The 144,179-nt window shown below is 42.5% G+C and overlaps 1 protein-coding gene across 1 annotated transcript; it reads left to right on the top strand.

The window, feature by feature from the left end:
• Positions 1–35,048: 35,048 nt before the first annotated feature.
• On the top strand, positions 35,049–96,040 carry SLC28A3 (solute carrier family 28 member 3). The gene is made up of 16 exons (XM_056848990.1): positions 35,049–35,068; positions 35,215–35,306; positions 41,655–41,844; positions 45,670–45,814; positions 50,212–50,325; positions 56,084–56,161; positions 63,640–63,720; positions 65,639–65,719; positions 66,661–66,786; positions 68,128–68,258; positions 69,403–69,571; positions 73,636–73,833; positions 80,041–80,122; positions 81,211–81,309; positions 84,264–84,372; positions 95,917–96,040. Exons 1-16 carry the CDS (start codon positions 35,049–35,051, stop codon positions 96,038–96,040), a joined length of 1,839 nt encoding a protein of 612 aa, XP_056704968.1.
• Positions 96,041–144,179: the final 48,139 nt, after the last annotated feature.

The following is a 144,179-nucleotide window of genomic DNA, read 5'->3' as shown; positions in this document are numbered from 1 at the left end:
CAGGAGTCTTTCATCCAAAGGAAGGAGTCTTCCTGCAAATGAAGATTTTTTTTCACTATCCAGAACAGAACCACTGCATTTAACTCTATTTAAAAGGTGTTACTTTATTTTATAAAGAAAGAAAGTAATGCACAAATGCTGATAAAAAATAAGCACGTAGGGCACTTGAGAAAAAAATAATAATAATCAAGCAGTTCTTCTGCTTAAAGCATAAGGCGCCTGGCCAAAAGGTTCTCAAACCAACTTTCACCCCATGTGGCTTCAAGTGCATATTTACATCAAAGAAACGATGAGAAAGAAAAGGGTTGCTGTCACTTCTCTGATTGAAACCTCATTTTCTTGAAGTGGCTTTTCTGGTTTTATAAAAGGCCATACATGTGCTTGGAGGAGTAAAGGCAGTGGAAGCGTACCCTGACCCCACAGCAGAATTCCCTCCTCTCCACAGTGCTCCTCTTTACAGACACATGTATTCAAAGCCTGGCAGCAACAGGAGCTGTAAACGCATCTTATTTTGCATGAAAAAAATAGAATCCATCGGGCCTTCAGGGACAGGACCCCCAGACACCTTGCTGAGTTAGGATGTGTACACAGGGTTATTGTTGGTACACCAGCAAGAGAAACATTTTTCCAGAGCCCTCTTGTACAAAGAACATTTTGACATGGTCCTTTTAAACTGGAAAAAGGTCACATCCTACCTATTGTTTCCTTGCTTCACATAACCCTCTCAAACAGCCATTATTTCCCTTTCCTCACGGGATTTCAAATACATGTTACTGCAAAGACATATTTCAAATCCCATGAGGGAAAATCTACTTGGGCAGGTAATCTGGAATTTGTGGAACAAGAAGCAGGGAAAGTGTTGTGCCTCTCCCTACTATCACTTCTCTACCTTTCTCGCACACACTCACACATGCAGTTACCACCACAGCCTGAAGGAACTTTTTAAGAACACTCTGTGAGTGTGACACACAGTTTGACTCTAAGAAGCATCAAGAGGAAAAGCTGGAATTCATTAAGAGTTACTTGTGGAGGTAGAAGATTGGAAAGAATTTGAACAAGCAAAGTAACAAGGTGGGAATGGGGACTGAACAAACTTCTGTGGAGTTATACAAACACACACTGTGGCATTCTTAGAGTAATGAGTTCAAGCATCATGATATTCAGGAAATTTATATATATATGTATATATGTAGTTATTGTAGTCTACACGGATATAATAGCAGAGATGAATCATCGAGATAGTTTTGCTGCCTCAACATGATGGTTGTGATGATAACAAGATGTAGCAACAGAATGTTTTACACAACAACTCACAATATCATATGAGTTGTTTGTGAGGACATCCTTCATGCTTAGTTTACATGTATCTGCTAAAGGAAGTGACCGCTAATGTTGCTGCCAGGGTGTGGGCTGCTATAATTGCTATCACAGTAAATATACAAGAACTGGAATTTCAGTTTTTCGGCACCATCAGAGCTCTTTTCTAGCTTTATTTCGGGCCCTCCCTCTCTCTGCATGTTGACCTAACTTTTCTGCACGGAGCCAGCTCACACACAACTTGCATATGCATCTTTCAGTGTAACAGGAGGCATGGTTTTTCAGATCACATATACAGGATCTACATATGTAAGCTCTCTATATATGAAGAGCTAAATCAAAGTATGGAGATTTGGAGTGTGAACAGTAGGCACAAATCCACCCGATCTGTCCTCCCTTCCCCATGTTTCGATAATCTTTTGTTTACTTGACCAAACAAGGCTTTAGCTTTTTTTTTAGTAACGAGTCAGTAGCCTGGTTTCAGCAGCTCCTAAAGCATGAGATTTACGGTTATGGACCAGTTCAGATATATGTTTGTAGGGAGCAGGGGGAAGGGAGATGCAGTTTACTCCCCAACCCAATCTATCATGCCAGACCTTCCTCCAGTTCCAGTGAGGGCATCTACACGGTGCCATATCATCCCCCCTCTGCCCGCATGGTTAAACACAAGATTTAGGCTGCTATCCTAAGAACAGTGACATGAGAGTAAGCCCCATTGAATTAAGTGCTTACGGCTGTTCTCAACATCTAGTGCTTCAGTTGTGCAGAACTGCTCCACTGTCCCGCTCAGGTTCCCGTGTGATGTATTTTTGGTTACACATAAACTGCTTTTAAAATATGGATCTTGTCCCTTCACGCCATTTGTTAATTTTTACAGTTTTATTGTAGATCCTTTTTTTAGGGTTAAACAACAATCTCCTCCATCCCACCACAAATTAATTTCTGCTATTGTCTTATTCCTATTTGGTGGTGGTGGTGGCCATCAAGTGGCAACCAACTTATTGTGCACCTGTAGGGTTTTCAAGGCAACCTTTGTATAGTGACCTTAGACTTCCTTGGTGGTCTCCCATGTAAATACCAACCAGGGCTGACCTTGCTTATCTTCTGAGGTGTGACGAGATCAAGTTAGCCAGGCCAGCAATTATGGCACCCCAGGTAGCTGGAGCAGTCTGGCCATGAACAAGGGCAGCTTGTTCCTACTTAGATTATTTATTTCTGTTTCATGGATCTCTGGATATTCATTTGATATTTTATAGTACACCACAAAAAGCAATATTTGGCTGAAGATCATGTGAGTGGATGGCTGGGGAACAGGACAACATAGACCAAAAAAAACCTGAGGAACAGCAGTATTCCCAATCTCATCACATCTTGTAAACTTAGTCATCTAAAAAAAAAATTACAAAATAAAGGGGGTGGGAAATAATCCAACTGCATATGCAATACCCTTTAAACTGTATCTATTTGATATATCGAAAGTGTGACCTCCAAGTTAATGTTTCCTATTTGCAGAATTTGCTTATTCATTAATATGGATATGGGGGCTTTGAAAATTTGCCAATTAGGCAGAGCCCAACAAAATTTCTGCTCCTGTTGAAAAAAGATCATGAAAACCTGAAATTCTTGATGGAGAATCAGCATTTCAGATGTCTGTAATTAATCCTAGTACCTCTTCCACACCCTTTGTAAATTAAGCAGAGGGTTAACAGAGAAAACAATGGCTCAAGGAAGTGTGTGTCGTTTTAGGGTAAAGTCAGCAATACAAATAAAGAAGAGCTCTTGACAGATCCCTTAAGTGGGGGGGCTTGCCCTCCTTTCTTTTTCATAACTACAAGTCACAAATTTGCATAACTAGTATACTGAATTCTAGTTCAAACATCTGTCTCGTGCCCCCTTCCATGGGTTGTTTTGAATTTTTTAGTTTTAAGTGCCATGTGTATATCAACCGTGTTCTTATTCACTTTATCAAAAGCACTCTGGCAAACATTGTCAAATAACTAGACTCTTCATCCAGCTGAATATGCTGGAATCCGTTTTTTGCATTGCAGACAGAAAAGCATTGTGCCTTTCACAGATCTGGCAATAAGGCTTCAATAGTGAGTAGATGAAAATGACTTCTTTTCTGTGCTTCATTTCAGGTCTGTGGATCTACACATATTCTTGGTTTGCTTGATGATTTTCTGTCCCCCATTTTACTGCTTATCCAACCCAAACTTTTCTCTAGTAGTTGTAGAATTCCACTAGGGAGAGACTGGGAAGAAAAAGCAGCTGGGGAAAGTACCCTGCCCCCCACCACCAGCACACTCTGGTGCTGCCCCTCCCAAAGGTAGAAGGAAGACTTTATCCAGTGAACCCCACATGACTGGTCCAGGTTATTTGCTATACTGTACAGGGTGACCCTTTCCCACACAGTGCAGGGCCACACCAGGTGAGGCCAGGCCAGGCCGGCCATATGGTTCACTGTACTGGGCAAGGTGAGGCTGGGCTGCGAACAGCAAGGCTGGACCAGATGGGACCAGTTGCCTACTGATGCATGCCTTGCAAGGTGAAAGCCACCAGCTTACGCCAGCGACACATCACAGAAAAAAAGGAAGGGGAGAAACCTCTGAATGCTGAAGAAAAAATGGTGCACAGCACCAGAGGTTGCGAGACATTTATATAACAGAATTCTTCTACTCTGAATTTTAATATTTCAACATTTGAATGGGTAGTGTTAAGAACATAAGAAAAGCCATGCTGGATGAAAGCCTGGGCTCTCATTGAGGACAGCCACACACTCCTAAGGCCGGGGACCAACAACAACCGTTGTTATCAGCGGAACACCAGGAGAGGCAGTCCTGAAGATATGAGGGTCCCAGACCATGTAAGGCTTTAAAGGTCAAAATCAGCACCTTGAACATGATCTGATACTCCAGCTGGAGCCAGTGCAGTTGTCAGAGCACTGGCTGTATATGGCCTCACAGCAAGGCCCCAGTAAGGAGCCTAGCCGCTGCATTCTGAGCCAGCCGGAGCCTTCGGGTCAGTCTCAAGGGCAGCCCTACGTAGAGCAAGTCATATTTACTTCCGTCTATGAAATATCTTCCTCAGATTTTTCTCGGTCCCTTTAAGGATGGACATCCCCACATGCATATAGGCTTGGCTGATGCAGTAGTTTTTTACTTCAGCCTTATTGCCTTCCAGACTGCATATGCTTATTTGAATGTATGGCTTCATTGTTCTACACTGAGTTTTCTAACTGGGTTTGAGAGATTTTCCATTTTATTCACTTATGCATAGGTATGTGTCATTGCCTACTAATTGATGTGTACTTTATTTCATTTATTACAGATTTGTATTACATCCAGGATAATTTCTTCAATTTGGATGATAGCTGCAGTAAGTTCTACGTAACCTGGTTGGAAATTAGTAATATGTTTACATTATGTGGTGGCTATACTTGTTTGTTGTAGAATCACAAAGTCACAGGTTGAAGAAGAGATATCGAAATGGGACATCAGCCAGCATACCATCACTGTTGTGTTTTTGAGTACACCAATGCTTCTGTTTTTGTTGATTATAATTGTACTGTAATACATGGTTTACAATTATTCTGTTAGTACTTACAATAACAGTTTATATTATGTGCCTTTGGATTTGATATTTTTTTTGGGCTAGCCATTTGGAAATTTTTAATGTTAGCATTATCCGCTTGTCTTTGAATCTTTGTAACAACTATATTGTATGTTTTTGAATTAACTATAGCTGTTACCCCACCAATCACTTACTGTAGAGTATCCACGTTGTTGATCCATTAGGTTTGGCAGCAAATCCAATTTTTTTTCTCCGCATGTTTCCTCTTTCCAACACTTTGCCCCGTCCGCATATTAAAAAGAAACAAGCTATGTGTTCTCAGGGGAGCGTTATGTCATTTGTGGCATGCAGGATGCTCCCCCTCTGCACCCCCTTTTTGGTTTTCGGCCATACACTCTAGCCATCAGCAGAAACCACAACAGGCAGCAAGAGCACACCTGCAAGTCACCCTTGACAGCAGCCAGGGGAGCGAGAGGAGCCACAGCTGCTCGGTCCCTCTATGCGCCAGCAAGCTCAGAGCACTTGGGCTCTTAAGGTGCTCATTGAATGCCTGCTGCCTGAGACCCAGTGCCAGCCTTCCCCCTCCTCTTCTTCCACTGGAGAGATCTGCTCCAACGTGCTTAGATGCCATTGCTTACAACCGAAAGAAAGGCATGACTGAGAAATATTGAGAGACCCTGCACCCTCCCTTCAGTGCTCGGTGGCTACCACTCTTGTGTGCAACTTCGGGCTGTGTTGGTCTCACATCTTGCTTCCCGCCCCCAACCTCCACCTGTCTATCTCCTTCGTCCTCCTCCTTCCTCCCAAGTCCCTTTGATGTGATCAATATCCCTTTTAACCAGCCCTGCATGTCGTCGTCCCCCCTGCACCAGGCCGTTCTTCAATGGATACAAACATGGAACATACATCAAAGATCGCACCAAAAAAGTGGCCAGGAAAAACATAAATCGTGCCCCAGCACAAAGCATGGGGGGTTAGTCCACCGCTTTAATGTTTCTTAAGATCAACATCCAATGTTATTTTGCTAGACCAATTCCGTTTAACAAAAAAAATTAAAAAGCACAGGAAATAACTAGCAAGAGGGAAGGGGGAATTGGGAAGGGGGAGGCAATGCAGTGGGTTTCGGCAATGGAGGGGCGGAGAAAGGAATGGCATCTCCAGCTAGTCTGCCTCTGAGGGATAGTCGCCTTTGAAATGAAGTACATACATCGTCATGTAAGCATTTGTTGAAGAAACAGAGATTAAACAATTGGAAAATGTTCCCACAACCAAACAGAGGAAAAATGGTGTGAACACAAGTTAAGATGTTTCATTAAATGTTACAAATAATTAGGATGGAAACAACCTATAATCTGTTATATAAATAACATGCAACCTCTGGTGCACCCTTTTTTTTCTTCAGTGATACATCACATCCAGCCCTCACTTGCAGCCAGTGTGGCCTCAATGTGGGGGGCAGGCTGGGGTGGCCCCAGTGTGTGGGGGGCAGCCCCCAAGCTGTCAGCCTACTAGTTAAAGTCCTGGTGACCTTGATGGCTAACCCCCCACCCTGAATTTCACCTCCCCTTTAATTTTGCAGTTTGTTTTTCAGAAACTGTAATAAAGTCACTGATACTTTTGTTCTTAGGTAAACTAACTGGCTTTATGCCATCAATTTTTTCACTTTGTCAACTCCTTCAACATCATTTAATTCTTTTTGCATCCTCCCTTGATTCCAGCTTCTCTGCATCTTCAATCTCTTCGCTGTCCACTTTCACTATATTCACACCCTTGGCTTCCTGACAGCGGCCCTGCCATCTGTTCCTTTATAACCACAAACTCTAGCTTGTATTTCTTGTCTGTCTTTCAGTTAGCAATTTTGAGTTCACCTTTCTGTGCTGGCTTTAATGTCGTGTGATTATGTAATGTTCACATCTAGTTGGTCTTTTCCAATAAATGCAGGGATTTAAAAAAAAAACCCAAAGAAAGCTAAACAGCCTGAGGGAGCAGAAAAAGAATCTGTGGGAAGATGCTGCGTAACCCTTTGCCTTAGGGTCGCCAGGCATGGACTGGCAACCAGAAGGAGACTAGGAGGCAGGGGTATGGGGGAACCTTCATTATCAGTGTGATGTCACATCCAGGAAAAACCCAGAAATGACATCAGTCCTCTCAAGGAATTGCTGGAAATTCTATGGTAAGACCACAGATTTCCAGCAATTCCTAGAGAGGACTGATGTCACTTCCAGGTTTTCCCTGAAAATGATTTCACACCACCCCAACAGACTTTTTAAAGATTAATTTTATCCTGCTGGCTATAGCAGCAGTAACAGGATACAGAAGCCAAGGGCATAAGATTCCCCCACCCCTGGCAGGGGTTTGACAACCCTACTTTCCCTTCTGGCCATTAATTAGTTCAAATTCATTCTTCCTAAACAGTCTCTCTCCACAGGCTTTTTTCTCACTCAGATCATCAAGCCTCCAATGTGCCTTGGTTTTTTTTTTTTTTTAAAGCAGAATAATCACAGAACTCAATGTACCTTATCACTTGAGCCAAAGTTAAGAACAAACTCCTCTTTACTAGCTGTTACCATGCAGCCTACTCATTGCAAATACTCTTAAGTTACCTTTTATCCCTTATTTAAAATGGCACCTGTGTGGTGCCTAATGGTCCATGTCCCTCATCAAGTTTGTTTGTGACATCCTCGGAATACGGTTTCAGCTGTAGTCATAAACAGAACCACATAATGGTATACAAATCCTTAACAGAATATTGTGCATTCTGAACCCCTCCCGATTGCTGTGGGTAGCTGTTTCTAAAATTAATCTTTGTCCTTCTCTTATGTGGTTGCCTTTTGCATCTCGATTACACCTAAGGCCTATGTACACAATTTTTAAAAAAGAGTTATGACCCTAGTATGACACTCGGAAGATTATCTCCTGCCAAGAATATTTACATGAACCAGCATGGTTGTTAATGATAACAACCATTACTGTGTACCAGGAAATGATTGCCTGAATATAAACCAGAAAACAGTAAAGGGCAGGGAAGCAACGGAACTCATTTATCATACTGAGTTTCTTTGGCATTATTTTTAATGTTATCAAAGATGGAGGTGTTAAAAATAACTGGAGAGACCCAGCTCAAACCCTCCCACCTCAAAGCAGAGCAGGGTAGTCTTAACATTGTCCCCAAAGCTCCCTAGTATGCTGACCATCAGAAAGTAAAGCCTTTGTTGTTATAGCCATTTTTTTCCTTTCAGAAGTTTTGAGGGTTAATTTGCTGGAGCTGGATGTGACGTTTTGCTTTATAAAATAATGATATAGTGAGTTATATAATTTTTATCCTTGTTAGATTTAATATTGGGTAAGTATCCTTGAGTTTGTAGAGATGGTAGAACACATTTTACAATAAGTAAAATAATATTAAACTTATTGAAGCTGTATTTATATCAATAGAGATGTAAGTCCACCATTAATTGTTCAGATATCTTTTTCTTCAAATGGCTCTGAAGCATGCTTTGACTTTGTCTGGACTGCGACCAGTAGTTATGATCCAAAATCTGTATATCTTCTTCAAATGAATGGCACCTCTGCATCAGCAGCTGTCCCATTCAGTGTCAATAAGCATGACACATGGCCAAATTCTATTGTGTGAACAGACCAGTCACCATCATTGAAGCGCCTGTCTGTACAACGTTCTATGAGTATACATACCAGAACCCCTCACATCCATGCACATTCATCCTATAACAGATAAAAAGGAAATACTTCTTTACATAATGAGTGACTAAAATGTGGAATTCTCTGGTAGTGGAGGTAGTGATAGCCACAGCCATAAATAGCTTTAAAAGGGGCTGTGGCTACTAGCCATGGTGACTAAAGGGAACCTCCTTGTTCAGAGGCAGTAAACCTCTGAATGCCAGTGCCAGGAGACAACATCAGGGGAAGGCCTTGGCCTCTATGTTCTGTCGATGGACCTCTAGAGGAACTGGTTGGCCACTGTGTGAGACAGGATGCTGGACTAGATGGACCACTGGTCTGATGCAGCAGGACTCTTCTTATATTCTTAAATTTCACAAACTTCTACAGCAAACGCTAATATATCACATAGATTGGATCCAGCCACCTTTTTCACTCCATTTCACCCAACAGCCCTACATACTACAGCCCCTATCCCACATGGCTTTTGTACATGCAGGCCCCGTGATTTTCAGCACAGCCTTTTTTGTGAGGTCAAAAAGGATGCATCCTTTTTTTACCATCAGAAAAGCTGGTTGGATCCAGCTCCATGTATGAAAGCACGTCATCCAATGATTGCCATACCGAAATCCGGAGCGTTTTGTTTTGTTTTTCAATAATAACCATTGTCCCTCTGTCTCTGAATATTCTGAATGACAAGTCATGTGGAGTAATACCAAATATGAAAGCACTGCCAACTCCCAAATCTCTGCACAGAAGGTTTCACAGAGATCTACACACTTGGCTTTAGGAGAGGTAATAATTTACAACTGCGTAAGAACAAACACATGTCCTTCTTTTGAATGGCTTAAAGCCATGTGTTAATCATCCTCTTATTTGAAAATTTCACAAGCTTGGGATCTTACTCTGGCTTGTGCCAGTGACTTCTAAGAAACCCAGTAGGTGGAGCAATGAATAATATAAGAAAACTCTGGGCGTGGTTCCAGTCAGGTAAACCCAGGAAGGGAGATTCTGTACACACAACTTTACTGGATGTTGGTGCTAGTTGCACACCATCACAGACATAGCTTTAAAAAGAAGTTCGAATAAAAAGCCCCTGTTCTGGCTAAGCACATGACTCGGAAGGAAGTTAACAGTGTTTCTTCTGTGGGCTACAGAAACCCTGCATTTGAGGTAAGCCTGAACAGTTTTTATTCTGTAGAAAGCAAAAATGCCATGGAAAAGTATTCAGGGAGATTATCTGCTTTTAAAAAGCAAAGACTTCTCATTCACTGATACACCTACAGGGATGTCCTACCAGTGCAAAATGCACTGGACCAAAGAACTGAACAGGATCAAGGTACTTAGGTGAGAGGGTCCACATTGTCTCTAATTACATTGACCAATCTTTTGTTTGCTTTTGACTTTGGAGCAGGATTACTTGTGCTCATAGAATTTATTATCTTAATACTACATAGAATTATGTACATAAAATTTATGATCTTACTGCTACATAGAATTACACTCTAATCTTTTTTCTCTATACCAAACTGAGATTCTGTTTAAGCACAGATTATTGTTACTGTGAATGTAATTTTAAGATGCATAACTTGGTTTAGTTATAATAAACGTGGCATGTTGTTGCAATGTAAACATCTTGCTCGGTGATAACATTTATTTCTAGCATTTTTTAAAAAAATGTTCTGTCCAGTACCACGAGCATTGCCAAAATTGCTCCTGTATCTTTATGTTTATATTCTGTTAGGAGTATGAATAAGACTGGAGTCTTAAAGCCAGAAAAGCACACTCCACTCCTGGTCTTTCACACGCTTGTTTACACACTTACCCTGGCTGGGGATTAGAGATGTTACCAAATTTCATTATCATTCCTAGTTTGAAAGTTCCAGTTTCTACCACAGTTTCTCAATGCTGGAGATGGAGCTCCAGTAATTTTTTCTTTCCCAACATGTTAATGATATTCAATAGAAATATTATTGTTAACATTCATACCTGTTTCTGCATCAGTTGACTTAAAGTGGCTGGAAGATGGTATAAAATTGCCATAAAAGGAACAAATGAATGAGGAATGTCAGTAGTGAAAGATGAGCAAATAAAAAGGCTCCTAATGACAATATAATGAAAAGGCTTATGTGTCACCCTGTCGTCTGGGGGAAGGTTGTACGTACTCAACATCCCGCCTCTCAGAGGGAGTTCTCCCTTAGTTTTTGTGAGCGCTTAAGCCACCTCTTGACTAGCATAAGTAAGCAGCGCGTATTTTTCTGGGTTTTGTTTGTGAGCGCCTTCATGTTTCAAAGGAGAAAGCTACAAATACTTAAATAAAAATAAATGATAGTCATTTATTCATAATGCTTGACAAACAGAATAGCAATACCCAATTCCGATTCTCATGAAGCGTGAGAAGCCACAACAGCCGTGGCTGTGGCTGCCTTCCTGAGTGCAACAGTTCTCACTTCTCCATTATGGCCTCATTAGTGGGTCACAAGACTGGAAGACCCTGAGGCCTAGTCTGCCAAACCCTGGTGATGGAGCACAATTTATGTTTAATATTTATTTTGACAAGTGTCATCTAAGACTATGAAAAAGACAGAGAACTGTTGCATAACAGTTACAAGAATGTGAATTCACAGGAATCAGGATAAATATATCTCAATATACAGTCTTGGGAGATGGGATAATATATAATCTTGACCTGATATTGAAGATGAGGGTATTGGCTGAGGCTGAGATAGGGTTGCCAGCTCTGGGATGGGAAATCTCTGGAGATTTTGGAGGTGGAGCCTGAGGGAGGTGGGGTTTGGACAGGGGGAAGGACTTTAATGGGGTATAATGCCATAGAGTCCACCTTACAAAGTGGCCATTTTCTCCAAGTGAACTGATCTCTGTTGCCTGGAGATCAGTCATAGTAGCAAAAGATATCCAGCCACCACCTGGAGGTTGGTAACCCTAGGCTGAGACAGTAATGGCTTCCCTGCATATACTTATGGAAAGTTTTGCATCAAGTGGCAGCATCAATGAGCCTTTATACTTACCTGTGGGATCTTAAATCTAACGAGGGATGCCAGCCTCCAGGTGGGGCCTGGAGATCTCCTGGAATCACAGCTCATCTCCAGACTACAGAGATCTGTTCCCCTGGAAAAATGGATGCTTTGGAAGGCAGACTCTATGATGTTGTACCCCACTGAGGTCCCTGTCCTCCCCTGGCTCCACCCCCAAATCTCCAGCAATTTCCCAACCTGGAGCTGGCAACCCTACCCCCACCCCCATGCTGGTGGCTTGGCAGACCTGAAAACCTTAAATCTGACTGCATCACACAAACACATTTCTCCAGACATTTGTCATGACTTCTTTACATTTTTAGGCCTAATATAAATGCTCCCTTAGTGACACGACTGTTGGACATGTCACTGCATGGTTGGCTGTTTTCTTGAATAGGTATAAGAACATAAGAAAAGCCATGATGGATCAGACCAAGGCTCATCAAGTCGAGTAGTCTGTTCACACAGTGGCCAACCAGGTGGCTCTAGGAAGCCCATAAACAAGATGACTGCAGCAGCATCCTAACTATGTTCCACAGCACCTAATAGTGCAGAGAAGGCATGCTTCTCTGATAGTGGACAGAACAGGTATGCATCATGACTAGGGTTGTACATATCAATATACCCGAACCAAAAATAAACCTGAAATTAGCCGTTTCAGTAATTTTTGGGTTTAAAGGTAAAGGTCCCCTGTGCAAGCACCGGGTCATTCCTGACCCATGGGGTGACGTCACATCCCGACATTTACTAGGCAGACTTCTTTTATGGGGTGGTTTGCCAGTGCCTTCCCCAGTCATCTTCCCTTTACCCCCAGCAAGTTTTACCGACCTCGAAAGGATGGAAGGCTGAGTCAACCTTGAGCTGGCTACCTGAAACCAACTTCCTTAAAAAAAAAAAAAAAGTAATTTTTATTATTTTTCTAAAACAAGTAAGCATATACATTTCTACATTTGTTAAAAACCATCAAAAATTTATGTTGTTATTGAAAGTATATCTAATATAAGATTTAAAAAAAACAGGACTTCCCCTACATCTTCCTCCATCCATTAATAAACCTGTATACTCTTTGGTATCAACAATTCTAATCCTAATATTTTTAATTTAATTCATTAAACTAAATCTCATGCAGTTTTAAAGATATAGCATTGAATATAATCATTAGAAAATAATTAATACTAACACAGAAAAAAAAGAATTAATAAATCTCATTAATAGTAAATGGATTAGAACAATACGTAACATTTATTAACTGCTTTATAAAACAATTTCTCCGTAAACCCTCCATGTCTCCCCATTACCTATTCATTATAAATTGTCTTTCTAATGTATTAATATTGTAAATTATACCATTATTACCAAAATCAAACCTTTTAACCAGTTCCTTTTCTATTTCCAAAAAATCTAGATTCTTTTAACCAGTCCTTTTGTCCGGAATTTCCAGCGTCTTCCACTTTTCCTCATTAACACCAAACACCGAAGAGCATCCTTGGAGATTGTTGGTAAAATTCCCTCTGCCAGCATAGAGTTCTCATAGTAAACCTGCATTGTAATTTCTTCAATTCCAAAGTCATAAAGAAAGATCCCAGTAGCTCCAGCCTTTCCACCCTTCAAGTCCTCCAAGCTAGTATCAAAGAATTCTTCAGGCAAATTGTAAAGACAAAAATCAAAGTGTCTCACGTTCATATCCATCGTAGGCAGCTGGTCTGTTGCAGTTTCTTGTTGAGGGGACGCAGCGTCTAGTTGTTTATCCTGGCTCTCCACTTCTTTCATAAGGATTTTCTGATCTTCAGCCGTCTTCTCAATTGGAAAATCCACTGCTCTCACGTCTGACTTCATTGCAGTAGCTTGATCCTTTATTTCTTTAATTACATCCAGAATAGTATCCAGTTTGGGGGTAATAGATTGATATTGGGTGTTTATCATGACAAGTAGTTGATCCATCTGCTTAATCGCACGTTCCATGCTTGCTGCTTTTAAGAGTTTTGTTGAAACTTAGTTGGTAAAGTCCAGACAAATACACCAAAAAAAAAAAAAGTTTGTAGGTAATTCACCAGGATTCTTGTATTGTGGGTAGTACTTTAATGTTAAAATACCATCGAGTTGAAAACACTCTAGTATAGAGCTGCTGCAGAGAACAGGATATACCCAAAAGGTTGCAGGTCCGTGGACCTTCCGTTCCCTCCTCTTGTCCAGGAACTTGGGAATTATTTGCCAGTTACACAAGGGAGCCACACTTCCGGTCTTACGATCTATGATACTCTCACGATGGCATTAAGCACTGAAGACAGAAAGACGACACCACTAAGGAGGGGGGGTTTCTTCCTCCCTCCCCTTTCAGTGTCGAAGTATCTGATTGGTAGTTGTAACGTCTTTCAAAAAATCCTGTTTGTTATGTCTACCCACTGATCAGATTGAAAGGATTCCTGACAGTTTATCTGATTTTTTTTGTTTTCTAAGAGTCATTTATACATCACGTGGGGAGGCACGGATTTAATAGATGTATTTGGCAATCCTTCAGAACCTCCAGATCCAGGTAAAACAAAAGAGTTTTTGTAACTTACTCAGATTTTAGAAGAGTAGGTATTCTTCCTTCCATGTAGTTGCTTAGGTGGTAATAGGTAGAGGAGATCTGAGCCTGATTCCAAAGAAACGTTCGCGGCATTGTATTTCCCCTCAATGCCGGCGGGACCGCGCCCAATTCCCTGAGAGTCTTCCTCTCTCAGAAAAATGGGGGTCAGACCACTCTTCAAGGCTGCAGGGGGTATTCCTGCTTCCTGGTCCACTATTTAGGAACCGGTAGGGGTGCAGAGTGCACCCCAAATTTGAACGTTTCTTGGGTCCCTCGGGAGCTTCCGAGGAACGTGGCGCTCAGATCAGCGTCTCTAGCAGAAGTCCCTGAAACCAACTTCCGTTGAGATCGAACTCAGGTCGTGAGCAGAGCTTGGACTGCCGTACTGCAGCTTACCACTGTGTGCACCAAAACTTGGGGATCTGCCTGAAGCCAAATATGTGATTCCCGAAAAAGCCGAATAAATATTCAGCTTTTTCCGGTTCGACTATTCACCTTTGCTCAGATGCACGGCTCTGTGTTTTCTCCCATTTTTCTATCTTTTTTTTAACTGGTTTTGTTATGGCCCCATAGTTGAAGCCCTTCTGAGGTAGAGATTGTGCAATCAGAGCCAACTTGGTCTGACCAACCATCCAACCACACAACCATCCATCCATCACCATTCAGTAGGTTAATTTGAATAAAGCATAAGGGTTGGTTGTTTAAAAGACGGAGCTCACCAGTCCTGTCAGGAGGGATACACTCTCCATCTAAAAAGAGCCGGCTTCAACAGCTACTCACACCACCAGGCTTCCAAAGGAAACTTCCTCACCCACATGGATGAGCAATCTCCTTCAGACAGCCCCCGTGGTCAAGACTTCAGGTGGCTCCAATATCACCCCCTCCCTTGAAAACCTGCTCTCAAACTGAAGGTCGCCCTGAGTAGAGGCTTTGTTTTCCTACATGGTGACCATCTTTTGAAATCAGATTTTTGATGACCACAATAAAGGACTGTTCACAGGATGTCATTTGCCACCAAAAGAAATGTTTTCTGTGCCTTATTTTGCTTGCATTTAAGCCTTTTTCCTGAATTTGTAAGCGAATTTGCATGGACATCATGCTATGCGCCCTAAATAAGGATGGAGCCCCCAGACTTTGAGGTGCCAGCCTGCCAATTGACTCTTTCCTCCAGTCCTCCGCAACGTTGAACTTCTGAACCTGAAAACCGAAGGACAGTTTGGCTTCCAAATGCCTGGAGTATGAGAGTGACCCCTTTGCGGGCCCATAAAATTGGACCCCCTGTCTCAAAGTTCACCAACCTTTGGTGTCCATCTAAGGAGAGTCCCTTTCAGCTATGCTGCAAATATGGGGACTCTACCTCCAAAAATGCCCCCACAGGATCGTCGAAAATAAATCCCTATAGACTATAATGGGCCTGAATTTTTCGGTAAAACAGAAATAAAGCTGAAATACAAATTTACTGGTATGGGGATTCGGCTTATTCTGGGTTTACAAAAAAAATCAGGCCCAATAAACCCGAACCCATAATTTACCATTAAAAATGTTTGCGCAGCCATAATCATGATTACTATTCATTTTGACTAGTAGCCATGGATAGCCATGAACATGCCAGCTCCCCTCTTAAAGCCTTCCAAGCTGGCAGCCATCACCACATCCTGGAGCAGGGAGTTCTGCAATTTAACTATGTGTTGTGTGAAGAAATACTTCCTTTTATCTGTTTTGAATCTCTCACCCTCCAGCTTCAGCAGATGACTCCGCATTCCAGTATTATGAGAGAGGGTCCACACTCTCCATACCATGCATAATTTTATAGACCTCTATCATGTCTCCCCTTAACCACCTTCTTTCTAAGCTAAACAGTACTAAACGTTTTAACCACTCCTCATTTTGGATGCTCTCTTCTGCACCTTTTCAAACTCTGTAATATCCTTTTTTAGGTGTGGTGACCAGAATGGTACACAGTATTCCAAGTGTGGTCTCACCATAGATTTGTACAAGGGCAGTATGATATCAGCAGTTTTATTCTCTATTCCTTGTCTAATTATGGCCAGCATGGAATTTGCCTTTTTCACAGCAGCCGCACACTGGTTTGACATCTTCATCAACCGACCCTCTAGCCAGGGTTAAGGCTCTCCTTTGCTTATTTAGTCAATAGCAGACAGATATTCGGCTGGCGCTAAATGATAGCGTGTTCTAATAGGAGCCAAGTAAGCTGGGGAACTCATAAGCTCTGTTTGTCTTTCTGTATCAAAGATCTTTTGTCTAACCAGGAGCTTAGCTTGCTCTTTTTTAAGCTCTAAGAGGGATTGAGGTGCAAAACCAAGACTCTCCATTTTTTTTACAGACTGTGTCCACCATCTGGATCTATAATTGTCCAAACTGAGCAGTGGTAAAAATCCCTCTGATGCCTCATGGGCCTTTAACCAAAGGGAAATTGAGGCTAGAGTAATTTTTGCCTCGATTTTTAGAATGCCTGTTTCCAGGCGAACCCAAGAATTTGAAACAAGGCGGGGGACTTGTAAAATTGCCCGAAGGAATTTGGACTGTACCTTCTCCAGAGGGTGTATAACTGGATTTAGCTGAGCCTAAGATTGTGCCATATAGCATTTGGCTAATTGATTTAGCCTGGAAGAGTTTTAGAGCTGCTGGAATGCAAAAGGATCCTTTCGTCCTGAAGAATTTTAATATATTATAGGCGGATCTCTCAGCGGTTAACGCCACCTGTCTATGATGCTCTGCTCGGAGGCCATTTTCCTGGAATGTTACGCCTAGATATTTAAATGACTTGACCTGCTCTATGCTATTCCCATCTATTGACCAGTTGTTCTTTCTTCTATGGCTCCCAAAGGCAAGCACTTTAGTTTTCTTATAATTTATATGAAGAGCTTCAGATTTACAAAAATTGGCCAGTCTCCCCAACGCTCTTTTCATGCCAACCTGGGTTCGAGACAGGATCACAATGTCATCTGCATAGAGAAGCAGAGGGATACTATGCTGCGCAATTTTAGGAGGGTGCAAGTCCTCAGAGCTTAAAAAGTCTGCTATATTATTTATGTAGAATGAAAACAGCGACGGGGCAAGCAAACAGCCTTGTCTAACACCTTTAACTGATGGAATGGGAACTGTTAGACACATTCCTGTCCACATGCTTATTGACACTTTCAAAAAAAACTCTAAAAGGTTAGTGAGACAGGGCCTACCTTTGCAGGTATCCCTGTGGTGTGTAATCATGCCTATGAAAAGCTCACAAGATAAAGGTTTTCCAAGTATGGAAACCATGTGGATATCTATTGCTAGAAGCAGCTGAAGAAAAGTACCCCTGCATTTGAAGACTGCAGTAGTAGCAGATACCACCACCACAATGGCAGTGTAATATGCGAAAATGTGAAATGGGTTACATCAAGCAGGGAAAGTGAAATCACCCCTGGGTTGGATATCTTTTGACTCTTTCACCATTGAAATCTCCCTCCACATTAGAGTTGTTCTAGTGGAATGATGCTAGGGAGAACCATGCAAGTTCAAATTTCTAGCTGAGCCATGATGCACATTGGATGTCTTTGGGCCATTCACTTTCTCTCTCGTCCTAACCTCCCTCCCTTTCCAGGGCTTTTGTAAGCATATAATGGGACAAACTCTGTTCCCTCCCGATATGCTGCTCTGATCTCCATGCAGATACCAGGAACTGTTTTACTAGGGAAACCAGTACACTTTAATATAGCCCATGTTTTCAAGGGTGAGAATTGGAGGGAAGATTAGCTCTCTGTACCCAGGAAACAACTCGTAGAAAAATAAATGCAGGATCATAGTTTCTACTCCATTGGCCTCTCCCTCAGCTCCTAAATATGCATTAATCATCTCAGATGCATGTTCTTAGCTTGTGACACACTGTATTTCCTTATTTCAGCCATAGTTTCCCAGATGAACAAAGCTTGGAAATCTGGAAGCATGGGGACATGTATGCAAGCAATTCATCTGAACTATGTTTATTGCAATTTGGTAGCACCATTGTCTTGTACACAAATTTTCGGAAGTACCCAGATCATTAAACTAAAACAGGGAACTTCAGTAAATACTGTCTACTTTAGTTAAAATTTATCTCACAAGGAAATGCAAAAATTCTTCATGTTGTTCAGCAACCCAGTGAGGGATAATTAGCTACTGCCTGGCGGTCAAAAGGACATATCTTGCTAACACTGTTTGCAAATATCTGAAAATGTTTATATATTTGCTGAAACAATTCTACTTTTTCCCCTTGTCTAAGTAAACTCAGTTGCTTCAGTATTTCTTGATATGTTGTCTAAACATATCTTTCCAGAAATGAACTACACATAACGAGATCAGGCCTGGGTTTTTTAATTGCTTAAAACCAACTGTAGAATTTCTCAATTGGATCTGAAAAATGGTGCTGGGAAGTTTGGCCCACTCCCACCATTTAGGGTTGCCAACTTCCAGGTATGAACTGGAGTTTTCCCAGAATTACAACTGATCTGTATAGTACAGAGATCAGTTTCCCTAGAGGGAAACTTTGGGGGGCACACTCTATGGTATACCATAGATTCTTAGTAAAATAACTCCCCAAACTCCCCCTCCAAATCTCCAGGAATTTCCCAGGCTGCAGTTGGCAACCCTACCACCATTCCATTCTCTCAGTCCTCTCCTGCTCTGTAGGACAAACAGGTGACTATAATGGAGCAAGCAGTAGTTGAGAAAAAGCTAGTTAGATCAGGAAACCAGTGCACAGAAGACACTTGACATGGCCCCCTTGTGCCTGAGTCCGGGGCCTCCGATGCAAAACTGGAGCAGTTGGCTGTCCCATTGGCAATTGATCCTCCTGGAAATGCAGCTGAAGAGCCTTCTGAGCCAGATGCTGAATTAAAAAGGCCGTCAGACGCTTCTATATCTAGCCAGGCTGAGGAATTCCCCCTTGAAAGCCCACCTGCCAGAGCCAGCCAGAGACTCCTCCCCCACAGTTCACTTAAGACAGAAACTCTGGACCCTACTGCTTGAAAAAAGACGATCAACCCTGCTGCAAAGCCAGAGAGGCATTCCAGCTGTAGAGAATAACAGTGAGTGATGAAAGGACCAACCTCACTCTAATAGCTGGCCAGATTGAAGGAACAGGGAAAGTCAGCCTAGGCATGGAAGCAACGTACTGAATCCCGGTTTCAGCTGAGTTCCAAGCTGTCTTGCCTGAGAACGACCTTGGACTGTTTGAAGATGACACCTACTGCCTTGCCTGTGACCTAGACCTTGGACTGCTTAACAGCGACCCTTGCTGCCTAGCCTGTGATACGTAAGAGACCCCGGACTGACTTCTTGGACTGCTTCCTAGACTTTGCCTTACCACTGCTGACCACACTGCTTCTGTGCAGTTGCCCAGGCTGCAGAAGCCTCAGCTTCTGTACCCTCCATTGCTTCCTGCCACGCCTGCTCTCAGCTCCCTCTGCACCGTGCTGCAGTAGCAGCCCCCACTGGCCTTCCCGGCCAGTGCAGCACTTTTTTTAAAAAAAGTGTTTCACAGAGCTGTAGACAAGTTGCCAAGAATCTGGAAAAAAAATGTCCTGCCCCTTTAACAGAGGCTTAATAGGATGTTATTTACCAGGTGATGTTTACCAGGTGATGCCATGAAAAGACTCACCTGCCTGTTTACACACAATAAGCCTCTATTAAAGAGAAAGTACATTTTTTCTCCAGATTGCTGGCAATCCTAGACAATGTAGGCAAGCAACATAAAACACAATTTTAATTAACATTACAGTAGCACTACACATTCTCTAATCTACATAGGTACCAAGAAAGCAATTCATTTGAAGACCTGGAAACAGTTTAAAAGAGCTGGAGGACAGGTGGGAGTAGACAAGAAAGTGAGAAGAAACAACCCAGGCAGGGCAACAGGAAGACCCAGCACTTGTGCTGGGGGAAAGCAAGGCCAAAGATTAGCATGAAGCTGATTGCAAAGAAAAGGACATTGGCAAGCCTGATGAAGCTTTCCCCGTCAGCTTGCTACATGGAAAGGGAAAAATGGGGAGCATCAAAGAAATAAGAGTCACATGGGGGGGGGGGGAGTAATAAAGGAAAGTCAGGTTACCAATCTATTTTCTGTACTAGGATTATGCTAATTTACACCTGAAAAGATAATGGTGCAGCTGGGTTAGAAGCTAAAGCATCATCACTTAAAAAAAAAAAAAACCCAGCAGGGGAAACAATGAAATATAATGCTTTGGAAAGAACACTGTCTGGGTTCTGAAGAATCAGTGATTGAACAACCACTTTCAGTAACAGAGGGAAAAGACTACCACAGGTTCATCCTAAAAGAGTTGGAAGTGGGGCACAGAGGTCAAGGGGCAGACTAGTAGGTGAGAACTTCCTCATACCTCCATTTGTTCCTGGAACATGGGTGTGTCACGAATATATTTCATGAGGCATAGCAGATATACCAGTGCCTTCCTTCTCTATCTTTGGATAGTGAAAAGACTTGTTTTCCTGTGTGGAAAGGAAGTAAGGAGAGTGCAGGCAGGCAACTGACTACCCAACTCCTAGCACTTGGGGGAATGAGATGGGAATAAGACACCATCCTCTCATGATGAGAACCAGAGGTTTAGGAGGACATGGCCACCCCATAGCAACAATACATGTTAGGGGGTAGAAAGCACTCCGAATTGTTTGTATTATTTAATGTAAGCATCTGGTTCAAAAGGCAAGGTAGAAATCAAATCAATCAAATAAATACATAAATAGGCACCTCATGCTCTGATGTAGTAGGCTCTGAATCACAAAAGCTTATGCCACAATAAGCTTGTCTTTAAGGGGCCACAAGACTCTTTCTTGCTTTGCTGCAGCAGACTAACCTTCTAAAATAAAAAAGAATATCTTCCCTTGGCGTAAACACTTTCTTTTATCACACTGTCACTTCTGGTAAAATGAATGGCAGAGATACTGTCATGTTCCTCTGCTGTAGGAAAAATCATAAAAATACTTGTGGCGCCTTATAGTCTAACAAAATGTACTTTGATATAAACCGGCAAAATGGGTTTTGCAGACTTTGAAGCACAGCAAAACCCAGTGGGCAGAAAGGCTAGTGAGGAGACTGGCACACAGACGACAATGCTTTTATCATACTGTTTTCAGCTCTCTGGTACCTGTCTCCTCTCCAGCCTTGTAGGTGGGCAGAAAGTGGTGATTAGCCCAACATCATACAGAATCATACAATGAATTTGGCCACAAATAACTATCTCTTACCAGGAGTTAGTTCCTCTCTCCCAAGCTTAGATTCTTAACCAGGGGGTAATCCTGGTTTAGGATCCCAGTTAGTGGATAAAAAAGTTGCTCTGGTTAAACTGCATCTTTGTATTCATACATCACAAAATGCCATAATTAGTCTCAAACCATCATTTCTGCATTGTGTTCTGCAAGACAAAGGAGGGGGGGAAAGGAGGCAGTCATGTACTCATATACAAAGTTAGCACCAGCCGCCTCAATGAGAGCAGGCAGCAACGCAGGGACGGGGCATGTGGGTGCCAATCCCACCTGCTTCCACTCCATTGTGGCGAGCATTTTTATTTAACCTTGTTAAGTGGGACTTTTGAATGCAGCCCGAGCTCCTTCATAGCTGGCCATAATTTTAAACCTGGTCATTCTGGTTCAAGTTTCCGTGCACTACACTTTCTTTCTTGCTAACACCGCAATGGGAAGGCATCAGCATTTGGTATCAACAAAGACATCAAAGAGACTTGTGAACATACAGGAATACTCTGCATTATGGTGAAACTTCTATTTGGGTTCAATCAATCATCTTTATTATGGTCATTGACCAGCATTACAAACAATAATAAAAATCAGTCCGATTGCACAAAATTAGTTATGGGAATAAATTTAAAATGTGACCTTTTAAAGCCCATTTAAGACCATTTAAAATCTATCACAACTATAGTTTTCCGGATCCTACTTCTCAAAACATAAAATCTGGCAACTTGGCGCGATGTCTGAGAGTTCTTATCTGATAACAAATAGTCCAATTTAATTTTATCAGTTTCATCAGAAATCCTAACTAATTGCGGATTAATACTTTTTAGTTTAGCCGCCTTATAGTAAGGACATCTCAACAGCATATGTTCTGTTGTTTCTACCTCACGTAACGGGCATGAACACAGCCTTTCTAGGTATGGAATCTTCTTGAATTCGCCTTTAAGCACAGCGGAGGGAAGGTGCCACACACCTGGCAAGGGTAAATTCTCTTCTAGAATTTTTAATCTCCAACAAGGCCAAATAGGCTGCTGGAGCAACAACATATTTGGCACTCAATGCACATTTGAAGTCTGGTGATCTAGAAATATCAGATTGGTGTTCTATATCTTCAATCCTCTGCCAGATAAGTTTTTTCACTTGGTCAAGCCCACTATTTAGAAGGGCCTGAAGGTATAATCCTAGATTACTGATACTTTCTGGATTACCTTCAACCACTCTGATTGGTAGCTGTCCTGTTTGGGTTATTACATGCAGCTTTTGGGGGTCAGCATTCAAGAAGCATATTAGTTCTTCTCACATATGAACACATGGGGGAAGGGTCAAGATAATGTATCCATCATCCCCTCTCCTAATCTCCAGTTGTCTCAGCTGAATTTGTGAGCATACTGGTCACTGGGCAGACCAGTAGGTGTGATCATGTTTGCCTACGCCATTTGTTTACTAAATATGGATGTATTCGAATCATAGAATCATAGAGTTGGAAGGAGCCATGTAGTCCAACCCCTTGCTTAATGCAGGATCAGCTGAGAGCATCCCTGACAAGTGCTTGTCCAGCCTGTGTTTAAAGACTGCCAGTGAGGGGAAGCTCCCCACCTCCCCAGGTAGCTGATTCCACTGTCAAACAACTCTTACTGTAAAATATTTTTTTCCTAATCTCCAGCCAGTACCTTCCCGCCTGCAATCTAAACCCATTATTGCAAGTCCTATCCTCTGCTGCCAACAAGAACAGCTCCCTACCCTCCTCTAAATTACAGCCCTTCAAATACTTAAAGAGAGCAATCATGTCCCCCCTCGGCCTCCTCTTCTCCAGACAGAACATTCCCAACTCCCTCACCCTTTCCTCATAGGGCTTGGTTTCCAGGCCCCTGATCATGCTTATTGCTCTCCTCTGCATCCAGTGGCAGATCTACTATGAAACTAATGAAGCTTAAATTTCAGAGCCCCTAATCCTGGAGGGGCCCTGAAGCAATTTTTTATTTAATGAGTGAATTTTTTAACAAAATTGATGGAGTTTTTAAAGTGTTCTTTTATTAAAATAAGGCTATCTTAGTGATAGAATCATAAGCCAATTGGTTGAAGTACTTAATATTGACCTTAGAATATGCTCTAATACCTATTTCACATGGCCTCAAAATGTCCCTGTAATTGGTCAAATTTCAAAATTTTCTCAGGGGCTTGCAGCACCCAAACCCCCAGCTATATGGGCTTGCTGAGGTTGCCAGAATCTATTCATAGCCTGCATTTTGGCAGCTGGATCCTCAAATCCTTCGTTGGTACATGACTTAATAGTTCTATAGCTCAGCCCTTAGGCTACAGCCAATCGGAACCATAAAAAGACATCTGAATTCTCAATTCAGGCTGCACTCCTCTTGCATGTGCATTTCAACATCAAAAATCAGATTTTCACCTCTTTACCCTGACGAGCTCCCTCTGATGACCTTCTACCTCTCTATTAGAGAATGAACCAATACTTTTTTCCACGCACTGATGTTGGGTGGTGTGATTTTCGTTCCTCCAAATTTTCTATTTCTTCGTTTTTGGTAACTTTTTGATTATATCTTTGCTAGTGTTTAGTGTTAAAGATGTATAGGTCAAGATGTGCTTATTAGCTTGGTCCATAGTTAGAGCAGATGATATTTTTATGTGTATATTTCTACTGGTTTCGTTAGCCAGCAACTAGTGCATCAGTTCCCATATTTACCAAGATATTTCTGTTTTCTAGTGTAAAATTTTTCTATTTTGCTTATTCAGTTGAGTTTTTTGGAAGTGGCAGACCTGGCTTATTTCTCATTTACTGTATTTCTAGTGGTAGAATTCTTAGAGTTCAATGTAAGTTTTCATGTGGATCATGTTGAGTGTAATGCCTTTACAATGGTTTACCTGAGTCATTCTTCCTCATGGCCTCTTCAGTCCTCTCCAGCACCATCAATTGAGTTTTTATATAACTATTGTTTTGCTTCAACATTTTCTCCATTCAGTATTTATTTTGCCCTATTGTTGCTGGTTGCAAAGGGCCCCCCATAACAGTTCAACCTTTAGGATCCCAAAAATGTAGGTCTGCCACTGTCTGCACCCACTCAATTCTGTCCACATACTTTTTGAAGTGAGGACCCCAGAACTGCAAACAATACTCCAGGTGAAGCCTGATCAATGCTGTGTACACTGAATTATGACATCTTGTGACTTGGATGTTATGCCTCTGTTGATGCACCCCAAGATCCCATTAGGTTTTTTGTTGTTGTTGTTGCTGCATCACACTGGTTGCTCATATTTAACTTACGGTCCACCCGTACCCCAAGATCTTGTTCACTCACACTGCTTCCCAGAAGTGTATCCCCCATCCAGTATGCATGTCCCTCATTTTTGTTACCCAGACGTAGAACTTGACACTTATCCTTGTTGAACTGCATTTTGTTCACATCCACCCACTTTTCCACTGGGTTCAGATCTCATTCAGTAATATCTCTGTCTTCTGGTGTATTTGCTGCTCCTCCCAATTTGGTGTCATCTGCAAATTTAATGAGTAGTCCCTCCACATCCTCATTCAGATCATTTATAAAAATATTGAAAAGTACCGGGCCCAGCACCAAACCCTGTGGCACCCCACTGGACCCCTCCCTCCATTCAGATGAAATGCCATTGATAACTACTCTTTGATTGTGGTTCTCCCACCAGTTCCCTATCCACCTAACTATCCTAGGGTCCAGTCCACAGTCCTCTAGTTTACCCATCAAAACATCATGGGGAACCCTGTCAAAAGCGTTAGTGAAATCTAGGTAAACAACATCAATCATATTCCCTTGATCCAGTAAGCTCCTCACTTGATCAAAGAAGGAAACAAGGATGGTCTGGCAGGATCTGTTGGGGACAAATCCATGCTGACTTCCCCGGATCACCAAGTTGTCTTTCAGATGCTTGCAGATAGATCTCTTTAATATCTGCTCCAGTATCTTCCTTGGGACAGAGGTCAAACTGACTGGCCTGTAGTTTCCTGGGTCATCCCTCCTCCCTTTTTTGAAAATTGGGATAATGTTCGCCCTCCTCCAGTCTTGTGGCACATGTCCCATCCTCCAAGAGGTCTGGAAGATGATGGACAAAGACTCTGCAAGCTCTATAGAAAGTTCTTTGAACACTCTCGGGTGCATACCGTCTGGCCCTATTGTATGAATAGCTACCAGATGTTTCTCTCTTGCATCCTCCAAGGAGCTCGGGATGATGTATATGGTTCTCCCCTCCTTCAGTTTTAGCCTCACAGCAACCTTGTGAGATAGGTTAGGTTGAGAGAGAATGACTGAACCAAAGCCTTCTAGAGACTGGCTCACTGTCAAAAGCCAGGTGCCACTGTTCAGTCCAATGCTCTATTACCACATCACACTGGGTCTCAATAGGTCTGTTAAGGATTTCAAGAATTACAAGAAAGTATTAAAGATATTACAGCTTCATTTAATTCATATGTGTACCTTTAAGTGTTTCACATTGTTGTCAAATACTGTTGGAGCTCATGCCACTGGGGATATCTGAGCAATCTCTTATGCTTTTACCATTTGTTTCAATGTGGCTTAAAAGTTTTGTATCTTTGTTATAAAAAGCATTTATAAAGCACATCTTAAGTACTGAAAGTGCTTCACATCCCTTATCTCAGAAATACATACAACAGTCCTGAAAAGGTGGCAAGTGTTGTTAACCTCATACAATAGCTTCCAGGGTTGGAAATGCCCTGATCCTCATAAAATGGGAGTTAACTTAAGGCTGCCAGAGGAGCACAGCACATAGCAGAGATAAGATCTGAACTGGGGTTTCTCCAGTTCAAACCTCAGTCACTATGCTGTATCATAAAGATCTGTCCAACTTCTTTCTTTCCCATCAGCATTTGTGCAACTGCAGGCTCTGGAAGGAACACATAATCTCCAGAGAATAATCAAGCTCAAACAAGTATCCCAAAGCAGGATTATGCAGATATAAAAACCCCTGAAAGATTACAGTGATGTTTTCCATAGGGACAGGCATGTGCAGTTTCCCTGTATCCATGCTGTGGATTTAAATACAGTACAACACAATGACCACAGGGCTTCCACATGGCAGATTTCTCCATAGTTTCCCAACCCCATTCCTCTGGTAGCAGCCATCCCGCACCCTGCACCACCTGGGCTTTTTTTTTTTTTTTTAAAGAAAATCAACAATTGATTATCATTCTATCTGACTTCCCAGATTTCACATTTCTAAAAAATGTAAGTCTTTATCCTTTTCTATCTCCACCACAAAAGAGGGTAGAGACTTACTTTATGAAAAATTAAAGCTGGGAAGTCAATGAACCTGTTAAACATATTATAACATTATATCAATAGCACAATTTTCAGTTGCCAATTTTTTAAAAAAGCAAAAAGCATGCTCATGGCCATATATGGTTTACAAACTAAGCTCCGTTTGACTCTAACCTAAAATCTGAATACACCAGCTTCACATGGGCCATTTAAAGCCCTTTCTGTTTCTTTCTGACTTAGGTTGCCAACAGTCCAGGAGGGAAAATTCCCTGTCCTTTTAATATATAATGTATGGAAATAGGCAGCTGAAACTTTTCATAACATGGAGGTTAATGTCATAACCTAGTAAATAACATCTTAGTAAGCCTCTAAGTACTGTGGTCGAAGCTCTGCTCACGACCTGAGTTTGATCCCAACAGAAGTTGGTTTCAGGTAGCCGGCTCAAGGTTGACTCAGCCTTCCATCCTTCCGAGGTCGGTAAAATGAGTACCCAGCTTGCTGGGGGTAAAGGGAAGATGACTGGGGAAGGCACTGGCAAACCACCCCGCAAACAAAGTCTGCCTAGAAAACGTCGGGATGTGACGTCGCCCCATGGGTCAGGAATGACCCGGTGCTTGCACAGGGGACCTTTACCTTTTTTAAGCCTCTATTAAAGGGATAGGACTTTTAAAAAAATCCAGGCAGTTGGCAATCCTACGTGGAGTGCATGTTTGAGAAACAGATAGGCAATTTTAAATGTGTTTGTAGAACTGTGCTAGTTTCTTTAGTATCCCTATGATTTTAAAAATTGTGTATATAAACAATCTAACCTAATGAATGCAACTTAAAAGTGAATGCCACACAAATCTCCACATGTGTATTTAGCAGCTTTGTGGTTGTGCCCGTACACCATGTTTAGTACATCCTCTGCTTACAATACAAAATGTAGGGTATTGGCTTCTACAATATTATCACATCATTTATCTCTAAATATATTTCATCTTCCTTCCATGTTATCTGCATGTTTGCTGGATCCTTTATCAAGGGCAGGGAAGTTAAACTAATCCCTGTTTCAATAATGTTTAATTCCTGTCTAGTCAAAAATGGTGACCATCTCAGATATAAACAACAAATAGTCTTTATTGAGTCCTAAAGGTGTGTCTACACATTGCTGCCTTAAACTGGTTTAACAGCAGTTCTTCCAAACCAACCCCCAGGGATCCCTGGGAACTGTAATTCTGTGAAGGAAATGCTCAGCATTGTCACCAGACTGTAATGTCTAGAATTTCTTCATGAGAGGGATTTCCCCTAACAGTTTGGGCAGCTTCTTATATAGTTGTTTTGCTCCCCCATACAGTAGAAGGCAGTAGCTGTGGCTTCACTTCCCTGCTTGGCTATGCCCAATCAGAGTAACTGAATTCCCCCCCCCCATTACTCCCACCCTACTCCATGATGATGGAAACACCACAACAAAGCAATTTCTCCAAATGTCATATCTGATGAAGGGGGCTTTGACTCTCAAAAGCTGATACCCGAATCTTGTTGGCCTCTAAGGTACTATTGGACTCGAATCTAGTTCTTCCTATAAATCTTGGGTGACCTTTCCTTTTGTTTTACTTTCATTTTGGCACACCTGTCAAGAGGACTAGCAATATTTAATCCTTTTATTATCCACAGCTGACAGAGAAATTATTTACATGGGTGGAATCCATTGACACTGTTTATGAAGCTCAAACTTTTATTTTCATCTTGTGACAGTGAGCTCAGGATGATATATGGTTCAGAAATTTAACCACCCCTGTCATTTAGTCCAATTCTGAAAGGCACCGAAAGTTTAAAATGTGAATAAAAAGGATTACGGTAGAAATGGAAATAATCCACGGAAACAATGCCTCCTTTGTTAAGCTCTGGAACTGGAAACCCTCCCAACTCCTCTCATGAAGGGAGGCTTCAAGGAAGCCCTAGAGAAGCGAGACGTGCCTACCTCCCAGAACTGTTAAAGAACCATGACTCATCCTGGCGGAACAGGGTGACCAAATGCAGCAGAGTTTCATGTGTGCTGTGTCTGAAACGGCTGTGTAGAAGAGGCCAATTTGGCAAGTGCGGCTTGGCATGTGAGGGTACAGGAGCGCTGTCCTCCCCAGGCAGGGCCATTTGACCATCTTAGACTCTGGATTCAATAGTCCCCCTTTAGATGGTCAGCTGTTACTTCAAATGTGAAGCACGGAGTAAACATTCAGCAAACTTGACTCAACCCTCTCCACAGATAAGTGGCGTAATCTGATCCTGTGCATATTTTTTTCAGGAATAAATCTCACTCTGTTCAATAGAGCTCGTTCCAAGTTAAGTGTGTGCATAAGATTGCAAACAAGCAAGAAACCCCAGCCTTTACAGACAAAAGGAAATGGGAAATGACACCCCAAAAAGAAACAACATATACACACAAGGTGAAGAAGGCATATCTCACAGCCCCTACATGACCACCCCATGGGCTGAGGCCAGTGACAGAAACTACTTTCCCCTCTCTTTTGCCATGGGGGCAGTGGCATTTGATCCCCAGTACATAACAGACAAACAGTTCTCTTCTCCTCTCCCCCTTCTTTCCTGAATACGTAAAGGTAGTGCAGGATAAACCTATCCCAGTCCACTCCATCCTCTGCTCCAAGATGTACAGCTTGCCTCTGCTGCCCAAGCAAGCCAGGAAGGAGATAGGGCTGTCCCTGCTGCCATAAACTGGATATGACATGCATTTGAGGGCCTCCAGAGAAGCCCATCAGCTGGAGCCCTGGACTTCTGCCACAAAGTCCAGTAGTGACATTTATTTTTTTTCCTTTTTTTCTTTTCTTTCTTGCTTTCTTTTTTCCTTTTTTCCTTCCTTCTTTCCTTCCTTCCTTCCTTCCTTCTTTTTTTTTTGCTTCCTTCTAGTCACATCCCACACTTTAGAGCATTGTTGGTTTCTAGAAATTTAAAGCAACATTTCAACAATTTACAAACCTATATTTAGGCTGAATTGGAAGCCATTGTTGTTGTTTTCTATGAAGTAGTATCACAGCTATGAGTAAGTCACAGGAAGTATCCCTTTGGGAGGTATCAATCAATCAATCTTTAATTTACAGTCATTGGACCAAATCAGCCTTTGGGGGGTATTTTATTGCTTATAAACTGTATTAGATGAAGCTTGAATGCTGTGGATTCTTCGCTTCATCTGTGAATGCCTTCTTGAATTTCTTACGATGCTGATTGCCCACCTGAATTTTCAGTATCTTGCTTTAATTCTACTATGCTGGAGCAGGACATTCCACTCCTCCTATCCATTGTGCTTATACATTAGAGTTGCCAACTTCCAGGTGGCAGCTGGAGATTTCCTGCTATTACAATTTATCTCCAGGAGACAGAGATCAGTTTACCTGAAGAAAAGGGCTGCTTTGGAAGGTGAAATCTATGGCATTATACCCCACTGAAGTCCCTCCTCTCCTCAAACCCCACCCTCCTCATGCTCCACCCCCCAAATCTCCAGGTATTTCCCAACCTGGAGCTGGCAACCTTATTGTACAGGTTTGATATTCCTAAATGTTTTTTTTATCTTCTGTTCTCCATTATTGTACCTTGTAGGATGATATCAAAGAAGATGACATAACAAACAAGAAAAATAATATTGTGCTTAGAAACACTTTAACGCCTCCTAACGAGGTAAGCTACTTCTTTCTCTAGTCTGTAAATTCTGATTCAGAAGCAGAGCCATACTCCATTTGCCATTTTAGGCATGCTGAGGTATACAGCTCAGCATAGGATAAGCCTGCAAGATGAGTAATCCTATGTACACTTATGTGGGAATAAGTACCTCTGAACTCAGTAGGACTTACTTCTAAGTAAGCTTCCTCTTGCATGATGAATGTAATATGTGAATTGGTAGACCATGGGTATCATTAATAATTATGCCTTTGATTGCAGCCACTGAGAGCATAAAAATAACTACAGACTGGAACTCTGTTTTGCTGATTCACATGATACATTGCCCCATGTGAGAGTGTGGTTGGGAAAGGTCAGACTGGTTCACGTGGATTAAAAAAAATACTCTGTGAACAGACTTTTTTAAAAAATGTCAGTGGTGGTTGCTAGATCTGATTTTGATTAAACAAGAAAATCAGCCAAATGGAGTTTGGTGATGGGATTATTATGACCACAGCTTAACGTTTCTGACAGAAGCACTGGCTTTTACGGCTGTGTGACAAACAGATATTCAGTAGGTGAGGGTGTGGTGAACACATTCATTACATGCAGAAGGTTTCACTTTGAACCCACATTTCACTGTAAAGGATCTTTGGCATCAGAATATTCCCTGTCTTCTGTGGCATTCTCTGTCCTGGAGAAGAAAGTACTGATGGTCTTCACCTTATTCCCCTCCCTGCAGCATTTCCATCTTACCCCCAGGGAAGCTGTTCATGGTGTTGAAGGACTTCCATTTGCTAATAATCATATGGATTGAGAGGCTACAGTTTAAAGCAGGAAAGGGGGGAAAGCACTCTTCCTGCCTCTTCTGTTAATGGGGCTCTGACAGAAGAGGGATGAGAGGGTGATTTCACCTCCCTTCCACTCCCCACAAGGTTATTAGCAGGGCCGTAACTAAGGGGGCTAGGAGGGCAGCCCCCCTGGCATGCAGAGAGGGCGGCAGAACTGCCCCTCCTACCCAGCCTGTTCCTCCTATAAGAGAAGCAGTTCTGCCGCCCTCTCTGCATGCCACAGAGGCGGCAGCTGCCCTCCTCACCCCCCGCCCAGCTACAGCCCTGGTTATTTATGTATTTATTTTCTTAAATTTGTAGCCCACCCTCCCCAGCTGAAACCAGGCTCAGGATGGGAGACAACAATACACACACACACACAAATAAAAGCATCTAAAATCATAAAATACTGACATAAAATTATTACAGTAGATGGCGCACCAATAAACATAATACTCGCTGCAGCATAACAGAAGCCATAGCCAAGCAGACAGAACCACCTCCTATAAATATAACCCCTATAAATATAACTGCAGGGCACTGATGTTACTAGGCAGAGCATTCCACCAGGCTGGAACCAGGGCCAAAAAAAGCCCTAGCTCTTGTCAAGGACAGCCACACACTCTTAGGGCCGGGAACCACCAACAAGTTATTATCACCAGAGCATAACGTCCTCCAGGGGAGAGGCGGTCCCGAAGATACGAAGGTCCCAGACCGTGTAAGGTCCATGCAGTCCTTGCGGGTTCTGTGATATCAGGAATCAATTTTCCCAGGGCCACATGGAACTACTAGGGAATATGGAAAAGATGACCAGTCTTTGGGCTGATCGATCATAGGATCTGACCAATATGAATTAGATGGATCCATAGTTTAAGGCTCCTTCCTATGTTCGAATTGCGTCTTCTCCCCATGTTTAATGATAACGGGATAAGCAGCTTTGTAGATGCTATGGAATCTTCTCTCTCTTTAGATTCATGAGCCTTTATGTTAATTGCCTATAAAATTAGGACACGTTCTCCAATATCTCTGCAATGTACAATCCCTTGAGTGAGGGGTACAATTTATGAACATTTCATCCAAATGGAAAGGTAACAAAAGAGCTCACAACCAGAAACATGTTTCCCATTTAAAACAGTGGATATTAAAAGGAATATAATGAAAATGAATATATTAAAAATAAGCAAATAGTTTGAAATGAAATTCAATATGAAAACAAAAAAAAATGCACATCCCTGATGCACATGCACACAGAGGTTAATGGGAAGAGAGAATATATAAGGAAACATGGATATCTCGTGTTAATTAGGAGCCAGCTGCAAATGAAAGCCACATTTTATCTCTATCTGGTCTTTGAAACATAAAAGTGAGAACCTGCACTACGGATCACATTGTCAATTTTTTTTTATGCTTTTTTCCCCCTAGTATGAAACAAATATCAGTACAGAAAGTGATCATCGAACGAAACCTGAATCAGGAGAAAATGAAAGAACTGGGTGTAAAGGGTAATTTCATTTTGGATTTTCTCCACCCACTGCTTTCCTCTACAAATGAAATGTTACCGGTACAACCATGTTCTGCTTGGCATCTCACTATCCCTCTGCCACATTAAAATTTTCATACTTTATGTTCATGAGAAGAGAACAAAAACTTATTTTAGACAGTACTACATACCTTTGAACTTGTTTGGCATCCCTATAGCTTATCTTTCCACTAAGGAACATAGGGAAGGGTATATGGGGGTTATCCAATTTTATCCTCGCAAAAACCTTTGAGGTAGGTCATGTTGAGAGGTAGAGCCCCAAACCAGTAACAGAACCTCACGATGGAACAGAATTTAGCATGCAGGCTTCCCTAATCAACACTTCAACCACTACCATGCCAGCTCTTGTAACTTGTAATTTAGCAAATATTGGTAGAATTAAGACAGCCAGCGTGGTGTAGGGGTTAAGAGCAGTGGACTCTTATCTGGAGAACCGGGTTTGATTCCCCACACCTCCACATGAGCGGCAGACTCTAATCTGGTGAACTGAATTTGTTTCCCCACTCCTACACATGAATCCTGCTAGGGGACCTTGAGCTAGTCACAGTTCTTTCCGAACTCTCTCAGCCCCACCTACCTCACAAGGTGTCTGTTGTGGGGAGAGGAAGGGAAGGCAATAGTAAGCTGGTTTGAGACTCCTTAAAGGTAGAGAAAATCAGGGTATAAAAACTAACTCTTCTTTTTCTTCTTCTAAGCAGCTTTTGAATATAACTTTAACTATTATCTGTTCTTTAATATTAGGATATTATGGGGCGATATGAATTAACAACATTTAAATTGTATTATAAATCACAAATTACTTATAGGAATTGGTGTAAGTGTGTAGGTTTTAACAGATTCCCATCAGAGGTAATAATCCAGACCACTTTTAGTAAGATATTAGATATAACAGCATAACTTTTTGCCACAGCCATTTTGCACTGGTTTATACTATAGTGCATAAAATGGTTCATGCTTAATGGAACTGCACATAGAATTAACTAAATCCACACACCATAAACATGTCCAATGTTCTTCAATTAATTTATACATGATCAGATTGGTGACACAGTGAATAATCAGAAATCATGAGCTCTCAATGTTAGATAACAATGGCATTTGCATTTTAGCTTTGCTGTGTAGATCAACAGCATATCTATTGCTGGTGCAAGGCTATCTGAGAGGATTAGCTAATATTGAAATAACTACAACCATAGTTCAAATAAAAACAGTACAATTTTATTTGACAAAAGAAGAAAAATTGTGGTGTTAACTGGCCACAACTTAATTTTTTTAACTCTATAAACAGCTGTAAGGATTGGTGCAGCATCTGGGGCAGGATCTTGAACATCAGCCGACCCCAATGCAGACTGATGTTGTTCCTATTCCAGTGCTCCTGCTGGAATAGCTGGTGATGGCAGTACTGGATGTACCTGGGTGTGAGCCATTCGATAAAATTCTCCACCACCCTAGGGAGAGACCACCCTGGCCGCTGCAGAACTGGCTTGCCTTATCACCATGTCTCTGCCCTAAATCCCTTATGGGGATTCCCACAACAGAAAAAAGGGGTTCGCAAACAGCTTTCCTCCTAAAATAGATCCTGCCTGATGCTCACCCCGCCTAAGTTGTGACAATAAAACAATACATAATACATCTATATTCTTAATTAACTTCCATACTTAAATTGGGGAGGGAGGGAAGGAGGGTTGGATAAAAACTGGCAACAGACTGAAGCCCCCCTCAAGCAGCTTCTCTTTTTATGTTGAATAGACGGACAGGGGAGGGAACAATCCCCAGGTCCGATCTATCCCCACCTGCCCCAACGGTCATTAACTGCCCTGTTTTCCACCACCCCCTTTTTGCAGGGGAGAGAGCTGATTGCCTGCCAGGCAGCAGCCCACCAAGCCCCCCTTGCCCGGCACAGAAATGCCACCCTCTCACCTGGCCACAGCAAACCTGATTCCAGTTGATCCTGGAACCATGGACTTCTTGGTGCTCTGCTTTACAGCCTTAACATTTTGGACAATGTTTTGTATCAAATATGCTTATTTATATTAGCTATCCCCGCAAAAAGCCTGCAAAGTATCCTTAAAGTATCACATGTCCCCATTTTACAGGTTAAGAAACAATCTTGCCTAAGGCCATCCAAGCTAGTTCATTGCTCAGCCAATATGTGAAGTTCTACACCTGTAACAATGCAGCCCTGTGCCAAGTTAGTCCAGTCTAAACCCTCTGAAATTAATGGGCTTAGATTGATGTAATTCCCCAGAGGGTTGCACAGCAGCCAGTCTTGTTGATTTTAGGGGCATCCTTAACTTTCCCACTGAAATCAGTGGAGTTTCCAAACGTTTTAATGCCAGATGGATTATATCCATTATGCCAGAGTCGATATTCAGGTAAGGATGACAAAGAACAAATGAAAAGTAACTACCTATTATTATGTACATTATTCATATTTTTATATTGCAAATAATGTCTAAATGTGAAGTGTTTAGAATCATTTTTTTCCTTCCCTTCCCTTCCTTCCTTTTTTTCTTTCTAGGTATCTGGAAAAGAAATATGATGCCATCATTGATTTTTACAGAAAACATAAAACCAGAATTCGATATATTATTTATGGAACACTAATAGCAGGTATCTGCGGGCATTAGAAAAGCAGCACAAATATCTAGTTTTAGATGGTCATATTTCATACTTGCTTTCAGTGAAGATTGTAGAAAACAACAGAAAGTTCTTTGATGTTTACTTAACTAATGCGCTCCACGCCATTTGAAAATTTTAGGAAGGCTCTAAAAAATTACACCCTGCAGTTTGAAAGATGTAATAATAATGATGATGATAATTTCATATAATGGTAATATAAGAATGAAATGTAGAAGGTTATAATATTTCTTAACATTATTACTTCCTTCTGAAGTTTATTAAATCTTTCATTCTCCATTCAATCTTTGAAAGCCTATAGGACATTTTCACTCAGCTCTGTGTTCCTTGCCGCTAAGACCATCCCAATGTTTCTGTGCACATACACTGCACTGTGGTTGCAGTACCAGAGATAACTACACATCCATTTCAGGGAAGTCACATATAATTGACCAGAAGCAGCTGTAAATATATACTCTGCACACACATATACCAGGGCATCTAAAGCTCTTGTGTCATTTGCAGTTTTTGGCTGCAAAAGATATCAGACAACTATTGGAAGGTGTCTGTGACATTGGGATAACAGGCTCAAGTCCAATGAACACCCACACACACACAAAACTGAAAAGTATTACAATTTATCTCATAACTTCCCTTGTCAACATGGAAATTGCTTATTCTTCATTTGTACGTGCAAATTTAACATTAGAAAAGAGTTTTCTTTTAAAGGACAATGAGCAAAACGTTTAAAAGAAGGGCTAAACTTTAAAAAAGAGAATGATTTGTGCTCCAGGTGTCCCTTACATTTGTTTTGGAAAGTTGTTCCAGTACCAGAAAACAGCCAGTGTGAGAGGTGTACTCTCTCCATCAAGACAGAGCTAAACTCATATCTGAGAGGGGTGGGTATAGGAGTTCCCCATCCAAGAGCAGGATAGGATCCACCATTTAGCCTTCAGGACATCAGCAACCAGGTGGCTCAGCCACCTCCATCCCTGGGAGGTAGAAAAAGTGCACAAGGCAGGACTTTGTGTACAGGCATGTTCACATGCTACCAAGTTCCTAAGATGGCTGGCTGGGGGTCCTGAGGACACAATTGTCTGCCTGAGCTTTGGATGCCATACTTCCAGCTGTGCTGTGTCCCTCAGCCATACTGTCCTTGGCTGAACCACAGCCTCTGGCACTACATCCTACTTTCTCCCACAGCATCCATCAATTCCCCAGGGCTAGCCCCCACAGACCCCTGACCTGAAGGGGCCAGACTGGACCAATCTCATCAGAAATTGTAAGCTACCCAGGGTCAGATTTGGTTAGAACTTGGAGGGGAGACCACCAAGAAAGTCCAGGGTTGCTGCACAGAGGAAGGCAATTGCAAACCACCTCTGAACATCTCTTGCCTTGAAACCCCACAGGGTCATCTGTGACTTGATGACCAAAAAAAGCCCCACGGATAATTGGATTTTCTTGCCCTCATGCACTGGAGTGGTGAGCTCTAGGGCTCTTGCTGCACTGGTGCCTGATACTGTCTTGGAGCATGCCCACCACCACTGAGAGCTTCCTCATGTGTGGGAGGCACGTTGGGCAGGGGACACACTGGTGCATCAGGAGATGGGATGGGAGCACACAGGTACATGGTGGCCAGACTTCAGAGGTGTCTGCCAGGTGGAGGCTGCCAGCCAAAGCAGCAGCAGCCCACCAGGAAATTCCTTGATGAGTTCAACGGCCAGTTTACCTCTTTTGAGAACACACAGGAAGCCAATGAAGTTGTTTCAAAGCTAGCATAATGAGCTCATGATGCATCTGCTACAATATTTTGTGCCAGTTTAAGTACCTGAACAACCATGAAGAGCAAAGTTACAATAGACCTACCTTGAGTTTACAGATGCATGCATCAGCATGGCTAGGCTAGCAAGCTCAAGGAAAGGGGGCAGCTTCTGCTCCATGTGGAGATGGTAGAAAGCATTCCTGGCAGCCACATCAACCTGCAGAGTCCAAGAATTCTGCTAAACTATTTACCCAATCTGACAAATGTAGCCTAACTCCAATTCTTCCCAGAACATCTGCCTTCCCAACCATTAATTGTGAATTAAAAAACAAATGAACACATCAGCTCTTGAAGTATTAATCTCTTGTTATCCCAAATATGAGCGAATCTGGTGTTAATATATACTACAACAACCATTAGCTTTTCTGTTGCTGCTACCTCCTCCTGCATCTGGGGATTGCAAAAGAAACCCCACTTTATTTTGCCCCAGGCATATTATCAGGAAGGATATCATATATCGATTTATTTGCATAAAGCTGGTTTAGAAACCAGACTTGGCACCTATTCCAAAGTCTGCTGAAGATAACTGAGAGATTCACAGTGCGCTCAGCAGACTGTGTTATGTTCCAATTTACAAAGAGCATTCTTGGGGCACAGCCCCCAAAATAAATTGTTCCCTTTTTGTAATCAATTCTGTTGTTGTCTGAAGGACTCAGGGACTTATGTGCAACAACAACAACAAAAAGCCCACTCATCTTATTTTACTATAGTGATCAAAGAGACTTCCTCCCTTTCATATGCCTTCAAACTGAGCGAGCCAAAAATGTATCCATTTACCGCATCATGAAAGCCCCTGAGTGAAAGCCAATTCTGCCTAGATTGTCAAACCACACCAGCAGTATAAAAGATTGGTTTTGCTAAGTCGTGGTTTTAATTTTCTTCCATTAGATACTTTGTGTTTTCTAAACTGTCTTCCATGACCCAGATAGATTTGCAATACTTGAATGGGTGACCCTGTCCTGGACTACGGTCTGCAGATAACTGGCCAGTCCAAGCCTGCTATGATTCAAGTGGCACCTGATAGCGTGCATTGATTGCATGTTCTTAGTAACTATTATTTTCTTCTTTAAACAATATCGAACTATAGAAACTTTATTTATTTTTAAATTATGAACTGCCACTCCGACAAAAAATGGCATTCAAGGCTACTGTGTCTTCTGGTGCCAAGTGTTAGCAGAATAATTAACACAGCAAAAGTGCACAACCTGTTTAAAGGGTAGATAAAGCTTTATTCAGGAACTAATATACTTGATAGTTAAAAGGAGAGACAAAGATAGTGTGCTAATTACCGTCTTTTATGCAGGGACGACTGCTTCTTTTTGATTATGCACGGTTTTTCCGCCTCTCAGAGGTCGGCTCTCTCTCCCTGTGCGTTTTGCCCAGAATCTGGAAAATGCAGGCAAAATGCACAGGGAAAGCGAGGCAACCTCTGAAGGGCGGAAAAGGCATGCATAATCAAAAGGCAGTCCTGAAGCAGTCGGCAGGGTGTGACCGTGGGGAAACGTCCCTGCATAAAAGACCTACATCACTAGCTGAGAGAGAGAGAGGGTGCTATTTACACAGCCCAAATAATGCACTTTCAATCCACTTTCACTTGATTTTGCCAGTTCACACAGTAAAATCCACCTTCAAAGTGCATTGAAAGTGGATTGAAAGTGCATTATTTGGGCTGTGTAAACAGCACCTAAGTCTCTAGCACCGAGAAGAAGTAGGATATTGCCCAAAGAGTGGCACTCTGAAGACAGACAAAGAATGACAACAGGAGAGAAGGTACCATCCTATCTAATTGTCTTCTTGCTGCCCCCTGCAGGGTATTCTCTTCTTCTTTGTACACTAGACATTGCCTGTTCCAACACGAAGTACAGTATCTGTCTCTGCTATACTCTTTTTTGCCAGGACAGAATTATATGCCCTGCTTGGGGGCTTCTTAGGCACATATGATTGACTACTGAAGGAAACAGGCTGCTGGAGTAGATGGTTTGATCTAGCAGGACATAGTTATATTTTCCTACTTGTATTTGTAAAACATACGTGAGGAAGGTGTAAGAAAATGATCAAAGATTTCTATTTGCTAAGTCAGCAGTGTTCAGATGTACCAGTAAGAGACCTACATTTTACAAAACCCAACTAAACACTTCTGGATATTACATGTTTGTTGTTCATGTTATAAAAATCAATTATATTGTGTTTTACATTTCCATTAGAAATGTCTACATCACTTGATATTCAAGTAGTTTTGTTTGATCTCATTAACTGGTGCAGTTCCTTGATGCTAACGTATCTAACATTTCTGACACAAGTATCTTTGGCTATTTTATGGCAAAGCCCCCAACACACATTTTAAAGATGTGAGCAGTGAAGAGATAACTTTGGAAGCAACATTTACCAAAAATGCCACCATCAATGGTGTTAAATCGCGCGGGCTATACACGAAGAACGGAGACGTTCCAACAGCAAACGCTTTATTCAGAACAGGCAGAACAGAACTAACTACAGTGTCCAGACCCCTGCTTATATGCCCACTTGGCTGCCCGCGGCCACTCCCCCCACAACCGTGATTGGGGGAAAAAAAACCAGTAGCCAATGGGAGCATACAGTTCAGGAGCCTTGGGGAACTCCAAGCTGCCCAGGGTTTCCCCTGATGCAATTTCAAGGAGCTTTATTCCCTTGATTCAATCACACACGCGCCCAGGCATACATTGTTTCCCTTTAACCCAATCAGTAGGAATTGTTTCCCTTTAACCCAATCAGTACATATACAACAAATGGTACCAAATTCAATTTAATCCTTTTTCCTTTTGACTCTTGAGTTTGGGGTTTTTTTTAAATCCTTGATCAGACCAGAGGCCAGGGACAAAATGAACCATGACACCATACCATTTGACCAAGGCACAACATAATCGTGAATGTACGTGGCCATGGTAGCAGAGAGCCAGTTCTATCGTAAAGCACCACAAGCTATGGTTCAGATGCCAGATTTTGGAGAGGCAGCAGTGTCCTGTCTTGCCCACCTCTGGCATCCCATCACCAGCCAGATGTCCATTTGCCTATTTGTTGGTCTGTGTAGCCCCCATCCAAGTGCCAGAGGAAATAATCCTCTTTAACTCTTTGCTACCCTGACCTGGACAGCCCCAGGCTAGCCTGATCTTCTCAGATCTCAGATGTGAAGCAGGATCGGCCCTGGTTAGTATTTGGATGGGCAACTGCCAAGAAATATCGGGGCTGTGAGATGGAGGCAGGCAATGGCAAACCACCTCTGAACATTTCTTGTGCCTTGAAAACTCTATGGGGTTGCCATAAGTTAGATGTGACTTGATAGCACCAAAAACAACAAATCTCTTCGCTGCCTTTAGGTCTCTTTACAAAAAAATTGGCAAGTCCCAGCACACTCCTAATAGGAAAGTCCCCGGACAGATTTATTTAAATATTTCTAGCTTGCCTTTCCATTCTATGGGTCTATAAGGTGACTAACATTAAAAAAATTAAGCATAGAACAATATAAAAATACCAATTTTTCCAAATAAAACCAGACAGTAAATAACAGAAATCTGGAAAAAGAATCAGCACCAGTGAAAGAGATCTGAAGATTTTCCAAGCATCTATAAGACTGCTGGAAGAGACTTGCCTTAATTTGGTACCTGAAGCCAGCAAGGCCATGTGACCACTCACTGTACCTCAGACATTGAGGGAACAGGAAACCAGGGCTGTCTATGCAGGGCTGTTTCCCCGGTCACCCTGCTGACTGCTTTGGGGCTTCCTTTTGATTATGCATGCCTTTTCCGCCTGTCAGAGGTTGCCTCGTTTCTCCGTGCGTTTTGCCCACCCTTTCCAGATTCTGGCTAAAACAGCATCCGGAAAACACAGGCAAAATGCATGAAAATGTGGGGGGAGAGTGAGGCGACCTTTGACGGTTGGGAAAGGCATGCATAATCAAAAGGAAGCCCCGAAGCAGTCGACGGGGTGACCACGGGGAAATAGCCCTGCATAAACGGCCAAAGTTTCCAGAAATTACCTTCAGATGTTTTGGCTTTTTTTCCAGCTCAACTCCTGTGATAAACAATAGTGAATTTAAAATATGCCTAAATACACTAACACATGTAAATAAGAAATCATTTATAAAATTTCTTCTGTCAAGGCAAGGTGGCAAACCTTTTTTCCGGGTCTCTGTTCTATATAAGTGAGTTTGGGTTTAATTAAACTTCAGACAGTACTTTCTGTTTTATAAAGCAACTTTTCTAGGGTGAGAATAGTCCCCCCAAAAAACAAACAAACAAACAAAAAAACACCTTTTTTCTTCTTTGTTTCTTTCTCAAGATGGAGCCTGAATAGAAGTGAAGATTGCATAGATAAGATCACTGACTAACGCAAGCCAGGCTATTTGAAGGGCTGTTTTCCAAACAAAGCTTGGATAATTGCAACAAAGGCATTTGAGGGTCGATTTTGTTTGGGGAGGAGACTAGGGTGACAGATCCCGTACGCGGTAGACATATCTGATGGGATTATGCTTGTTTCCATAACAGCTTATCTGGCAATGGTAATTGCCGCCTGTACCTTGAATTTTCACAGAGCCTTGGCCCTCTTTGTGCTCACTGTCGTGGGAATCTTTTTCATCTGCTGGGACTTTTTGATGACCAGATACGAGGACAGAATTACAGATTTTTTTTCCCCTTGTGGAAGGTTTCTAAAAGCACACTGGTTTTGGCTGAAATGGTATGTACAGTGGGGGATTTTTTATTTGCAGAGTAACAACAAGCTTATTTTATTTTAGTATTTTATCTCCTTATTATCCATGATGCTATGACTTTGTTTTCTGAAACCACACTTTGAGCTCAGAGGAAATAGAAGTAAAGTTTTATGAATACCAAATACCTTGAGGTGTGTGACATATTTAAACGTTTTCTTTGTTGTGTGTGTGTTAAGTGCCATCAAGTCACTTCTGACTTATGGCAACCCTAAAGACCTCTAAGATGTCCTGTATTTAACAAGACTTGCTGTGGACTTGAAAACTGAAGGCCATGGCCTCCTTTATTTAATCCATCTCATTCCTCTTTTCCTGCTGCCTTCAACGTTTCCTGGCATCATTGTCTTTTCCAGTGAATCTTGTCTTCTCATAATAAAGTTTTCTTTACCTTGGACAAAATTTATAATTTTTTAAGTAGGAGAAGTATATCTATATAATGGGTGTTATAACATCTGGTTAGGGTTGCCAACTGTCAGGTAGTAGCAGGAGATCTCCTGCTAATTCAACTGATCTCCAGCCGATAGAGATCAGATCACCTGGAGAAAAATGGCCGCTTTGGCAATTGAACTCTATAGCATTGAAGTCCCTCCCCTCCCCAAACCCTGCCCTCCTCAGGCTCCGCCCCCAAAATCTCCCACCGGTTGAGAAGAGGGACCTGGCAACCCTACATCTGGTATATCTTATATGTATTAAGACAGAAAATATTACAGAGATTGAAATACTTTTAATTCTAACATTAATTCATTCATTATATGAATCAAGTATTTTTTTTCAGGCATTTTAAAACATTTTTCTGGTACAAATCATATTTTTGCCACGATGTCATACTATGCAATAGTTAAAAGATCTTGATCAGTGAATAGGTTGGCCAGCTTCGTGTTGGGAAATACCAGGAGATTTTGGGGGCAGAGCCTGAGGAGGGCATGGTTTGGGTAGGGGAGGGACTTCAGTGCCATAGAGTCCACTTGCCAAAGTGGATATTTTCTCCAGGTGAACTGATCTCTATTGGCTGGAGATTAGTTGTAATAGTGGGTGATCTCCAGCTACTACCTAGAGGGTGGCAACCCTATCAGTGAAGGTTCATATCCAAGCAAAGAGGCAAGTGGTCTAACAACCTTATTCAGTGTCTTTTTATTTGGAAGAAACGCCCACAAAGTTAAATGAGCCTAACTTCCAATGTGAGAGCATATTGTGTAGCCAAAGGCTGAGAGCCTTGGGAGAGCAGAGTTGGGGAAGGAGAGGGAGCTCAGCAGGGATATGTTTCCATAGAGTCCACCCTTTGAACCTGCTGTTTCCTCCAGGGGAACTGATCTCTGCAGCTTGGAGATCAGTTGTAATTCTGGAAGGTCTCCAGGTCCTACCTGGAGGTTGGCGTCTCTACGGCAGGAGAAGAGGTAGAAGCAAAACAGCCAGTTGCCATTGCACTTATCAGTTGCCATTGCACTGGATTTGTTCATATGTTACAGTAACTAATTCATTAAAAACCACTCAAAGGGCAGTCACAGTGCCACAAAGCTTTCTTCACCATCTTTCTCTATTCAGCTTAAACTGTTTAAATCATATTGGCTTCAGTGATGTATAGGACTGTCAGCTCTGGGTTGGGAAATACCTGGAAATTTGGGGGGGGTGGAGTTTGAGGAGGGTGGGGTTTGGAGAGGGGAGGGACTTCAATGCCATAGAGTCCAATTGCCAAAGCGGCCATTTTCTCCAGGTGAACCAATTTATAACTAGTGTTGCCAGGTCCCCCTCCCAATCAGTGGGAGGTTTTAGGAGGCGGGGCTGGGGTGGCTGCTGGTGTGTGTGGGCTGCTTACGTGATGACGGATTTTACGGTTTTACTTCCGGAAGCGTCACATCGCCGTGGCTGATTTAATACTCAACCCCCCAAAATTTGAGTGTTAAAGCAGCCATGGCAACACAGCACTTCCGGAAGTAAAACCAGAAGTGCCATCATCGCTAAGTGCGCTGGTTCCTCAATTTCCTAGAACAGCAGCAATAAGAGTAAAACTTCTTCAAATTAGCTCCAACTCATACTATCTGAGCAACAAAAGAACAAGTGACACTACCCAATTCAAATAACAAAAGTGGAACATAACTTTAGTAGGGCCAGCGTGGTGTGGTGGTTTTTCGAGAGGTGGACTCTGATCTGAAGAACCGGGTTAATGATATAATAGAATTATTTGCTAAGCAGTGAAACGACCATATACATTGTGCAAAATATTACAATAACATTGACGATCATAATGACATAAAGGACTGGCACATAGTCCAAGCTTTTTTGTCCAAGTTGAGGGTGAAAATGCATGGTCACTTTAGCCTCCTTTATTCCCTGTTTGCCAGGATTCAGCCAGGACCGAAAGCACATTCGGCGAAAAGTCCTGTTTCTCAATATCTTCATCAGATACATGAGACGTGCTCCGTGCAATCTGCACACTGCATACTAGTTTCCACCAATTACCAAGAACTCAGTTGTTGGTAATTGGTGGAAACTAGCAAGTATGCAGTGCGCAGACTGAATTGCACGGAGCACGTCTCATATATATGATGAAGATATTGTGAAACAGGACTTTACCGGCATCCTGTCTACTTGAAACTCTCCGGCTGATTACTTTGTCAAGTTGATCACTCAGGTGGTCCTCTGCAGCTTGGACCACCTTATATCATTAACACAGTTTAATATGTTGAGTGTGGTAGTTTTGGCTTTGCTGCTGTGAATTTGTTACTGACCTTGTTGTACCGCACAGTTGTTGCTTTGATTTCTTGATCTTTGGAAACTCTGTGGCAAGCAGAAATTTAACAGCTGAAATTTTCCCATTTCCTGGGCCTGTTGAATTTCTGACTGTCTGTCAGCTCTTGGCCCATCGAACCAGAAACCACAACAGAGACAGTCAGGTCCAAAGAAGATGGCTTTACTGGTCAAATAGGTATTACAGAGCATGAAGGGAAAGGTGACAGCAATGAGCTCGCTGTCTAACAGTCAGCAGTATAAAGGCAAGGATATTTGCAAATGATTACAGAACACAAACATAGCTGCTGTTCCCAGGACTGTTCCCAGAGCTTCAAACAGGCTTTGGTATGCAGGATTGTCCTTGAGCTTAGTCAGCGATAGAAACGAAAGCAAAACAAAGTAACTGAGATACAAAGTAACTGAGATACAGGCCTGACACTGTCATGAAGTTGATACATATAAAGCAATGGTTCCCAAAGTGGGAAGTACCACCCCCTGGGGGGGCGGTGGGATTACCTGGGGGGGCCCTAAGAGGCAAGGGGGCACCAGGGTGTGTGCTAGAGGTGGACCCCTTCAATTGTGTTTTAGATAGGGTAGGGGGCGCTGGGGTTGAGTTTGTGGAACCAAGGGGGCGGTGGCCCGAAAGGTTTGGGAACCACTGATATAAAGGAACCCTCCTAAGAAAACGTCAGTGCTACTCATAAGAAATTTTACATTGTAAGCTTCCTTAACCTGTATTTGGTCACTGCTTAACGGTAAATGACAGAACTATACAACTTGTGATCCTGCAAGCCAAACACTGATAACTAGCCCTCTACTGTGGCCTTCCAGATGATTGACAGTCCCCATAACTACTGTTCTAGACAAGCAGCAGACATAGGAGACACATTGCTCCTGGTAGACGGTATGAATGAGAGGTGTGCTGTATTTGGCTTGGAGGTATATGATTGCTTTGTGCATGAGGGCAGTATCATAACTGCTTACAACAGAAAAACAAATGGGATAAGGGCATGGTTATTATTGGTTTTCTTATCTTTCATTGCCTTCTTTGACACCCTTTTACTTAGGGTGGTGTGGATAGCTCTAGTCACTGCCCTCGTGTGCTGGCTTGTCTTTGACACTGCTAAACAAGGAACCAATCAGCTCATCTCCTTTGGTGGACTTGCAATGTATGTTTTCCTGATGCTGGTCTTCTCCAAACACCCAACTAAAGTGAGTATTCATGATTCCTCTCCATTCCCCACCTTTTGTCTGTTTTATTTTCATATGCAATTGCTTTGTACCAACTGTTTTTGAAAAAGTATTCTTTGGACTGCTGATGAACTAGCTCCCCCCCCCCCACATACACACACTGTTTATGTTACACATTGGCTGCCAAAATGCATCTCCATCTATATTTTAACTAACAAATAATTAATGAAATGTGAATATTCGAGCTCAGTACATGAATTTGCCAAGAGAGATGTTAAATCGTTTTTATTCCTTTTTGGCTCAACATCTCTCAGTCGTATCTACTGGTACAGTCCTCAGATGCCAGAACTAGACATTTGGCAGCAAGATGAGGATTCCCAACCTCATGTCTGTGGCCAACAGGAAAAACAGGGAGAGCTTCAAGTGCTGAGCTACAAATTATACACTATAACAAAATAATTACATTTATTGCTAGGTATACACTATAAAATTGTTATACTGCAGAAACTGCAGGTGGTAGATGTTTAACATGTCATCCACCATGGCAACACTTCTGTCCCAGCCCAACTTCCTCAATTGCCTAGGTTTACAGACATATTTCCTATGCAAGTGGGCAATAGTATCACCCTTCCAGGCATTGTATAATGTTAGCTACATCAGGGCAAATATATATAGTCTTGCCTTCTTGCTTTTTTGTTGCCATCAAGTCACAGCTGACTTAAGGCAACCCTATGGGGTTTCTAAGGCAAGAGACCTTCAGAGGTAGTTTGCTATTGCCTGCCTCTGCATCACGCCCCTGGTATGCCTTGCAGGTCTCTCGTCAAAATACTTTTCAGGGTTGAGGCTGAGTGTGTGACTGGCCCAAGGTCACCGAGCAAGCTCCCATAGCGTGAGTGGGGATTCGGACCTGGGTTTCCTAGATCCTAGTCCGACACTTTAACCACTACACCATGTTGGCTTTCCTGTTTTTAGGGATACTCCAACACTTGCCAGTTCAACTCACATCCTGCTCACTGGTCACAAAAAGGGAGGTGATCGGTTCAACTGTTTGACAACCTGTGCATGGTTGTTCAGCATGTTGCTTCACTGTACTCCTTCCTAGCCATGCAGTACAGCACAATTCACTTTTCACACACATGGGTTCTCACACAGCCCCAACAGTTCTATAATGCATGCACGCACGCCCCCCACCCCCCACCCCGGTTCTTGCTTGATAACTGTTCCACAGAATAGGCAATTGTTTCAATAGACTATTAAATCAGTCACAAATCATTTAAATCAACCTTAGATCAATGCTGTGCTTTAATAAAATCCTACCCTGTGATATTCATCTAAGCGGGGCTGGCCCGACCATTAGCCAAACCTAGGCAATCACCTCAGGTGCCATATTTTGAGGAGTGCCACCAAGCCCTGCACCAAGCTTCTCCTCTCCTCCAGTCTCAGCAGCCACATACGGCCACCTTCAGCGGCACATCCAGTAGGGCCAGCATAGCCATGGAGGAGGGAGGGAGGGGCATGGCTGCAGGGCATGCACCCCATCAGCTGATCCTGGCTGGGCAAGAGGAGCCTCCACAACTGCCCTCACCCTTGTGCTGCCCAAACTCCAGCAGCCAATAGCTCCCAGCTGTGGCACATCGGTTAAGCAGCAGAAAGAGGCAAACACTGCTTGGGATGCTCCGCAGTGGAGCAGATCTTCCCCCAGACCTTTTCTTCTGCAGGGAAGAGATGGAGACACCACACACCATCCTGCTGAGATGCTGCAACAGCCACAGGGAATGATTCCAGCCAGGGGGTTGCCAGCTCCCTTGCAGAGAGGTACACCACTGGAGAGATGCTGGGCCAGCCTAACCAGAGTGGGGGTGTCAGCTTTACCCCCCCCTTGCCTTTTCTCTTTTACTGACCCCTATTTTTGGCTCAGAACAGGTGCAACACTGACCCTTGCTCCTTCCTCTTTGCTTCACACAGGGCCAAGTAAATAATGGGTTTATTTTTTACTTACTTCATTTATACCATGCCTTTCTCCCAATGGGGAGAAAGCAGCTTACATTGTCCTCATCTCCATTTTCCCCTCACATCAACCTTGTGAGGTAAGTTAGTCTGTGTGCGCATGACTGCCCCAAGGTCACCCAGCAAGCTTCTTCAGCAGAGCAGGGATTTGAATCTGGGCCTCCCAGATCCCAATCCAGCACTCTTAACCACTACACCTCTCCTGCAGATCCATTCCACTGTCAGAGGTGCTGCCCAGCTGGGACGGCTCCTTCACCAGCGAAAAGTGCCTCTGCTAGAGGAATGGATCTGCAGGTCCAGCCCAGGATAATGCATCAGTCCACACTTTCAAGTTACAATTTGTCAAGAAAAGTGGTCTGGTTTGCTTTCCTGCCTTTCACAGCAGTTTCATATGCAGGATTAAGCAAGTGAAAGGTGGCAGAGAAAAGAAGAGTGAGAATAGTCACCACGATGAGAACGATGAGAATATTCACCACTCTGCATCACAGAGAATAGAAAATCCAAATGTTCAGGTTGAACTTGCAACCATTCCCTTGTTTCAGGGTATGAAAGATCCACCGATAACATTTGCCACCTTTAGGATCCCTTGTTCCTCTCTGCCACACTGCAATTATAATGAACAGGAGTCAAGGTATCAGTCTGGCAGGAAAGCCTGTTCCCAGCTTTTGAATTGGCCTCTGCAGATGTGCTGGCAGCTTAATCTGCAGCCATTTGCAGGTGACTTATAGTTCCATAAAGATATTCAAAAGAGAAATGAATGCATGAAGAGGGTTGATTGGGGCTCTGCCTGCTACTACCACTTCCAGCCTCTGGTGGGTAGGACGGGCCTATCACCTGGAGGGAAGTCTTGCTATGTCATCCAGCAGGAGAGGGACAAAATTCTGATGTATGCGGGCCATTGCTAGTTGGATGTGCTGCTCCAGCTGGCCTTTCCCCTTCGCCTCTGGTAAGAATGGTGGTTAGGATTACCAGGCATGGGCTGGTGATTGGTAAGAGATGGGAGGAGACAAGTACTTATCATGGTGGAGGGGGGCGGGGAATGATCATTGTTGCCACATAATGATGTCACTTCTGGTGCAATTCAGAAGAGCCGGCATTGTACCGGAACAACACTCTAGCATTCACCCCAAAACTCTATGCAAACCAGAGTTTTGGGGTAAGTGCTAGAGTGTCACCCTGGCATGATGCTGAAGCTTCCCGGTCATGCTGGAAGTTAAATCATCACTTGGTAACAATCGATGCCCGCCCCTGCAATTTGGCCAGCTTGTTTCCACCCACCAACCATCTGAGTGCTGGGTAACAGCCAAAAGTTCCAGGAGATTGCCCACCATAAGCGGGCACCTGGCAAACCTAACAGGAGTGCTGGAGCTACCCCAAGGCATGGTGTATTCATGCTATTTTTTAGTGCTCCACTGAACAACAGCAGGCAAAGTATTTGTTATTCCGATATGCTGACTCAGTTTATAAAAAGGGCTTTTTTTAATGTGATGGAGAATTCAAAAGTGAGGCCCTGCAGCTCACTTTTGAAATCCATTCTATCAGCATTCTTCTGCATATGCAGACCCAGCCTCTGAACTCACAATCTGTGCCATCCCTTTTTGCAGGGCTGTGTGGATACATTTCTGAATCATGCCTAGGCCCCTGTGCACAAATGCCAATCAATGCAGGGTGGTAAGGGGGGACCAGAAAGAATAATGACTTTCACCCTGCCACATACATACATGTGTATCCTGTGTGAGCATCTGCACAGGGTTTTTTTCTCATCCTCTCTGTAATGTTTCACTTGCATACTCTTGCGTTTCAAACTGCTGTCAAAGAAACAGGAGTCCTGTCACGATGTCAGTCAGAATTTATTCATGGACAACAGTATGGCAACTGAGATAATTAACACAGAGGACAATGAAGGATATACATTTTATTGTTGACTTTTAAGAAGAATTCCAAAGCAATTCTATGTTCAGGACTGACCCAAAGGAGCAATGACTTTCCCATCTACTTTCTTTCTGGAAATTCCACTCAGAACAGGAAAAGGAAAATTATAAATCTCACGGAAGAAAGCAGTTTTAGGGAACATTCTAAGAAGTGCTCATGCCAGCATTTCATAGTGGTCAGAGTGCTGTACTCAGATCTGGGACACCCGGGTTTGGATCCCCTCTCTGCCACGGAAGTTGGCTGGGTGACCATGAGCCAGTCACACACTCTCAGCCTAACCTACCTCACATGGTGATTGTTGTGAGGGTAAAATGGAGAAGAACTATGTTACAAGCTGTTCTGGGTCCTCACTGGAGAGAAAAGCAGGATATATATCTAAATAAATAAATACATGGGGATTAAACCCAATGTAGCAGCATTCGTGTTGTTTCTGTATCTAACCGTGTCATCATTTTTCTTTCTTTCTGACGCACTGCCAGGTTGTATGGAGGCCAGTCATCTGGGGAATGGGACTGCAGTTTATTCTTGGACTACTTACCTTGAGGACAAAGTTTGGATTTGATGCTTTTAATTGGCTTGGTAGCCAAGTGCAGGTAACCATTGAGTTAAAGGTGGGGTTTTTTTGGGGGGTGTTAACTGCTTATTCAAGTGTTTATTATATCAGCAATAAGTGCTCATCTGCAGGTGTGGGTGCTTCTAGGGAAGTGGGAAGGAAACCCATGTGGGTGGCTATATGTGGGGGGGGGGTATCCCAAGATGGAGTTATTAGGCAATGTGTAAGCAGCTGATAAGGTGCATGAAGGTACTGGGCAGATTGTCCAAGGAATGGAACAGTCTTGTAACCCTATGCTTATTGCTAGTTCTAGGTGGTCACTGCATGCTGGCATACTCAGTTATTTCCTGCTCTTGATATACAGCTATGACTTCTGCCCACTTGGCCAGAACACACACACCTATCTCCAGTTACAGTATCTTCTTCTCTTGCTGCTCTTTTGACTCAAAGGTCCTGAACAGATCAAGATCCAACCCTCTTACACCCATCTCCAGTTAAAGGATTTCAAGTAAGACACTCCCAACTATCAGAACAGACAGACTATTGATCTCCTAGCTCAGTAGCTGTTATTACTGCCCAATTCAATGCATGCTGACCCAGAATTAAGCAGTGCCACTGAAGTTCCACCAAATATTGCAGGAGGATACCATTGTTAATGTTGATGAATGCCACAAGAGATCCAGGCTGGGATGGGGAAAGAAGGGAAAAAGCTGACCTCTTTTCCTAGTGCCATGGAGTCAGATTCCTACAAGCCTGAATTGTCAGGTTTAAAGCTCAGGTCAGGTTTCCAAACTGGAGAAACTGTGATCTGCCTCTTTAGGACCCGAAGCTAGGAAATGCCACCCTTAGATACAAGGGGAAGAGCCAGCTCCATGCCAGTTATTCTCTTCTGCCAGTGATTTGATCCCTATGGGACTGAATTTCCCAGTGCCAGAGTTTAAATGGGCTGGTCACTTTTTCCATGCTGGAGAAATAGTAAACTCTCTCTTTAAGTCCTGAAGCTATGAAATACAGTTCTATAAGGAAATTGGTTGGAAGTGAAATGAAAACCAGTTTATAGCACACCACAACATTTTGTTGCATGTTTCTACTTGCCCAGACTTAATTTCCCTCTCTGTCCAATCCTTTCATATCTGTGTTAATGGTTTTAAAATAATCTCAAGATCTTTTAATACAGTGTCCTGGAAAGAAAATCAACTGCATTGTGGGAACATAAACAATCAGACACTCCTGAGTTCTGCTAGGATTTATTAATTACAAAATACACAACAAAAACATAGACGGCAAAAATCAAAATAGTAAAATAATCCGCTCATCTCAGTTTACCCTTAGGCCTAACTCAATTCTGCATCACTGAGATGATAGCAGTTGACAACTGCCTGAAAGCAGAATCCAGATTAATTTAATCTGTGCTGCAAAACTGCAGTTTAACTATTTGATAGTAGCGCTAATATAAAGTATTCTATAAAACCACCGAAAAAATGTAATTTTACATTTTTATACACTCAGAAAAATCAGTGATTGATTTTTTACCTAAGTCCATGAAAGCATATTTACACTATTTGTAGGCTTCTCAAATAAACATAGCTGCAAGAAATCTGGGTAAAAATCTGACCCAACATTTTTCCCATCCCATCTTCAAACTGTTGCTTTTGTTCTTTAGGCAATGCTTCCCCCCACCCACTGACCTACGCGGACTCCTAAAATAGCCTTCTGTTTGGGAGTGATGACTGACACGCTTGAAATTTCATTGTGAAATCAAACCTACTTTTTCTCCAGACAGAAAGATCCTACCCTTATAGGCCATCCTCAGAATAGTCCTCTCCCAGAATTCCACAGAGCTGCCTAGATTACAAGAAGCCTCTGCTAACTAAGATTCTGGGAACTAATTGGTCACAAGGTCAATGTTACTGACCCATAACCATTATCATATCAGCCGACTCTCTTCCTTCCTCTGTCAGTTTTCGCTTTTAAAGTTCTTGATAGGTTTGGGGGTTCAGATTTTTAATACAGGGAATATTGTGACCTCTACACAACCCCAATACTAATACTATACTTCCCTGTGAGCACTATTTCTCACACAAAACTTATAAAAACTGCTATGTGTTTTCCTGAGCCATAGTTAGTACACAAGTCTCTGGTGTTTTCCCGCACTGTTTTGCCCATTTCTGATCATTCGATGTTGAGCTTTGGCTGTGGAAAGAGGAAGCAGTCCAGCCCCAATCTAAAACTCGTTTTGGTGTTCAAGGTACAGAGCTCTAGCCAAGGCAGAAAACAAGAAACCAAGACCAACAACTGAGAACCAAGCAGGTCATTCCTCATCACTGATGGTTTTGGAGTGGTTTGCTCTGTGGTTTTGGAGTGTTTGCTCTCTCTTTCCATAGCCGAAGTTGTTGTAAATATCTATTGTGGTGATACTTCCAGTATTTAGCAGAAGGTTGCTCATGCGTGCGTGTGTGAAAATAAAAGGAGCATCAGTCGTTTTGCTCTAATCAAACTAAAGTACATTTATTGTGGAAATACACTTTGGATAGGAAAGAGACAAACAGGGTTCCTTATCCTAATCTACCTTGCTAATTCTCTACATGGAAAAGGGTATCTGCCTTCCACGCCATTTTGGGGTGAGAAGGACTAACCGCGGAGCACTCGGACCAAGTGGCTTCTTGATTGAGGGACAAAGGAGAAAAGAGAAAGGAAGGGAAGTTTTCCCTAACAATATATCTCTAACACATCAAAGGGGACAGGAAATGAGGGTAAGGTGTAACTGCAGATGACTCCTTTCCATCCTCTCTATCTGACTCTCTGGTCAATTCCCCCCCCCCTCAATGTGGAGACAAGTGACACCGTCAGAAGGGCAGATTTTCCAACAGAAGTTCAGGTCACAAGTGGGATATGAGCAGTAACCTAGACCTCCTGTTCCCCATGTTAAAGCACTAGGGGCCCCACTCCTATTATTTTCACAGCATGGGGTGTAAAAGACAGTTCCTTTCTACATTGTGATGCAGACATCAGAAGTCCAAGACTTCTGATGCAGCTGTGGTAAAAGAAAGGCTGCAGGCTTTCATGTTTCACCCACATGAGATATTTATCTAACTAGCCAGAGGCTCAATTTACCAGACCTCTGTGAGAAAATTATTTTTACAACCTAATTTCCCCGCCCCTGCTTTTCCTACTGGCACTGGAAAGCTGAAATCTACTAGAAACCAAACCATGTTTTTAAGCGCTTCAGAAAAAATATCATTTCACAAGTTCTCTCCTAACTTCTTGTGCCTTTTTGTGTTAGATATAGGGCAAATTCCTGGGAGATTACATTTCTTTGAAATCCTGTATTCACGGTTGTTGTTTTTTTGCATTTGTTTGTTTAATTCCCATGTTAGCATAGACCAAGACTGCAATCTTAAGGGCACTTTCCTGGGAGTAAACTCAGTTGAATAACATGGAGCTTGCTTCTGAATAGACTGGTTTAGGGTTATTCCAAGGAATGCTTTGAAGTGACACCCAAAGATGACCACAAAATGGCAGAGTTTGTTTTAAAAATTAGCTTTCATTTAGCAGAAGTCAATTATGAAAGAATACAAAATATTCGCATCCATATACAGCATTTTCAGCAAAGTAAAGATGTTTTGGTTCCCCCAAAGCTAAAATTCCTAAATTGAAAATAAGATATGCAAATACATTTTAAGTCACCAGAATGCAATTGCTTTTTCACCTTGACTCAAAAGGTAGCCCAATCTCTATTTTCTATTACGGTAAGTAACCCTTCATGGCATTCTCACCAGATTGTTCCCTTTCCTCCTCCTTTCTAAATAAAAAGATTCCATCCCCATTTATTCCTATATGGTGGATCTTTCCAGCCATAGCTAGTATGTTTTGTACCCCTTTCTGAGGATGTGACACCTCGCCTCAACTCTAAAGAAGATCTTGTCAATTTACCCAAGCCAGCTAATAACATTGGATTTCCAGCTGAGCCCAGACTTGTGGGAACTAGTTTCACAGCAGCTTTCCCCGACCTAGAGAAGCAAGCTAAGGCTAGCCTCCAAACATCAACAAACTGCAAATTATATATTTTCTCCCCAAAAACATTTCACGCAGGTTACCGGTGGAGTTCACCAGAGCAACAGTGTCCCTCCCAATAACTGACATCACCTTTACTGTGCATGTCTTTTCTGGAGCTGTAGCAGAAGTTCTGAGATTGCAAATTTCACAGGATTAGAGGCTCTTAAGGTTTTTGAATGAGTAAAATGAAGATTACTTCACAGTCAGACATACCAGCCTTTGCACCTCACCCAGTGCTTTCTACCATGAATCCTGGCTAGGAAATAAGGAAACAGTCTGGACATTGCTATAATGAAAGACACTACCCCAATCAGGTGAACAGTGAGGTCACTTTTAACTCCTGAATGGAACACAAAAGAGAGGGAAATTATTTTGCACGTCGTCCCTCTGCTCCTATCCCATTTTTAACTCTCTGCAGTGGCTAGCCTGATCGTATCAGATCTCAGAAGCTAAGCAGGGTTGGTCCTGGCTAGTTCTTGGATAGGAGACCACCAAGGAATACCAGTGTTGCTATGCAGAGGAAGGCAATGGCAAACCACCTCTATTAGTCTCTTGCCTTGAAAACCTACAGGGTTGCCATAAGTCGGAAGTGACCTGACAGCACTTTACACACACACAATGTTTTGCTTCATAATCCCTTCAGCCTGGGTCACTGGCCATATACAAATACAGTACTGCAGGATTCTCTTGCAAGGAGAACTGAGACCTGCTTCTTAAATGCAAGCAACATGGTTTTTATTTACAAATTGTTTTTATTATAATTACAAAGCTGTTAACTGAAGTTTGGTACCTTCTGAACTTCAGAACCAAATAGTGAAACCTTCCTTTCTTCCTTCAAAGTTGTTGCTTTAAATTAGGGATGGCCAACTGCCAGTCTGCAAGCAGCATTTAACTCCTGCCCCACTTTCCTGTGCCTGACACCTCTCCCTCGCAGGTTAGAAATGGTGCACTCATACAAGACTTGTCAGCCACATTTCCTGGTACAAAATGACAGGCCAATCCATGGATCTCTGTGGCACACATGAGGCAACATTATAGTGAATCAGACCATTGATCCATCAGTATTATCTGCTCATTGGTGGTGGATCTCCAGAGTATTTCATATCACCTACTACCTGATCCTTTAACTGGAAATGCCGAAGATCAAACCTGGGACCTTCTGCATGCCAAGCAGAAGCTCTGCCACTGATGGGGTTGATGACCTCCAGGTAGCAAGAGAAGATCTCTTGCTATCACAACTGATCTCCAGATGACCAAGATCAGTTCCTCTGGAAAAAATGGCTGCTTTGGAGGGAAGACTCTAAGGCATTATACCCTGCTGAGGTCTCACCTCCCCAAACCCCACCTTCCCCAGGCTCCACCCAAAAAAAATCTCCAGGTATTTCCCAATCCAGAGTTGGCAACCTTAGTCGCTGAGCCACAGCTCCTCCCCAACAAAGGTATTACAAAGGGCTTTGAAATACTCTATTTTTCCCCTGGGTTGGCTTGAGCAGCATCACTTTCTGACCCAAACAATTCAGAGTTTAAATAATCAGTTAATCAAATATTTTGTGCAGTCTACTGATTTCCTTGGCTGTACTTAATTGTCCTCAGTGAAACCACCTATTAAGGCATACCTTTGAAGTACATCCAGTGACTTCCAGTAAAACTAAGTGTGATAAGAACCTCTAGCATGCTAGTGTCTGGGAAGGATTTACTGTCAATGTAATTTTAATAATTCTACCCTTTCTTTTTCTGTTAAGACTTTCTTGGAATACACGGATGCCGGCGCTAAGTTTGTGTTTGGTGAAAAATATACCGATCACTTCTTTGCTTTCAAGGTAAATCACTACTTTATCTTTCTTCTGTGGTCAACTGTACAAAGACAAACAAAGTGATGGTGCTGCCATCAAGATACTGTGATGGCCACTAACTAAGATAGCTATAAAAGACAAAATCAGATGTAAGAGACAAAATCAGAGGGCAGAACTGCCAGATTGGTATAGCACAGTGGCTAATGAGGGCTTTTCCGCATGGGTTTTTCCCGTCAGTTCTTGCTCCGTGCTGCTTTGGTTTATCCCGATTTCTGCACTCATTTCTGTGCTTTTTACTTTTTGCTTTGTGTCCTCCCCCCGCCCCCGTAGTTTTTCCCTCGTTCTTTTGAGACCACTTTTACCCCAATCTTTATTCTGATAGCCAATTTTGTGTCAACAACAAAAATCATCATCATTACCATGTTATAAATACAAATTTTAAAGCTAGCTGAAATCACAATTACTTAATTAAAACTCAGTCTTGACTATTTACTCATTTCCATTATCCTATTTAATGTAAAAGTGAGGAACAATTGTACAACTCTAATGTCATATTTAATTCCTGCCTCCAATATATATATAAAAAGATTTCCAGCTATCAGGAAAAAATATGCTTTTTAAATATGACTGTATCAGTTGAACAAGTTCTGGCAATTTTGATAGTTTTGCAGTGCCCCATATTTTTTGACTGTGAGATGTTTACTAGTTTTTCCCCCCTTTATCTCTCCACAAGGGAAAGGGCTAGAGACTTAGAAATCTGGGAATTCAGAGAACTTGCTTAACCTATCATTACAAAAGTATGTCAATATAAACATGCACAAAAAATAAAAGGAGGGGTGCTGTGATGCCACCAATGATGACAGCCCCCTCCCTTGAAAAATCATCATTATTTAAGGCATGTGCAGGAGAAAATAAACGGTTTCCACAAGGGTCAATATGCAGAGGGAGGGCAGACGTGCAGAAGAATTGTGCTCAAACTGATTCTACTGCTTATGGATCGGCTGCCAAGAAAATCAGGAGCTAAGCCCTGCATTCAGAAAAGCCCTGAGCTATAAACTGAGAAGTGGTTGGTTCAACTCTAATCTGACCCACCAATTTATGAAGTGGCCTTGGGCAAACCACACTGGCCACAATCGGCAATATGGGGATAAGAAGCAAAGGTTCCCGGCTGGGCGGGAGCATCCTTTGCCGGCCGGGTCGGAAGGAGAGGAAGTGTGGAGGGCGAGTGGCTCCGTTCTGTCTGGGGCAGTCACGAGGAGCCGGCAGTTGGCCATGTGACTGTCTCATGCCTGCTTGCTGCTGGCCACCCGGCCAATGGGAACTTGCCTCTGTGGCTCAAATGAACCAATGGGGGGCTGTGGCCAGGTGAGGTTTTTCCTCTGGTCCTCCTCAGGAAAATATAATCGGGCGATGCATCGCCCAGGGGCTCAGTCTGTCTCTGACTTTGTCCCGTCCCACCCTCCCTTTATTGTAGGCATTTAGGTTTGTTCCCTTGTCACAACTTGGGCGGGGGAGCATGGGGCTATTGTCAGTTTTGGGGGAAAGCGGCTTGCATGCCCCTTTCCTCTGGGTTAGGGGACTCCCATAAGGGGTTTTGGGGAGAGGCAGGGTGCCTCTTTCCCAAGTGGCGGGGGAATACACCTAGTGGCGCCCCGTCCTGGTATAATCTATGTACCACCATCCCTGGATGTGGGTCGGACTGTACATCTGGCCGCATTGGGGTCGGCTAATGTACCTGACACAGCTCCCATGCTGCGCCAAGGTTATTGCAGCTGTCGCCAATCAAGTTGTGGCCAAATTAATTTCCAATAAAGTCTAATATCCAATAAAGTTTAAAGTTTAGAAAGTTAATGTTACTAATAAAATTGTTAATTGTTAAAGTTAACGCTGTATGTTTTGGTATGATTAAGCGCTGACTCAAATTCCTCCACATTGACCCTGGCCCGGCAATACTGGCTTACACTCTGGGGATGTTGTGATAATATAGGAGAAGTACTCTGAACACTGAAAGCATCACATGGCTTCTAATCATATCCTGGAATCTTTTGAGCATCATTTGCTAGTAGGCAACTGGTCACTAGCGCAATGTGGGAGGGGGAAATAGGCCAAAATTTCACCCACTGCCTTCAATATAAAATGTGCTTTCAATCCACCCCAATGCCTTTTCCCCCCTCTAAAAGAGAGGCAGGTTATACAGTGTTTTCTGTTGCACCTGCCATAGGTTTTGGTGCTTGTACCTGACAGCATTATGGCAGGTGAACAGATGTAGTTCCTTCTGTCACCCAAACCAAAACAGAAAGGGGAAGAAAAAACATCAACCCAGAAGAACCAGGTAACTAGCAAAGTTGACAAAAGGCAAAATATTAGCCCTTTTGTCAACCTTCCTGGTTTCTTCTATCACAACATGCTAGGACATCTATTTCTGTTGAATGCAACAGTTAAAGGCACCTACGCCTCTCCCACTTCCTTATGGTGTAATCACATACATTGTCAAACACTATGGGAAGGCTGCAACCATGTGGGCTGGGTATTTGTTCAGGTATTTTCTGTCTGAGATGTCTTGCCCTGTTAGATGACAAGAGGTTGTGGGGGGGGGGACCCCCATGCAATTGATGCTGTGCTGACATGTCATTGACTCACACACATGTGCACACATACACACGAGTGGCATGGGATGCATCACAGTGAAGTTTGTGGGAAGAAGTGATGTTTAATAATTACTTGACTAAGGATACCGTTTAATTAATGACAATGGCTATGTAACAGGGCTAATAAAGCATGGTCCTATTGTTTGTTAGGGGAAAGCCTCTATTTCCATCTTCCTTAAAGGAGAGTTCATTTTTCTGCAAACGTTCTTTACGAAATCTATAGAAACATTGCAAGGATCATTGTATACTTCATCAGGAGCAGATCTGATTCGGACTGGGTGTATTTCCCAGCCAGCAGATCTGCCATAAAGAAATGGCAAGTGTGTTTCAAGCTATTCCAGCCATAATCTCAAGTTTGGAGTGGAGGAGCATCTTCATGAGAAACAAATAAGCAAGCAAGCAAAAAATCCTCATTGTCATGTCTAAAAGCATGGCGTTATTAGGTTAATAAGCCACCGTGAGCCACCCATCTGCAAAACTCTGATCTGTAACCACAGGTCATCAGTGGGAAGACCACCCCAGCCCGCCTTCAAAGAAGTGAGGGTGGGGTGGATTTTGGCTGCGGTCGTGAGAAGAGAGCAAAGCGCTGGGCATCGTCAGGTCTGACGTGCAATGAGGGGTGGAGCCAAGGGATATTATTTATTGGGTCGAGCAGACCCTGTGAGCCACCCATCTGCAAAACTCTGATCTGTAACCACAGGTCATCAGTGGGAAAGAACATATGGTTCCTTGGGAGCCGATAGGAGTGCATTCAGCCAACTCTCTGTGCTTTATGAGGTAACGGACAGTGATTTCTCCTTCCATTTCTCACAGCATGCTCTGTAAAGTTTGTACCCACTGATCTTAAAGCATATTCATCAAGCAGCTTTTAGATTCAAGCAAATACCAAGTTTCCCTCCAGCAACCTGTTGGTATTTTCAAGTGGTGCCAACATAGTTTCTGTAGAACATTTTATTGAATAGCATAGCTACTTAGGTTTAGTTTGTTTAAAAATCATGATTGAGCTCCTCAACTCTTCAAGTTCCAACCTAGGACACAGTTGTTCCGACTTATAAAGCCAATCGTATGTTTTTTTAGCCACAGAAGAAAGTACATTTAGATTTTTCTCCCTTATCTGAACTTTTTAAAAAGGTCCTGGTGATTCACTGTTACTGCAAATTTTCTGTGAAAAATATCAAGGCTCCATTTGTGGAAATCACTACCACCATAATACTTCTCCCTTGAGTCCCAACATACATTAACCCTAAAAAACAAAACTGTAGAGACCTATTACTAATAAATGTCCTATCTTAGACAGAAGCATTGGAATGTGGTGGAAAGTGTGTGACATCTTGCCAGAAAACACTGCAGCTAGGAGCCATTGTTATTCCTTCTGAAATCTGGCCTCTCTGAAGCAATAAATCTGTGTTTGGATTGTACTCCTTTAGACTATTTGTGGGAACTCACATGTTTGTTCCTCCATACAAAAATAACTCCTTCACACAGAACCCTTGGTTGTCAGGGTACAGGTTTTTAGCCTAGCCTTCTTCCTGATATGTGAATTTTCTATGGTTGGAAATGTTCTTTCTTTCAATAGGGAGCATTCCATCATATGAACTCCCACCTAAATTCTAGAATTGTACAATTCAGGCACAGCCTTACTGCATCAGGTGTGAGCTTCTGGGAAAATGGTTCCGGCAGAAGGTATTTTCATCAACATTGGCTTCGGGACCTACATTTCTCTGGAATTAATTTATTGGAAACACTACAGGGATGATATGCTTGGTGGTTTCCACCCCTTTTTTCCTTTTCACTGTTTATTTGTAAAGGAACCCTCTTTCTGTTCTGCTGTTTTTGAAAAGTTCTGATTTAACCAAAGCTAATCTTGGTTTACCTCACATTGCCCCAGGATATCTGCTGTATAGAAATGTGCGCTTTTCAAAGATGTGCCAAACATCCCAAATTATAATGTATGATGTTGGGGAGGGGAATCATACCTTCTTATTGGCCAGTGCAAGGGTTGTATAAACATGTCACTCCACTTACTTCAAAAACCAAACTGCCCTTTATTCTGCCTCCACTTACAAGTAGAGAACATATCGAAAGGAATGTTATTTGAAGAACATTCTGTGTTCCTTCTTACTCTTCCACAGTCCTTGAATTCTCCACTTTTTTTCAATAAACAAAAGCATTCTTGAGGAAGACGGCTGTCCCTGAATGACAAAGGAGATGAACATTATTAATGTGCTTTATTAATAGGCAAGACTCTTGTATGGAAAGTTGCTATGCAACTATGTTTGATTGAAGATTATAAATGCAACATGGACCTTATAGTATAAGCCATCATTGTATTTTTTTGCAATTGTACTGTAAATCAGGCCAGCATTTCCCAAACTGTATGCCATGGGAGAGGATGAATAGTACCTTAAACACAAGTTGCTCTTTGGCTGCATTCAGGTGTCAGTTTAAACCAACATTAAGTTCCAGTGTACATGAACCTGGATTAACACCTCGATTAAATGCAAATTTAAAATCTGGGGGCAAGGAGGGGGTCATTCCAATTAGCCTATGCACCTGCATTCATATGTCACAAGTAACCAGAGTTGGTTTCTAAAGAGTATTCATGTGAAAAGTGAGGGGTGAAGAAGGAGGCAGGGATATAAGGATGGCAGCAAACCCAGGTTTATTCACATTCTTTTTAACATCTGTTTAAAGTGATGTCTGAATGCAGCCTTGCCTTTTAGAGTAGTGAGGCTCCGTGCATCATTAACATCCATTTCTCTGCCAAACTATGAGCAGTGACTGTGATAAAATGGCCCCACAGGCACTAGTTTCTGCCACAGGAAATGTGGAATTTACTGAGTTTGTCCATGTCTCACATTGCTAGATGGTATTGACGAGCTCACCTCTTCAACTGGATTCCAATATTCCCCGCATATCCAAAATTATTCTCTGCTGTTACCACCAGGTCATTAATTCGAAGCATATTTGTCTGGTAACCTGTACCCCAGACCTAGTATTGCAGTTTCTTGAGAGACTTTTTTCCAAACTAAAAATCACCTATTCCATATCCAACCTGAAAGTAGGGAAACCTTCAAAATCTTGCTCTTGAGAGATTCGGTAGCAGGCAACTGCTTGCCTTCCGTCTGTAGTATCTTGGTATGATGAGTCAACTGGTCTAGGCTTTATATGGGGATGAGCTTGGCAGAGACCCTCACACACATTTTCATAAAAGGAAAAAATAAGCTTACATGTACATGTCATAATTGATTATAATAATAAAAACATACAACTGAGCAACAACTAACTAACAGCATCTGAGCAAAATAAAATAGGCATAAGGGTGGCTTCGAACAAGAACAAAACAGTATAGCATCAACATTAAAATCTTAAAACAAACAACTTTAAAACCATAATTCCTGTTTAAATTGACTAGAAGGTGCCCTAGACTACAGGACCCATTCATAAAATAAGTTGTCCTCATCAAGGGAGGTCAGTCCAAAGATATAAAGGTGACAGCAGGGAGATCAACTGCCACTGAGTAGCCCACAGGTCCAAAGAAAAAGAACAGGAAAGAACAAGGAAAGGGGCAAAAAGGAATGGGAGGGGGGAAGGGGAAGGAAAGGGTAAAGGAAGGAAAAGAAAAAAGGGGGGAGGGAAGGAAGGAGGCCAGGTGATCTAACAACCATCGCCTAGCGGTACATCTCCATCTTACACACCCTGCAGATCTGAGCCAAGTCCTGTAGGGTGCAGGTCTCATAGACAGTTTCACCAGGCTGGGGCCAGAGCCGAAAAAGTGATGGCCATGAGCGCAGATGACTATTAGGGTATTAGACAGAGCCATGGAAGAGAGTGTAGTATCGTGAACACAGGACACTTTGCTTAACTTAAGAAGAGTTTTATTTGAGTTCTTTGGGCTGTCTCACTTTCTACTCGGCCTTCTCTCAGTCGGCCTCTCCATTAGCTGCCTCAGCCATCATCTAACTGCAGGGCCAAAACTAACAAACATGCAAATCAGAACTCACCCCCTAGAGGTTTCTTGTATACATTACAACAGAGAGGTCCATCAATGGCTACTAGCCATGGTGACTGAAGGCAGTAGACCTCTAATGCCAGTGCTAGAAGGCACCATCACACAAAGGCCTTGGTCTGTATGCCCTGTTCGTTGGCTGTTGAGGGCAACTGGTTGGCCACTCTGTGAAACAGGATGCTGGACTAGATGGGCCATGGGTCTGATCCAGCAGGGCTCTTTTTATGTTCTTCTGACTCCCCATGCTGTTTAGCAATTTTAAAAGAAAAAAAATGCATCCTTTTTAAACGTTTTAAAATAGGTGGATCCTCATCATGGTATGAGGATTTTGAAGTGATTGAGAATGATTCACTTCCTAATTTCCAAGAAAAGGCTTTGAGGGCTAGCTTTAATATTTGTGGGGGAAATGGCAGTTTCAGGTGGCTGAGGCAAGGAAAATGGTGTCAATGTGGGTTGGGCCTGCAAAAAAGCAAACCTTTCCATCCACATGATACAAATGTACTTTGATTGTGATCTTTTGAAGGAAAAAAAAGGCTGTATCAAAATAGGTTTGGGAAAGATCACAGCAAAGTAAGGGACCACATGGAAAGTCGATGATGCTCCAAAAATCCAGCTCCAGTTTGGATGCCAAACCAGAGCAGGGCTGCTCCCCAAGAATAATGGGAACTGTAGTCTGGTGAAGATACTATGACTTCTATTAGATATCCAGAGACTTTTTACTGAACTACAGCTCCCAGTCTTCCCTTAAGCAAGGGAGTAATTGTTAAATCAATTCTAAGTCTGTAGTGCAGATGTGCACAACTATTCTTTCTGCTCACTGAACTTATTTTGTTCTGTCTCCAAATTAGGTGCTGCCTATAGTAGTTTTCTTCAGCACAGTGATGTCAATGCTGTACCACATTGGATTCATGCAATGGCTTATTAAAAAGGTAACAACCTCCATGGTAGTAGAAAAGGGCAAGAGTCCAGTAGCACCTTAAAGATTAACAAAAATATTTTCTGGTAGGGTATGAGCTTTCGTGAGCCACAGCTCACTTCTTCAGATACCTGGACTCTTGCCCTTTTCTACTACTGCAGACAGACTAACACGGCTACCCACTGTGAATTAACCTCCATGGTATTTTTCAAAATCCCACTGAAGATGAGCAACAGTATTGTGTATAACTGATAGTTGTATCAGCTCTTATTACTTATTTGAAGTATTTACATGCCACTTCCCCCCCCCCAAAGCATCTTACTAACATATTCTTTCAACTGATTATTTAATTACTTTTAAAAGTTTAAGGGTCAGTGGTATCCATTGGGTCCTTAACCGTTAGAAGACCATGCTTTATATTGGGCACACTTCAATTTAAACACCTCTGAACAGTTGTAACAATGCACAACTTGGGAAAGATATCAGGCTTGATACAGGCAAGTTGAGTGAACCCTGGAAAACTAGGGGTGAATTCTTAGTCTGTTAGTAATCCCTGGAGATTCCACACTTTGAGGCCACCCTATTATATCTTATAAGGCACCCTTATCTATAATCACTGTGTTTTCCATATTTATTGTTTATTTACTTCTTTTATATCCCACCTTTTTCCCCAATGGGGACCCAAAGTAGCTTACATTCTTCTCCTCTCCTCCATTTTATCTCACATCAACCCTGTGAGGTAAGTTAGGTTGAGAGTGTGTGACCGGCCAAAGGTCACCTACGGCAGAGTGGAGATTCGGTAAGCTTCCATGGGAGAGGAGAATTCAAACCAGGGTCTCCCAGATCCTATGACACCTAGGGTTCCAGGTCCCCCTGGCCACCAGCGGGGGAGGGGGTGGATCTTACCAGACTTAAAATGAGGCCTAGGTCTCGACGTCGCCTGTATGATGACGTCACTTCCAGAAGTAACATCATACACTGGCACCATGGAAGCCTAGGCTCCATTTTAATCCTGGTAAGACCCCCAGCCAGCTAGATGACACCAGGAGAAGGGAGCCCAAAGCTGGGGATCCCCCCACCCATGCCAGTCATCTGGTAACCTATTGACACCCTAGCCCAGGGATCGCATTTGCCTTTTTAGCTACCGCATCACACTGCGGACTCATGTTCAGTGTTTGATCTACTAAGACCCCAAGATCCTTTTCGCACACACTACTGCTAAGACAAGTCTCCCCCATCCTATAATTATGCATTTGATTTTTCCTACCTAAATGCAGAACTTTACACTTATCTCTGTTGAAATGCAGTTTACTGGTTTTAGCCCAATTCTCCAGCCTGTCAAGATCATCCTGTATCCTGGCTTTGTCTTCTACAGTATTTACTACCCCTGCCAATTTAGTATCATCTGCAAATGTAATAAGCATCCCCTCTATTCCTTCATCAAAATCATTTGTAACGATATTGAACAACACAGGGCACAGGACAGATCCCTGAGGCACTCCAGGTTTCCAGAATCTCCACTTTCATTTTTGAAAGTAAATCTCTTACCTCTTTTGTTGCAGATATATGTCTTTCCCCTTCTATCTTCACAACAAAAAACCCATTCCCAGTAACCCTGAATCTGGAAATGGCCAAAGTACAAACTACCTTGGCCCAACTAAAGTAGCTGTTAGTTCTTTCTAGCAACTGTCTGCACTTCCCTGCACTTCCCTGGCCTGGCATACCCCACACTGTGTGATTGGCTGCATTGTAATAAAATGACATATGAATGGTGCACCAAAAGGAATTCCTAAAGTAGAAATAACTAACTTAGAAAGAGATAGAACTGTCATTCTAGACCCAAACATTTTACTTCAAGCATTTTATTAATGTTGATAAGTTTGAGAACACCAAAACATGTTTTTATTCATAAATATACCTCCTTTTCCTAGGTAGGATGGATAATGCAAATTACTCTTGGAACAACTCCGGTTGAATCTTTAGTGGCAGCTGGCAACATTTTTGTGGGACAGGTATGTTTTATTACTCAAGTTAAAATTCCCTACACATTTTGTCCAAAACGCTTCTTCAGCTAGTCACAGTGGTTTTTCAAATCAGATCAAGTAAGCAATGACAAGAAAACCAAGGTTACAGCTTTGGTGCATACATCTTAGATTAAAAATAGGCCCTGTAGTAAGGGATCATTGCACAAAATCTCCTCTTCCCCCCGCAAGAAAGGAGCAAAAGAAATATGTTTCCTTTGAAACTATAAAAACTAGTAGAAAGTAAATTTCTCAGTAGTGAGACAAAAACGGATTCTCTTATATTGCAATCCTATGCAGAGTTACTCTAGACTAATCCCACTGAAAGCAATACATTTAGACTGGAATAACTCTGTACAGGATTGCACTGTTAATGGCATAGGAGGTCATGACTAAAAAATTCTCATAGGAATCCATTTAGTGTAGGGATCCTTTTTCCACCCCCTTCCCATCATAATAATGGGAAATTTACTAGAGATGAGAAAGGAGAATAGAAAAGGAGAGGGACGGATAGGGTAGCATCATGGCACAGTGGTAGAACATCTGTTTTGCATGCAGAGAGTCTTATGTTCAATCTCCAACACCTCCACCAAAAAGCATCAGGTATGAGGTGATGTGAAGGATCCCTCCCTGAGACCCTGGAAAACCTGTAAGAGTAGACAAAACTGAACTTGATATATGAGTGGTCTGAATAGGTAGTTTCAAATGCTCAAGGGAAGCTAAAAGACTGGGAAGAGTGAGTTATGGAAGAGGATACTTTTAGAGCTTGTAGAACACGAAAAAGAATGCTATATATCTAACTCTTTCTGGTTTACAAAACTCAAAAGAACCTGGGCTGAAGTTACTTAACTTGGATTCCCTTAACAGGTAAAATAGTATGAGCCTTCACACTGAATTCATCTGCTTTCTCTCCCCCCCCCCTCCACCCCCAGACAGAATCTCCTCTCCTGGTGAAGCCTTATCTACCATATGTCACCAAATCTGAACTCCATGCTATCATGACAGCAGGGTTTTCCACCATTGCTGGGAGTGTCTTAGGAGCATATATTTCTTTTGGGGTAAGCAATACAAATAAAGGATTAACACGAACTGTTTTACTGGCAGTTCTTTATTTTGATAAGATTTCTTTGTCTCCCCCTTCCTGCAACTAATATAAAGAAGTATTAAATTTAACTGCTCCCTCCACCCAATTCTAGGAGAGGATTACTAAGTTTTCTTCTTGTTGTGTGTGCGAGCGGATATGTTTAGGTCTGGTTGAAATTTTTATCACAAAAATACAAGGGAGGAAATCACTAGGTAGGGTAGAGGAAGGAAAGTAGTTCTCAAAAGAAGACCAATATTGTTACCTTCACCATGGGTGGGAGGAAGAATCCTGGGAGGAAAAGGGCTTTAAGAGGGGAGTGGACAGGTTCATGGAGGAAAGGGGTATTCATGGCTATTAGTTGGAATGGATGCTGGTCATGCTGCATCCCTGTTCTTTCTAGTATCAGAGGAGCATGCCTATTATTTTGGGTGCGGTGGAATACGGGCAGGATGCTGCTGCTGCAGTCGTCTTGTTTGTGGCTTCCTAGAGGCACCTGGTTGGCCACTGTGTGAGCAGACTGCTGGACTTGATGGGCCTTGGTCTGATCCAGCAGGGCCTTTCTTATGTTCTTATTAAGATCTCCTCTAGGAGTCCCAGGTTTCCACCTTCCATGGTTCCAGCAGCTACAGATTGTCCAATATCAGTGATTACTGTAGCTTTCCCCAGCATGAGCCAGCGTGGTGTAGAGGTTAAGAGTGGTGGTTTGGAGTGGTGGACTCTAATCTGGAGAACTGGGTTTGATTCCCTACTCCTCCACATGAGCAGCGGATGCTAATCTGGAGAACCGGGTTGGTTTCCCCACTCCTACACATGAAGCAAGCTGGGTGACCTTGGGCTAGTCACAGCTCTCTTAGAGCTCTCTCGGCCCCACCTACCTCACAAGTGAGGTGGGGTGGGATGGGGAAGGGAAGGTGATTGTAAGCCGGTTTGATTCTCCCTTAAGTGGTATAAAACCAACTCTTCTTCTCTTTCTTTGGGGAAGAAAATAATTCTTATGAAGATAAATCTTAAAGTTGCTTGCTTTTATAATGTCTTTGGGCTCCTTCTTTCCCCTTATCTGCACAAGTTTTGCAGCCCATTTCCAGATCCTCCAAGACATATTTCTCTACTCAGGATCTCTCTTTGCCACTCACAAAGCCCTGACCCACAATCCTTATGTAAAATAGTTATGTTCCCCAATTTTCATTCTGTGGTGCTTGGGATCCAATGGCCAAATGAGAGCTGATCATTTTTAACCACTTCATCTATTGGGTTTGTACATGAATGATCCTCAACACGGTCCCCCTGTTTCCTTTTTGCCATTTGAAATTTCAAGGTTTCAGCTTCCCATCTATTAACTGCTTCTGTGATGTCAGCACCAGCAGCCTTGGCTGTCTCCAAACTCTTTTGGCCTGAGACTGAATGTCCCCAGATAACCACACAGCAGGGTGCAAAAATAGAGAAAGGGTAAGTAGTTCTACATTTCTATGATGGCAGTGCATAACCAAGACTGGAAATAGCTATATAAACAGACTGTTGATCTACTGGCAGGGGTTAAGGAAATACCTGTAAACAAACTAAATGCAGTGGACAGAAAAACTGCACTAACTGACTTCAAGTGGATCTTGTCAACACCAATGAGGGTTATGTAAACCTTTCCAACTCTGCCAGTCTGTTATTCAATACAGTCACAGGTGACCACCAGTTCTGGGTCCACATGGAGCCATACAACACTCTGTGGGAGATATGTAACCCATATAAGGTCGCTTGGATTTGCATACGTGATCTACCAAATACCACTGATTGTGTCATATATTCCTATGATCCTGTGAGTCATTTAAGAAATGGCCCTTCTGTAGCCCACTCCAGTGCAACTGTAAGGTACCCATTATAGAGACAGAGGTTCAGGGCCCTGAAACTTCTGTGTGATAGCAAAAATGGCACCAGCTACATGCCTACCTATCACTGCATGCCTATTCTAGAAAAAGTGGATGCTGCTGAATTTCAGACTATCACAAAGCAAATAGCAGAACAGGGCATTGGTCGGGGAAAAGCTGATAAATCTGGTGCCCTCTTCAAACTTCACTTCAGCTGAAAGTTGCCAGATGGGTTAAACCAGTGACTGTTTTCTCCCAGGCCATTTATGCACGGGAGGTTTTGCCTTGGATTTGCTGCTCTCTAGACGCACATTTTCCCCAGCCGAATTCTCAAAACTCTGCATGGGGGCTTATTTTTGAGTTTTGAGAATTCGGATGGAAAAAAATGTGCATCTATTGAGCGGCAAATCCAAGGCAAAACCTCCCATGCATAAATGGCCTCAGTCTCAGCTCCCTCCCTTCTACCTGAGGATAATAATGCTGACTGACCCAACAGGTCTGTTGTAAGGACTACTGAGATAATGTATGTTTGCAAAGTGATATGCAAATTCTAAGTATTAGCCACTATTCATTCTGATATTTGTCTGGCTAGCAGGCTTGTTGATATTTTAAAAGGGTGATTTCTATCATAGATTAAACCAGGGTGCGTGGGGTTTTTTTTTGTAATACTTTGCCTTTTTACATGGGGAAAATGCCACATTATTGTTCACATTGTTTTTGTTTTCTTGGCAAAGGGACTCAAAAAACCTGTTGGAAGCTGCCAGCCAAGGTGCCTCTGCCTCTATCCCCCTGGTGGCAAACATCGCTGCGAACCTGATTGCCTTCCTTGCCTTGCTGTCTTTCTTTAATGCCGCCCTGTCTTGGCTGGGGAACATGTTTGACTACCCGCAGTTGAGCTTTGAGGTATTGCACTACAGGCTTTAAGCTGATGCGTTCTCCAGCCCCACTCCATAAAAGAATTGTATTTTTATATTAAAGCAGTAGCATTAGCATGCAAAGCATGACTAACAAATCAGAAAACCTATGGAAGAACTTACACGACCGGTGGCAACCCATTTACACTGAAGTTTTCTTTTTGAGAGTATCTTGCATCTCTCTTCGGTCACTTCTGCTCATTCCTTAGACTCTGCAGCTTCCACCTGCAACTGATCTCAACTCTTGTTGCTCTGCTGTCCCAGCGAACTATTGGCTCTACTAAGCCACAACTCTCTGTTTGTGTAGCCAAACACCTCTGGGAAGGATTAAGAGTGTCAGCTGATTTCATCCATTTAAAATTCATTCTCTCTTCTTCTTCGTTTGCCATATTTGTAGTTAAGCAGCACTACAGCACAACCCCAGTCTACACCTTCTCAATATATGATACCTCCTTTATACCTTTAATGCTTTACTATGGCCTTCCTCATAGCCAGCAGTCTTTGCCTCCTTCTTTAGAATTAAAAGTAATACTATCTCTGCACCCTTTTCCTTCTTTGCTATTCTCTCTTCTCCAATACCACCCTCAACCCTTTCCTTCCCCCATGTCACCTGATAAGTTGATGACCTGGCTGGCTTCAGCTAAATTTTTCATATGTCCCCATGATCCTATATCCTCCCATATCCTGGTTACCCTGCTATTGTTCCTCCACCTACCTCATAATCAATTTAAAAAGGTAAAGGTCCCCTGTGCAAGCACCGGGTCATTCCTGACCCATGGGGTGACGTCACATCCCGACATTTCCTAGGCAGACTTTGTTTACAGGGTGGTTTGCCAGTGCCTTCCCCAGTCATCTCCCCTTTACCCCCAGCAAGCTGGGTACTTATTTTACTGACCTTGGAAGGATGGAAGGCTGAGTCAACCTTGAGCCGGCTACCTGAACCCAACTTCCGTCGGGATCGAACTTAGGTCGTGAGCAGAGCTTTTGACTGCAGTACTGCAGCTTAACACTCTGCGCCACGGGGCAAAACCCTCGGCAAAATCCTTCCCTACTGTATTCAAACATGCCTCCTTTCCCCCCATTTTTAAAAAGGCACCCATTTCTCTAACCACTATCCAATTTCCCTGCTACTCTTTGCCTCCAAATTCATGGAGCATGCTGCTTTCCTCATGCTGTCTCAACTGTTCTCCAGTTCTCTTGAGCTCCTACAATCTCTTTTTCCAGCTACACTCTACTGAAACTGCGTCACTGCCAAGTCAAAAGGTATCTTTTCTGTTCTCATCTATTTCAAAAATATAGCCCTAATCCTTTATCCTCTTGGTGAGAACTCTGGTTGTTGCATTGGTCATCTCTCACCTGAATGATTGCAAATTCTCCTCTGGTTTTCCAGCATCACACCTGTTACCTCTGTCTAGAATTCTTCTGCCAAAGTCATTAACTTCTCTGTCTGTCATCCTCAATCTGGCATTTTTGGATGTCATGACACCTGCCAATGTGTTTCTTGGCACCTGCTTCCCTTTTCCTCTTTCTCTCTGTTCAGACTCGTTTCTTTTTATTCTTACCTTTGTCCCCTTTCTCTTGAGTCTCTCTGTCCTCTATTTCTACTTCATGCTATTTTTCTATCTGGCTTTGAGGGGGTGTTAAAAATTATGCTGGATATAGAAAGTGTGGTGTTGGCAAAAGGATTAGTAGGAATGGGGAAGAGCCAATATCCAGTTGCCTCTCATGAAGTCTGGGCAGTACTTGCAGTTTAAAGGATAACCTGTGCCTAAGCTTGGCTATGTTCATCATAATTAGGGCATGTGTTTACTTTAAACTACTTTGCCACAACTATAGCTCCACTACTAGCAGAAGGAAAGGGGGGACAGACTATCAGTACTCAAAGTAAACATCAGAAAAGCTGGAAGAGATTAGGAAAACACAAGATAATTGAGGATTCACAAGAAAACAGAGGAGTCACACTCCCCTAAGTCTTACCCTGTAGCACCTGGCACATTCCACAAACATACAAATACATACACCCCAAATAAAATCCATTATATACTGGCTTATGGATTCCTTAGTATCAGCTGCAACTGGATTCTTCATCTGAGTTCCCAATCCCACAAAGACTGCTACCTCCACAATTCATTTCAATGGAATAAATATTAGTAAGCTCGAGAAATTCTATTGTTAGCTGATCTGTTTCTTGACTATATACAAAAACTAACATCTTGCAATTTTTTTTACATTTCATTGAACTAAAACTTTGTTTTAAAAATATGTATGGGGAAAGTTAAGGTCACCCCCCGCCATGGCAGCCATTTTGTTGTGGTATCCACTATCCCTTTCTCAACCTTCAAAAGCAGGAACAACGAGGTCAAGGGCCCAGGCTTAAATCTTCTCATTGGCTTACTATCCACTTCCAGATGTAGCACACACTCTTTGTCCTTGTGTTCAAAGTGCAGTATGGCTTTGCCATCCTTTGTATTGTTTCCCATCATATTCTTTCACTATTCATATTAATCCAAAATTCCCTAATCTTTTAAATGCTTCTGTCCATGGCTTCCCCTAATGCCTGGAGTTTCCTCTCAAAACTTCTACATTATGCCACATTTCATTCTCCTTTTGATTCCATCCTTAAAATCTAACTTTTCTGTGAAGACTTTGGCTTAAGCCCTTAGCCCTCATCTCCTCTTGAAACTGAGCCTATATATTTGAAATGGAACTGAATGACTATCCTTTTCCTGTTACCCTCCAAGAGTCTGGGAGAGTGGGGACATGGGGGGGGGGGGCGCCAGCGGACAATAGCTTTATGCCAGGGGTGGGGAACGTCAGGCCCTGGGGCCGTATAAGGCCCGCGAAATCATTTGGTCTGGCCCTTCATGGGTCCTGGCAGATCTTTAGCTCAGAAGGATGCTGCCCTGCCTGAATCTCTTGGGCCCAGCTGGGGACAGCAGAGCTCAAAAGCGAGTCGCTCTATGTGGCAGACACTCAGAGCGGTCTCCGGTCGTGCCGCTTGGCTAAATGTTTGACCAAATATAGAAGGCTAATTTTTAAGTTGATAATTTTGTATGGCCCGCAAATGATGTTATAAATATCCAAAATGGGCCTTGGCAGAAAAAAGGTTCCCCACCCCTGCTTTATGCCATTTCAAGGGAGATCCCAGAAGTGATGTCACACCACTCTAGGAATCATCAAAAACTCTATGGTAAAACCAAAGTGTTTCCACAGGTTCTTAGAGCAGTCTGACATCACTTTGAAGTAACAAGATTTTCCCATTACTTTTCTCTTCCCAGCTGCAGAAGTAGCAGCAGGGAAACAGGAGCCAGTGGCAAAGGATCTCCCGTTGCTGGCAGGAAACTCCAAGCCTGTCTCCATCTCCTCCCTCCCTATTTCTTCTGTTGTTTTCTCCATATCATATTAAAGATTATTTTTTTATTTTTTTATGGCCAGAATCCTGCCTTATTGGTCTAGTTGTCACTGACTTGTCAAACTTGTTTCTGTGGTCTAAACTTCCAGACTGCAAACTGCCTGCATGATTTAATGCTCCTCTGTACAAAACATTCCCTTCAGACAGTAAAACAAACATGTCAAGGAGAAGTCTAAGCTGGAAACTTGTTCTCTGATGTGGTAGTTTTCTAAGTATGTGGAATCTTGTCAGTTCCCATGAAGACTGAAATGGTATAGCCCAGGCACAAGTTTTCCATTTCATTGAGAACTAGCCCTTTGTTTGGAAAGTGCCATGCAGAATGGTGGGATTATATAAATAAGCAATATGTTTATCATGATCAATGAGCCATCATGTGCAAAGGAAACAAACAGTCTCCAAGAACTGGGAAATATAGCTGATCCCTTTATATGTATTCTCTCTGCACAATTTATAATTTCATAAATCTCTATCATGTGTCCCTTTGTGGTCGCCTGAAAAGCTTCAGGTAATGGAGGATATATCCAGCCACATCTTGGCTGCCGTTGACAGCTCAAGAAACTGTTCCGCAAATAAGTGAATATATGACCAACAAACCTTGCGGGCTTTATGTCTCACCTTCCCTTTTCTTGTGTTTTCTGTAGATCATTTGTTCATATGTATTCATGCCATTTTCTTTCATGATGGGAGTAGACCGGGAAGATAGTTTTATTGTTGGTGGACTCATAGGTTACAAGACCTTCTTCAATGAATTTGTGGCTTATGAACGCCTTGCAGAATTTATCCAGCACAGGAAAGACGGAGGAGAAATGTACATTAATGGCAAGAAGCAATATATGAGTGTGAGTAGTATACTGTTATTTGTTTGTTTGTTTGTTTGTTTTGCTGTATTAGAATCAGCTTCCTCAGCAATTCCAGGCCCGTGAACGTACCAGCAACTTACCTCGCAATTTACACGCGTCCAGTACGAAAGCATCCAAGACAAGTTTAAATTTCTGTTCCCACCGCGCCGCCTTTCTCCGCTGCATTTGAAAAGCCCAGACCGGCACGTTCCCACGCATGCCCAGTCGGCGCTCCAAGCAAGGACGGCGATTGGTCCTGCATTAGTAAGGGAGGCGGGGGGAGTGCGGGGGTTGGCTGGCAGCAGGAAGTGGGCTGGCAGCAGGAAGAGGATGGAACACGCATTGCATGTTCCCACTTAAAGGCACCGGGTGTGGAGGACGCTTTATTCTTTTAATTTGCCGTATAAGCGGATGCGCTTAACGTGGCGAAATTGCGCTCTGGAGACGTCCTCGGAATCCTTCGGGTGAGTTGAAGTGGGAACATGCAGGGAAAGCCCGCAGAATTTGGAGCTGCAAACGTGCAGTGCGGACATGGCCCAGGAGAGTCATACACACCAGATAAAAGTAATCTGTAAATTAGAAGTCACTTTTGCTGGAACTGTATTATTATAGCAGTGGAGCCAGTTATTAAAGTTAATTTTTTTTAAATACCCTTTTAACTCACAGTATACAATCTGAGCTATACAGCATAGTATCTCTCTTAGCAACAAGGGAGCAGGATAGGGAGGAAACCCAGACAAAGGAAGATAATAAATATTCTTTTTGCTGCCCGGCCATTCAGAAGCCATTTTATAAGGAAGAAAATTGCCTTAGACCTTAGTTTGTCTACCCATCTAAAACAAACTTGAACAGTGCAGGGGACATATTTCTCAGCTGATAACTTCACAAAAACAACCTAGGAAGACTAAGGCATGGCTACTCAAATCATACAGTCTTTCTAATACAAGAAGGAAAGGGATATTTGGGAGTGAAGCTAAAGGCCAATCTAGACTTTGTATCAGAAAATCTTGGTGGGGGGAAGATGCTCAATCCTTTCCCAGGGCCACCCCAAGAGTTTTTTGCACCCTAGGCCAGCCTGGCTGGGTGCCCCACCCTCACCATGGCAGGGACCAAAGGATGCCATAAGCTGCTGCATCCAAGCCAGGACTACAAGAACCCAGGTGCACGGTGAGCACCTACACTGAACTTGGATGGTAGGGTTGCCAGCTCTGGGATGGGAAATATCTGGAGATTTGTGGGGTGGAGCCTGAGGAGGGCAGGGTTTGGGGAGTAGGGTTGCCTTTGCTCCACCGGCAGGAGTTTTTTTGGGGCATGGCTGGGGGGGCGATGCGTGTGCGCACTGGCGTGATGCGTGCGTGGCCCGCACGGCGCACCCACATCACTTCCGGGTTTACCCGGAAGCAACACGGATGCTCTAGTATTCTCTGCTGAAACTCTATGGTTTTCTTAGCATTTCAGCGGAAGTTGCTAGAGTGTCTGCATCACTTCTGGGTAAACCTGGAAGTGATGTGGAGACAGCATGCGGGCGCGCATGCATGTGTTGCCCGCCAACCCTCAGCTGGTCAGCAAGCAGCGAGGTGGATTGGCAGGATTTTGCCCGCCACCACTGGGCACTTGGCAACCCTATTGGGGAGGGAAGGGACTTCAGTGGGGTATAATCCCATACAGTCCACCCTCCAAAGCAGCCATTTTCTCCAGGTGTACTGATCTTTGTTGTCTGGAGATCTCCAGCCACCACCTGGAGGTTAAGAGAGAAAAAAAGAGAACCTCGTGCTAAATCCGAAACTGGCAAAAAACCGTAGCATTGTGGCTAAAAGAAACATTAAAGAACTGTACTAGTTACATTCTCTGTGACATTTTAAATAACATTTCAAAGAGGAAAAGCATACTGCTAAAGGCAGGCAAATTGTAAGCAAACAACTATGTAATTACACACCAGAGAGCCCATTAGTTTTGAAACAATAAAAGCTGCATGCTGCAGCCTTAATATGATTGAATACAATATCTTTGAAAATGTTTGCTGAACAATAATATTTCACAATGGTGACAACAGACTACAATGTGTTCTTAATAGAACATACAGCGCTTTAAATACAAGAAAGCAACTGGTGAGAAGGGCAGCCGGTATAACACCCCTTTCACGTACAGGTTTCTTCAGTCGCCAGTGATTTGGTAAGGAGCCCGAGATAGGCTCAGCACTAAAAGATGCACTCAAATTCAGAAGCCCGATGTGTAAGTTCACATCACTGATACAGAGTGCCCAGTTACAAGTTCCACGGACTGCTTTCTAGCCGGTCTCGCAAGTCAGTTGTAATCTCAGGAGAACTCCAGCCACCACCTGGAGGTTGGGAACACAACTGGACGGGCATGCCCTGGGACGCCATGCAGGGATGTGGGTAGGCAGGCAGGAGATGCCATGCTCGGCTGCACACTCCCAAAGGGGCACGCCATGGGGGTGGAGGAAACCAGCCCTGCGGGCCAGCTGCAGTGGCATGGGAGGCCTCCAGGCTGCTGTCCCCTCTGTAGGGCAGGTGACTGGGCCACCCAGGGCTGCTGTGCCCACCAGCACTCCCAGGCACACACTATCAGGCAAGCTATGGTGGAAGGCAGCCAGGCAGGCTGGCTGCACTGGCAATGGCACTGGTGGCCTCCAGACTGCTCTCCTCTCTGATAAGCAGGCAACTGCACTGCCCAGAGCTGCTGCACCTGCTTGCACTCAGACACACTGTGTGGAGTGTGAGGTGTGGGGGAGGCAGCCAAGGAGTCATCAGCAGGGGTGGCCTCTACCAGGTACCCTGTCTCTGCTAGGTGGTACCACAAAAGGCTGCTTCCTTCTTGCTGTGGCAGGCCATGGGTCGCCAGTGCAGGGAGGCCTGACTTGGCACCCCCCCAAGTGTGGCAAAGACTGGCACCCTAGGCAATGGCCTAGGCCCACCTGATGGGCAGACGTGAGAACATAAGAGCATAAGAAAAGCCATGCTGGATCAGATCGAGGCCCATCAAGTCCAGCAGTCTGTTCACACAGTGGCCAACCAGGTGCCTCTAGGAAGCCCACAAACAAAACAACTGCAGCAGCATCCTGCCTGTGTTCCACAGAACCTTATATAATAGGCATGCTCCTCTGATACTGGATAGAATAGGTATGCATCATGACTAGTATCCATGTTGAAAAGTAGCCATGGATAGCCCTCTCCTCCATGAACATGTCCACTCTCCTCTTAAAGTCTTCCAAGTTGGCAGCCATCATCATGTCCTGAGGCAGGGAGTTCCACAATTTAACTATGCATTATGTGAAGAAATACTTCCTTTTGACTGTTTTGAATCTCTCAGCCTCCAGATTCAGCAGATGACCCAGAGTTCTAGTATTATGAGAGAGGGAGAAAAGTTCCCTGTCCACTCTCTCCATACCATGCATAATTTTATATACCTCTATCAGGTCTCCCTTAGCCACCTTTTTTCTAAGCTAAACAGCCCTAAGCATTTTAACCGCTTCTCATAGGGCAGTTGCTCTAGCCATTTGATCATTTTGGCAGATGAGCCTTGTCCTTTCCTCAGGGGGCATTTTTCTGGTCAAAAATTGCTCCCAACGTCTTGTTTCTCAGGATGTGACATAGTCTATGAACTGTAGCATCATGCTTTGCTATTCTAATTATTATTATATTTGTTTTTTGAATTGTAAACAACCTAGAATGCAGTGACACAAAGGTGATATAAAATAAAATAAAATGTTACAGAATGAAATGGAAGAATCTTGTAGTAAAGAGGAACATTTTGCATTTAAGGTGGGGAATGTCATTTTTTGAATGCTTTAGTGAACCACTGAAGTCAACGAACTTAGAAGGGTGTAACTCTGCCTAGGACTGTACCAAAAAGTTTAATTCACACTCGAATGTGCTTTTTCCATTTACAGTGAGATTTATTTTTATGGAGGAGCATTCAAAAATAGTATCCCCCAGATGTAGCCCGCCCTGTCCATTCTATCACTTTGCAAATATTCCATCTTATTCCCATTTCATTCTGCTGCATGTGGGACAAAATGACATGCATCCTCCTTGCAGCAAAGTGAAAGGCAAGTGCTCCAGGGACTGTAAAGGTGAGTGGGAAGACCTGAGTGCACTGCGAGCAGTGGAGGCAGTGCTTAACTAAGCAGGGAGCTTGAGGAAGTCTTATGTCTCAGAAGGTAGATTTACAGGTCACCTCTTAACCCTTATATGGAACGGAGGACAGCTGGAGGACACCACTTTTTCCTAGGGCAATTCACAATGTTTGTAGGACCGGAATCTAAGGTCCCCTGGTTAAAATACCATATTTTATCACAGATTTAACTGAATGAACAATTTTAGACTGAACCTGAGCTGAGGGCTGCTTCACATGACCTTCTGAGAAAATCAGGAAGTAGGCTGCAGTGATCTGTGCTGCATCTTGTTCAAGGCAATCTATCTTATTGCTTCACCACAAACTGTGTCAGTGATGGAGCACCTGGGATGAAAAATATCGATTTGGATCTCTTCAACCCATTTCTTGGCATTCCAAAATACTTCCATGAACTTCCTCAAATCAGATTCCTCAAACCGTGGAAACCAGACTGAAGTGAAGATGGCCTAGGAAAAACCTTTCCCTATGCTTGAGCCAGTATCTTCTTGTGCTTCCTCACTGTGGTTCCCAGTATTACTCTACAGTTCCCTAAATCCATAACTAGTTTTCAGGAGGAATATAATGGCACAGTGACACAAGAGCTTGGAATGTTTGGTTTTAATTTGCTTGCCCTCAGAATCCTCCAACAAAACCAGGTACAAGCATTTCTGTCGACAGCACAGTACACTGCTACGGTTCCTCCCCCACAACCTGCAACAATAAGGTGTCCCTGCCTTTCAAACATTTCCAGGAAAAAGGAGCCCAAACAAGGCCTTGAAATGCATTCTTCTGTGTATGCACAGAAATATCTACAAGAAATATCTACAAATTGCTCCTAAACAACATGAGGGGGCACAAATGAGCATCTAATCAACTGAAGCACTAAAATGATTATATGGCAAGCAGGGAACAGTAGGTAGGGATAAGTGGACATGCTCGTACTGCTGTCTCTCTCCTTGAACTAAAATGATCTCTTTCAGTACCAGGCTTACCTTGAAGAAGGCTGCTTTTGCTACTGGCAATGCAAAATCCACAGCCAAATCAGCTACAAAAGATTGTTAATGGGGAAAGCAATGCTGTATCATTATATATAGTGCTGGTCTGCTTTCTTTGGGCATTTTATAAAATGGCCAAATATTTTACTTGTTTGGCCAAGTGTCTGGCTAAACAATATGGAATGGAGCCTACAGATACTGCTTCATCAACCTTTCAGAGTTCTTTGGAAAAAATGAACCAATATGTAGATTACAGAGACCTAGCAGACATTATATACTTGCACATTCAAAAGGCTTTGGACAAGGTACCTTACCAAAGACCCCTGAGTAAGCTTAGTTGATAAGGGAACAGGACCTTAAAAGAATTAAAATAGGTTAAATGAAAGGAAGCAGAAAGTAGGAATAAATAGACAGTTCTGGCAATGGAGAGAAGTAAGCAGTGGGGTCCCACAAGGATTATGAAGTCCACAGATATAAATTTACATCTGTTTATTTACATCTATAAATGTGCTTCATGCTGATGCCTACCTAGAAATGTTTCCCACTTAGGACTTCTGTCATACCTGAAATATCTCTTCATCTTGGAGTCTTACAAACATCAGCTAATAAATGCAGGCATGCCAAACACCAAAGCACCACAGAAAAATAAACTACCACACATCTAACAACATGGGCAGAACCATAAAGAGACATCATGGTGTCCAGACAAAGATTCCTTTTAGGGTGTCCTCACTCAGATCCAACCCAAACACCATCTGAAAACCAATCACATAGCCTCCAAGGGAACCAGATCCCCTGGAATCTGTCTCAGCAGTCCTGAAATGGGCTTTGGTCTCTGAAAGCTTATGCCAGGATACATACGGTAGGTCAGTTCATAAGGAGCTACCATACTCTTGGATGTTTTTGTTGCAACAATCTACTTTTGCTAGCTCTCCTGTGTTTTATCGCTATATGAGTTGTTATTGCACATTTGCTCTGTATTTGCAAGAAGCAAGTAAAATCCAATGTTAACAGGTTATGAAGCTTTACAAAATTAAGGAATTTAAATAAGTTTTTTTCTAATTTGTTTGATTTTTAGATCCGATCTGAAACCATTGCCACCTACGCCCTCTGTGGATTTGCAAACTTTGGCTCCCTGGGAATGGTAATTGGAGGTCTAAGTAAGTACAGTACATTTTTTGTCATTTAGAGATTTATATTGGGCTGGGCAATTGGATTTGCAAATTCCCTCATCATAATGAGCAGTTTCACCCCATACCAGTGATTGGGATGATCCCCCACCCTTTCCACAAATTTGGAGTTGGAAAGGACATCATTCAAAGTGCAGCACAACAGTGGCTAATTCCACACAGAGGTTTTTCTCTGTTTCAGCAACTCTAGTAGTGCACTTCTTTTTTTGTTTCCACATGACATTGTCCTCCATTCCTGCACAAACCATGAACAGCCCATTTTCCCACTAAAAATACCGTTGTCATGACCCTCTCTGACCAACTCAGTGACTCTGACTGAGTTCTCAAGGGAAGAGCCCAAGGAGCCATGACCAGTGGCTGAGGAGGGCCAGAGATATCAAGGTGGGCCTGGTATGGCAGAGAAGAAGAAGACTTGGTTTTTATATGCCAACTTTCTCTACCACTTAAGGAAGAACTAACCGGGTTTACAATCACCTTCCCTTCCCCTCCCCACAACAGACACTGTGAGGTGGAGGGGGGGCTGAGAGAGCACTAAGAGTGCTGTGTCTAGCCCAAGGTCACCCAGCTGGCTTCATGTGTTGGAGTGGGGAAACCAAACCGGTTCACCAAATTAGCCTCTGCCGCTCATTTGGTGGGGTGGGGAATCAAACCCGGTTCTCTAGATTAGAGTCCACTGCACCAAAGCACCGCCCTTAACCACTACACCATGCTGGCTGACAATGTTTCAGCCAAAGGCCAACCTGTCAGACCCTGCAAGGGAGGCTTCACCACCAGCCCCTGGAACAGCCACCAGGCTCGATCCTGGGTTCATATCCTCATGGGACCTGCTCCCACTCTGCTAGTTTCTGTTTGCATTATAGTTTGTATTTTTTAATTGTGGTTTAGAGAATTTGATGCATTGCTGTGTTTTCTTGTTTAGTGTTAAATTGCATGAATATATGGAAAGGCAGTCAAATGTTTTCAAATAAATAATGGACTTGGTTTGCAATATGGGGTGGGGGTTGGTTCCCAATACGTTCTCTGCTGTTGTCATACTTTTCTTCCAATGTTTCCTTCAGCATCCATGGCTCCCTCCAGGAAAAGAGACATTGCAGGAGGTGCCATTAGAGCCATGATCGCTGGGACTGTGGCCTGCTTCATGACTGCTTGCATTGCAGGTATTCAACCTCTAGATAGTCCAGGAAAGCAGTATTTTGGTTTGTCCGTTGGGGATTTCCAACTACTAGCTGTTGCTTTCTGATATTTTTTGGAGTGATCTAAATATTGTTGTGGGGATCCACTCACAACATATTTACTTCCTCACAAGGATAAAGTTTCTTCTTTTGTTTTACTGACAGTTTTAAAAGACATATTTAGCTCACAAAGACATTTAGGGCAACACAGCAATTAGAAAGGAATTCTCTCCCCAAGAGTTCTCTAACCTCCTCACCCTAACCCAACTATCTGCTTAGAACATATATAAGAAATATGGAGAAGAATAGTAATAGAAGCAGAGGAAAGAGAAAGCATTGGTCTTAGAAGTATGCATCCTTACTATGGGATTGCATCCTTACTATGCACAATTTCTGAAAAAGTCCCTGTGTATGCTGGAATTCATCCTGAGTTTCTGAATAAGCTTTTTTTCTTTTGCAGCATGGTCACTCTTAATGTAGTATGCAGTGCTATTATGTTTGAAAACCTTTTTACTCCATTGTAGAATTGACAAAGGTTGAACGTGAATAGTTCATAAGAGGTAACCAGAAGGATGTGGGAAATATACTTGTTTCTGTCCCGCCTTTGCTTGCGCAAGTTCCCTGCACACATATTATCTCTGGCTCAGATTCTTTTCCTTATCAGCCTTGCCTTGAAGTAAACCAAGAGGTGCTGTGGGGGGTGGGAGACAGACAATGAGATGATAAATTGTTAATGTAATTTTCAATTAGTCTGGCACTGATTGTTGTTATGATGAAGAAATGCAGGATGTCCTGGTCCCAAATAAGTCACCCAGTAGCCTGGAATCCAAGCAGTACAGTCCTTGGGTATCAGGCAAAGAGGAGATAGATCCCTTTTTATGGAGGCAAATAGGCAAGATGGTGACATATGTACGTACGTACGTATGTACGTACGTACATACATACATACATACATACACCTTTATTGGCATAATAACAACATTATGGCATACATTAGTACAAGCATCATAAAAAAATCATATTCTGTCATAAACTGTTCATCAGCTAAAATCAATGCATAAATAAAATTGCTAAGTCTCTTCTTCTCATATCACAAGTGATACCATCCAGACCCTTTAATGTCAAACACACTGAAACATAGCCACAGTTCTTATCCTATACTACCATTCTCGCTCTCTCTCTTATCTTTATAACAATAGCAAGAAACTCGGCCACTTGCTCAGTGACTTCTGGAATTCTACCCATTAATAAAAATTTAGTTCTCATGTGTACTGAGTTTTCTTGGTCTTGTAAATGAGGATTAATTAATTTGGAACGCTGTTGAATATAAAGTGGACAGCACAAAAGGATATGATGGACTGGATCTGGCTCTTTAAGATGGCAGCTACAAAGCCTTTTCTTGCGTATTTTCTTATATCTGCCACTAACCATAGCTTATGGAAATGTATTCAGCCTAGCCAACATAAAGGCTCTACCATGTTGGGGGAGAACTAAATTTGAGAAATACTGAGCCATGGTCTTCTGTGAGTAGGTGAGGCCAAAGAAACATGGTGAGCATATCTTGTTCGCTCCAGCAATTATTATTTGTTGTTCCACATCCCAGATCCTCCTTTGGATCACCCGAAAAATGTAGGCTTCACCAGAGTTGGCCATAGCCTCCAAATCGATACCTAGAGAGTGAATTTTTTGTGATATTGCATGCAACCATTTGGAGGCATAAGGGTCAGCAAGTAGACTGGCTATAAGGCTATTGGGTGGAGTTCAAAAATGAAGATAAAACCAAAATCTAATGGCCAAAACACTTGCTCTAGATTCCAAGAGATGGAGTCCCAACTCGGCACATAATGTAAGGTATCCAACTGAATTAGGGATACCACGTATATGGCGTAAGAAAACTGAATTAAACCATTCAACCTCCTCATTAAAAGCCTGAATCCACACATGGATTCCATACAATAGATGGGGGATTACAATGGCCTGAAAGATCCTTAGAGCAGCTGGTTCAAATTTAGTCCCATTTTGATGGAAGAAGCGAACTATGGCAGACACCTTACTCTTAGCTGAAATGAGAGAACACTCTTGGTCATGATGGTGACAACCATTTGCCTGTCTGCAAGAAGAGGCATCTTAAGAGTTTTTGATGTCCTGTGTTAGGGCCTTAAAGAATGATGATACACACCTGGTTATGATTAAGTGGATGGAATGGCAGGAAGCATGGGGACTCAACCCCCATTTTAGGATAGGTCTAAGAGGAACTCTCAGCTGGGAGAGAGAGTTAAAAGGCTTAACACACTGTGCAAAAGATACATAACCAAGAACCAGGAATGGGGAGAAATGGAGTGAAGTTTCTGTTTCAGTATTTCAGCTTTGCTGAATCCTTGGCAAAGAATGTAAAGGTAAAACCAGTGCCTTGTGCAACCTAATTAACCTCAGGGTTTTGTTTCTTTTTATTAGTTTCTGTAACACTTCTGCTAATGTTCTAATACTATTTTCATCTTCCTTTATTCTCCTAGAAAATAGTGATGTATGTTAATGCATAAAGATCTCTTTTTCTTCTTTAAAGATGTCAAACTGTGACCAAAAGGTTTTTATCCAAGCACCTGGCCTTTTTCCCCCCAACACACCTGACTAGGCTAGAGAGTTAACAGGCAGGGGAGAGCGGAGTGTGTAGCAGCTACCATCTGCACGTAGGTTGCCTCTGTCAGTACCTCAAACCGCTGACAGCAAGGGAAGGGCAGATTAATTTGAGTGGTGGCAGGTATCTACCCCATACAATAGGAGGGAAGGGGGCCAGTGGATGTGAGCCCCCTCACACACAGATCCCCATCACCTCTCAGATAGTCATGGACAAAAAGCAGGGTAGGGGCTGGATCATTACAATTTTATCCAAGACTTACTATTATTGCTCAAGACAAGTGGCCTTTCTGTTCTGTTTTCAGGAATATTGTCTGTTGCAGAAGATCCATGCAATGCTGTATTAGGAAGTAGCTTCAACGCCACTACAAACAGCACAGAAAAGGTTACATGCTGCCTGAATCTGTTTAATAGGTAATTATTACAAAACTGGTTGTCAATTCATAGACACTGCGTCTACAACATTGCTATTACTTGATACTGAGACAAAGATAATGCACAACCTTTGTGAAAGGATAGAAAACAGGGTTATAACCCAGTGCTCATGAATCTGAATTTGATATTCTGAAGTATTTGGGTTTGCTTCTATCCATGTTCCCCAACACGTTCACCAAGAATTAATGATTTGAATGTCTTGCCTGTTCCTCATTATTAAATTTGTAAAGTTATGCCTTAATGATCCATCCTTTTGAAATATATTAGAATATCCTACTGCTTTATATCTATATCATATCTAAAGCCAGGATAGCTTTAAGGCTGCACAATCAAGTAAAAAGATGTTAAGAAATGTCTCAATTCCTGTTACCTATCTGACTGCAATGTGCTTTATAGCCTTCACATCCTAACACATCAGTGCTCAACAAAAAGTCTTGTGGCGCTTTAAGACTAACAGAATATTATTCCAGCATAAACTGTCATGGACTAGAGCCCCCTTCTTCAAATGCAATGGGTGGGTCTTCATTATGCAATCATAATATGTAGGAGGTATGAAGAAAAACAAGCAGCAGGATTAGAGGCCATGAAATGCAGGAGGTAGAGTGAAAGGTGGTTATGTAAAATTACGGTAAAGGCTAACCAAGAAAAATATGGAGACCATTCACTAATGCTAAGCTAGGTAACACCTGTAATGCGCAGGGAGTCCCAAGATACTTAACACCGCAAGACCTGGTTCAGCCCTACAAGGGAGGTAACATAAAATCTAATAATACACAGAAAAAACAAGTCAGTCCCTACACAAAAGAATAAAAAGATATAAATCTGACATTAAAAATGGCAGTATTCAGAAACTAGCAGGGGGACATTTCACTCTCCTTGGACACTCTTTTACTGACCTAGAAGTCAACAAAATAATTTAAAAAGGGAGAGTCCATCATGAAACTGCTGAACGGCAGGATGAAAATTGTTGACGTCCTAGTAGAACCTCTTGAGGGCTTCCTTCCCATGCGTCTAGATGATGAAAATGTCACTGATAAGTAGAAGAGAGATGCTAGTAGGTAGGACTGGGAAAGCAGTGCTCTAAGACAACTGTGAATATGCTTGCATACTGTGGGGCCATGTGGGTATCCATGGCTGTGCAATTAACCTCAAGTTACAAGTTGCCGCCAAATCTGGAGTAATTATGGCTGAGGACAAAGTAACAAAGCTTGGTGCTAAGGTATGCTGTGGCATTGTCAGGAATCTTTGTGCGGGATATATAGAGGCCTGATGGTATTTTCTGAAAGACAGTTGATGGATTGCAGTTTCTTCAAGAACTTGGTAGTGTCATACCTCCTGCATAAAATGACAGCATAATATGGATGTGTTCATTGTATCTGAAGAAGTGGGCTCTAGTCCAAGAAAGCTCAAATAAAAATGTTGTTAGTCTTTAAGGTGCCACAAGACTCCTGCTTATTTGTTCTGCCACAGACATACATGGCTACCTTTCTGGAATGTTCAAGACAGTAATCCCAATCAACAGGGACACTAATGAACTCCTGTGGGCATAAAGGCTTCCCCATTGACTTAAATACAGGGAACAGCTCTCTGTTTACACACACACATATTTCATCTATCATTTTGTTATGTTATATCTGAAGCAGTCATCTGGGTACTCCATCAAGGCACCAACTGTTATGCAGAGTACCCCAGGGAACTGAGCAGTGGCACACTAAACTTATTTACAGTAGGAATACTCAGACTATCACTTTGCTACAAGCACACCAGAATCCCAGGGCTGAGGCATATAAAGTGTGGGTAAAGTGTGTTCCTATGAGCCCAACTGATGATTCAGGCTGCCAGTTATAAAATAAGCAGCCACCGATGCACCAAATGGTTAAGTGAGCAAATTTTCTGTGCACTTTAGTTTCAAATAGCTCATCAGCCTAAATGCTGCTTTACCTGGCTAAAACAGTGCACATTCTGTTCTGTAATATAATAGCTGCCTGTTGCCTGGTATTGTGAAGTCATGGAATGTTCATAAACATTCAAATTTTTCAAGTTGAATATGTTAATAGTAGCATGTTGGTATATAAGGGGAGACATGATAGAGGTCTATAAAATTATGCATGGTTTGGAGAGAGTGGACAGGGAGAAGTTTTTCTCCCTCTCCCATAATACTAGAACACAGGGTCATCTGCTAAAGCTGGAGAGCGAGAGATTCAAGACAGATAAAAGGAAATATTTTTTTCACACAATGCATAGTTAAATTGTGGAACTCCCTGCCCCAGGATGTGGTGATGGCTGCCAGCTTGGAGGGCTTTAAGAGGGGAGTGGACATATTAATGGAGGAGAGGGGTATTCATGGCTATTAGTTAGAATGGATACTGGTCATGCTACATACCTATTCTCTCTAGTATCAGAGAAGCATGCCTATTATTTTGGGTGCGGTGGAACACAGGCAGGATGGTGCTGCTGCAGTCGTCTTGTTTGTGGCTTCCTAAAGGCACCTGGTTGGCCACTGTGTGAACAGACTGCTGGACTTGATGGGCCTTGGTCTGATCCAGCAGGGCCTTTCTTATGTTCTTATAATGAATCTTCTGTGTCTGTTTGGATTAAAAAGCACCCTTCATCTAGAGCAGTGGTTCCCAACCTTTTTTTGACCAGGGACCACTAGAACTTTTTTGTTCGGTGCAGGGACCCCAAGGTTCAAAATAAAAATTCCGAGTGCCAATGTAGCAATTTAACCTGAATACTGAAGTTTTAGTTTAGAAAAAACAACTCATATGTTAACATCTTTTGCCTTAAAAGAAAAACACAATAGCAGAGCTTTCAATGATACAAACAACTTTTTATTGAAAGGCAAATCCAAGGCAAAACCTCCCATTCACAGATGGCCAATAACCCCCCATGCAGTTTTTTGAGAATCTGGATGGGGAAAACGTGCATCTGAGTGGCTAATCCAAGGCAAAACCTCCCATTCACAAATGGCCAATAACCCCCCATGCACAGTTTTGAGAATCTGGATGGGGAAAACGTGCATCTGAGTGGCAAATCCAAGGCAAAACCTCCCATTCACAAATGGCCAATAACCCCCCATGCACAGTTTTGAGAATCTGGACGGGGAAAACGTGCATCTGAGTGGCAAATCCAAGGCAAAACCTCCCCACAAACGGCTGGGAGATAGGAGGACGAGCGAGGGGGAGAAGACACGGCCCTATAAAGAGGGAATGGGGTGGAGGCCGAGGAGGATTGCCACGGGAAGGCAAATCCAAGACCTCCTCCTCCTCGCTGCCGCCGCCTGGGCTCCTTCCTACCTTCCCTCCCCGGGGAGCCTGCCATCCGCCCGTCCTCAGCGCCTCGGCCTCCTCCGCCAGCCAAAACCAGCGGGAAAATCCTGCCCGCTGATTGGCTTCTGCCACCGCCCGCCTTGGTGCTGCCGGCCCTCGAGCGCCGCGTGCAAAACCCGGCCGCGCTGTGAGGAGAGGGAAAGGGGGGAGGAGGAGGAGGAGGGCACTTTACCTCACACACGACGCCTGAGCCGCGGCCACAGCTCAACTGAGAGAGAGGGAGAGAGCTGCGTGCCGGACCCCTGGTGGTAAACTTTGTTTCGCGGACCCCTGGTTTAGTTCTCGCAGACCCCTGGGGGTCCGCGGACCACCGGTTGGGAACCACTGATCTAGAGTCTAGGAATAACAGGAACCGAGTGTAACTAGACCAATGCATGATGTAGAGAGACAAGTATTATGGGTGCAGAGGCTGAGTGGTAGAAAGGTGAGTGGGAAGAAGGTCCAGGAAGTAAAAGGGCTTGAGATTAAAATTAATATTCTACTAACCTGCTAGACATAGCTTCAGAGTTTAGTCATGACTTTAAAATGAAAAAAAAATCAAACATCCCATACGTGCTGAATATAGTTGTGAAAATCATCCATCATCATCATCATCATCATCATCGTCTTTATTGCATTAGCAAAAAAAACCATAGCAATAATACAGAATAAGGTGGAAATTCCACCAAAATAAAATAAATAACATTAAAAATAGTAACATAATTTAACATAATTTAAAGAATTAAACATTTCCCATAAAATATTAAAATGCAAATACAAATTCATCATTAAAACATATATCTAATAATAAGAACGATCATACAATCCAGAGAAAAATAAAAGATGACAAGTGATCCCGAATAGAGCAATTATGGGTCAGAGATATTATGGTAAACGTGCCCCACCATCTTTTTATGCTTCATGATGGCCATTTGGAAAGTAGTGTATTTGTCTCTGACTTTGAATAATATGACTAATTTCTCCTGATCTGACCTTCCTGGGAAGCGGGATAATATGGTCTGCAAAAATTGGATTTCGCTCATCCTCATATCCTGGACACTGGAATGTGATGTGGGATAGATCCTCAATAGACTTTTGATCACAGGAGCATACCCTTTTCCTATATGGGATCCCATTGAAATGGCCTTCCAATACTGCGAGCGGTAAAATGTCTAAGCGTGCCCTATTGAGGGCCTTTCTATGCTGGTGAAGTACTCTGGAAGAATCAGGGGAGAGAGAGAGATAGCTGCTTATAAAGTATTGAGGTTCTCAAATTGCCTACAAGACCTATATCAGTTTGAGCACTCTGATCTAACAATCTTTGTTGCTGTCCAAGGGCTATTGGGCTGAGAACTGACTATATAACATACTACTACTCATCTTTAATAAACATATAACAATTTTATTAACAAAGAACAGTATTTTTTATTGGAAACATTTTAATATTGGAAAAATTATGGCCACAACTAAAATTAATGGCAACAGTGTTATTGACGCATTGGCGAAGCATGGGAAGGCTGGATGGGGGCATCAGCCGTCCCGTTGCGAACTGATGCAGGCCTGAACTCCCAGCGGTCCCGCTGGGAGTAGTAGAGGATGACGGTATGTGGGATACACATGGGCTTGCGCCACTTGGTGTTCCCCCGTCACTCAGGTAGAGGCCAAACCTGCCGCCCCCTATGCGGCAACTCAACTCCTTGGCCTCCCCCAAAACCCCTTATTGGGGTCCCCCAGTTGGAGGAAGGGGCACACAGGCCGCTTCCCCCCATCAAAACCCATCCAGCCCCATGCGTAAACCTCCTTAGTTGTGACAAATATAGCATAGCATCAACACCTAAAGCCCTTAGGGAGGGAGGGTGGGCCAAAGCCAGAGACAGACTGAAGCAACGGTCGGTAACTGCCGGACATGCGCAGTGGGGGAGGGGGCCGAGCCAAGCCTCCCCTGCCTGGCAACAGCCTCCCGGCCCCGCCCGATTGGTCGGGAGCAATCGGCTCCCTGGCCCAATCAGATGCGCCCCCGTGAAGGGGGGGAAGCAACTCTGCCGCTCTCCGCCCCCGCCCCAGACACCAAAGCTGGCTCCAGGTGAGTCTGGAACCTTTGCTTGCTGTCCAAGGGCTATTGGGCTGAGAACTGACTATATAACATACTACTACTCATCTTTAATAAACATATAACAATTTTATTAACAAAGAACAGTATTTTTTATTGGAAACATTTTAATATTGGAAAAATTATGGCCACAACTAAAATTAATGGCAACAGTGTTATTGACGCATTGGCGAAGCATGGGAAGGCTGGATGGGGGCATCAGCCGTCCCGTTGCGAACTGATGCAGGCCTGAACTCCCAGCGGTCCCGCTGGGAGTAGTAGAGGATGACGGTATGTGGGATACACATGGGCTTGCGCCACTTGGTGTTCCCCCGTCACTCAGGTAGAGGCCAAACCTGCCGCCCCCTATGCGGCAACTCAACTCCTTGGCCTCCCCCAAAACCCCTTATTGGGGTCCCCCAGTTGGAGGAAGGGGCACACAGGCCGCTTCCCCCCATCAAAACCCATCCAGCCCCATGCGTAAACCGCCAACTAGCTGGGCATTACCCCGCCCAGCTACCGCCAACGCGCCTTAGCACTGCAGCCAGTTTTTTAGGGCATCTCGAATGCCATGTAGCCATATATCAGACCCCCACTCTGATAAGTGGACCCCATCTGGTCTGAATAATGCCGCCATCCGGTGGGAGATATCCCAATGCCGTATTATAAATCCCCCGAGGGAGACCACAGTCTTCCCCACCGTGTTTGTGACCTTACGCCTGGCAACATCCAAAGGCCGGGCAGGTGCCCCCCAACACCAACTCCGCCTCTCCAATAAATTGGACCACCCGATGGTCGTCTTGGGCCAGTGCTTTGCCAGCGCCCATAGGTTTAGTTGTGCTGTTTCTGACAGATTCTTCCCTTTGCGGAAACCCAGGTCATTCTCCCCAAGCTGAATAATTAAAACGTCCGGGATTCCAAGCCGTTGGGAATAGCGCTGTATTGCAGGAAGGAAAGAAGACCATCTCATTCCGCGTTGGCCCAGCCACTGGATCGATATCTGTCCAATCCCCAGGTGGCGTCCCCATCCGGATGTCTCAGCATACCGTCCGGCCCAGTATACCATGCTGTGTCCCAAAATCCAAACTTTTGTTGATCGGCACACTGGAACTCAAAGAATGGAAGAAACAAAGCTTGTATTAGTTCAGTTCGAGGTGTGGGCGAATATAAGCCCTATAAGCAGCTGATTTCCACCTGCCAAGCGCCTGGATGTGTGTGACAGGCAACCCCAAGCCGGCTGCCGTTGTGGCGGCCCCGATCCTAAATGAATGTGAACCAAATTCGTCCGCCGGTAAACCAGAGGAACACAAACATAACTTGAACACACGCACAAACTGGAACCTTGTCACAGGTGAACCATCCCTATGCATGAATAGCCAACCAGGCCTGGGAGGGCGAACATGCAGGAAGCGCTTTAGTGCCCTGACCGGGCATGGCCCATGCCCAAACCCCTTATACAAGCGTATAATCTCCCCTTTTGCTCTTTGGTCCGTTTTTGACCGTCTGACCCTTAAGCTCAATTTGCTCCCAGAGGTGGTAACATCCTGAATTCCCAAAGCCCTTTCACTTCTATCATGCGATGATGCTGCGACCAGCTCACTGGCCCTAAGAGCTCCGAAAAATGCAATAGCAAAAACGGCTTTAAATAACACCGCCTCAAAACTGGACCGGCATACTGACTCGGTGGCCCTAAACAACCGTTTTAAAATGCCTATGGTAACTGGCCTGCGCCGGTCAGGTTTACTGGGTACTGCCCTCCGCCATCCGGCGGCTGCCCGGCGAGCCACGAATGACCCATATGGGTCAGGAAACCCATAGGCCCGGCTGAAAAAAGTTATGGCAGCCATATGGACCCCAATGGTCCTTGCCGCAAAACCACCCTCCTTCATATGGGCTAGGTAGCGAAGGGCCATGACTTCAGAGACAGGCCAGCCACTTGAGCCTCCTACCGCTGCAGTGAAAGCCAGAAATTTTTTGACTGCCGCTGAGTAGGACTGGAACGTAGATTGCGAGATGGAATCGAAAACTGCTTGCAGTATCACACGCTGCCAAGGGCCCATAGCTCCTGAGGAAACGTCTGGGGGAGGATGTCTGCCCCCGGGGCCAAACTCCGGAATCTGTCCCACTGTGATCGAGACAACGCATCAGCCACTGAATTGTCCACTCCCGGGACATGTCTGGCCGTGAACCCAATGTTATTATAAAGGCAAGTCAGTACGAAGTGCCTGACAAGCCGCATGACTCTTGGCGATTTGGACGTTTGTCTATTCACTATTCTTACCACTGCCTGGTTATCACACCAAAATATAACTTTTTTATTTTGGAACTGGTCAGCCCAAATCGTTACAGCCACCACCAGTGGAAAAAACTCCAAGAAAGTCAGATCCCTGACTAAGTTGGATGCCGACCAATGGCTAGGCCAAGGTTGTGCGCACCACTTGCCTGCAAAGAATACCCCGAAACCGATGCTGCCCGACGCATCGGACTGAACCTGCAAGTCGGCCCTGATTTCAAGCGGGTCTTGCCAAATGGCTACACCATTGAAGTTGGAGAGAAAGCTAAGCCAAGTGGTGATGTCGTCTTTTATCCCCCGGGTAAGCCGAATTTTGTGGTGAGAGGCCCTGACTCCGGCTGTGGCTCGCGATAGCCGAGCACAGAAAGCCCGTCCAGGTGAAATGACCCTACAGGCGAAATTTAAATGCCCAACTACCGACTGCATCTCCCGTAGGGTGCATTTTTTCTTGGCCAACAACGCTGTCAAGAGTTCCCTTAATGCTGTCAACTTCACACCAGGAAGCCTGGAAGTGCCCGCAGTGGAGTCTATTTCTATCCCCAGGTAAACTAATTTTACTGCTGGGCCCTCAGTTTTTTCTTCTGCAAGTGGGACACCCAGCTCAGCAGCCAAGGAAATGAATGCAGCCAAGAGCTGGATGCAGGAGTTAGTAGCAGCTGGCCCCACAAACAAAAAATCATCCAAATAGTGTGTTACGCTTGCCAGTCCAGAACGCTGAACCACCGCCCATTCTAAAAACGTGCTAAACGTTTCAAACGCTGCACAGGCAACGGAGCAGCCCATAGGCATTGCTTTATCGACATACCAGCAGCCGTTAAAATAAAACCCTAGTAAACAGAAATCCTGCGGGTGGACTGGGAGAAGCCGGAAGGCCGATTGAATATCGCACTTAGCCATAAGCGCACCTCTGCCGCAAGATCTTACAATTTTTACGGCATCATCAAAAGAAGCGTACCTAACTGAGCATAACTCAGCTGGAATTGCTTCATTCACTGATGCTCCTTTTGGGTGCGACAGGTGGTGGATAAGGCGATATTGACCTGGTGCCTTCTTGGGTACCACCCCAAGGGGAGATACTCGTAAATTCGGAAATGGAGGGGCATGGAATGGGCCAGCGACACGTCCAGCCGCACATTCTTTTGCTATTTTTTCAGCCACTATCTCAGGCATGTCTTGTGCTGACTTAAGGTTACCTGAGTGCATGGGGACCCGAGGACCATTAAATGGGATGTGAAAGCCATGAGCAAAACCTTCCCATAAGTACAAGGCTTCATTCCTGGCAGGATACAGGGCAAGAAGCCTGGCCAAAGGCTCCAAAATTATGGGCGTTGAAGCCAGGCCTAGCCCACTGACCCCTTCACTTTCCCCCTGCATTGATATTGGTTGATCCCCCCTCCTTTTTTGTCGAGGGGCGGCTCCCTCGAAAGGGCTGGGAGCTGGTACTGGCTCGTGGGCAATTAGATCTTGGATGAGGGCCATAGCACGAATCACAGCAATGCTCATACCTGCATTTTTGCCGTTGGCATCGACCTTGCCCGTAATCCCAGCAGATGCGCCTAGAGCTATCCCTCCGGATAGGTTTACTTTGACCTAAGCGCCCCCCGTCTTGCTTAACCTTAACGTGGGGAGCCACTGTCACCAACCACAGTTTATCGTTGATGAGGTCCCATCTTGCACGCTCGCTCTGCGATGCACGCTTCCGGAAGGCCTCATCGTACTCAATCGCTGCCTGGTCCCCGGCAAGAGAGCGGGCTTTTAAAACATTCCCCAAATGATTACCCAAATGCCACCCTCTTTCTGGGTAAGCTGATGCAATGACCCCCATGTAAATATTATAGCCAACCAACCATTTGTCAAAGGACTTGTCATTGCCTGCCCCTTTTTCTTTCCGCTTCTCCCTCCTGGAAGATTTGGACCTGCGGCCCTCATCGACCTCAGGTTTAGCAAGGGAGAAGACGTCGATGTAATAACCGTCCAAAGCATCCTCCCTGATTCTCCGAGGGAGGTGGATACCTGGAGGGTCCTCCTCATCATTGAAGGTGGGTGGCAATGTGAGGAACTCCTCACCCCTGCCCTCCTCCCACACATGCTTTCTGGATGACCTGATCCCAACCTCCCTGGACCTCCTTCTTCTACGCAACGCCCAGGAGGGCAAGCCTGGTACATTTGCAGCTTTCAACCAGTAGTCTCCAATCTCTCTCACGGACTCGGACCCTGAAGAACTCTCACCCGACGAGCTGGTGCTTTCAGATGTATCTGGCCGCCGTCTGTACTTCTTCCCTTTGCTACCTCTCCCGGATGGCCTCTGTCTGTGGTGTGATGAATGCCTACGCGAATCAGAAGAATCAGAAGTTGAGGATTCCCCCCGGTGGCGCCGCCTAGTTGTAGATTGCGTGCTGCTGGTGCTGGGCTCCTCAGCGGAGGTGTCCATCCGCTCTTTGCTAGCTATGGCCTGGTGAGAGCGAAGCTGCCCAACTTCATCTGACAGCCGCTGTATCACCACTGACAGCTCCTCAAGAGTCGCCTGCCCACTCGTGCAGTCATGAGGGGACTGAGCTCCTGCCCCAAAGGACAGCCTCCTAGAGTTAGAACGCCCCCTAGAGGCTACAGTTGGAGGGTACATACAACTAGTGTTAGATCGTCCAGTGATAGCTCGCCCCCTAGTGGTAGCTCGCCCCCTAGGGGCAACAGGTGAAGGGGACTGCCCCCTAGAGACCACTGGTGTTGGGGCCTGCCTAGGCCTGCAAGTTGCAGAGGCCTGGCTGGTTGCCTGCTGGGATGTGCCTCGTGCGCTCGGCCCATTGCCCCTCCTCACAGCCCTGGCAGTAGAAGGGGCCCAAGATCTCCTCTCCGCTCCTGCCTGGCCCCTCGTGCGTGGGGGGGAAGGGTACGATGATTTTGCTGCCGGCTTGGGCTTGGGTGGCATCTTTTTTTTTTCTTTTTCCTACCGACCAGCAATGCCCAGATGTGATTTAATTTTTTTTTTTTGCTTGCTTGTTTGTTTATTAATTAGGGGCTGTTGGCCGCTCACAACGGCACAGCCCAAACGCCTGGAGGCACAACTGCCTAAAAGCGGCGGCAACGGTCTCCTCACGCGTGGGCCCTGTGGCGCAGCTCCCTCCTGTGACGCGCGGGCGGCTCTGTGGCAAAACGCTGGTCTCGGCCGGCTGCCTCCCTTCCTGGGGGCCACCAGATGAATTGCGCTGCAGCCTCCTGCCCGTCACCACCAGCTCTTCACCACCGCCTCACTGGTAGGCCAGCTCGCTGCGCCGCCGCGCCTCCGCTGCCCTCGGCCCGCTTATCTGTCTCCAAAGCCGGAGACAGACTGAAGCAACGGTCGGTAACTGCCGGACATGCGCAGTGGGGGAGGGGGCCGAGCCAAGCCTCCCCTGCCTGGCAACAGCCTCCCGGCCCCGCCCGATTGGTCGGGAGCAATCGGCTCCCTGGCCCCCGTGAAGGGGGGGGAAGCAACTCTGCCGCTCTCCGCCCCCGCCCCAGACACCAAAGCTGGCTCCAGGTGAGTCTGGAACCTTTGCTTTTATGAGTAGTTTGGCTGCATAGAAACCGAGGGTCCTCAAATATTCTACTGAGAAGCCAAGACTAGCCACCAATCTCAACACAGAACTGTGCCATGAGTTGTGAAAATAATAAACAATAAGAACAAATTGTGATTTGAGTAGAACAAATTTTTAAATTATCTCTTTCCAAACTCATTTGGCCATAGTGTTATAGCTTGATTTAGACAAACTATAGATTTTATGTCAAAGCACCTAAATTAATTTAACATGTTCTAAAGTATCTTAACCATATTATTATTTCTTCTTCTTCACCAGGGTTAGTGCACACAGTCACACGGAAATCTTCCTAAAAGGAAACCATAGCTTGAAATCCTTGGCAGGATGTTGTAAACTACTGGACCCATCCACATTTAACTGCAGCTGGACCACTTCATTTTAAACTGAGGCACTTTATATAAGAGACAAGCATTGGATTTCACTTGATTGCTGTGCTGGTGGAAAGACAAAATGACTGTGGAGATACCTTCTTGTTACAAATAGAACTAATCTCGTTTTCAGTTTAAGCGAACAGGGCAGATTTATGCAAATTCTTCAGCTTCTTTGACATTGTTGGGTAACTCTTAATGAGCTCCTGTCTCATATCAAGGATAGGTCATTATAGGGCTTCCAGGTCCACCCTGGCCACTGGCAGGGGATTGGGGGGATAGTTGCCAGATGCAGGCTGGGAAACTCCTGGAAATTTGAGGATGGAGCCTGGGGAGGACAGGGACCTCAGTGGGGTACAATGCTATAGAGTCCACCCTCCAAAGCATCCATTTTCTCCAGGGGAACAGATCTCTGTAGTCGAGATGAGCTGTAATTCTGGGAGATCCCAAGGTCCCACCTGAAAACTGGTATGCCTAGGTCATTATGAAGGACATATTTAAACATATAAAACAGTCACAAATATTTATTTGAAACTGTTCCAAAAATCTTACTTATTTCCTACTTATAATCTGATGCCTCTCCTGAGGGGGGGCCTTAAAATATTGTTCTGTTTGTGTTCTAGTGAAAGAAAAATTCCTTATAGCATAAGCTTTCTCCTCAGGAATGCCCCTTTTATTCACAGGGACTTGCTTTCAAAGAAGTAGGCTGAAGATTAGATCCTTCCTTTCAGCATTAACAAAGTACCCATGGGTTCTGTCATTACATGAATTAAAATATAATTTTAATATGTATATCTCCCCAAAATCTATTCCAAAGTGACATAATATGCAGATAGAGCTAGGCATTCAATGTTGTTGTTTTTAAAAAACTCTAACTTTTATTTTGGTGAGAAAACACTAGGTGAGATTTACTGGGGGGGTTGGTGTTCTTAGCCAGATCACACTTAAATTAACAGTAGGCACCAAGGGACTGCCTATCCGTTTAGCCATGTGTCTTCCCCAAGGAGCTCGGGCTGGCATACATGGTTCTCCCATGTCCCATCCTCATTTTATGCTTACCACAGACCTCTGAACTAGGTTAAGCTGCGTGGTCCAACTTCACCCAGTGAGCTTTATGACACAATGGGGGTTTGAAAATAGTTCCATGTAATTCCCCCCTGATTTTAATTTAAAGCATGTTGCATTCATGAGCAGAGGAAGTGTGGAAGGGACAAAACATCTTAAGAGGATTTTGAGAAGGAAAAGCTTACACAACAAAAAGTCAAACACATCTTCTTCCACTCTCTTCCCACACCTTCCTGCACTCCTGACTGTTGGACTTTGTTACATAGATCACACATGTAAGGTTCAGTTGGTTCCCAATACAACATTTACCTGGATCTATGCATGTTTTCTGTGGGGAGAACTGCTGGGCCAAAATATTGCAGTATGAGAGAAAATAAATCACTTCAAAAATAGTAAAATCTGTGTTGATGTAAGTGTGCAAAAAAATGGTAAACTTTTATTTCTTTTGCAGTCATTTAGAAAACAGCAGTGTGATTTTTCCCTTTAGTAAGACCTCAGGAGAGCAAAAGAAATTTAATTTTGTCCTGTCGTTGCATAAACTGAAAAATATTAAGGTTAAATTATCAATCCACTGATTTATTTCTTAATAAAGTGAAGTGTGTTGTGAAGCTGTGTCCAAGCTATTTTTGACTGGCTTTTTATGTTGTAATAAAAAGTAGGTTACACTGAGTGTCACCCAAGTTCACCCAGTCCTTCTAATAAAAGCACATCTCTCTGAGCATTCTTCCCCAGGCCATAATGGGCCCCATCCTTAGTGAACACATAATTTTAGAAACTTCAATTGTTTTAAAGGGCAGACTAGGAAACTAGGAAACGTACAGCTGAGCCTCCCTGAGCCTGGGAGCCAAATGCCAGCATAGTGCCACTTGCAATGGCCCCCAGGACTGGCAGAGCAGCATGGCCCATGGACGCCGGCTCCGCCTCCCGCCGGCATGCTGGCATCCTGGGAGGTGTTCCCAGGGCGTTCTGGGGGGTGGGGCTGCCGGTAGGGTGCCTCCTAACCCCTTCTAACTCAGAAACGCCCCCTTCTGAAATCGTGGTGCTGTGCGCAACATCACTGTTTCCTGGCGCAACATCACTGTTTTCTATGGGGCTTTCCCCCCACCCCAGTTTTGAATTTTTACTTTTAAAAATGAGGTTTTAAGCCTTGTGGTGGCCAGGAAACCTCTTTGGAGGCACCTTGGCCACGCCATCCCTGGCAGCTGCAAGGCTCAAGAAGAGCTAACAGGCTACTATGTGCCTCCAGTATAGTGAACTTCATTAACTTTAATGAAAATTTTCAGCAACTGTCTTAATCAACCAATCTTACTACCCATGTTTAAAAATATTGAAACAGATCCACCAAAAGATGCCACAATAGCACTGGTGGGTACATACAGACTTGCAGTGTAGCAGAATCTAAGCGAGTGTGAGAGAACAAACACTGTGTCAGCTCTAGCCCCGTGATAGTTTCATGAATAAATTCCATGAGATGCTCAGTCCAGAAAATCAGGTTTATTCAGAAAAGTCAACAGGTTTCAGAAGCCTAAAAGTCAAATGGACTCTAATGCAGGCAATAGGCAGATACAGAACATAAGTAGCAAAACGAAGACAGATAACAGGGCACCATGGTAACCACCACCACCCCCGGAGACCAAAGGAGACCAACGGGGCACTCGGTGCTTCTCACGGCGCGAAGTCTAAACAGAGAACAAGGTGAGACCTTGAACGGGGAACACAACAGCAGCTGCTCACAACCACAGCATACCATTCCCAGGACCTGCTCCTGACACACTGCAACTATAATTAAATATTGCCCTTCTTACATCTCCTCTACCCATTTGCTTATCTAGATGAGTCACATCTTGGCATTTCACACTGCCTCTGGAAAGACTTAACATTTGTGTTTGTTTTTTAAAAGAAGACAAATCTCAGTATTTTCTTATTTCATTTTGTAGAAAAAAGGTAATTTTCAGTAGCAAGCAAAAGCCATTGGTCACTACATATAGGTTGTCTCGATAAATACAAAGATATTATATTTATCTACATTGATTGAGGGTGGGTATTGACTAGCTCAGAACAACATATACTAACTGCCTACCAAATTATTCCACAGTAAATAAGGTTAAAATGTAATTCTAGAGGAAATATTTAAAATGCTACCTATTCCACAAAATCAAACACTGAGAAAGGATCTTGGAAGGGAGACAACCTAACACATTTCATGCTGATGTGAAAACTGATACCAGACACACCATTCTAATTCCACAAGAGTCAAGTAGCACCTTACAAGATGACCAACATTTATTTCAGCACAAGCTTTTGTGCAGCAGGACTAGCTGCATAAAGTGTACAATCTTTAGGATTTATTTTATATTTATCAATCTTGGCTGATTTATGATTGTAACAAATACAGTTAAGATATAGCAGAGAGGAGAGGGGAATGTTACAAAGGCAAGCCAGTGTAAAACAAATCTAGTTGAAGGACTAATCCATTCAGACAAAGTGGATGTGAGATATTGCTGTGTATTTTTCTAGAACACACAAATACGGCTACCCCCGTTGGAATCATTATAATTAAGCTCATTATAAGTACAAAATGTTGGTTTCTAAACATAATTCAAGAAAGAGCAAGCCTTGTTCTCATCAAAATAAAATGAAGTCAGTACCGAGCCTTAATTTATTTATAGTGTTCCTAACTGCTAAACTGATGGAAGTCCAGTAAGTAACTGAAGGCTCAGAATTTAACAAGAAGAATTTTAACTGGACCTTCCAGTATATTTATCCTCTGTCTCTTTGGAACGAAGCACTAGGTGGCAGAATTTCATCAGGGAAATTTCTTTAAAGCCTGCATCTCTGCAACAAGTGCAGCTATTTTGTCTGAGGGCTTATATTGTATTAAATCTGAGATAAAACATTTGAACTGTTGATCCAAGTGGTGATGCTACTGGCTGGTAAACTTCAAAGAAAATGCCCCAGTAATGCCAGGCCAGAGACCAAGCATCTTCTGAATACTCATCAGCTCTCCCTCCTTGCCAAACTAACACACCTTCAGAACAGTCAAAATCTCGATAAAGATTATGTTTAGGCTGATCGTTCTATACTGATCTATTGCAATCAGTAATGTGTGTAGTTCCTCTCAAAATCTGGAGGTCGGGTTAAGCATTGTCAGGTGATATAGCTTTGATTACTTTTTTATTGTAAGAGCATTTTGCATACTGGGATTTCTGGTGGTGCTAAGATGCTCTCTCCCAACAACTTTGCTGATCTCTATATGTGACATACCATCAGAGAGAATGGAGAGTGACACAACCCATGTTGAGGAATATTCCACAAAACCTATGTAGCATGGTACCTCCTTGGTGCAAATGATTTTCAGTTTGATTTAACCCTACAGTTCCAGTCTGGTAGGGTGTGAAATCTCCCTCAGCAAAGAAAACAAGTATTAGGAAATTGTCAACAGAAGAGCTCTTCAACTGATGGGACAGTGATACTCAATGAAAGCTCATACCCTACCAAAAATATTTTTATTAGTCTTTAAGGTGCTACTGGACTCTTGCCTTTTCTACTCAATGGATAGGGTTGTTTGTTTCCATGTTCTGCATTTAAGATTGGACTTGTATATGAGACTGGGGGGGACCACAAACAATGCATCAGAATGGCACAATGCTAAGCTTCAGCAAATCCCACAAATGCTGCTTCTTATAGTCTCTTGTCAATGACTGCTCAGAGGAAAACACACATGGTACATGAGCCACCATTTTGCACTTCTCTTTATCTGAAATTGAACATTGTTTCCATTTGAGAACTTTTCATGTTTCTTACACTGTTCTCACAGTTCCTATGACAAGTCAATTGCTATGGAAACTGAGAACCAAGTTTCCTTAATTTCACTTACATAAAGCCTACTGATTCAAGATGGCTGTTTTACAGGGAAATCTCCCATGGAAATAATTTCATATGAGCTTGGAAGTGAACGGCAACACCATTTACTTAATCAGGGTAGTACACATACTACCACAAGGAGGCTTTTGAACACGGCAGTTCAGAACTGTAATACAATGCAGAGGCTGCCAAATGCAGAGTTTTCAAAAAGCATTATGTACAATGAGATGGAGGGAGTGGGCATTCCAGTTCAGTATAATACTGTGTTTCTCTATCCACTGCAGCAAGTGAAAGATCCTTTTTTTTTTTTTGCTACTTGCTCCATTTTAACTAATACAGCAAAATGTGATGTTTTATGTACCAATTAATCTGTGCAGTATCTTACACTTGCCCCAGGTTCAGTTTTTTAACTCATAACTAGCCTTCCCCAAAAATATAAACTGGTGTATCTGCATTATGAGAGTAACTGTGATAAATTACATATCTTAAGAACTTCCTGTTGCACTTACAAAATAGCTGATGTGCTTCCTGTTCCATGGTTTTGAATGCTGATGGCAGCTTTACATATTACAAAGAAGCAGGATGAGGAAGCAGTAAAAGAGAGTGCTTCCAAACATAACATGTAATAATTAACTTATAGGATGTTTTATGATACAGATGGGGTTACACAGGCAACCAGCTTGGGGAGTACTTCTAGAGTCAACATTGGTTTTACATGGTTAAGTGTCAGAAGTTGCCAAGAACACCTTTTACCAGGGTTGATTTGGCAGCTGTGATAGGGTTGCCAGGTCCCTCTTCCCCACTGGCGGAAGGTTTTGGGGCGGAGCCTCAGGAGGGCGGGGTTTGGGGAGGGACTTCAATGCCATGGAGTCCAATTGCCAAGGCGGCCATTTTCTCCAGGGGAACTGATCTCTATCGACTGGAGATCAGTTGTAATAGCGGGAGATCTTCTGCCACCACCTGGAAGTTGGCAACCCTAAGCTCTTTTCTAGAGAGAGCTGAACTGGCCACAGTCACACATATCTTAACATCCAGACTTGATTACAGCCTACTCTATGTGGCGCTGTCCTTGAAAAAGGTTTGGAAACTTAAATTGATCCAAAATGCTGCAGCTGGGATCTCTGTTATGGAGTGACCATATTACCGTAATCAAATGTTTATACCATCTACATTGACTGCCAATCTCTTTCTGGCTCAATACTAGGTGCTGGTTTTGACTTTTAAAGTCCTAAATGGCTTAGGCTTGAGTACTGGAAGTCAATGGCTAGAAGGTAAAGTTGCCAACCTCCAGGTAGTGCAAGAGAATAACCAGCAGCACTGGCTTTACAATAAGAATTTCAAAAACAATAATAGACCCAAAAGTCACAAATCTATATTAACAATGAAATGAATAAGTAATGAGGTGCAAAATTTGTGAGTCCAAAACAATGCCTGTTACATCACAGGGTATGCATGCAGTAAATTCTGTCCATGAAAGGAATCCAAAATTTCCGTGGTAATATTAATAGTCCACAAAGATGACTTCAAGCCACACATATAAGAAGAATAAGAACCCCTCAATAATGACAGACAGGGATCCGGTAATCGTCCTGTTTCGATGTTAGTCTTCCTCAGGGTTCAACACTGACCGCATAGTAACAGGTTCTGCGCTGAATGGAACAAAAACGTTCTCCCATTGTTGTTCCATTCCCATTGTTGTTCCATTCAGAACAGAACCTGCTATTATGCAGTGTGTCTTCCCTGCTGAAAGCAATAAAGAAGCCTATTGTTGAAGCTGCCAGAGTCTACTGTGTGTTGATAATCTGGATAGGTACACTTACTCCTACACACTAGACCCCAGAGATACTACAATGGCAACCTGTAATGCTCCCAAACAAGATTTAAGAGAGCATTTCAGACTGCCATGGGTGGGTGATGTGAGGAAGTTGTGGGCTGTGAATGGGAAACCCTTTCTCCCATATAAAACCTCTGGGGGATCCAAGCTTATGTTCTGTGAGTGGCCTCATTTTTATTGTTAGGGTTGTCAGGTCCCTCTTGGCCACCAGCAGGAGGTTTTTGGGGCGGAGCCTGAGGAGGGTGGGGTTTGGGGAGGGGAGGGACTTCAATGCCATAGAGTTCAATTGACAAACCGGCCATATATCAGCTGGATTTCAGTTGTAATAGCAGGAGATCTCTAGCTACTACCTGGAGGTTGGCAACCCTATTTATTGTTGATTGTATTGTTGAAGTTTCCTACAAAGCTGCTTTTACCTCAGGAAAGGCAATGGATGAATTTTTAAAACATAAATACAAATAAGAAATCAGAACTAAGACCTTACTCTAAATTTATCTTTCAGTAAGCACACAAAGTGCTTACAAACCTCAGATGAGGCAAGCCTCTCCTATTGCTCCCACCCCAAATAAATATTGAACACTGAGTAATGTAGTTGCCAAATGTCTGAATAATGTGTTTTTCTCCCTTAGGGAATTAGAGCAACTGATCTGTTCCACTGAAATGTGTTCCTGTTTATAAGATAAGAGCACATCATTTAATGTTTAAATGTTAGCTTGCTCAAGCTAGTAAATATGGCAGCGAATATGTTATTAAAAAAGGATATTGGATTTACTCAAATTCCATTTCAGTTATAAACTGACCCAGCAAGCCTTGATAAATCATTGTTTACCTTTGTCCATCTGTCAAATGTCAGTAAGAGTAACTAGGTCCACTTATCTGGGTGGAAACAATATTTTGCAATTCATTCATAAATGATTTGGAGTTAGGAGTAAGTGTTACGCCAGACAGAGGGGGTCTCCTTTTATTGGGGAAATTAGCTGGAGACTGATATGCAAGAGGCTGGCAAGGGGACCTTTTAAACCAATTCTGCCCTTAGGTGAGCAGACAGATGGAGAGCAACCAAATGATGAGGAGGCTTTTATGAATGTTAAGGGTTTTATTAAAAGTAATCAAATAGGGTAACAACACACACACACACACACACACAATTCCTAACACACAGAGCTAGGAAAGTAAAGGTTTGAGATTCCCAAGCAGTTCATAGTCACCTTTCCTGCAGAACGAGGTCTCAGAATGGCAGCTACCACAGGGGAAGGGGAAAAGGACTTCCCCTCCAGGTGCAGGGCTCACAACTTGTGTACAGGACAGCCTGCTACTGTGGCAAACTGGAGATATTTTATACCCAAGGAGGGGAGGAGGAGCAGGTATGGTCTCCCTGCAGTTGGCAACGCCTAGTGAGGGCTGAGAATGACTGGTCATTGCCACTCAAACAAAGGTTTGATTGCTCGAGATTGGATTAGGAAGGTGTAGTGAATAAGGTCATCAGAAATGATGGCTGAACACTTAAGAATTGTTTGAGCCTTGAGAAACAGCATTGGAAACTGAGGTGGGGTCTGGAAGGAGGAAGTCAGAGAGGGCTCGCCCCGACTCTGGGATGAGATTAGGAGTTAGTTACAATAGCATTGATGGGATTTGGGAGGATGCTTGCCATCTATTGCAGGAAAAGTATAGAAATGCTAAATGCTTGTCCATTGCCTCCCTGTTTTCCACTGAGCCTTCGTTGTCTTCTTGGGGGAAAGCATGGGAACATGCCTGAACTTAGCCCAGCCAGCTTGCTACAGCCTTGCACAAACAAGATGGATTCCAGGAGACCCCTTTTGTCTCTGGCTACACAGCAATGTTTCCATCCTTTGCACACCAGCTTCCTGTACACCATGTAGGGTGTCCCAGGGTAGCTGCGGGCCTATGAGGGTGCCATAACATAAGTAGCAAGGAATGCATATTTGCACATCTCAAACTCAGGCCAACCTCATCCAGACATCATAACAAACATCTATTAATGATGGACACCAATCTAACTTGTTTGTCATGGTCATATGCTTCCTCCCTCTTCTCTATCACCTCATGGGTAGAGCTCAGTTGAAAGCTTCCTGGTTACAGAAACTCTCATACTCAAACCGATTTGCTATAATGTCTGAATGTAGATACCTGGGCAATTTAAGTTAGTTTCCTCATTGCAAAATGGGATTCTAAACCTAATTTAGAATCCTGGTTTTGGCGGAAGAAACAAAGTCAAATTTGCCTTGGTGCCTGGATTCAGCAAATTGGACTTTGATTCAAGGATTATGAAACCAGCATGACTTTCACATGGCAATAATACTCTGTGTTTTTCTTATTGTCACTGCGGCTGACAATTCAGTGCAGCAGCAGCAAGGCTTACTCAACTTCTCCCTGCCCCATTCCCTCCTTTCCCACCAGGAGTGTTTGGTGTTTTTAAAAATCAGCAATTGATACACCATTCTAGCATTGCAAGAATATAACAATTTGTCTAAGTCTAGGGATCCTCTTTAGTATCTAGCCCTTTTTGTTGTGTCAATATAATGAGAAAGACATACCTTCACATCAAAAGGGCTAGAGACTTGCTTTTAAAAAAAGGAAATTGGGAATTTAGAAGATTTAACTCCCACTCCCCAAAGCCCTCCAGTTGCACTGGGGGAAAAGGCCATTGTGGGGGAATGGGGCAGGGAAAATGGCACCTATATAGGGGGATCAGGAAAGATCCAGCCTTTCCAGTCTACATAGCAGCTACCCTAGTGGTTCTTTCCTAGTGCGATCTTTCCTAAAAGATAATAGTAAAGCAGGTTTAGTAAAGGTCACATAAAGGCCAGGGAAAAGCCACAAGCTGCATAACAGCATCATGGTACTGTATGGAAATGGGGAGGGGGAACTACTTTACATCAGCAGCAAAGAAGGACCAAATACCTGGTATGGAAGTGACCAATATCCGCACTATGTGCTATAGCTCCCCCAACAGCTAAATCAAGGGAACTAAACATGTACTAGATGGTACTAAAATGATATTGATAAACCTATGGTGGGTCCACTGGGAATACTGGTTTGGTTCTGGTCACCCCCAGCACTATGAAATCTTTTTTCCATAATGAAGAAAATGTAGGGAAGGAACCACTAAATGATAATTGGAGAGCATATTTAAGATGAAAGGCTTCAAAAACTGATGGTTTTTAGTTAGTAACAGAGAACAAATTGAGATCTATAAAGTTATTAATGGTACAGAAATGGAGAGGAACAATAGTCTCTCAAGACACTTGTACCCAATGAAATATATCAACAGTAGTTTTAGGATTTTTTTTTAAGGCAACACATGATTAACTTATCAAATGAATTGCTGCAGGATGTTGTTGTGATGACAGCAAATGCAGATAGCTTTTAAAAGGGATTAGACCAATACAAAGAGGACAGGTCTATTGGAGGATATTAGCCGTAATAGCTAAAAATTGAACTTTCATATTCAGAAGTAATATACCCCTGATTAGCAGATACTGGGGACAAACAACAGGTTTGTGAGTTTCCCAGAAACATCTGGCTGGCCAGTGCTGGAAAAAGAGTGCTCAAGCATACAGACTTTTGGTCTACTACCACAAGACAGTTCTCCTGTTCTTTCATCTCTCTGGGCATTCAGGTTCATGTAAGTGCATTGTGGAGCGGAATCCTACATTTGTCAGAGAGAGACATGCTTAAAAAAATCTTCCATAAATTTATCTTAGAAGAAAATTACTAGTCCATGTATGTTTGTTGATCTCATACGAAAAAAATGTTTAACAATTGTTTACTAGTTACTTGGCCCATAGATTCATACTGGTTTTTTAAGTTATCTGGTGTGGAAGAAGCAAAGAAGAGATATACTTCTGTATTTCCTAATGATGGCAGATCTTCTACCTCCAACTGTAACTGACAATACATAAAATTTTTATATATCAGGAAATTGGATTGATGTTGCGTTAGAACTTGCTCTGTCTGTGTTGCTTCTCTTCTGAACACCTCTTCAGTTTATACACTTGTAAACTATACCTTGGATTCAAAGATCCTGCTGCATGCGGTGACAATGTCACTTGTGACGAAGGATGCTACTTTGCCCCCACCATCTGCAATGATAGCTGGCTTTTAGAAGGGGAGGGGAGGAATTAAATCAAAATCAAACCCACACACTAGTGTGGCTGCAATCCTAAAAACATTTTCAGGGGAATAAGCCCGCACTCAACAAAACCAGATTTACTTCTGAGTAGACCTGCTGAAGATTGATCCCTGTCTTTCTAGTTCACAGTAAAAGCCTTGGGTAAAACGATTAAGAAACTTCCCTGGTGCCATTTTATTCCCATGATTCCCTCACACTCCGCCCCCCACTGTGCAACTACTGTGCAACATAGCAACTACTGATTTGTTTTTAAAAAATCAAAAATTCCTGTGGGCAGGATTGCACGCCCTCAGGGTTACCAAGGAAAGTATGGTCATACATAAAGGACCCAAGTCATTTGATCTTACAGTACAAAGCAAATGCCAATTTTACTATTATTAGACAGTTGGTGCCATTTTTGCTTCTTGATGGATTCCACAAGAGAGCGTGGTTTGGAAGTCTACATTTGACTAGACACTGATTTTTATCTCAGTATAACAGTGCTAGAGTAACAACCTCTGAATCATGATTGCTTACATCAGACTGGTGCAACATGTTTATTTCATTCCCCGTATAGCACCACGCCCCTTTGCATCCTGGCCAGTAATGGAAGCTGAACCATCAATGCTTAGTTATGGCCTCACATAGTCAGAAAGGACTCTAGAATGGCAAGGGAGAACCCAGAAGCCAGCCTGTCATGAGAACGCTGGGAAGAAACTTTTCAGTATTCAAAGATAAACTTTATCATCTTGTTCAGAGAACAAAAATAAAATGGCAACTGGAAAAACTGAACTCCTGCTACTACATAACTAGTTGCAGTGCCATCTAGTGACTAAATTGTATAACAACGGTTAATGCTATACTCCCCTCTCACCTGACAAGGCCTGGGCTAAAGGATACAACAGAAAAGATGTGGCAGCACTGATAGTTTCATTTATTTCGAGAATGTATATCTAGCTCACAATTAAAACAATATAGTAAAACCAAGGAATCCAATAAAACCAAGCCAGAATGCTTCCAAAAAACTGGAGCCAGCTGTTTGTTCCCTTCTGCATGGATGTATCATTTTGATGATGGTTTGTAATGTGCCCTTCCTGCAGTGAAATATTTACTTCCAATAATTTGTTTGCCCATCATCTTCACTCCTCTTTCACTCTCACTCTTTTTCTCCTCGCTTTCTGTCTTGTTTAGATACTTAAAAGCAGCAAAGAAGTAATGCCTGACCTTGTGCTCAGTTTTCTTGCCCCTCTCCCATTGCCCGTTCTTGTTTATGATAATAAGCAAATTACAAATAGATTTTTTAAAAAAATAAATAAATAGTGTTCCTAAGAACCAGAGCTGAGACTACTGCTTCAGCCTTCTTAGTCAGGTACTTACTGCTTGAGAACTGCACGTACGTGCTGCTTAATTGTGAAATAAGAATACTAGACAGGGTGGGGAGAGGGAGATTCTACAGCCAAACAACTGACAGACACATAAATGGTTTATAAACTCTGTTTAAGCCAAATTATTAATGTAGACAACAATTCAGCTCCTGTGTTTTCTTCTCTGATGCATATATTAACATCTATACATGGAAAACAAATGCTGCTTTGTGGCGAATGAATTATGTAAATGCAATTTATAGCATTAATTTGAACTTGTAAATTTAATCCACTCAAACATAAAAAGGTTTTTCGTGCAATGAATATTTCTAAGGCAGTTTAATACATTTAAAATAAATATTGAGCAGCTGACACGGGAAAAAAACATGCCCTCCACATCACAAAAGCTGCTTTAAAACAATAATTTAAGTGCCTAATGAATATTTACTACCTTGGGATTTTAACTCCTAAGTAAATGCAGCTTCTAAAATAGTCATTATGCAGCCTATACAGGTGGCAGATATTGATGGGCTCACATCACAAGTGTGCATGCTAGAAACGTATTAGGGAAATAAGTCCAACTATATTTAAAAGGTAGTGTTAATAGAGCATTATTAAATTCAAAGCAACAAAACACTGAAAATACATTCAGATTTCAGTAGCAGAGCACAGACAATGGAAATCTAGTCAACAACAAATCATGAAAGTCAAAGAATTTTTACATTTTATGATGTCAACTTCACAATCAATTTACTAATTTGTTTTTTCTTCTTTCATATGTCACACTCTTGTGACATGCACTCTACTCTAAATAAAATAATCTGGTTTGTACAGTATCAAAATATCTAGGATTCTCTCTTAAGGAACCTCTTCAGATTTTAAAAAAATATTAGGAAACGTTTGCATTCTGTATTTAGGGTGAAGTGTCTCACAGATGAAGAGAGTGTTTGAACGCTATTAACAGTGTCTGAACTTTAATTATCCTGGTTTGAATGCATTTGTGTGGGTTATAATGATAACTAGTCATCAGAACAGGCAAACAGCAACGTGACCATAACATGAGCTCTTATTTGGATGACCATCCTATCTCTACCTTATCCATCTGTGACTTAGCATCTTCTCTACACTGTCCTCTCACACCATCTGTGCCAGTCCCCCCTGTATGCCTCATTGCATTCTCAGGGCAAACATTTACTGCACACAAAAGGTACAGTCCTGCAGCAAGTAACTGCAGTGCATAAAGACAAGATAATGTTATAAAGTGGTTACTCAGATTGTGAAACTGAGAGTCAATTCTACTGGTTTGGATGTTAGTGCATATCTTACACAATTTTTCTAAGCAGTACCCAACACTTTGGAGCAAGGGTATCCACTAGCAAATGCAATATTTGTTCATGACCCATGCCAGTTTCCCAAACATAGTAATTCACTGTATCGCCTCTTGTACCACAATATCTGCCACACACAGTAAAAACAACCTAGAGAACACGTGCAATATAGTGGATCAGGAATCCCTAAACTTTTTCAGCCTGCAGGCACCTTTGCAATTCTGGCACAGGGTGATGGGCACAACTACAAAATGGGTGTCAGAAAAGGTAGAGCCAACCACAAAATGGCTGCAACAAGAGGCAGAGCCAACCACAGAATGGCAGGGAGTGAGGCCACATATAATTCTAATAGTAACTCTTTAACATTTCAGGCAGAAACTGTGTTTAACAGGATACCTTTTAAATGAACCTATTGTGTTGTTTAAAAAAAATTCTTACACACACAGCTTACCTTCAGTTATGCAGTGAAGGACCTTGTGCGGTGGTGTAGCCTGGGGTGGCAGCTGCTGCTGAAGCAACTTTTTTAAAATCTGCATGGCCAATCAAAAGCCCTGCTGGGCAAAACCCCCACCAGGCCCTCCGACCTTCTAAAAACACTTGGCAGGCACCAAGAAAGTCTCAGCAGGTGCCATGGTATCCACAGGCACTATGCTGGGAATGTTTGGAGTAAATCTTGGACATTTTTGAGTCAAAACTTAGAATTCATTTAAAGTTCAAGAACTATGTGTGTGTGTTAAGTACCGTCAAGTCGCTTCCGACTCATGGCGACCCTATGAATGAAAGTCCTCCAAAATGTCCTATCTTTGACAGCCTTGTTCAGATCTTGCAAATTGAAGGCTGTGGCTTCCTTTATTGAGTCAATCCATCTCTTGTTGGGTCTTCCTCTTTTCCTGCTGCCCTCCAGTGACTCTTGTCGTCTCATGACGTGACCAAAATACGATAGCCTCAGTTTAGTCATTTTAGCTTCTAGGGTCAGTTCAAGAACTATACTCCCTCTTTTTCTTCTCTTCACATCTACTATTTGCATATAAGCCCCTCCCTGTATAGCATGCTGCTTAGAGAGGGTGCTTGTCGAGTAAAACAGGTTGCATGATTTAACCACATGTATAATTCCTAGGCCTCCTTCACCCATTAAGTCAGTTGTGTGAGAGCTGCTTTACCCTGGTAAGATTTCCATGTTGCTGGGGGTTATGTGCAGCCACATGAGCCTTACCCACCTGATCAGCAGCCCAACAATAGGAGGGACGCTGATTTGTGGCCAAGAGCTACAGAATTCGCCATTGGAAACCATAATCCATCCTCAAACAGAGCTAAGTCATTTGGCCCTTTAGTAGGGTTGATCTCACGTACATGCATTACTAAAGAACATATAGCTCAGACAGGGCAATATCTAAATAACACAGTCCAAGCTGGGGAATTTCATGTTCTTGGTTTTACTGTAATAGGAATCCAGATTCCTAAAACAAACAGATTTCTTTCTTAGCATAAAATTCATACTAGCCCCATTCCACCACCAGCAATGCATTATCCAATATTAATGTAATGGACAGGAGGAATCCTCCTTCCACTGTGGAGAAGTTGCCTTGTTGTTGAGGATGACAACAGCAATTTTCAATCTGACACATTAAACAAGGAAGGAGGTGTACATAACAGTGTTGGAAGGAAGTGCAAAAAGCATTCAAAGAAGTCATACATAACGATATTTTAAAATAAATTAAAGAGAACAGTGTGAGAAGGTGATAATCTGCACAGTGTTTTCTACATTTTTCTTTGTTAAGAGGGATATGTAGATTTTTCTGTACTTGAGTGGTACTATGGAAGTACAGTCAAACTTCAAGTACAGTAACTTCAAAATATATTTTTAAACGGCAGCAGTGGAGTATGGGTCTGTCCATGTGGAGCAGTGTTGCTCATCCTCTGTAATGTGCCCATGATGTCCCTTCACAATGACACAACAACAGAGAGTGGTTCTACCAGAAACAAAATTCTACCGTTCATGTGCTGAAAAAAAAATCTAATTCTCCATAACAGAAACATTACCGTGATCTGAACAACTGTATATGTTTCGAAAATACAAATTGTCTGAAACAGCTCACAGTACTCTCCATTAAAACAAACCATACAATATTTTTCTGTAATAGCTTTGTAACCCAATTAGAATGAATGCAACATGCTGTTTCTACCTCAGCTTCTACAATTAAAACACGTTTCCTCTTTTACCATACCTAGAGCATAATTTGTGATAGCAACATAATAAGAATGCCACACAAACACAAGACAAGGCAGTCACTCTTAAATTACCAACATGTGTTATTGCCAAGAGATGCAGAAATAAAATGCAGCACAATGTCGTTCTTCTAGAACAAGCCATAATCAGAAATGAATTAGATAGAAACACTCTATTTACTGCTGACAGTGGAGTGGGCTGTTCATTCATCTTCAGAGCTCAATACAGAAGACCATCTATCAGCTTAAATATCTTGAAGTGCAGAATAAAAACATCAGGCTTTCCCCTTCTCCTTTCGAATGCAAGTTGAGAGTGTTTCCTATCTTACTTCATACCTCAGAAGGCGCCTATCGCCATTGTTTCAGGATTTTAAGGAGAATAGTCTTGTTTACATCAGTGCACTTGTGCATCAGGAAGTAATAATGGTTATTACAGATGCTTCTTACCTCAACATTCTCAAGTCATCTTTACATTACTCCTCAAACTTGCTCATTTTAATATTTGAAATATAAAAGTCACCTCCTCAGCAAGAAAAATCATCTTCCAACTATCTGTTATTTATATCTACTATATAGAAAATATTAATTCTGAAATCCCCAACCCAGTGATATTCATTCAGTGTCTCAGGGGGCCGCTGTGGCTCTTCTGTTCCCCAATGTGCACCTGCCCTGTGCTTCAGGAAACTGAGCAAGGCCCTTGTCCAGTGGGATTTGTGATTGACAGGTGATTCCCACCTTCAAACAGCCACCACCAGCAGAACACATCAGCTGCGTGCCTCCCTGAAGTACAGGCCTCATGCTAGGGATGGCAGTAAATGTGGCTCACTTGGTTGATAGTAATTGTGAATGTGGCTCTCTGTGAGCTGTGGCACGAGTCTGCCCTAGCCACTCTCAGGAAGTGGATCCTCAATAATATCTAGGGTAGAAATTTTAAAAAGTCAAACTTTATGATGGTCCAAAAACAGTGTTAATTATGGGGTTCAGAATTTGATTGTTTTTCTGTACATACAAGGCTCCCAGTTTGCAGCATGGCTGTGTTGTGTGTTCATTAAACGTGGACTGAGGGTTCAGCTCTAGACCCCAGATATACCAGTTCACACATTACAGAGTACGCAGGTTGGATCTTGTGTCCCCACCCTGTGTAACAGTCAGATTTGAGTTGAAGGTGTTAGGGAAGAATAAACGTGCTTTTAGAATAACTCCAACTTATCCAGTAGAATGAGGCAATTAAATCCAAAAGTTGTGCATGTGTAAAGTGCTGTCAAGTCACTTCTGAGTCATGGCAACCCTATGAATCAATATCCTCCAAAACATCCTATTGTTAACAGCCTTGCTTAGGTCTTGCAGACTGAGGACCGTGACTTCCAGAGTCAAACTATCTTATGTTGGGTCTTCTTTTCCTTTAGACTTCAACTCTTCCTAATATTATTGTCTTTGCCAGTGACTCTTTTCTTCTCAGAATGTGACCAAAGTTCAACAGCCCCAGTTTAGTCATTTTAGCTTCTACAGAGAGTCAGGGCCGTCTTAATGCATGGGCACGCTGGGCAGTTGCCCGAGGGCCCCACGAGCATAGGGGCCCCATGCTAATCTATGTATGTTGTGACTTTCATATTTAGCATGTGTTTTACCAAAGATAATGAACAATATTAATGTTTATTTGGGTTTGGATTAAGAATAAATACTGAAGTATAATGTAAGAAAGGACTTGTTCATTATGGGAGCACCAATAAATGGATCTTTAAATTTATCAACCATTTACATTTTTATTCCTGTGTGTGGTTGTGTAGGTAGGGGCCCTAGTGCACTGCTTTGCCCAGGGGCCTATAATGCTGTTAAGACGGCCCTGCAGAGAGTTCAGGTTTGATTTGATCTAGAACCTACTTATTTGTATTTTTGGCCATCCATGGTATTGGTAAAACTCTCCTCCAACACCACATTTCAAATGAGTCAACTGTCTTCCTGTCTGTTAGGGTTCTGAGGGATTATTAATTAATACTGCTACCATTCAGAGGGATAGGATCGTGGTTATGGCTTATTGAAAGGTAAGGTTGAGTCACACACACGCACAAAAGAAACAAAGTCGTTTGTTTCAGCAAAAACCAATCTTTACTAAATTAACTCAAGGGTAGGGTTCACTGGGAATAAAACAAATAATCCTTTCTACATTGCTAAATTTCCTAACCTTGCCAGAAGCCTCTGGCAGATGCTAAGCTTACTCTTGAGTAGGCATTCTTAAAGGACAAGATTGCCTCTCCATCCTTCTAGGCTGGTATCGAAACTCAAACTGAATACTGCTTTCGCTTCTACACAAAGGAAAATACGAAAGCAGTAAAATGCAGATTGTTTGTGTACGTGACAAGCAAACACGTTTGCAATGAATACTCTGACGACCACTTGGTTAATTAACACATTACATCATTTCCTTGAACTGGTCAGTATCTATACATTCAACATTAACCCTTGACTGTCTGACATGTAACAAAAGCTCGCCACTAAATACCCAACACTGTCAACTTTCTTCATTGTCCAACTTTCATTCTCTCTCTCTCTCTCTCTCTCTCTCTCTCTCTCTCTCTCTCTCTCTCTCTCTCTCTCTCTCTCTATCTATCTATCTATCTCTGCTCATAGAGCTATAGCCTTGAGCAGAAAATAAAGGAATAATGGAATCAAAATGTCTTACTTAGTTTTATTCTTTTGGTATTTAATTATTGTCCCTATAGGTTTTGCCACAGTCTAACAGAATCATTTGTATCTGTAATGGGGAATACTCTGGTAGGAATTATCTGGATCTTGGTCGCCAGCAATACATCCCTACACTTAAGGATCTTTTCTAGTTCTTTCATGGCTGCCCTTCCCAGTCTCAATCTCCTTTTGATTTCCTGGTTGCAGTCTTCACTATTTTCTGCCACTAATGTGGTATCATCTGCATATCTCAAATTGTTAATGTTCCTTCAATCAATTTTCAAAGTAAAATAGCTCACAAAAATAGGACAGTGCTTGTATTGAGTCTAAAAGCCCACTCAGAGGCAATGAGATTGTGCAAAGATTAGCAAAAAGTAGAAAGCTGGGCAAAGAAATCCCAGCTGGGATGATCCTGTGGCAGAAGGATCAACTAACTAGTCTGATTGATTGGACAATGTACCTGTCAAACGGGTGAGTCATTTTCTCTCCTCTCACTGTCCCTTCTACTTCCTAGGAAAATGAAACAGCAGGGAAGCAGAAAGAACTGTCAAAATTTAGATTACCAAGTGATTCAGGAAAATTTATGAACTGGGTATCATTCGGGTTACATCTTGATCAATATATTTCTACCTGCACGTCCCAATGATGAAGTATAAATAACTTGGTTTTAGCAATTTTTAAAAATGCAGTAATGTGTTAGAAATCACACAATGAAATTTAGAAATGATAGCACTGATTGGTGTAGTAAATAGAATAGACGGCACAGGTTAAATCCAATTATTAGCTGTTGCCTGGCAAAGAAACTAAAGGCTGGAGAATCCATGCAGCAGATAATAAAAGACACAAGGAAGTGTCACAGAAACCTGAATGGCTGCAACCTGACTGCGCTGTCATTGACAGAATTTGAAGGCATAGTAACATACTAAGAACTACCGATGGCTTTTCTGAAAGAGCAAACCCCTACTACCCGCAACAGTGAAAAAAGGCCTAGAAATAAAAACTAGAAAGGAGAAAGACGGGACTATGTAGAATAGATTTTTTTTTAAATGGTAAACAAGAACAAGACTTTTGCAAACTGCAGATCCTGAGGGTATGGCAATCTGATGGTAATTACACAACTATGGCAATGCATTCATGAGAACCAGTGTAGTGGTGACGGTGTCAGACGAGGATCCTGTTAGACTCAGGTTCTAATCTACACTCTTCCATGGAAGCTTGCTGGGTGCCTTTCGGCAAGTCAAACACTCTTGGACTAACCTACCTCACAGGGCTGTTGTGTGGATAAAATGGAGGTGGGGAGAATGCTGTAAGTTGCTTGGAGGCCCCGTTGGGGAGAAAGGCAGGATATTAAATGAAGTAAAATAAAGAAATATTACATCCCATTACCAAATTTGCTCTAACACAAATGCTGTAAAAATTCTAAATTGAGTAGTTGCTGATGAATGTTACACTTATTCAACTCAGCTGAATTTATTTAGATCAGAAAGCATAGGTATATCACAGTTGCACAACTTTTTTCAATTTTTAGGCAGAAATCTGTAATCTAAACTGTTACATGTTTATAACCATAATAAAAAATGTTCAAAAATTTTCTTGCAACCCTTCTTCTCTTACAATCATATAGTTTTCCTTTATCCTAATTCTAGATCTGCTGTTCCAGAGAGTTTTGATCATTCCCCTTTTGCTGGGGAATGTCTCCCATAGGAGAGAATTTATAATCCATGGTTTTAGGAGAGAGCAATACTCTTAAGTAGCAAGAACAGTGCAACTGATTCCACATGCCCAAGGGCCTTTGGGGTTGTATTATTCTTAACAGGTTTCATGTCAGCTGGGAAGCCACTACTGAAACTGAGGAAACATGCAAAGATCCCACATGGGGAGGAGTTCATCTGATCATCTATTATATTTTTATCCTATTCTTCTTCCAAAGACTTCAGGGAAGTGTACAAGTTTCTCCCCTCTTCTGTTTATCCTTGCAACAACCTTCTGTGGTAGGTTCGTTTGCAAGAGAGCAACTGGCCCAAAATTACTCAGCCAGCTTCATGATAGAGCAGGTATTTGAACCTGGGTCTCCCCAGTCTTCATCTGACATTTCAACCACTAGCTCGCGGGGCGAGGGGTAGGGCAGGAATTTCACTGGGCATGTCTACTCCTTGGGCATGCCCAAAGTAGCTGAAGGAACTATGTTATCTCGGTAGTTATAACAATTCTGTGAGATACGCAGCTGTTACTGTCATCTCCACATTACAGAGACCAACCAGCAAGTTCATGACTAAGCTACCATGAGACTGCACTCAATACCATAGCCAGCTGTCAATCAATTGCTCTCTTTTTGCTCCACCCCTCTTCATTTTCTGCATGAAATTATTGACTCGTGGAGAAATGCAGAAACAAAATAAGGCCTACTGATAGACGGTATATGTATGGCACATGCCATGCATTCCTTATGTCACTGCAATCTGGAGTTTAAATGCTGCTTTCAGAACACGTCACATTTTTATTAAGTGTAAAATTCATTTAAAGGTAAAAAAAAAAATCTGTTCCCCATATTCTGCATTGCTGTTTGCTTCTTCCAAACCTAAGAGGTAAAGCAAAAGTCTGAAAGTTCAGATGATAATCAGCCTATTATTATTCCCATAAAGCTCATTAAAATGGCGGCACATTATTTCTTGAAAGGGACAGGATGACAACTGTGGTACCAATAATACAATGATCTCTCAATTTTTTTGTCTCCCCTTTCAAAAGGTTGTGGATTTATGGGACACAGGGTAGTTTTGGTCATCATTAAATCAATCTCACCTCACATCCTTTCATAAGTGTGAAATGAATTTTGAGTGATACTGATTATAGCAACTGTCGCCTGGCCCTGGTTAAACCTAATTACAATTTCATGCAGTATTGCACTCCATTATTGTTTCCAGGTAATGTGGCCTTTTTCTTTCTTTCATACAATAGCCTCTACAGACAGCTTCTTGTTAATGAATAGAAATAGTTGGGGGAGGGGGGATGATAAAGTCTCAAATGACCTCTTTTGCGTTGTAAAAAGATAGGTGGATTGATAAATACACTAGGATGTGCTATTATCCATTATTCAGTTCTACAATTAGTGAACACCTGGCATCGGGAAAGTGAGAGGGCTGTTTGCTTCCCTTCTGAATTAATGTTGATTGCCCAACAGACCCCCAAAGAGCACGCCAATTTCCCCTTGTTAGTGGAGGGGGGGGGGACGGGAAGCCAAAAAGAAAAGAAGAAAGCTTAATATTTAGAGACAGTGAATTTGAATGTTAACAAAGTGTATGTGTTACAGGTGCTAGTAAGATCAAACTGTAAAAGGATCCTTCCTTGGATTTATTAATGGGTTAAAAATGTATTAATACCTGGCATAAAATGTTCACATATTACAAACTGATGTGAAACATACTGATATAAATTACCAAGAGGGTATATGAGTATCAGGAGGTCATATAATCAAAGAATGACCTCTTCTTTTCTCCTGCATTTTATGTCACTTATTTGGGTTGCAGAACTGCCCAGCTCCATAAGACTGTATAAGAACAAAGGCACAATTGCAGCTGCATGCAGGACTCCGACTAACAAATGTACGGTAACATAAGCAATTGTGAGTCAGAGCTCACTTTGTCAGATGTGTGCAGGATTGCAGCTTTGAAAAGATGGGAGAGAGGAAAAAGAATGGCTAAATAAACTATTAACCTATGTTTTTTTAATCACATTACAATTCAATTTCATTTGCTTAATAAGAATCCATGGGTTTCCAAGTGATAGGAGCTTTAGAATTGCATAGAAACCATTATCAGACATTTCAGCATATAATTGATTGAATAATTTAAAATGTTCAAAAGTTCAACTTCAGAAAAGGACAGGTGTTTGTTGAGAACAATTTAAAAACATCTCTTTGACAGTACACAGCTGATTTCTTAAAAGCATCATGCTGCTATTGTAGGGGTTGACAACATATCTGCCAAGGGTTTTTTCTAGCTTGCTTGTGCTTCAGAGGCCTGATATGTCCGTCAGCCAGTCGGGAGGGGGAGTGGTGATTCCCCTCCCATGAATAAAAATCTTAGTGAGTACAGGAGCTATATGTTGGTCTTTCTGGTTTGTTCTTCACCTATAAGATTGTTTTTCAGTTAAGAATTTTGCCAAACCAGGATTTATATTTGAAAGTCTTTGATCAGTCTTCAATATAACAAATAAGTAACAATACAGAAAATACATTCACTTGTTTCAGAACAACCTCATGTTTCCTTATTTAATCATTTAAAAAACCTCTTCTGAATTAGACTTAAATTAGGGAAATGTTACGTGTTATATATTTACCAAATAATAATGAGCAAGTGAACTGACGCTGAAAATCCACTCTTGGAAATATCATAGTGAAGTGGAGATTAAATCAAGAGAATCACATCTGCTCTGTAGAGTAGATCTCAGACGCTAAATCTCATTAATCAGAGCTTGTGACAAATCACCCTTATAATTCAACAGATACTTTCACTACTTCTTAACTCCATTAATGATACAGTAAGGACAATTAACAAAAGGTATTTTCCATATTTTAAAGCCAATTCCATTTGGAAAAACATTTGATTATTTGTCTTGCACATAATGTCATGATTCATCTATATGCAGTTCGTTCTTGTTTGTTACAGTTGCCATGGAAATGGTTTTCTTTCAAGTAGGAAGTAAATTGCTGAGAAGTACATCACATTTTGATTACACAAACAGCACTCTCCTATATAGGTAACTACCCTGTTATCATGGGCATAAACATTTTGTTTATTGTATCTACTCTCTTCACAACTTGTTCTTAATAGAAACCTAAGATTTGCATTTTGTATTTGTTTTTGTGCTTTTCATTAAACTTGTTTGAGTAGTTCTCTGTACGTTCAACCCAAACTTGATCTCACATGTGCAAGGCTACTGGTATTGCTGTTTATGTATCACATAAACAGAATTATTCCTTCTCCCACATTTTCTTAGCCAAAAAGAAGGAACATCTTTACAAAATCTTGAAAATGTCCCCCACCCTAGAATGGGGGGGGGTGGACCCTTCTGAGCAAAAGAGATTAATAACACAAGCAGAGTTACATCTTTTTAAGGCCACTGAATTCAATGGACTTAGAAGGGACGTTGCTTATCAATGCACAGTAAGCTGTACAGCACAAACGATTTCTCAATACTTTCCAATGAAAAACATGATAAAAAGCATTCCAATTAGAGAGTCTTAGGTGATAAGACTAGGCTAGAACTCTTCTCCCTGACTAGTTTTCTATGTCAAAGGCTTTTGTTTTTCTTCTTCTTCTTCTTCTTCTTTTTTTGTATGGAGGAATATGGAGAGTTAGCATAGAGTAGTGCCGGGGTACCCAACCTTTTGGAGCCTGCGGGCACATTTGAAATTCTGACAAAATGGCTGCCACAAAAAGGTTGCTGCGGAAGGCAGAAGCAGCAACGAAATGGCTGATGCAGCTTACCTTTAGTCACACACTGAAGACCCTTTTGCTTTGGTGGCAGTGAAATTTCCAACGGCCAATCAGAAGCCTTGCTGGGCAAAAGCCCCACCTGGCCCTTCCCACCTTCTAAAAACCCTTGACGGGTACCAGAAAAGATGTTGGCGGGCACTGTGGCACCCACGGGTATCAGGTTGGGGACCACTAGTGTACTGGTTACAGAGTCAGACTAGGTTCTGGGAGACCCAGGTTCAATCCCCACTCTTCCATGGAAGCTTGCAGGGTGACCTTGGGCAAGTCACACACACACAGCCTAATGTACCTCACAAGGTTATTATGAGGATAAAAAGGAGAAGGAAAGAATGCTGTAAGCCTCTATAGATCCCCAAAGGGAAGAAAAGGGGGGTAAAACTGAAATAAAATAAACATTCAGTCAAGTAAGGCAACACCTTGACCAATGGAGGCTTGCTTCACTGTACCTTCAGCATGCTTTTAAAAAGAAAAAAGCTATATCAATCATCTTCCCGAGCCTGAGGTTTTTGTCTTTAAAAAATTTAACAGAAAACAGTAACAGAGTAGTATAATTCATACAGTAAACTCAAGAGGGACCTCATTCGGATTTAATGCCAAATAATCCACCTCCCAATCAGCCATTTTCTTAAGGGGAACTGATTTCCAGATTATCTGGAGATCAATCATAATTCTGGGAGATCTCCAGGCCTATGCAGGCAACCCTATTCATTGGGGTTTTGGTATTCATAACATTTCTCTCTTGAGAGAGTCCCTGACTGGACAAATTTTTTCTTAACTTCCTCCTTGACAAAGAAGAAAGATTGATAAGCTTAGTCAAAACATTCTTAAGGATCCATTACCAATCAGGGACTCTGTGAGTCATAAGGATGGCTACCTACCCAATAAACTAATGTACTGGTGGTGTGGATCAGCCTGTTTTTAAGTGTGTGGGGGGTGGGGGGATAAAAGCTGACCTGCAATGCCAAACTGAAGACAAGGCAAAGGCTGACTGACTGCTATGGTTGCCACCCTCCAGGTGAGCCCTGGAGATCTCTCAGAATTACTACTGATCTCCAGACTAGAGATCAGTTCCCCTGGTGAAAATAGCTGCTTTGGAAGTGGATTTGTTGACATTATACCCCACAGCCTCCCTCCCCAAACCCTGCCCTCCTACACTCCACCCACAAAACTCCAGGAACTTCCCAAACAAGGCATAACTGAGAGCTGGTAAGGAGGTAGGCAAGAGGGGGTTGGGGGCAGCCTGAGTTGGCAGGATACTGCTCCATTCGCCATGAATGGATCTGCCTCCTCTGCTTCTACCAGTACCAGAAGGAATTCCCGCCCCCCTGTACACAAAGGAAATGTGCTACTTCTGCACAAGCTGGACAACAGACAATAGTTCTCAGTGGGCAGAGCTTCCCTTAACCCGGCTTGATGCTGTAGCCAATCTCTAGCATTGGTTGATGGGTTCATGAAAAAAAATTCCCCTTATGCTTTTTATTATTTATAAGTATCTCTCCTGTGACAGTGGCAGCCCAAGAGGAATTCCCCAACCCAGTATACTACACTTGGCAGAGGACTAGGTAGAAGATGATAAGAGTTCTTTGCCTCTGTGCAACACTTCTGAGAACGCATCCTCTCATCAGAAGGATCTCTTCAAACTGGAGGAATGGGCATTAAAATTGCAAATGAGATTCAATGTGAGCAAGTGTAAAGTGATGCATACTGGGGCAAAAAAATCCCAAGTTCACATAAAAATCCCAAGTTCACATACACACTGATGGGATCTGTGCTGGCAGTGACAGGCCTAGAAAGGGATCTTGGGGTGGTAATGGATCACTCAATGAAGATGTCAACCCAGTGTGTGGCTGCTGAGAAAAAGGCAAATTCCATGCTGGCCCTAGTTAGACGAGGAATAGAAAATAAAACTGCTGATATCATACTGCCCTTGTACTGATCCTTATTGACACTTTAAAAAAAAACTTAAAAGGTGAGACAGGACATACCTTTACAGAAACCATGGTGGGTTTTGCTCAGCCTTGCCCTTCTGTATGCTTGACAATTCTATCTTTAGTAATGCTTTCCATCAATTTACCTGGAACAGATATTAAGCTAACTAGCCTGTGATTTCCTGGGTGTTACATTGGCCATTCTCCAGTCCTCTGGAACAGAGGCTGATCTAAGGGACATGTTACATATGTCTGGTAGGAGTTCAGCAATTTCCCATTTGAGTTCTTGAAGAAATCTAGGATGAATACCATCAGGTCCCTGTGACTTGTTAGTTTGCAGTTTGTCTAGAAGTGCCTACAAGGCTGACAGATTTGGATGTGTGAACCACAAAATGGTGGTCGGATGTAGAAATTATTAATCTGATGAAGCAATCACCAGCGAAACAAAGCTTAAACCGGTGGCTTGTCATATTGTTGACATAACTTCTGGCTGTGATTTTTACCACGGTGCTTGCTGCACACGGACAACGATACAGCCTTAAGAGAGAAAGAGACATTATTGGTCAGCCGCCATCAGCTGACTACGGAGGAGCCCAGTGCTTATACAACACAGAGGATCGCAGCAAGTGAATCTGTTGCTGTAGAGACTTGTGTGACTCTGATGAACAGTAATTCGATACTGTCTCTTTATAGTTATTTGATAAGCTTGTGTTAGTTGTAATATTACAAGGTTTCTTTGTTTATAATGATGATTCTGTGAACTGGAAGTACTTGTCTATGTGAGCATAAGAAAAATATTTATTAAAATCCCATTGGATGCTGGCATTATTTAGTCTACATTGCATTTCAACAGCGCACCGCCTTAGGAGGAGCCTATGCACAAGCATACACAATTCGTCTTTAGATGCATGATCCCTAGGTAAGCTTATGCTCAATACACTTTATATGGTGAATGCTGCTCTTTTTGCCTATTGCCTATTGTACACTGTTTATTGTATGAGGACTTTATTCTTGTCAATTTCACAGCCCGATGGTCCTACCGGCTGCTTAACCTGCAATTCGTCATTATCTGTTGCCGGTTTTTGTATGATTTTTTACGTAGCTGAAGAAGCCTTTTGAAATGTGGAAGCCAGACTAGCCACACGTTCTCACACCCTTGGACTACCTTGAATTCTTTTTGGACCTCTGCTCTTTGGACTTTTACTCCCCCGGAATTCCCGTGCAGGACATTGTTACTCTCTCTATATAGCATGTCTGTAATTCTTATGTTGGAGGCTTTATGCCCTATTGAATGATAGCTTTGCATTTATGAATGCTTTCTTATGTTATTGTTACCATCGTTGTTTATTTAGTTTCTTTGCGTGTGTGGCATGAAGTTAATGCCTTAATAAATCACATGCTTATTTGCCTATTATTGGCTTGTATTTCTGAGCCCTCGTGCTGCCAATTCTTTAAAAAAAAACTTTCAGGTAGTAGCTGGAAATCTCCTGCTATTACAACTCATCTCCAGCCGATAGAGATCAGTTCAGCTGGAGAAAATGGCCACTTTGGCAATTGGACTCTATGGCATTGAAGCCCCTCCCCTCCCCAAACCCCACTCTCCTCAGGCTCCGCCCCAAAAATCTCCAGGTATTTCCCAACCCAGAGCTGGCAACCCTACTGCTGGTGACTTTGGGCTAGTCATAGTTCTCTTGGAACTCTCTCAGCCACACCTACCTCACAAGGTGCCTGTTGTGGGGCGAGGAGGGAAGGCAATTGTAAGCTGCTTTGAGACTCCTTAGAGAAGAAGCAAGGTATAAAAACCAATTCTTCTTCTTCTTAACATTTAGTTCTTTTAAAACAAAAGGGATGTAGCAAAATGGGTGGTGGGGGGACCTATTATGCTGTAGTTCCTGGGAAGAGTAAGGACAGGCAAACGTAACACCCACTTCTGTTACTCCTCAGTTAAGGCCTGAGCAGAATGAAAGAAGGTCAAGACTGAGAGAGCTCTGTAAATTACTTTTTAATATAAAGTTTAATGCTTGCTAGAAGACTGGGAATGTTTTAACATAAAGATAGAAATAACGCACTTTGAAACAGCAGCCACAGCAAAAGTTTGCAACTCTCTCCCCTGCATACCCATGCCATTTTGTATTCCCCATCATCATAAAACTACTTTTACCTTTTTTTTGTTTTTACTTTGAACACTCACTTTCCTTCTTGCTTTTATGTGCTGACTGTGATGAATTGGGAACCTCTACTAGGCCCAAGGAAGAGGGGAGGAGCCAGACTTCCTTACAGGAAGTGTGTGGGGGGGAGGGGAGCAGAAACTACACAAGAAAGAAGAAAGTGAGGAAAAGCTGTTCTGGTTGTATTAAGGTTGCCAACCTCCAGGTACTAACTGGAGATCTCCTGCTATTACAACTGATCGCCAGCTGATAGAGATCAGTTCAGCTGGAGAAAATGGCCGCTTTGGCAATTGGACTCTATGGCATTGAAGTCCCTCCCCTCCCCAAACCCCACCTTCCTCAGGCTCTGCCCCCAAAACCTCCCGCCAGTGGCAAAGAGAGACCTGGCAACTCTTAAGCACAATCACCATGCTCAAGTCAAGAGGCATGAGTCCCCGCCCCTTGAAAACACTGTAATAAATGGTTATTTTAAAAAACCAGGGAGTCTCTGGCATTAGTCTGACATGGTGTCAGAAGTCAGAACCATTCCCTAGACACCCTAGCATAGCAGAAGGGCCCGCTTGAGCTTTCAATCAAAGAGCACAGAAGAAAGGAAAATGAGTCCTAGCATGGCAAAGTTTTCTCAACTGGAGGCCTTTGACCTTGCATATGCTAAGACATTGCAACAATACGACTTTTCCACAGCTGACTTAGAGCAGAGTTGACAGCAACGCTTCCCCAGTTCTCTTCTTGTATATATCATCACACTGAAACTTCAGAATGTTGGGATTGTAGCTGTAGTTGTTAATCTACAGCAAATATTAATGTCCAGAGACATCCTTAACTGAGTCAAATGTTAACAAATCTGTCATTAACCATGAAGAAGCAAGTGAAAGTTCAACACATTTTACATCCCATTTTTCAAAATAACATGAATTATTTTAGCATTGTGGCCCTCAAGTACTGCATCTCTGTCTTAATTAATTAAGTACTATTACACTTGAAATTTGGACTAATTACTCAAAAAAGCATTAATCAATTTGTTAAGAACTCTTGAGTAATAATGTAGGTTGCTTTACTCCTGCCCCTCTAAGATTTATACCACATGACCCTAATCTACTTATTGATACAAATACCTCCTCCCCTTTAGTTAATTTAAGGAAAACATTGTCAAAGTACCCTAGGATGAAAGGCATGACAAATAATTTTTAGACTCAAAGTTGAAGTGGATTGATTAGGAGCAATTTTTATGTTTTGCACAATAAAAAGATGAGCTACCGGGGTTCGCAGAGCCAATTTGTAGAGCAACCTCTCTTCTCTAATTGCTGCTAGACTAATGTAGGAGCACACTCCTAGGTTGTAGAGAAATCCATTTACCCAACCATGTCATTTAAGTAGGGAGCACAAGTAGTGGATTTTTCTATTTACCCTTCCTATTAGCCCTGCTACACTCCACCTGTGACCCTCATTTTATGAGCGCAGTGCTCTTTTATACAATTTTGTAACTATAATAAAGGCCCACTTTAAAAATTTTCAGAGCAGACCAAGAACATTTTTTAGGGGGAAAAAAACATAATTAGGGTCCTAACCAATCTCACTAATTCCTGGTAATGCATTGTCAAACCAAATTGTTTGATAAAAGGTCTAATAAATCCACATCTTCAGGAGCAGAAAATAGCATTTCCTCTGTTACAAGAACATAGTGACAACCCACATCTGACTACTGTTTGACATTTGCGATACATCCACCCTGGAACATTTACCTGCAGAACAATGTAAAAGCAGCAGGCATTGGGCGGGGGTGGTGGCTCATAACTGGACCCATTTGTTGCAATCCTAAACATACTCACTAGGAAGTAAGTCCTAGTGTGTTCAGTGGGACTTGCTTACAAATAAACATGCTTAGGATAAGGTTGTAAGAGATCTTCGGACAAGCAATGCAGATGAATATTTAGTATTACTAGAACAGAAAACAAAAGTCACCAGGGGTTACAAATGAAATAGACCCCACAACAAACAAACAAAGAAACCCAAAAATCTGAAGTCTAGCAATGTATAGTAGGTTTAGCAACTGGAGGCCCTGGGTAAAATCCTTTTTCCTGAGGGACTCCCTAATTGGAGAGAATTTTATCTGAATTGTACACAGCTTGACAACAGGAGTCGGTGAGAGGTAAGGATTAGTACCTTGTCTCTTCACCACTATTTCATTATTAAAAGGGTCTTACAACATTATAATCCTGAGAAGAGTAATGTGTTCTCAGTTACATTGATTGGAATGGGTTTTCGTGTGCCTAAATCTGAATAAGACTAGGCTGCAAAAAAAAAAAACACCAAGTTGCCAAGCAGGGATGTATATTGTCAGCCTAACAGCCCATTCCTAACCTTTTGGCCACGAGGGTCGGCGTGGCCGAGGCGCCGCAGCGGTGGCTCCAAAGCTGTTTCACAGCCACCGAAAGCTTAAAAAAAGCCAGGCTTTTTTTTTCTTTTTCTTTTTTTTGTAAAAATGGGGCTTTTTGCCCCATAGAGAACAGCGATGCTGCGCCTGCTAAAAAGCAGTCGCAGCAATGCTGTTCTCGACGCCAGCGTTCTGGGCTGAAAGGGACAGGAAGCTGCCTACAGACAGCTCCTCCCCCCGGGCACGCCCCAGGAATGCCCCCCCCCCGGGGCGTAAGTAGCCCAGGTGCCGGTGTGCGGGCCGCCAGTGCTGGCGTAGCCTTTTCCTGGCCTCCTGAGGACTTTCCCCTCAGAGTTCAGGAATGGGCTGTAAAAGGTGGCTGCTGCCTCCCAAAAAAGGCACTGTAGAAGAGTTAACTGTCCAGAGTCCTGCTTAGTTTGGGCCAACCAGTCCTCTCCCAAAGCTCTGTCCACCATATTGTAATTTGTTTTTGCTATCTCACCCTCCTTTGTGGCTAGTCTAGCTCTCCCAACTGATTTATGCAGTTTCTCAGATATTTTAACGGGTAGCAATACAAAGTGTGTGTTAGGGTTGCCAGGTCCCTCTTTGCAACTGGCGGGCGGTTTTTGGGGTGGAGCCGGAGGAGGGCAGGGTTTGGGGAGGGGAGGGACTTCAATGCCATAGAGTCCAATTGCCAAAGCATCCATTTTCTCCAGGGGAACTGATGTCTATCGGCTGGAGATCAGTTGTAATAGCAGGAGATGTCCAGCTAGTACCTGGTGGTCAGCAACCCTAGGGTGTGTATATGTGTGTATATATGCACACATACACACACACACACATACTCAAATGGGTAAATCAAAAGTTAAAACAAAAAATATGCAATTCATCATAGAATACAAGATGAGAGTTGGACTAGTGCATATTTCTGTGCAAGACTATTTAATTGGAAGACTTACTGCCATCAGGATAATGTTCAAAATGAATGTGCTTCTTACGGAATAGTTTCTGGAGGTTATTAGCCTATGCCAGATTCCAATATATAAAGTAATTAGCTGGTTTTACCGAAAGGTATTACACGGATTGTGGTCTGTTTAGGGAAAGGAATGAGCCCAGGGTGTTTGACACAAGAGAAATAAATAGAAATGAGGCTGGAAAATAATTGCATGCTATTTATGCTGGTTTTAACTGTTGCATGGTTTTAACTGTTGCATTGTCCTGACATAAAACGTATTTTGAAAAAGATCATTCAGATTTTGAAAAGTATCACTACTATAACATGGCAAAGAACTCCCCTGCTTGCATGCTTTTGAAAGAACTCCTCTACTAAGAATTCCCCTGAAAAGAACTCCCCTGCTTGCATGCATTTTAAAGGATAAAGGCACAATTTCTCTAAAAGGGCAATAATAATATTTTTTTAATTTGAACCACACTTGAAAAAGTAGGTGCTGTACAGTGGATCTATTAAAAAGAACAAACCTGCCTGCAGGCTTCCAATTAAAACAACAACAGGTCCATAAAAGAAGGGGAAAGTATGCAAAAGGAGAAAACAAAAACAAGTCAGAAATTAAGGGCCAGAAGCTCAGGGAAAGAGGTCCATTTTTAAAACATTTTCTGCAAGGAGGGCAAGGTGCAGATGTCAGGAGGCTGGAAGTCCCTGGGAAAAGATAGGAGGCTGAAGTTGGTTTCCAGTTTCAATCATTATTTTGGGGTGCAGAGCTTTTAAATTGTCCTCAATATCATTCAGGAACTAGGAAATGTGAATAAGGACCTGGGAATAGGGAACGAACTGGGAACCAACTTCAGCCTCCTGGAAAAGATGCAGTGTGTGTGAGAGAGGGGGGACGGAGGCTTGAAGCAGCTGGAGAAACCTGAGGCTTAGCCAAGAGAAATCTACTTGGTAAACCAAAGTTAGCCTGCTGTATGATGTTGTGGAACAAGACCAGCAGTTATAGCCCAAGCAAATCACAATTGTTCTATGCAAAATCAATGCTTATAATTCAAACCAAGTTGAAGGTTGTCATGATATTCATAGTCATATCATATAATAATGAAACAACAATTTCCAACAAAGGCTACAAATTCAGTTACAACTGTAACATAGACGCTTGAGTAAAGTTCCTGTTTTTTTTTTTAATGTATCACGTGATCGCGATGCTCTTCGGCGTCTGTAGCTTTGTGGTTCCGATGATGCCCCGGGGTCCGGTTATCGCCCTGTTTCGACCCTTTAGGTCTTCCTCATATTGCTATGTATTGTAACATAGTCTTTCCAAGTATTATAGGCAAATTGGCATAAATTAAAGTGAAATACTTAGAGGCATTTTTACATGAGTACACCACTAAAACTGAGTCCTATGTGAAGGACACCGGCCATTTCATATCACTGATAGAACAGACTTCTGTCCCTGTTACTAGTGTGTTCGGCACACTGGACGTCAATGCGTATTATACGAACGTCCCCACAGAAAGGGTAAGATAAATAATTTGGACATTACTAGACTTCCGTCCTACTCTGCAACCACCTACCCACTTCCTCCTTAGCTTGTTAGACATAGTAATGGAGAGGAACTATTTTATGTTCCAAGATGAGTTCTATTTACAGGTTAGCGGCGTAGCAATGGGTAGCACATGCGCGCCATCCATTGCGAATATCTACATGGTAGCGTTTGAACATTCCTATATCTTGTCAACTAATCCCTTCAGGGATAAGATCTTGACGTACCACAGATATGTAGATGATATTTTTGTAGCCATGCAGGATATTCCACAAGAGAAATCTACTGGCAGATAAAAGACAGTAAGAATATAACTGAAGAGTAGGAAGATACAGAAGTGGGTGTTGAGGAATGAAGAGACTTTAAAAAAAGTTGTGGGGGTGAAAAGGCAATAGAAGCCATGAAGAGAGTGTAACAAATGAGAAACACAGGTCAAAGGGGGGACAGAACATGAAAAACAAGCAGCAGAGAGGGGAGAGGATTTTAGCTGAGAAAGAGGCGATCTGTGAAGAACTGAGATCATCAGTCCCAGAAAAAAGGAGAATATGCCAGGAACTTAGATAAAAAAAGGAATGTATTTTAGCAATATCTGATGGTGAACATTACAACTATTGTAGTAGCTTAAAAAAATAAAGAAAGAAAGAAAGGCCTCAAAGGCAATTCAAGGTTCTGTATTGGGAAAAGTAGGAACCGAAGCATAGCCCAGTATGGGGCGGGGTGGAAGGCATGGAAAATAAACAGACCAATAATGGAACATTAATAACACAAATTGTAAATGTCTTGTACTAAAACATCTGTACGCACATTTAGCACATGATTCATAAAATCCAACCAAATGTATTTTCTCTGATAACAAGATGAAGAAACAACAGCACTGGGCAAAATTTTCAATATGATACTCCTTGGCCAGGTCAAGTGATCAAAAAATAGTACCACAGGAAGGAAACATTTAAAAGACTGAAAGCCTATGGCCATTTCATAAATCAAAGATACATATAAATTAGCATGCCTGAACAAGAATGAGAGGGGTGCAGTACCTTTAACAATGCAGAAGAAGACATTTCTGCAGTGCAGCTTTTCATATCCATAGTGCTGTAGGGGGGAGAAAAGCTACACCTATGGAAGTTTCCCTTCCACCGTTATTAAAGGTACACACCTGCTTTTCCTGGCCACTAGCCATTATTCCTTGTGCATCATCTTGGTGCTGTCTGTGAAGAATCCATAAATTGCTGTGAAAATGCAGGACAAACCTCCCTTCAGAGGTAAGCTTAATGGAAGATTGGGCTCCCCCTAGGAAGGTCTGGCTTCAGGTTTTGGAAGAACCTGGGTAAGAGACACTCCAACAAGCTCTCTCCAAAGTATCCTGCCATAAGAACATAAGAAAGGCCCTGCTGGATCAGACCAAGGCCCATCAAGTCCAGCAGTCTGTTCACACAGTGGCCAACCAGGTGCCTCTCGGAAGCCACTAACATAGTGGTTCCCAACCTTTTTTTGACCAGGGACCACTAGGACTTTTTTGCTCGGCGCAGGGACCCCAAGGTTCAAAATAAAAATTCCGGGAATTTGAAAATAAACTTGAATCATAACTGTTAGTTAAACGTTAAACTTAGAATTAGATTTAGAATATATATATTTTATAGTAGAGAACTTTTAATTGAACATATTAATTGATTAGGGGTTTCTCACTTTGTTTCGCGAACCTTAGTTTAGTTCTCGCAGACCCCTGGGGGTCCATGGACCCCTGGTTGGGAACCAGTGCACTAACAAGACGAGCACAGCAGCACCATCCTGCCTGTGTTCCACCGCACCCAAAATATTAGGCATGCTCCTCTGATACTAGAGAGAATAGGTATGCAGCATGACTAGTATCCATTCTAACTAACAGCCATGAATACCCCTCTCCTCCATGAATATGTCCACTCCCCTCTTAAAGCCCTCCAAGCTGGCAGCCATCACATCCTGGGGCAGGGAGTTCCACAATTTAACTATGTGTTAAACTGCCACCGTGTCCTCCTCCTCCTCTCTAAAAAATCCCCACTTCATTCTGACAGAGGGTGGGGACAAGGCAGCAGCTGATTTTCGCCACTGCTAATTGTCTACCCAGAATGGGACACTGCACAGCTGGCTGGGGGGGGGGGGATACAGAAGAGAGCAACCAAGATGATTAAAGGGGTGGAGCACCTTTCCTATAAGGAAAGACAGAAGAGTCTGGGACTTTTCAGCTTAGAAAAGAAACAACAAGTGGGGAGGACATGATAGAGGTTTATAAAATTATGCATAGAGTGGACAGAGGGAACTTTTTCTCCCACTTCCAAAATCCTAGAACTCGGGAGCATTCAATGGAGTTGATGGGCAGTAGATTCAGGATGGACAAAAAAATACTTCTAAACACAGTGAGTGATTAAAATGTGGAATTTGCTGCCAGAGGATGTAGTGAGGGCCACAGGCATTTAAAGACAACTTTAAAAGGGGATTAGATAGGTCTGTCAGTGGATACCAGCCATGGTGACTAAAGGCAACCTCTGCATTCAGATCTGTGGTTACTTAGAGGCTAACATAGGACTAGGGTTGCCAGCTCTGAGTTGGGAAACAGCTGGAGATTTTGGGGGTGGAGCCTAAGGAGAGCAGGGTTTGGTGAGGAGAGGGTTATCAATGGGGTACAATGCCATAGAGTCCACCTTCCAAAGCAGCCATTTTCTCCTGGGGAACTGATCTCTGTCGCCTGGAGATCAATTGTAATAGCGGGAGATGTCCAGCCACCACCTGGAGGTTATTCAAAAAAACACAGCTGTATGGCTTATATTTTCTTTCTCAGACTTATTACTATTGAAGAGCTTATTGTTATGTTCAATAGTAGTAAGTTTGAGAAAGAAAATATAACCCATACAGTTGTGTTTTTTTGAATAACATATTCTAGTACAGCTAAGTAATTATTGTGGGTTGTGACTTTGTCAATACCACTTGGAGGTTGGCAACCCTCCATAGCACCCTCCCAGGACTTAGCCGCTGCCCAACAATGCTGACTCCTGATACCAGCCTTGTTTCTGTTTTTCAGAGTGACACCTTAGAGTTGCCAGCTATCTGTTTTCTGGCAGGTTTGACAGCTGACAGCATGCAACACTTTTCTTGGCATGTAGATTAAATGACAAGATTTTGGTTTATCACATCACTGTTAATATGAACTCTGTCATATAAAAACACTGGGTACTCTAATGCTAACCCAATGCTGTCAGCATAGTATAGTAAAGGATACTGGATATTTAGCATGGTCAAAGATAAAGGGCTCCTTTGCAGGAACTTCAGAGCTTACTGCTTCTTCCCTTCGATCCTTAGCCTAGAACTACAAGCCTCTACACCAGGAGTGTCGAACTCAATTTTTACAAGGGCCATATATGGCATAAATGTCACTTGGTCGGGCATGACCATGCCTTTCCAGCCCAGATTGAGAGGGAGGGGTGGCTGCCTCAGCTGGCTCGCAGGCCGGATAAAAGCTCTCAAGGGGCCGGATCCGCCCCCGGGGCTTATGTTTGACACCCCTGCTCTACACACTTTTGCAAGAGCAACTGAAACCTGTGGGGCCTCCTTCAAAGGGAACATACCCAGGATTGGGCTACATGTTTCCCTTGCATGTTCTACTGTGGAAATGGTTAAGCATTTACTTTTTCTGACTTGATAATTAGGGAGGTTTTGAAGGTTAAGTTGGGAAGGCTTATTGCAACAGAGTTCTGAGAACTCTACTACAGAAAAGTGTATAATTAAAAGTCTACAGCCAAACACAGCAAAGTTTGGGTCCATTATTTTTCAACTATAGCTTCCCATGCTATATGGCAAACTTGTGCGTTTAAAAAGCATTTCATAATATGGCATGGGGAGTATGTGTTTTCGGGGTGGGGGGATAAACCTGAAGTCCAATGGAGCACATGAGTTTTTGACACACCTAGAACAGCATTCCAAATTGTGGCCCACTGTCAAGATAATAATTCACCATATACTGATAGTGAAAAAATGTAATGTGCAGTAAAAGACCCTAGGAAAGTAACTGGTATACTACTGTTGTTTCTGTTATAATTAGGAATAGGAGTTTGATTGTCTTAAAAAGATAATATTTTGATTATCTTAAAAAGATGTTTTGACCCATATGTATTACCATTATTTCTAGAGCTCCTCTAATAAATAGGCTATATATGTATCTTACAAAATACACTTTTCTGACATGTATTACAGAAATTCACATTATTTCACTTCCCAGCACTATAATATCATTCTAATTGTTATGTATTATACTTATTTTGTTTACAAAATCTCTTCTTGTACACCCAGGAGGCAATATTCTATGTTGACCTTGGCATTTATACATATTAGTAATGTATTCTGAGAACTCATTAGGACCCATGCTTGGCAAAGCCCGATTTTAAGTAGTGTCGTTGTCAAGCAACTTTAGAATTTAATTAGAACCCTCTACTGCATTTCATTAGAAGGTTATTCCATAATTAGTCAGCAGGTCTTGGGTGTTTACAAATGGAGAAGTGACAGTACATAATACTCTTAAATTATAACTGCTCAGCAGGAGAAGATGCTTAAAAATGAGGAACAGATAATCACATTGCTTAAAAAGCAGCATAGGAGAATTCAACATTTGAGTATAATCACTTTTCCCCGTGGTAGTTCTTATCCTAATAATGCTTCTCTTTTAATAAAATCAGGCTTTTGTGTAATGTCTCAAGGCCAACTTCATACGTACTTTGGTAGCGCAACTGGTACTGACACATGGCCAGGTTCCTATTCCACAGCAGTAAGAACTGGGAAACCACATTGAGATTGCTTCCATAATTACTTTTGCACTAACTGTCAGATTCCATATTAACAAGCCTATTTCAGATGTTACAGTCATGCATACCAGGAGCCCACCAAATGCACGTAACAGGAGCACACATTACCCAGAAACCTCCCGATATGTATGGTTACCATGTTATATGAACAAAGGAAATATAGTTACCATGCATGTACATCTTTAGTACACACACACTGACCATTGGATTCTTCACGGTTTGTATTCATGCACACTAAGGCTGTAGGTTCATTGTAAATATCCACACTACCCGTTCATGGAACATGTCAACCACACACATCAAGATCATGGGTGGCATGTACTGCCATTATGCATGGTTGGTGGGTTCCTGGTACTTGTGCTTGTAATGTCTGAAAAGGACTTATGAAATCACAGATTAGGTGGAATTGTTACTTTACACAAATGCATGGTTGAACAAAATAATGGTCATGTGACTGTGCCGGTATTTGGTATCCTATTGATTTAGAAACTGGGAAGGCATAAAATGAAAGCAGCATGTTTAACAGAGGATCCTTTAAGACTCTAGATGGCCAAGAATAGTTTGTAGGTTTCTATCAACACTGTGATCCTAACCATGTTCTAATAAATTAACACATCCCCAGCATGTAAAGTTGCCACACATGGCAACCAAGAGGAGACCAGGTAGGGATGGCTGTCAATGATGATGTGATGGAAAATGCTATCGTAAAACCATAGAATTTCTGGCGATTCCTAGAGGGGTGTGACAACTTCTGGGAAAACCCAGAAGTGACATCACACCATTGCTGAGAGTGATTTTTGTCCATCTGATGTCTGCTGTAGCCTATGATCACTTTGATTATAATATTAGTAAATTGCATCAAACTATTAATTATTTCCCTTAAGCCTTGTCTTTCCTTAGAACAGGAGTCCCCAACCTTTTGAGCCTGTGGGCACTTTTGGAATTCTGACACTGGATGGTGGGCACAATCACAGAATGGCTGCCACAAGAGGCAGAACCGACTACTAAATGGCTGCCACAAAAGTGGAGCCAACCACAAAATCTCAGGGAGTGAGGTCAGGCATAACTCTACTAATAGTAACTATTCAATATTTCAGGCAGAAGCTCAACAGAATGCCTTTTAAAATCAACACATTGTTTAAAAAAATTCCCTGCATACACATAGCTTATCTTCAGTTATATAGTGAAGATCCATGTGCTAAGGTGGCAGCTGCTGCCAAAGCGACTTTTAAAAAATCCACACAGTCAAGCAGATCTCTGATGGCCAATCAGAAGCCCTGCTGGGCAAAAGCCCCACCTGGCCCTGCCCACTTTCTAAAACATTTCACGGGTGCCAGGAAAGGTATCTGTGGCCTCATGGCACCCTGCCTTAGAATTTTTTTAATTCATCCATTCCTTTGGTCAAAGCAGTTCTAATAAAATAATATATACAAGATCCATAACTAAAGACAACATTATCAAAACTCTAATAAAAACAGCAACAACTCATCTCAAAAGAAGTCTATTGTAATGTCTCTGATGGTGCATCTGGCACTGCCAGCATTGGGGTTAAGTCATCTATCAGAGGCTGAAGATCTGAGCCAGTTTTATCTTGAGTATGATAGACTGCTACAAGATGGGATGGCATTCCATACATGACCATTAGAAAGTGTAAGGTGCTTTTTTCCCAACTGTTAATTGATTATTATTCAAATATCCTGAAGTTTATGTTATTGCCAAACTGAAAGCATTGTTTCAACATCATGGCATTCTGAAAGAACGTGTTTGTGACTACAAGTGCCAGGCCAAGTCTGGCAACGGGGTGGCGGCGGCAGGGAGGGCGGGGACGTTGCCACGGCACTTCCAGGTGCAACCCAGAAATGACAAAAAATAGCTCCAGGAATTATTTCTGTTGTTTCCTAAAGTTACTCTTTGTCACACTCAGGTTGTACCCAGAAATGATCTAGTGACCATCAGCAATGCCACTTTTTAAAAACTATTTTCTCCTGCTGTTGCTAGGAGGAGCAGCAGGCAATGGTTTGCTAGCAGGAGGCTGTAGTGGCCATATTCCTTTTGCTAGTTCAGTGAAGAAACAAGTTGCTTCTGACTGGGGGAATCACTATTACACACACTAGTCCTGGCTAGCCCAAGACCTATGGTCAGGCCAAACACATGGTCCAAACAATCAAACATATGTTTAAAAATATATAAAAATATAAAATAAATTATTATGTAATTGCAAAAGTATTAATATTTTAGAGAAAGAATGAGTAAGCAAAAATTACAATTATCTATTATTAAGAAGCTAAACAAGTCTATGATTAAGGGACATTATTGTAATGCTATCAACATTTTATATGTTGTTTTTTCTTTTTATGTGTGTATGTATGGTATAGTTTTTTAATGTATTCTGTTCTTGTTTGTATTCTTGCTGAGGGAAAATAAAAAATATTTTAAAAAAACATGTTAAAAAAATAAGATAGTTCAGACCTCAGTTAGGCCTGACTCCTCCTTCTGGTTCTGAATATACCCCTGTACAGCTCCTGATGGGTAAGCTTTTATGCAGCACTCTGCCAGCCATGTCAGCAATACTGGCACCCAGATTACCCACTGATTTTTGTCAGAAGTTAAGGAATATCCATTGTGGACAAAAGAAGTACTATGATAAGTGGGCAGTACCTCTTCTGCCCCTACAAGAGGGAGAGCATGTGCAAATGCAGATGCATGCAGGATAGGTGTACCAGCATCAGTCACAGGAACAATGGCTGAATCACATTGTTATACAGTGGAGACACCAAGTAGAAATGTATATTGCAGGAACAGGAGGCATCTAAGAAAAGATTATTCCCCAGTACCTGCAGTATTTGTTGCAACACTTGATCAGGCAATCCCAGGACGGATCTCTGGTGAAGTTCTGAAACAGCAAGAACTTGAAGGTAGTTACACTCCAGGTATCCTTCCAAAACCAATTGACACTCCAGCTGAAAGTGTACAGACCAAGAGCAGGTGGGTGTAGTGTTGCCAACCTCCAGGTATTAGCTATTACAACTGATCTCCCACCAATAGAGATCAGTTCACCTGGAGAAAATGGCCGCTTTGGCAATTGGACTCTATGGCATTGAAGTCCTTCCCCTCCCCAAACCCCGCCCTCCTCAGGCTCCGCTCCAAAAACCTCCTGCCTGTGGCAAAGACGGACCTGGCAACCCTAGGTGGGTGGTCAACTTGCCTGCTAAATTCAAAGATTATGTGATGGGTTAATGGTAAAAGTGAACCCCTATAACGAGTCAAGTGTGAGTTACCTCTGGTTCCATATCTTGGTAATGTTTGAATTGTGGTGTGTGAGCACCCCAAAGTAAAGAAGAGGGATGTTGTGTATTTATTGTAGACATTACAATAGAACAGTCTGGCCCCGCCCCCAATAGTTGTGTGTGTGTTGGTTGAGTCTCACAGGGCGAAGTCCCTGCTGGTTAGTTCTGTTCGTTAGAATGGTAGACAGCGTGAGCTCCCTAGGAATGAAACCAGTTGCTCTCATCCCTTCTGGATAATAAATGGATGTTGTTTTGTACACATCTATCTCTGATATGTGAACCTATGAGCAAGAACCTGAGTGAATACCCTATACCGGATTTGCAAGCAAAAGGAAACATCACACATTTTAATTATAAATTAGAAGCTATTTTTTCTGCCTCATGCCTTCCTCAACTGTACAATTGAACATATAGTAAAAAAAAGACCATCCTTTTGAATTCAGTAAGATCAAAGAGTAATTACCTGTATAAAAGATCTAAATGCAGAAGTATATAACGAATGGGAACTATTCGGTTAGCTAACAATGCAGGTTTGAATTAGGGGCCAGAGTAGATAACAAACTGAACATGAATCTCTGTGTTGTTTTGTGTTCTGTTCTGGATATCATAATTCAAGTTAGAGACTGAAACCTGGAAAACAGTTATAAAAGGGCTATGAGAATGAAAAAGGCACTAGAACAGATGATGCAGTGTTACAGTCGTTAAAAGTGTGAGATATACATTGGAAATCCATCATTCAATTTTCACTTTGGCCATGAACTTGCAAGGTCAGCCACTTGATATAATTTGTCGCAGTTATAATTTTGTCTCACAAATTATTCTAAACCCTTTAATAAAGTTTCTAACAGGTAAGAATAGATTTAGATGTCCTTCAAACAAAAACTAAACAGAATTCCAAACATTAATTTGTTCAGGAATAACAATAATAGCTACTCAGAATGGGAAGAGTATTTGTTATGTAAAAACCCCCACCCACCCCGATGGTATCAATGTATTTTGCAAAAACAACAGTATTTTACTTCATTTGTAGTACTGGCCTATGAACTTAAAATTATTTTCTATAATAGAACCAGGGAAAAATTAAAACATAATGAGGTTATTTCCCAGACTTTTTCCTTTTTCAGTATAACTCACTGAAGCTAAGAAAAACAACTTTCATTATAAAGTACTGTTAAAAGTGTGTGTGTGGGGGGAATGAGCTGCACTCTTCTACATCAGAGCATCCTATATAAGTAGACATTATGGTTGTATGACCCACCCACATATTCCCTTACACAAGTGTCAGTGCCATGTCTTCTGCTCCTCAGGGTGGCTGTGTTATTAAACCCTTTATGACATTAGTTTAACGTTATAGGAGTCATTCTAGAGAGCATTTTCCCCATACACTCAAGTATCCTCAGAATGTCCTGGTCATATGGGAAGAACCCCAAAATGCTAATCATTCCCATGGATGATAAGAGAAGCCCCATCAATCAATGCATAATTAACTTACATCATTCACAACCACAAGATGTGGTGATGTCCATTACCTCTGATGGTTTTTAAATTGATTAGACAGAGTCATGAATTATAAGTCAAAATAGTTATTAGCCATCTTTCGACAGCATTATCTCTTGGAGTGGCTGGAGATAATCACAAAGGATGGCCATCGTTTTCATATTGTGTTTCCTAGGCATCTGGCTGGTCACCACTGGGAACACAATGTAGCAGTAGAGGGATCCCCAAGCCTGCTGTGTCTGCTAGCACATTTTGGATTTGGAGAAAAGGGTGGGGATGCTCACCACAAGGAGGCTGCTGTGGTGAGGGCAACTTCAGTATTTTTGATACTCCATGGGTAGCAGCAATCTATCATTTAAATATATTTGTACTTACTTTTGTGGTAGAATATTGGATTCTACCAGTCCCTTCGCTCATGCATATTTCGTAAAGTTTAAATTAAATTAATTGTTCAGGGGGGAAGAGGGGCCACAAAAACTTTCAGGAAATAGTATAGTTGCCCAAGCTTATTAACATTTACCCAGTTGATATAAATTGCGGCAAGGGGCCTTAGTTACCGCCTGCAAGTCTTTGTAGGATGTGGGGAATCCAGTTGAAGTCAATACTGCTGAGGCCATCTCCAGGAGATGAGTTTTCACAAATCATGGCTATAAGTTGTTTGGAAATATTCTGTTCCATAATAAGTTTCCCATGTCCAGGTCTCTGATAAATCTTGTTCCGTCCATCAACCAGTGTACGGAAAACAATCCCCCCCCCCACGTAAGCAGACAATTTGTTGCCTGTTCAAATGACCTTGTTATCACAAACATAGTTTAGGGCATCCGATGTGTTTTGGGTGATTAACTCCAAGTAATGCAATCTCCTATGCCCTTTAAGGTCAGGATCCTAATTGGAGCTGGGGTCAGCTATAAGTCAGGTCTTCATATGGCTTCTAAGCTATAGATTAATAAACTACAGATTAATAAAATTGGTTCTTCTTAAGCCAAACCAATATTTAATCTAAAATTCTCGCCACAGTATGCAGTAGACTTCATTTGGTGTGCATATGTGAAGGCCGTGGCAGATGCTAGAAGGGTGGGGTAGGGTAGGATTTCCCTAGCTGAGATCAGGAAATGTAAATTCTCCTTTCTCTTCCTTCCTGTGTGAGTCTTAACTCTGCTTGTACTGAAGCCCCCCCCCTTTTTTTTTCTGGCAGTGGTGAAGCTGTTGCTGTGGAGAAGTAGTTTCAAGCAAGCACATGTCCATAATGAACAAAAAAAGAAGACTGGAGCCCACACTACTATTAGTGGATCCCCACTATCAACAGAATCAAGGGGCGATGAAGTGCAGAGTGCAATATAAAATGTACAATTCAAATCTAGTAAGGGAAAAGATACCATACAGTAGATGTGCTAAATTAGTAAACTAGTGAAATTGCTGGAAAGTTGGAGATTTGTTAAGATTAAAATCACTATTTCCTTAAGATAAAAAACCTAAATTCCAGTTCAACCCAGGGGAAGACGTACTGCAAAATAACCATACTTCTCAAATCAGCCATTTCACACTGGTCTTTTCCTTTGAAGTTATTTTGTTGCAGTCAAAAGTGGTTTCCCAACTCCTGCTAGTACCTGAATATTGTGGTTGATGACGTCATGCAGTACAGATATTAGATATCGGTTTTGTTTATATTTCAACATACATTTTTAAAGGCTGACTTCTCTGTAGCCATAAATGTTAAAATACTTCTTGAATTTAAAAGCCAGTCAAGCACATAATTTAGCTTGCTGTTATAGATATTGCTTACATGCTGTTAGCAATTAAGAAAATATTGTTACAAAATATGCTTGCTTGTTCTCTAGAGATCTTCTACATACGTTTCCACTTACTTTTAAAATCCATTATTCAAATTTAAGAATCAGCTGTTCAATCATAACCAATGTAACACTCTTAATATTATATGTTAATACAGCAATTTCATCCACTGTTGATTGGTTTTAATCAAAATTAAAAGGTTCAGTGACTATTTGATAAATAGTAAAATCTATTACTCGAGCCAGGCTTTTGCATTTTTGCTACAATCTTAGTATGAAGGAAAGGGGGTACCATCCAGCAGTCTCTGCTGCCAGGATGAATCCTGCGTTGCTTGGTTCCTTGAACCATATTCTAACATGGCATGAATGCCTTGATGGTATCATATGAAGCTGCTTTATATCATCTGATAATTAATCCATCAAGGATCAGTACTGTCTACTTTGATTGGCAACAGCTCCCTAAGCTCTCAGAATTATTCCGTCAATTACAACCTAATCCTTTATACTGGAGATGACAAGGGACAACCTGAGGTGGTCTTAATGGAAAGTCAATACTCTACCACAGAGCCACAGTGCAGCATGAGCCTAATAAAATGCTAGCCAAGTGAGAGTATGTCTGCTCAGGAATATTGATAGTGTTCATTACCATAAATCTTTGGAAAAACATTGCAGTATTGACTGTAATTCATTAGAACAATGTTTCACTTTTTATTCCCTTGATTCATGCCTGTTATAAAGATCCTTCACTTATCAGCCAGATGCTGGAAGTGTGAGTGATCTAGACCCTAACCCCGAAAGGCTATTAGATGCCACCTGTTCAATTAATATATCTAGCAACTCCTGAATGCAGTAGTTCACAGATCTCACTACTGCATATCATGATCTGTGAACTATATTTTTTAAATTGCTAAATCTCAAGGTGTTTACATTTTATGACAATATAAGTCACTCCAATTTCATATACTATCTCAATGCGAAAGAAGTTCATAAAGGCTAGGGTTGTTGTGAGGATAAAACAGAGGCGAATGATGTAAGTTCCTTTGGGCTCCACTGTGGAGAAATGAGGGCTATAAATGAATAAATAATAGGGTGGAAGAGGGGAGAAATAAAAGGTAAGTTGCAGGTAGGAAAGAGAAGAGGCAGAGACAAGTGAAGTAATGGGGCTTGCAAGAATGTGTGGGGAGGCAGATACAGGGGGTGGTAAAGTGCCCCCACAAGCCTTTGTGGACTCCCCACTGATTAACAGGGTCATGGAGGCCACTACCACATAATGGGGCCATGGTTTTCCTGAGTAAAGCCTACCAGGCGGGAAATTGAAAGATGGGCAGTCAGGTCAAGGTAGGTTGGCTGTTATTGTGAAGGACAGAAGGAAGCAGAAAAAAAGAGAAAGGCTATAAGGGCATTTAGGAAAAGGCAAGAGGAAATAGTGGGAAAGAGGGAAAATGAGATGTCCCCCCAGAAGCCCTTGAGGATCCCCTACTTGTCAATATATCTAATTCTTAACATGGGCACTTCTGTGGATATTTAAATCCAGAGACTGGGGGAATGGACAAACAAGATCGCTCTTTCTGCAAACCTGATAAAAGTCCTGGGTTCACAAAAAAATCTGAAATCTTAAACAAAAATACACTGGGGTTAAAGCTTTCCAAAAACAGAGAAGCAGCACCTTAAGACATTAAGAAACAGATACCCTTAACAGACACTTGTAGGCAACCACAAGAGTATTACCAGCCTTCAAGCCTTGGTTTGTCTGTAAAAAGCAGGGGATCTTTCCACAACAATTTTTACCTTTGAGGGAACACTAAGCAGGGTGACGTGACTTGGACGAGTCACTCAGGCTTAACTGCCTGCTACTGCTCAACAGCACCCACCCCATGATAGCCAGTGTGGTGTAGTGCTTAGTTTCATATTAGGGCCTGGGAGACCCAGGTTCTAATCTCCACTTTGCTGTGAAAGCTTGCTGGATGACCTTGGGCCCTAAACATAATTCACTTCTCAGGTTTGTTGTGAGGATAAAATGGAGAATAATATAAGCCTCTTTAGTTCCCCTTTGGGGAGAAATATGGGGTATATATAAAGTAAATAAAATAAATACAGCTGAAGATGGGGGAAGATAAAATGTAGGTAGGTGGGTAGGTAGGAAAGCAAGAAGGAAGCAGGGAAAGTTGAGGATATGGGCCACCAAAAGGAAGGAAAGAAGAACTCATGCAGGGAGGAGGATACAAAGAAAAGTGAGGTACTCTCTGCAAGTTCTGGCAACTGGTCCCAACAACTTGGTCAGATTTTTCCCAGGGAGAGGGGAAACTGAGGACAGAGGAGCAGATAAAAATAAGTTGGCTGTTGGGTTTGAAGGTGAGGAGGAAGCAGGAAAAAGGGAGGGGCTATAAGGGGTTTCAGAAAAGGGAAAGAGGGGGAAATTAGATTACCCCTGAAAGTCCTTACAGGTCCACAACTTGTTTTTATTTGTGTATGGGCAATATGCTAGAACTAGCTTGCCTTCCTTTCCTGTCTACACCTTTCAAAGGTAATGTTTGTAGAATGGGATTCAAATCCACACCTGTAGGAATACTTGGGAGAATGATAATCACATTGCCTACTGGGTATACACAATCTTTCTTACAGTTGAGGGCATTACTTGGTGTACCTATGAAGGAGAGCGACTCATAAAATTCTGTAAAGACAACCATTTGTTAATTGCAAATATGTTTCAGGCAACCAAAAAGATGATTGTATATGTGGACATTACTGGACAGCCAATACAGAAATCAAATAGATTACATAATCAGAAGCAGAAGATGGAAAAGCTTAAACATCACGTTTAAATACCATATAAAGAACAGATTTGCAGTACTAAGTTCAAGTGAATGTGAACTAGAAGAACTATGGGTTGGAAACAGAGATATTTATCAAGGAAGAATGCACAAAGTCTATTCCTGTAGCCAAAAGAAATGAAAAACCTCAATGGATGACTAATAAAACTCTTAAAATTGCTAAAGATAGAGAAGTAAAAGGTGACAGAAACAGAATTATAAGTCTAAATGTAGCATTCCAGCATAGACAAAGAGAATGATTACAACAACCAGTGTAAATAGAAGAGAACAACAAAGAAGGAAGAATAAGAAAACTGTTCCACAAGATTCAAAAAATTAAAGGGAAATTTAAAGTATGGTTAGGTATGCTGAAAGATCAACACGGAAATACAATACACAGAACAGGGCAAACTAAAGAAAAGATGGGAACAATACACTGAAGGACTATACAGAAGAAATGAAAGGATGACAGATTCCTTTCAAGAAGAATTTTTTGAAGTTGAACCTACAGTTTTAGAAAGTGAAGTGAAAGCTCTCCTGAGAGCAATTTGGAGAAACAAATCACCAGGAGCCACAAAAACAGAGTCCATCAAAATCTTAACAAGAATATGCCAACAAATATGGAATAAAAATGACCCACAAACTGGAAATGGTCCATTTATATTCCAATTCCAAAAAAGGTGACATCAAAGACTGCAGCAACTATCAGACCATCACATTAATTTCTCACACGAGTAAAGTGATGCTCAGAATCATACAACAAAGATTCTTACCATATTTGGAACAAGAAATGCCAGATGTTCAAGGTGGATTCAGAAAAGAGGCGCCAGAGATCAGTAACATAAATTTGCAATATGAAACATATGAAAGAATTTCAGAAGAAAACCAGCTTTTGTGTCATAGATTACAGCAAAGTTTTTGGATCATGAAAAGCTATGGTTGGTTTTAAAAGAAATGGGTGTGCCACAGCATACAATCGTTTTGA

The sequence above is a fragment of the Euleptes europaea genome, chromosome 4 (assembly GCF_029931775.1).
Source record: "Euleptes europaea isolate rEulEur1 chromosome 4, rEulEur1.hap1, whole genome shotgun sequence".
In the NCBI taxonomy this organism is placed as follows: Eukaryota; Metazoa; Chordata; class Lepidosauria; order Squamata; family Sphaerodactylidae; genus Euleptes; species Euleptes europaea.
The sequence above is the reverse complement of the archived record's forward strand: the minus strand, read 5'-3'. Positions and strand labels throughout refer to the sequence as shown.

Excerpts from the sequence above, each read along its gene's own strand:
- SLC28A3 (XM_056848990.1), top strand. The coding sequence starts at position 35,049 with ATGCCAGAGTCGATATTCAG. Across the intron at positions 35,307-41,654 it reads TTATGGAACACTAATAGCAG|CTTATCTGGCAATGGTAATT; the intron begins GTATCTGCGGGC and ends TTTCCATAACAG. Across the intron at positions 41,845-45,669 it reads CACTGGTTTTGGCTGAAATG|GGTGGTGTGGATAGCTCTAG; the intron begins GTATGTACAGTG and ends CCTTTTACTTAG.